The 144,179-nt window shown below is 44.2% G+C and overlaps 1 protein-coding gene across 1 annotated transcript; it reads right to left on the bottom strand.

The window, feature by feature from the left end:
- Window positions 1-47,176: 47,176 nt before the first annotated feature.
- Window positions 47,177-124,418, bottom strand: LOC135057280 (NXPE family member 4-like). The gene is made up of 5 exons (XM_063963170.1): window positions 124,368-124,418; window positions 123,010-123,710; window positions 112,748-112,809; window positions 84,749-84,967; window positions 47,177-47,712 (listed from the first exon to the last, which is right to left on the bottom strand). Exons 1-5 carry the CDS (start codon window positions 124,416-124,418, stop codon window positions 47,177-47,179), a joined length of 1,569 nt encoding a protein of 522 aa, XP_063819240.1.
- Window positions 124,419-144,179: the final 19,761 nt, after the last annotated feature.

Genomic DNA, 144,179 nt, shown 5'->3' with positions numbered 1-144,179 from the left:
CATAAGGGGTGCCATTACTGAACAAGAAAGAATTAAATAAAATTAACAAATGTGGGACTATGTCAGGGGACAGTAATTTATAATATTTGGCACTCAACCCATCTGGGCCCGGAGATTTGCAATTAGCAAGTTGCCCAATAACTTTTGATAACTCTTGCTCAGCGATGGGAGCAGTTAGAGAATCCTGTTCCTCCTCCGTTAACGTAGGTGAGTGTGCTGAGCAAAGGAAATCCATTTCCTTGGCAGGCTCATCTAGCGGTGCAGTATACAAATCTGTGTAATAATCTAAAAAAGAGTTTGCATTATTGGCTGGGTCAGAGAAGGTCTGAGTGTCAGAAACTATTGTGCGTATACAGTATTAGCAGAACAGCGTTGGGTATGAACTAAATTCACTAAAAGCTTACCAGCCCTATTGCCCCACCTAAAGTAACAATGTTTCTGATAATCCAAAGTATACTGTATATACTGTGCACGTTCCACACATAACATATAAAGTTTCATCTCAGCATACATTATACTCTGTATGTATTAGAAGTATCACACCTCAACAATGCTGTGTAGGATTTTCATAATGCAAGGCTTAGGCCCTGAATCTGTTAAATATGTAGTTTTCGCTTGCCAGCAACATATTTCATAATATGACTGTGTAACACTAGTTTAGACGCTGCCCAAAATAGGTTTATATCATCCACGTTTTGGAAGTTGTCATCCACATAATCTGAATTTTTTTTTTCAAATCTAGGATTTAAAATCTGGGGAGGTAAAAGGCAGTAAGGGAATCGCTAATTATAGGAGGTACTGTAGTCCTTGGAGTGATTCAAGAAAGGGTAAACCAGGTTGAGGCATGATCACAGATGGATATATTCTCTACTTTAGATTTATAGAGTCAGGAAGTAAATTATTTGAGAGCAGCCAATAATCTATCCTAGTAGAAGTGTGGTAGAGGTGGGAGTAAAAGACTAATCATGGTCGACCAGCTGTTGGTGTCTCCAGGGATCTGTCAATTGAAGGGAAGACATTCAAAATTGGAGAGCCGATGATGTGCTGCCGACCACCAGAGGTCCCAGATCTATCTAGGGTGGTGTTCAAGGTAGCGTTAAAGTCCCCACCAAAGTAAAGAAGACACTATTAGGTCCCATTGGGGCATAGAGCTTGCCTATTGTGTATAACTTTTAATAAATAAAAAATGCCCATTCTCATAACAAAGAGTTTCCAAAATAACATACTGGAGGGACTTATAAGCCACACCTCTTTGCTTAGAAGTGAATGAAGCAGATTTATATTAATTTATCCAGGTATCTCTAAGGACATTGGGGTCTCCTGCCCTCCAGTGGGTTTCTTGCTGCACCGCCACTTTCGGTTATAACCATTTCAGGTGCTGTAAATCGTTTCTACAATTTATCAGCGTGTTTTAGCCCTCCACGTTCCACATGAGGAACTTAATATTCTCCTTGTGGACCAAAGGTGTGTTCATAGGACTTGGGCAGTCAGCCAATACCGATTTTCTTAAACACAAATAGCTGAATAAAATATCTAATAGCCCACATGTCCCAAAGAGCAGGTGAGCCTGATCAATAATGAGTGTGGAAACTCTCAACCACATCACAGTTACCAGTAAGATCATCAACCAACATTATTAATTTTGACCATTTTTTAACTTTGTAAAAACCCATATGAAAGGCCCATCAGCCCAATAACAAACACATATCAGTTTTCTGATTAGAATAGGGGTAAAGGGGGTAGGAAGGAGGGGCAGGCAGAGAAAAGGGGAGGGGAGAATTAATATAGGACACATTTCCTGAGAAGCCTCTAGAGGCACATTTCCGGGCAGCAACATATATAAATTAGAACAAATGCAGTTTAACACCAGCAACACAGTAAACAGCATGAATGTGTCTGCATATCAAAGATAAGTAAAATACTTGCAATCCCAATGACATATCAGTCCCCAGACCCAGAAGGGGAAGTGGACTGTCCCTGTAAGGAATGAGCATATGTCTTTGCAACAGCCGTGGAATCAAAAAGATAATGCTTCCCTTCATAGTGAATGCATAGTTTAGTCAGGTAGAGTAAGGCAAATCGGATTCAGGCATCAAACAACAATTTGCAGACAGGGGAGAATTCCCTGTTCTTCATAGTCATCTGATAGGAGAAGTTCTTGAAAAGAAGCAGTTTATCACCGTGGTAAAAGAGGTTTGGGCCCTCATTCCGAGTTGATCGCTCGCTAGCTACTTTTAGCAGCTGTGCAAACACGTAGTCGCCGCCCATGGGGGAGTGTATTTTCACTTTGCAAGTGTGCAAACGCCTGTGCAGCCGAGCTCTGCAAAAACATTTTGTGCAGTTTCTGAGTAGGTCTGGACTTACTCAGCCCTTGTGATCACTTCAGTTTTTTTGGTCCCGGAATTGAAGTCAGACACCTGCCCTGCAAACGCTTGGACACGCCTGCGTTTTTCCAAACACTCCCAGAAAATGGTCAGTTGGCACCCACAAATGCCCTCTTCCTGTCAATCTCCTTGCGATCACCCATGCAAATGGATTCTTTGTTAAATCCATAGCTCAGCATCGATCTGCTGCGTACCCGTAAAACGCGATGCATACGCATGCACAGTAGAGACCTGACCGCTGCGCTGCAAAATATAGCAGTGAGTGATCAACGTTGAAACGTTGTGTCAGGTGTACATCACATGGACTTTATCAACATAGTTAAGGAATTTATAAATCACTAGTCGGGGCCTGAGGCGGTCTGCCTGACGATTTTATCCGACGCAATGAGCCCACTCAATGAGCATGGTTCCAGTAACAGGTGCACATCCAAACTCCGTGGTCAGCCATTTGGAAATTAAGTCCAGGAGATCTTTCGACTTGACAGATTCAGGCAGCACAATCATGCGCACGTTGTTTTGACAATCCAAGTCCTGTAGTTTATCTTGTATGTCAGAAATAGAGGTCAACTGGGTATCAATAAGAGATCGGGCAGTGGTGAGATCATCCTCAAGGTTAGAGATGTGCTGTTCCACTTAAACAAGTACACTCAAAACGTGTGCTGTGTTCCTTTAATTGCACCATAGCAGAGTTGATTGTTTCTTTCAGCCCAGCTTTTTATCCAGTAGATGAGAAAGCAAATCAGAGATTTCTTGCAAGATGGCGATGGAAGAAGCGCTAAATATACCCCTTCAAGAATACTCTCACAGCCGTAGAAGATGGGGGACTAGATGAGACAAAGGAAGACACCCTGGTCTCTCTGGTTTTCACAGAGGAGCCACCTCAACACCTCCTCTGAGGTTTAGCAACATATTTATCCATGAGAAAGTGTAAAAGTCAGGGGATGCAGAAATATAGTAGCTGCACTGGAGAGTAGATGAAATCCTGACCAGCAGGGGGATGTCACTGCAGGGTTTATATAGTGCAGGCTGAAAGCTGTGAACACTTGGAGATGTTGCAGGGAGCTATAACACCAGCAGATCGGATGTCAATGACTCAATATCTTGAGGTAGGACCAGCCAGCCCCAAGAGAAGCTCCTGAATGTGGGAAGGTACTGTGGCCTGACAGATTGACAAATAGCAACTCATGAGACTTCATGCCTATCATCAACAATGTTCTCCTGAAAAGTGAACTTGCATATTGCCCAGTTTTGGTCTTCCTCTGCTGGGTTGATGCTTTATAACTCTCTAAATAAGAATTATCAAGTGTCTCCTGAGTAACCACCTCCTCAACCTCACTCTCTCACTCCACTTCCTAGGCATGCTCCTCTTCCCCTTCATGGTAAAACAAAAAACACATAATAAAGACAACACAAATTTAACCTACCTCTATACACTCATCACACACACCCATGACATACAGAGAGTGACAGGACAAAATAAAATAAACAGTAAATACAGAAAAAAAGGACAAGCAGAAGAAAACAAGACAACAATAAAATACACAAGACTATTTACACACCACAAACATCAAACTCATCCCAAACTCAGGAAAATTCTTTCAAACAACTTTTAACTGCAAATTGCACCACTGCCAATGTCTAGCACAGAAACTCACAAGGACTGATCAATTTGGAACATAATTACATGGGGTTTGGCTTGACTCTATTACATGTGTCAAGCCAAAACTGGGTTTTGGTTTTGGTACTGGATCTTTATCTCCCTCATGTTTTGGATCTGTATTTGGTTTTGCCAAAACCACCCTTGTGTGTTTTGGTTTTAGATTTATTTTTTGGGGTATTTTTGTTAAAAAAAATCATGAAAACAGCTAAAAACACAGAAGTTAGGACTGGTTGGGTTGCTACAGTATTATCAGCACCAATAACATTATTTTTTTAGTCATTTCCAGTCATATTGTTTAAGCCAAAAGGTTGCACCGAGGTAGCTGGAGGACAAAGCTAAGCAACAGCAATGGGCAGCACAAACATGTGGCACTTAAACTTCCAACATGGCATGTCTAGGAAACAGAATGGCACTGCAGTGGCAGACAGGGTGGCAGTTTCATAAACTATGAAAATGTTTGTTGTCTACACAAGAAGACAGTCAGCAATGGTTCAAACAGAGCATAATGCAAAGAGGTACAAGATAGAATTATCATTGGGCCATCTCACCCACCCTTATGTTGTATATCAGGCATGTCCAAACTGCGGACCTCCAGCTGTTGTGAAACTACACATCCCAGCATGCCCTGACACAGCTTTAGCATTCTCTGACAGGAAAACTGTGTCAGGGCATGCTGGGATATGTAGTTTCACAACAGCTGAAGGGCCGCAGTTTGGACATGCCTGTTGTATATATTAAACAGGACATACAAAGTTTAACAAACCAATCACTTCAGTGACAGGGAATGCCACTTGTGGCTAAAATTACTGATTTGTTTGGAACCCCACAAAACAAGCTGCCAATGGGCAGGGAACACTCTTGGTAATGATCTTTACTTACACAAACTGGCTCTAAATAGGCAAGATGACATCACCATCACCACCATTATCCAATCCCTCATCCCCATCAGGGTGTACATCATCTTCTTCACACAATATTAATTCGTACCCACCGGAATCCACCATTACAGGTGCCACTGTATTTTTTTGGACATAATTGCCAGTAAAGGTATTCCTTTGTCTAATTGGTAATTCATTTTGATGAACATCATCTTTTCCATATTTTTGGGAAAGTAACCTCCTATGCCAATCGCTGACAAGGTTTCCAGCTGCGCTGAAAACTCTTTTTAAGTACACGTTGGAGGGTGGACAAATTAAGTAAAGCAAAGTCAGTTTGTGCAAGAGCCTTTAAGTTGCCTTTTTTTTCCTGCCAGAAGTGAAACAGACTGTCTGACATCTCTGTTTGGATGCTACCACTAAATAATCATCAACCATTCTTTGAATGGTAGACACATCACTAATTGAAGGCAGTTCTTTTAGGCCCGACCAGATGTCATAAGGTTTTACTGACTCATCTGCATTACCACCAGTGGGTCTATTAGGAAAATTGATTTTTTTCCTGGCAGCAGCAGTTGGCAAAGAAACTGAAAGAGGAGATGTTGCCATGTTACGTGCCGCTTCAGCTGACAATTTTTTTACTGACAGCTTTTGCATCTCTTCAGATTTATGTTGGTCAAAAAGAAAGGTACAGTGTATAAATTAAGCCTAGGATTAGTTATGGTCGCCAAAATAAAGTGATCTCATTTCAAAAGATTGGATCCTGGTGAAGGGCTTGATCTACAAGTCCGACATGCTTGGCATACTCACTTCATTTCAGCTCTTCCTTCAGTTTCTCCAACTGCTTTTTCAAGAATCTTATAAGGGGAATTACCTGGTTCAAGCTGGCAGTGTCTGAACTAAATTCACAAAAACCAAAAGAAAAAATTGTCTGTTTGTTGGTGCACATTGAAAAGTTGAATTTTTAAAATATACCTTTTATTATATCATTATCATTAAAATTCCCTCACGAACTGAGGATGAATATAGGTCGTTGGGTCAACAAAACTTAGGTCGACAGTCATTAGCTCGACCACTGAAGGTTGACATGGGCATTAGGTCGACATGCACTAGGTCGACATGGCATTAGATCAACATGTACTAGGTTGACAGGTTAAAAGGTCAACATGAATTTTTGGACTTTTTTTGGTGTTGTTTTCTTCGTAAGGTGACAGGGAACCCAAATTAGTGCACCATGTCCCCTCGCATGGCTCACTTCGCTCGCCATGCACTCGGCACAGGTTACCATTTCCAATTGTAGTCCACGTGGATCGTAAACTATGAAAAAGTCAAAAAATGTAAAAAAATATTAAAAACTCATGTCAACTTTTTGACCTGTCAACCTAGTACATGTCAACCTAATGTCCATGTCAACCGAGTGCATGTCGAACTTCAGTGGTCAACCTAATGACTGTCGACCTAAGTTGTGTTGACCTAATGACCATATCCCTTGAGGACACTACATTTGAACATACTGTATACATAAAGTGAATATTAAGTGATATTAAAATCAAGGCCACTACCTATCAACTGATCCAATTTTGGAGAAAAACACTGTGTGTATTCAAAATTCAATATGTCCAGGTAAGTCTTCAAGATTGTGATTTCTTATAGAGAAACAATTTATAGTAAATATATCTGAAATTGGGTCCACTCATAAATAATCAAGGTATGGTATCTCCTGATCATCAATTTGTGGTAAGTCTGTGAGAGAGTATTAAGGGAAATGATACCTTTTAGATATTCAATCTGCGGTGTATATATATATATATATATATTATTTATTTTTTCAAGACAAGCAAATATAAAGTAAACTGTAGGTATCTCCTACAATATTCACATTATATGCTGCAGTTACTATATTCACATGATATGCTGCAGTTTGTTATACGGCCACACCCTATTGAGTAAAGTTGTTTTCTATGGTAAGTATATATATACAGTATATATATTCAGGTAAGTACTGTGCATATATACTATAGGTATAACCTCAAGGAGTTAGTGTGATCAAAACAGCATTGATATATTCACATGATTTGCTGTAGTTTGTTATACAGTCACACCCTATTGAATAAAGTTGTTTATAGGCTACAATAATAGCTCTTATTTCATTATATTTACTAAACTTGATAGGCCAATAATTATATAATATATCAATATTGAGATAATACAAGTATTGTTTTTGCTTGGTCCAAAGCTCTAAGTATTCAATCTGCGATAAATATACACATATATATATATATATATATATATAGTTAAGTGGTAAATCAGCTGTACCTTCAGTGTTCTATAGTGACAGGATATCCTTAATAAGTGACAAAATATGCGTACCAGACACAAGTGAATAATCGCTTTTCGCTATTTTCTTTAAAACGACTGTCTCCCTCCTTATTCGCATCCTTCTTTTATATCCACCTGGATATCAGCATGATATTCCTCACGCAGGGGGTAATGGAAAACAGTAGATCAGTGTAGTGCACAGATCTGGCTAAAGTGACTCTGTGCTCTTGTGTGTAATATTGGTGCAAAAAGACGTGCAATAAAGTGCTAGTAGTGCTTAGTTTGTGCTAAAGTGGTTATTATACCAATACCCTTCTGGTAATTATGCTTATTTACCAATTATCAGGGTGTAGCACCAAACCAAATTGAAATACCATGGCAGCACTTACGTTTAAAAAGGTATCATATGACCGGATGGAGCCAACAAAAACATCCAATTAACCAGAATACCTTAAAACCAAGAAGTACTGTACACACCAAACTCTGCTACAATGCTGTCCATTATCCACTTTATTGCACGTCTTTTTGCACCAATATTAGTCACCTAGTCACCTGTGATGTCGAATCACTTTATACTAATATCCCTCATGATAATGGATTGAAAATAATTAAACATTATGTTGATCTTGATACCTCTATTTCTAGTAATCTAAGTCAATTTATTTTAAGGGCTATTCACTTTATACTTACACGTAATTATTTCACATTTAATGTTGATTATTATTTACAGACCCATGATACCGCCATGGGCACCAAGTTTGCCCCAAGTTTTGCCAACTTATACATGGGTCACCTCGAAGATCATTCTATTTGGGGTGGTCCCTTTGGGGCAAACCAGGTGCTCTTTGGTAGGTACATAGAATCTTTTTATTATTTGGAATGGGGATAATTGTTCTGTCACTTCCTTTGTTGATCACCTTAACACTAACACGTATGGTCTTTCTTTCACGAGCATTATCAATCACACTGATATTAATTTCCTGGATATTGCGCTACATGCTGAACCAACATCAGGTAAAATCTTGACTAAAACCTTTAAGAAAAAGTGGACTATAGTTCTTTTCTAAATTACTCAAGCTGCCACTATCGACCATGGCTTACTAATATTCCAAAAAGCCAATATTTAAGGCTTAAAAGAAACTGCTCAAGTGATATTGACTTTACAATCCAAAGTAGTGAACTAACACAGTCCTTTATTGATCAAGGCTACCCCCAAGAGGTTTTAAATCGAGCTCTTATAGAAATGCAACAAAGAAACAGAGACGATTTACTAATAATAAGAACACCGGATACCCCCCTCCTATAGAACATGAAGCTAGAGAACCTATTTTTATTTCCAAATATAACAGCGCATCGCATTCAGTAAGGAAGATTCTGAATAAGAATCTCTACATACTTAAAATGGATAGAATCCTCGCAGGTTCCCTAGAAAAAGAAGTCAAAATTGTTTTTTAAGAAAACCAACAATTTGCTAAATCTTTTGTCCCCAAGCCATTTTGTTAAATCATTTGATTATTTAGCATCAAGTCCCACTCCTTCTAAATTAGAACATAGCCTCTTAATGCCCACCTACACTATTGGAAATAGGCATGTAAGGACAGGGTGTTATAGATGTAACAGGCTCAGATGTAATACCTGCAGGTTTATTAATGAGAGTAAACAATTCCCCTCATCCAAAACAGGAAAGATTTTTGATATAGTGGGTAGAATTACCTGTCAAACCATCTTTGTAATCTATTTAATCACCTGCAACTGCGGGGCTCAGTATGTAGGCAGGACAACTAGATGACTGAATACTAGGTTTTTGGAACACAGAAGATTGGTCCTTAAAAAATCAATGAAACAAAGCCTACCTAGACACGTCAATTCAGTACATAGTGGTGACTGTAGGGTTTTGTCCCTACAGGGGATAGAATTTGTAAACCAAACCTTTCGAGGTGGTGATAGATATAACCACCTCTGTAATAGGGAAGCTTATTGGATTTGTAACCTCGAAACACTGTTCCCGATGGGTCTTAATGAAAATATTGAGCTTAATAATATTTAAATTTCTTCCCTTCCTATATACATATACATGTGGGTGAGCATGTGCTTATTTGTACATCCACACAGACATTTTTTATATATGCGTGTGTATGTACATACACATACTCACATATGTGTTTAGGTGTGGTGTTCCTTTCCCCTATACAGTATGTCTACTTATCTAATAGTATATGCGTGTGATTCCATCATGGTTATCAAGATCTAGCTCCCTTTATTAGGGTGAGGGCTATTTCTCTTTAAATGACGTTTCCTTATAAATCCCTTCTATATATTAACTAAGTATTACCTTGAATCAATATTAATGTTAAATATGGTACTAAATTATGCATCAGATCTACTTTGCTCTCTCTCTTTTTTTCCTTAAAAATACTTTTCATCGTATTCTCTATCTATATATCCATTTTTTTCTGTAGCTTATGTTGGTTTGTAGCGAACCCGAGCTAAGTATGAGTATATAAATTCAAACCCAACACAATCTAAATATCTTTTTTGTCTTTCAAAACTAAGCACTTTTTTTTATTTAAACACGTGTATAAAAATATCAAAATAAATGTGAAGTTAGGAACATGAGCTCCGTTCTCGAACCGATGGCCTCTTTAGCAGGAGTCTGTTCTTCTATCTACTGAGCTACCACAGCTGTGTGGTGAATCACTGTTTTTTTGTAAATTCGTTTACTCTGGGATGCCATATTTATTTTAATAGCTGTTTTTGGGTTTGATGGTGGTGAAACAATGTCAATTATTATGAAGCTAACAATAAAATGTAATGACGACACATGGAGGAGAGTTAACAAATAAATTTTATTTTGTGTGAAGCTTATCACAAAGTGTAGCAATGTTGACTTAAAATCTTCTAAGTATGTTCCTCCAGTGTCACTTTATTTGCATGTAAAGATTGATATAATCTATTCATACTACTTTTTCACCATCCCTCTTACTGATAACGGCATTACACTGTATACTGTATTTGAACCCTATTTTATTTTGTATTATTATTTGAAACCTTTGTAATGTTTACACCTGTTTGAAGCCATTAATGCTGCTTTCACATCGCAAAACCTGCTTTTGAAACGGGTCTTTAAACGGTTCTTAATACGGGTCTGAGCAGTTAAACCCCCTTCACATCGCATGTTGTAACCAGTATATTACCATTTCATTACAGTTTTGGTACCTTTCACACTGAACCCGTTTCACCAATAGAAAACAGTGGTTGTCATTATAAATGGACTTTTCTGGCCCACACATTACTAATAATTATTAATTAATTATTAATAATTTGGATAGTCGTACGATGGAACCCAGCAGCTTGAAGCATTTTAACCATGTTTTTATATACGAGTGCATCCTTGACTGTCCCAGTTATTTGTCTGCAGATTTCCTTATCCCCTCTGATTCTTAGCAGCTCCCTCACCTCTTCATCACTCCAAGTTGCCATTGTATAATATATTTGCAGTAAGAAAATGCTTCTAAACCCACTCTCATGTGTCTGATGTGTTTTTCCTCCAGCTTCCTGCTTCTGCCTGGTGACATCACACATGGAGACAGCCTATCACCTTCTGTGGCTTGGAAATACCGTTTCAGAGCCTTTCACACTGCACAGTGAAACGGTTCTGAACCGGGTAGGACCCTGCTTTTTAACCGTTTCAAAATACCAGTATTTTGAAAATGGTAAATTCAAGGTGGCCCTTTCACATCGCAGCTAGAACCGTTTAGGAAGGCTGAAAAATCGGCAATTTACCGGGTTAAAGCTGCAGTGTGAAAGGGGTATGAATTTATTATGTGCAATTGACCTAATTAAGTGTGAAAACCCAACTACAGAATTCAGGTGTGAATAAAGAGATCTTAGAGCCAATTGGCTGCTGTTTATTTAAATACCTACACACCTGTTCTATGGGTATTCACACCTCCTGAGGAAACCACCGGTTCTTTTGGGCGGAGAAATGCATAGAGGGTCACTGACTTTGCTTGTCCACTGCTGGAGACTCTTTATGGACCATCCGTCACTGTTAGTAAGGGCTTGACACGCTCCCCTTCAACCTTCATTAACCGGACGCCTCCCTGCTACTCATTTCTGCTATGCTTGGAAAAGCCCCGTACGCCGAGGTGCCACGCTGCAACTGTGACCTTCCCTGCTGGATATAGGCATACTTGTTCACCAGTTGCTGGGAGTCACCTCTGCTATTTGCCATCAACGGGAATCAGCATTTAACAGTCACGGGTGAGAACGGTACTAACTATTAGGGGTGTGCAAATACCAATCCCCTTGCTTGAACCTTTTCAGTAATTTTTCAAGTCTAAGCTTGTGACAACTATTTAACAACCCTAATAAGTCAGATGTTACCAGCTCAATACAATATTGTGGACTATAACAGCAATCCCAATTGGCGGATCAGCCAATTTTTAGCTCATTTATTTCACTGTGAATGTGATTATTTATCTATATGTACTGCACTGCATATGTGATTTATTTTTAACTGATTATTCTGAAGTGGTCTTTTCCACTTTTATTATTAAACAAATTCATAATGATACTAGCGCTCCTTTAATTGTTTCTTTTAGAACATTTAATCATATATTTTTCGTTTAAGGCATCCAGTTGCCACTTAGGAGCTGCTATACTATTATATATTCTTATTAGGTGTTCTATGTTTAATACATTAGCGCCCGATTTAACGGGCTTAGTGTATTCCTCGTAACTTTTTCTATTTTATATGCACACCTTATTGAATAAAGTTGTTAATAATATATAATAATAGCTCTCATTTGTTATATTTATTGTGCTTGATAGGCCAATAATTATACAATATATCAATGTTGATATAATATTTTTGCTTGGTCTAATGCTCTTTATAACTCATAGATTAAATACATCCATTAATTAATACAAGTAGAATGAGTTATAAATGTATCCATGTATTTTATTCACAATTAACACGCTGGGCTGACTTTATTTGTCACAATATATCCCTGTCATGTTGATGCTCTCCCTAATATGCATATATACTCTTATATCTCCTGAATTGAATGGACTTGCAATTTCACAATATAATATACTAATGTAAGAGAAGCCGTTTGTTCAGTCAGCTCAGTATTATGGGCCCTACACATTTAAAGAGCGGCAGACGGGCGACCCGGCGGCAGGGGGGCAGTTACGGGGGAGTGAAGTTTCTTCACTCCCCCCATCACCCGGCTCCATAGAAGTACAGGCAAATATGGATGAGATCGTCCATATTGGCCTGCATGCACAGCCGACAGGACACCAGCGATGAACGAGCGCAGGGCCACACATCATTCATCGCTGGTGCCTCCACACTGCACGATATGAACGTTATCTCGTTCATTAATGAACGAGATTGTTCAAATCTTGCAGTCAAATCGCCCAGTGTGTAGGGCCTATCACTCCTGATTCACCAGTAATGTGCATCTGTTATTTGATACATTTGTAACATTTTGTAGTTTTGAACTAATAGCTAGTAACATTTGTATCGATCTGTGGTTTGGAGCTAGTAACTGGGGGGTCAATCTGAGTTGATCGCTCGCTAGCAACTTTTTGCAGCACTGTAATAAGGTTAAATCTCAGCAAAACTGTTCATGCGTATGCACCACAATGCGCAGGCGCATTGTATGGGTACAAAAAAGATTGGTGCTGGGCAATGAATTTAGCAAAGAATCCATTTGCACAGCCAATCGTAAGGAGATTCACAGAAAAAGGGCGTTTGTGGGTGTCAACTGACCGTTTTCTGGGAGTGTTTGGAAAAACGCAGGCGTGTCCAAGTGTTTGCAGGGCGGGTGTCTGACTTCAATTCCGGGACCAAAAAGACTGTAGTGATCGCAGCGGCTGAGTAAGTCCAGAGCTACTCAGAGACTGCAAAAACGTTTTTGTGCCGCCGGCTGCAAAAGCGCTCGCACACTTGCAAAGCGAAAATACACTCCCCCATAGGCGGCGACTATCTGATCACAACACAGCAAAAAGTTACTAGTGAGCAATCAACTCGGAATGACCCCGTGTATCTTATAGTACTCGCTGGACTAAATAAATTCCGTTATACAATGAGACTCTATGTTCTCTGATGATTTAATATTATGTATGTGCTGCTATATAGATTATACATTTTTTGCATTAAATATGCAAGCATATTATAAATCTATATATTACATTATGCAGCTTAGTATCATATTTATATTTTACTTAAGATGCCTCATACACATTCACTTATGAGCCACAATAAATATTATTCTCTCCTCTCCGTGTTTTGTTGTTTATTCAGCATTTCTTTAAATCTTCACATATTTATAATGTTTTGTGAACTCAGGATAAACTGTGTACCACAGATGAAATGAGAGTAAATTACACATACATCGCAGTATGAGGCAGCGGTCACATGCACCCCTAAGCTCATTTACTTTTAACCTGGGTCAGCTGCTGTTTAGGTGTGTCGGTGACTGTCTCACTTTGAAAGCCAGAAGTCAGTTGACAGCTGAGCTTTAAACCAGGTAAGCACACTTGTGTAGTTGTGTTGGTGACTGTCTTACCTTTTAAAAGCCATAAGTGTGGCAGGTAAGCTTTAAACCCGGTAAGCACATTTTTCCTCTATGAGACAGCAGTAGATAGGGTCCTAAAAAAATCTATGTGAAAGTTTATGTGATAGAGTAGCATTTGTGGCGAAATGGGGTCCCATGGAGTGGGCTGCAAGCTTATATGCATTGCACAATTCATAAACCAAAACCCCATTGTTTATTCAGATGCTTACTAAAGCATTAAGGTGAATGTAGCTGCCAAGGAGAGTGTGGGGTTCTCTTTATATGTGTGTATAAATAAATAAATATATATATATATATATATATATATATATATATATACTAGAGATGTGCACCGGACATTTTTTGGGTTTTGTGTTTTGGTTTTGGATTCGGTTCCGCGGCCGTGTTTTGGATTCGGACGCGTTTTAGCAAAACCTCCCCTAAGAATTTTTGTCGGATTCGGGTGTGTTTTGGATTCAGGTGTTTTTTTTTTTTTTTTTTAAACAGCTTAAATCATAGAATTTGGGGGTAATTTTGATCCCATAGTATTATTAACCTCAATAACCATAATTTCCACTCATTTCCAGGCTATTCTGAACACCTCACAATATTATTTTTAGTCATAAAATTTGCACTGAGGTCGCTGGATGACTAAGCTAAGCAACCCAAGTGGCCGACACAAACACCTGGCCCATCTAGGAGTGGCACTGCAGTGTCAGACAGGATGGCACTTAAAAAAATTGGCCCCAAACATCACATGATGCAAAGATAAATTAAAGAAAAAAGAGGTGCAAGATGGAATTGTCCTTGGGCCACCCACCCTTATGTTGTATAAACAGGACATGCACACTTTAACAAACCCATCATTTCAGTGACAGGGTCTGCCACACGACTGTGGCTGAAATGACTGGTTGGTTTGGGCCCCCACCAAAAAAGAAGTAATCAATCTCTCCTTGCACAAACTGGCTCTACAGAGGCAAGATGTCCACCTCCTCCTTATCGTCCGATACATCACCCCTTTCACTGTGTACATCCCCCTCCTCACAGAGTATTAATTCATCCCCACTGGAATCCACCATCTCAGGTCCCTGTGTACTTTCTGGAGGCAATTGCTGCTGGTGAATGTCTCCACGGAGGAATTGATTATAATTCATTTTGATGAACATCATATTCTCCACATTTTCTGGAAGTAACCTCGTACGTCGATTGCTGACAAGGTGAGCGGCTGAACTTAACACTCTTTCTGAGTACACACTGGAGGGAGGGCAACTTAGGTAAAATAAAGCCAGTTTGTGCAAGAACCTCCAAATTGCCTCTTTTTCCTGCCAGTATACGTACGGACTGTCTGAAGTGCCTACTTGGATGCGGTCACTCATATAATCCTCCACCATTCTTTCAATGGTGACAGAATCATATGCAATGACAGTAGACGACATGTCAGTAATCGTTGGCAGGTCCTTCAGTCCGGAACAGATGTCAGCACTCGCTCCAGACTGCCCTGCATCACCGCCAGCGAGTGGGCTCGGAATTCTTAGCTTTTTCCTCGCAGCCACAGTTGCGGGAGAATGTGAAGGAGGAGCTATTGACGGGTCACGTTCCGCTTGAGTTGACAAGTGTCTCACCAGCAGGTGTTTGAACATGTGCAGACTTGTGTCTGCAGGAAAGAGAGATACAACGTAGGCTTTAAACCTAGGATCGAGCATGGTGGCCAAAATGTAGTGCTCTGATTTCAACAGATTGACCACCCGTGAATCCTGGTTAAGCGAATTAAGCTCCCACATGCCTAGCGGAATCTCTCCGTTTTAGCTCCTCCTTCAATGTCTCCAGCTTCTTCTGCAAAAGCCTGATGAGGGGAATGGCCTGACTCAGGCTGGCAGTGTCTGAACTGACTTCAAGTGTGGCAAGTTCAAAGGGTTGCAGAACCTTGCACAACGTTGAAATCATTCTCCACTGCACTTGAGTCAGGTGCATTCCCCCTCCTTTGCCTATATCGTAGGCAGATGTATAGGCTTGAATGGCCTTTTGCTGCTCCTCCATCCTCTGGAGCATATAGAGGGTTGAATTCCACCTCGTTACCACCTCTTGCTTCAGCTGATGGCGGGGCAGGTTCAGGAGTGTTTGCTGGTGCTCCAGTCTTCGGCACGCGGTGGCTGAATGCCGAAAGTGGCCCGCAATTCTTCGGGCCACCGACTGCATCTCTTGCACGCCCCTGTCGGTTTTTTTTTAATTATGCACCACCAAATTCAATGTATGTGCAAAACATGGGACGTGCTGGAATTTGCCCAGATGTAATGCACGCACAATGTTGGTGGCGTTGTCCGATGTCACAAATCCCCAGGAGAGTCCAATTGGGGTAAGCCATTCTGCGATGATATTCCTCAGTTTCCGTAAGAGGTTGTCAGCTGTGTGCCTCTTATGAAAAGCGGTGAAACAAAGCGTAGCCTGCCTAGGAATGATTTGGCGTTTGCAAGATTCTGCTACTGGTGCCGCCGCTGCTGTTCTTGCTGCGGGAGGCAATACATCTACCCAGTGGGCTGTCACAGTCATATAGTCCTGAGTCTCTCCTGCTCCACTTGTCCACATGTCCGTGGTTAAGTAGACATTGGGTACAACTGCATTTTTAGGACACTGGTGACTCTTTTTCTGACGTCTGTGTACATTGTCGGTATCGCCTGCCTAGAGAAATGTAACCTAGATGGTATTTGGTACTGGGGACACAGTACCTCAAGCAATTCTCTAATTCCCTGTGAATTAACGGTGGATACCGGAGACACGTTTAACACCAGCGCAGCTGCCAAGACCTGAGTTATCCGCTTTGCAGCAGGATGACTGCTGTGATATTTCATCTTCCTCGCAAAGGACTGTTGGACAGTCAATTGCTTACTGGAAGTAGTACAAGTGGTCTTCCGACTTCCCCTCTGGGATGATGATCGACTCCCAGCAGCAACAACAGCAGCACCAGTAGCAGTAGGCGTTACACTCAAGGATGCATCTGAGAAATCCCAGGCAGGAGAGGACTCGTCAGACTTGCCAGTGACATGGCCTGCAAGATTATTGGTTTTCCTATATAATGAGGAAATTGACACTGAGGGAGTTGGTGGTGTGGTTTGCAGGAGCTTGGTTACAAGAGGAAGGGATTTAGTTGTCAGTGGACTGCTTCCGCTGTCACCCAAAGTTTTTGAACTTGTCAATGACTTCTGATGAATATGCTCCAGGTGACGTATAAGGGAGGATGTTCCAAGGTGGTTAACGTTCTTATCCCTACTTATTACAGCTTGACAAAGGCAACACACGGCTTGACACCTGTTGTCCGCATTTCTGTTAAAATAATTCCACACCGAAGAGGTGTTTTTTTTTGTAATTTGACCAGGCATGTCAATGGCCATATTCGTCCCACGGACAACAGGTGTCTCCCCGGGTGCCTGACTTAAACAAACCACCTCACCATCAGAATTCTCCTTGTCAATTTCCTCCTCAGCACAAGCAACACCCATATCCTCATCCTGGTGTACTTCAACAGTGACATCTTCAATTTGACTATCAGGAACTGGACTGCGGGTGTTCCTTCCAGCACTTGCAGGGGGCGTACAAATGGTGGAAGGCGCCACTTCTTCCCGTCCAGTGTTGGGAAGGTCAGGCATCGCAACCGACACAATTGGACTCTCCTTGGAGATTTGTGATTTCATCGTCTTGGCCATGACTAGTGGCAGCAGCTTTAGCATGAGGTGGAAGTGGATCTTGATCTTTCCCTATTTTACCCTCCACATTTTTGTTCTCCATTTTTTAATGTGTGGAATTATATTTCACCAAAATGCTGCACTGTAATACTATATATACTGCTCACAAAAATGCTGCACAGATATGGAATGGATACGTGCAGTGACACAGAGCTGCAAGATACAGCAATGGCCTACTGTACACAACTATATACTGTTGGGTCACCAAAATGCTGCACTGTAATACTATATAAACTGCTCACAAAAATGCCGCACAGATATGGAATGGATACGTGCAGTGACACAGAGCTGCAAGATACAGCAATGGCCTACTGTACACAACTATATACTGTTGGGTCACCAAAATGCTACACTGTAATACTATATATACTGCTCACAAAAATGCAGCACAGATATGGAATTGATACTTGCAGTGACACAGAGCTGCAAGATACAGCAATGGCCTACTGTACTGTACTACTATAATTATTATATACTGGTGGTCCCCAGTCCCCACAATGCAGCACACTGATCAGATATTTGAAGCACACTGAGCACAGATATGGAGCATTTTCAGGCAGAGAACGTAGATATTTTCAGCATACTGAGCACAGAATATTTGCAGCACACTGAGCACAGATATTTGCAGCACACTGAGCACAGATTACGGAGCTTTTCAGGGAGAGAACGCTGCCACGTCCTCTCCGTTCAATCTCCAATGCATGAGTAAAAATGGCGGCAACGCGCGGCTCCTAATATAGAATACGAATCTCGCGAGAATCCGACAGCGGTTTGATGACGTTCGGGCGCGTTCGGGTTAACCGAGCAAGGCGGGAAGATCCAAGGCTGCCTCGGAACCGTGTAAAATAGGTGACCGAACCCGCTCATCTCTACTTTAAATTGGCATTGGGTCAATGCCCAATGCCAATATAATACAAACTGCAAGGACATACCAGAACATACACTACAAAGGCCGAACTACAGGTAAGGGGCCATCTGATAGGAATCTTCTTGCCGGTATGTGGGTGTGATATATAATCACCTGTCTGCATGTAACAGCAGGTGGTACACCCCAAGCATTTGTAACATCCTGGTTTACGGGTGAAAAAATGTGTAGCTATTCAAGGATTTTTAAAGGTCGTTACATCACTCTTAACCAATAAATCCCTTAAATTTGCACTTCTGGTAAAACAGGGCATGACTTTGCTATGTCGTAAAGATGGTAAATTCGGATCAGTAGTAACCACAGGCCACATCTGCCGAATCTTTTTACATGTTCTCTTACTCGCCGTGTTGAATTCGTTAACCCACGGTAACCATGAGGCTGTGGATTTGGAGGGGTTGCCCTGAAGCAGCTCCTCTCTGGTTTTTAAAGATGCTTTAGACCTGGCTGATTTCAACAGATTAAGGGGATACCCTTTCTGTAGAAATTTGTTGGTCCTAATATCTAACTGTGTCTCCCGTTCCTCTATTTCACTGGTAGTTCTGCACACCCTTAAATATTGTGAATATGGTAATCCTTTAATAGTAGCTGGTGGGTGGAAGCTGTCATGTCTTAATGTGTTGCGGTCGGTGGGTTTACTGTAAAGTGATGTTTGGATCATACCCTCCTTGACCATGATTTTAATGTCCAGGAAACATATCTCTGATGTTCTAGTGGTCATGGTAAGTTTGACCGCACTAGGAGAGATGTTATGTTCCATGATTAATGAGGTGAGGGGCTCTAATGCACCGTCCCAAAACAACAACAGGTCATCTATGTATCTAAAATACAACCTGATCTTACCCATAATATCAGGGTCTTCAAAAAATAGCTGCTTCTCCACCTCCCACATGTATGTGTTGGCTAGAGACGGGGCCACAGCGGACCCCATCGCACACCCAGTTTCCTGTTTATAGTATTTACCATTAAAGAGAACGTAATTATGTGTGAGAGTGAACATCAGTAGCTGAAGAAAAAAATCTATGTCAGGACCCTCGTATAGAGCGTTGTGCGTAATTAATCGTTTCATCGCTGCAAATCCAGCCTTGTGCGGAATGCACGTATATAAACTAGTAATGTCTAGAGTTGCCAAAATCATGTTCCTGGGCACCAGCTCTTAAGACAACAGCTTTTTCAATAACATAGTGGAGTCTTTCAGGTGTGTAAATGTTGCCTGGATGCAAGGTTGGAGAAAAGCATCCAGAAAAATGGAAATTGGTTTGCAAAGAGACCCCTGGCCGATATGATTGGATGACCAGGGGAGCTCCTTGCATCTTTATGAATTTTAGGTATTGCGTAGAATACCGGGACTACTGGATATGGATTAATTTGATGTACACATCAGGGGTGATTAGACCCTCTTTTTTGGCTTCCATCAACATGGAATCCAGTTCAGCTTTATAGCTGCTAGTGGGGTCACCCTCAAGGGGGCTATATGTATGCCTATCAGATAACAGGTGGTCACACTCCATAATGTATTTTGTGGTATACTGGACCACGATAGCCCCCTTTGTCCGCTCCCCGAATAATGATGTCCTCTCTATCCCGGAGGGACTTCAGGGCCAGGTTTATTGGTTTATGGGTTTCTATTTACATATCTCTGGATAACTGTTTAGCTGTTGAGTTTACCATTAAGGTGAATTTCAAAAGGTTAACAGAGAAGTGTATGGGGTTAAAATACAGTTTTTTAATTAAAAGTATTTGATGGAACCTTGGGGTTCTGAAAAGGGATTTGCTCTATTTCTGAATAAAACTATATTAATAAACCGTGGAATAGTTTGATATATGGTTTATGAGAATATTAAATAATAAGTACAAAATAAAAATAGAAATAAAAACAAGTCTTTTTGGAGGTTGTAACTCTGATCAGTAATCTAATCACATGACTGAAGGGTGCAGTCTATACAAATGTACTAAAATGAAGTCTGCTCCTTAAATGGATATTCTATATATATATATATATATATATATATATATAGGTTAATAGAGATGATATTGGTTATTAAAAGTATTTGGATTGGTTGTTAAAAGTATATGGATGCTTATAAAGTTATTTTATATATGGCCGATAGATATAATAATTATAAGAACTAAAAATTACATTTTTTATATGTATTTGTCTTTTTTGTGTGAGCTGAGAAGCTACAGCGTGGGTAAATACACGGACAAAATGGTGAATTAAGAATGTCCGCATCTGTTGCCAATTTATTTAAGTGAGAATGTATATCAATCCTTAGGGAGGCTAACGAGAGCCTTGATTACTATTTATAACAGATGTGTAGACTGTGAGCGAAAGCCGGGAGACCAATGCGGTCCGGCTCTATGCACCGCACAGTAAGACTGAGGCTTGGAATGCATGCGGCTATGCGCATGTGCGCACCGCGAAAATTTGAAATAAAAGGATTCCAAGCTGACAGAGGAAACACTGACTGAGGAAGCCGCCGATGATCGCAGACAGGCGGAGAAACGCATTTTATTATTATCCTGCGGACATCAGGAGAGAACTGCACACATCCAATACACGCTGTGAAACCGGATCCAAACCTCCAGATATGACCCAATAAAGGAATTTGCTACCGGGGCCGGGAGTGATCGGACCAGTGTTCTCCATAATTATAGGAAGGATGGATGTGGTAATATTGACTTTTTAAACTATTAAACATGGCCATGTTTTAATCACAGTGATTGGCGCCTGCCACTTTAAGAGTTATATCCATAACTGACTGTTGAGAACTTTGACATATAAAAGGATTGAAGAGACACTTTGAGCACAATTGTGTTTAATAGATCGCTGTCTATGGAGTAAGACTCTTACTGGCTAAGCAAAGATTTTATGATATGGTGCTTTAAATCTACAGCTGTGGTTAACTAACCCTGAAGTGCATCAGAGATACAAGTTATCTTTTTATGAAGCGGGCAACAGTATCTTTTTTAGATGTGAATGTTTAGTTAGGATATAAGTTGCAATTAATGTGTTATTATTCGTCCAGGCTCAGCAGAGGCTGTTAATATAACTGAACCATTTGATCTAAATTGATCTCTGGAGCTTGGAGGAATAAAATGAGAGTGTATGTTTTCTATAACCATTATTGCATATGATGTGCTAACAATTTAACAGAGTTTATATGTGAAACTATTGAGATCTTTATTTTAGGATGTTATAGAAAGAAATATTAAATAATAAAAAAGCTTTTTAAAGACACGGTTGCCAGCGCTTTCTTTTGTTTTTTTGTCTTGTTCTATATAAGGGCTGAGTATTCCCTAATTGAAAGCTGCGGCAACTGTGTAAGGGATTTGGTTGGCGCCAGGAAAATATTGTATTTTATCTATTCCAGTGACCAGTCACAATGGTATTATCTGCTACCATATGTCCAGTGCTGCTGTAAAATAATAACAAGTCCCTTACAGTGTTGCTGTGTTGTCCTGCATCAGACCAGTGGTAGTGTCCTGTGCAACAGCCATCAGTCATTCTAGTGACCAGTCACAGTGGTATCCTCTGCTGCCATATGGCCAGTGCGGCTGTATAATAATAAGTCCCTTACAGTTTTTCTGTGTTGTCCTGCATCAGGCCAGTGGTAGTGTCTGTGCATCAGCCATCAGTCATTCCAGTGACCAGTCACAGTGGTAGACTGCTACCATATGTCCAGTGCTCCTGTGCCGCATATTGTGTTATTTAACTCCAGAAACATAATGGAGAACAAAAATTTGGAGGATAAAATAGGGAAAGAACAAGAACCACTTCCTGCTAGTGCTGAAGCTGCTGCCAGTAGCCATGATATAGACAATGAAATGCCATCAACGTCGTCTGCCAAGGCCGATGCCCAATGTGATAGTAGAGGGCATGTAAAATCCAAAAAGCCAAAGTTCAGTAAAAAGAAATTTAAATAGTCTGATGAGAAACGTATATTTGCCAATATGCCACTTACGACACGGAGTGGCAAGGAACGGCTAAGGCCCTGGCCTATGTTCATGACTAGTGGTTTAACTTCACATGACGATGGAAGCCCTCATCCTCCCGCTAGAAAAATTAAGAGTTAAGCTGGAAAAAACACAGAAAAGAACTGTGCATTCTGAGATGGTATCACAAATCCCCAAGGAGAGTCCAAGTGTGTCGACGGTTGCTATGCCTGACCTTCCCAACACTGGGGGTAATTCCAAGTTGATCGCAGCAGGATTTTTTTATAGCAACTGGGCAAAACTATGTGCATTGCAGGGGGTACAGATATAACATGTGCAGAAAGAGATAGATTTGGGTGGGGTGTGTTCAATCTGCAATCTAATTTGCAGTGCAAAAATAAAGCAGCCAGTATTTACCCTGCACAGAAACAATATAACCCACCCAAATCTAACTCTCTCTGCACATGTTATATCTACCTCCCCTGCAGTGCATATGGTTTTGCCCAGTTGCTATCAAAAATCCTGCTGCGATCAACTTGTAATTACCCCCACTAGACGGCCCCCGGCAAGTGCTGGAAGGAGCACCCACAGTCCAGTTTCTGATATTCAAATTGAAGATGTCACTGTTGAAGTAAACCAGGATGAGGATATGGGTGTTGCTGGCGCTGAGGAGGAAGTTGACGATAAGGGTTCTGATGGTGATGTGGTTTGTTTAAATGAGGCCCTGGGGGATACACCTGTTGTCCGTGGGATGAAGAAGCCCATTGTGATGCCTGTGCAAAATACCAAATAAACCACATCTTCGGTGTGGAATTATATCTCCTCAAATCCAGACAACAGGTGTCAAGCTGTGTGTTGCCTCTGTCAATCTCTAATAAGTAGGGGTAAGGATGTTAACCACCTAGGAACATCCTCCCTTATACGTCACCTGCAGCGCATTCATCAGATGTCAGTGTCAAGTTGTGAAACTTTAGGTAAGAGCATAAGCAGTCCACTGACACCTAAATCCCTTCTTCCTCTTGTACCCAAGCTCCTGCAAGCCACACCACCAACTCCCTCAACGTCAACTTCCTCCTCAGCCATGAACGTCAGTAGTCCTGCAGGACATGTCCCTGGCAAGACTGACGAGTTCTCTCCTAACCGGGATTCCTCTGGAGGATCTTTGAGTGGTACACCTGCTGTTGCTGCCGCTGCTGTTGTTGCTGCTGGGAGTTGATCGTCATCCCAGAGGGGAAGTCGGAAGACCACTTGTACTACTTCAACTAAGCAAATGACTGTCCAACAGTCCATTGTGAGGAAGATGAAGTATGACAGCAGTCATTCTGTTGCAAAGCGGATAACTGAGGCCTTGACACTAATGTTGGTGTTAGACATGGATCCGGTATCCGCCATTAGTGCAGTGGGATTAAGACAATTGATGGAGGTATTGTGTCCCCGGTACCAAATCCCATCTAGGTTCCACTTCACTAGGCAGGCGATACCGAGAATGTACAAAGATTTCAGAAAAAGTGTCGCCAGTGTCATAAAGAATGCTGTTGTATCCAGTGTCCACTTAACCATGGACATGTGGACAAGTGGAACAGGGCAGACTAAGGACTATATGACTGTGACAGCCCACTGGGTAGATGTATTGCCTCCCGCAGCAACAACAGCAGCAGCGGCACCAGTAGCAGCATCTCGCAAATCCAAATTCGTTTCTAGGCAGGATACGCTGTGTATCACCGCTTTCCGTAAGAGGCATACTGCTGACAACCTCTTATGGAAACTCAGGGACATCATCTCACATTGGCTTGCCCCACTTAGACTTTCCTTGGGATTTGTGATATCGGACAACTCCACCAATAATGTGCGTGCATTACAACTGGGCAAATTCCAGCAAATCCCATGTTTTGCACATACAATTAATTTGGTGGTGCAGACATTTTTTAAAAATGACAGGGGTGTACAGGAGATGCTGTTGGTGGCCCGAAAAATTGCGGCCAACTTTCAATATTCTGCCACTGCTTGCCGAAGACTGGCGCCATCAAACACTCCTGAACCTGCCTTGCCATCAACTGAAGCAAGAGGTGGTAATGAGGTGGAATTCAACACTCTACATCAGGCATTCCCAACCTCGGTCCTCAAGGCACACTAACAGTGCATGTTTTAGTGATATCCAGGCTTCAGCACAGGTGACTTAATTAGTAGCTAAGTTATTTTGATTTAACCATCTGTGCTGCAGCTTGGATATCACTAAAACCTGCACTATTGGTGTGCCTTGAGGACCGTGGTTGGGAATGCCTGTTCTACATGCTTCAGAGGACGGAGTAGCAGCAAAAGGCCATTCAAGCCTATGCATCCACCTATGATATAGGCAAAGGAGGGGTAATGCACCTGACTCAAGCGCAGTGGAGAATGATTTCCGTCTTGTGCAAGGTTCTCAAACCCTTTGAACTTGCCACATGTGAACTCAGTTCAGACACTGCCAGCGTGAGTCAGGTCATTCCCATCATCAGGCTTTTGCAGAAGCAGCAGGAGAAATTGAAGGAGGAGCTAAGAAGGATCAATTCTGCTAAATATGTGGGACTTGTGGATAAAGCCCTTCATTCACTTTGCCAGGATTCAAGGGTGGTCAATCTGTTGAAATCAGAGCACTACATTTTGGCCACCGTGCTTGATCCTAGGTTTAAAGCCTACATTGTATCTCTCTTTCTGGCAGACACAAGTGTGCAGAGGTGCAAAGACCTGCTGGTGAGTAAATTGTCAACTCAATCGGAATATGTCTTGTCAACAGATCCTCCTTCAATTTCCCCCACCACTGGGGCTGCAAGTAAAAGGATAAGATTTCCTAGCCCACCCACTGGCGGTGATGCAGGGCAGTCAGGAGCAAAAGATGACATCTGATCCAGACTGAAAGACCTACCAATGATTACTGACATGTCTACTGGCACTGCTATGATTCTGTCACCATTGAAAGAATGGTGGAGGATTATATGAGTTACAGCATCCAAGTAGGTATGTCAGACAGTCCGTATGTATACTGGCAGAAAAAAAGAGGCAATTTGGATGCCCTTGCACAAACTGGCTTTATTTTACCTAAGTTGCCTCCCCTCCAGTGTATACTCCAAAAGAATGTTTAGTGCAGCCGGTAACCTTGTCAGCGATCGGCGTAGAAGGTTACTTCCACAAAATGTGGAGAAGATGATGTTCATCAAAATTAATTATAAATTCCTACAGGAAGACCTTGACCAGCAATTGTCTCCGGAAAGTACACAGTGACCTGTGATGGTGGATTCCAGTGGGGACTAATTAATTCTCTGTGAGGAGGGGAATGTACACAGTGAAAGGGGTGAGAAATCGGAGGATGAGGTCAACATCTTGCCTCTGTAGAGCCAGTTTGTGCAAGGAGAGATTGATTGCTTTTTTTTTGGTGGGGGCCCAAACAAACCAGTCATTTCAGCCACAGTCGTGTGGCAGACCCTATCGCTGAAAGGATTGGTTTTTTAAAGTATTCATGTCCTGTTTATACAACATAAGGGTGGGTTGGTGGGAGGGCCCAAGGACAATTCCATCTTGCACCTCTTTTTCTACTTTGCATCACGTGCTGTTTGGGGACTAGTTTTTTAAAGTGCCATCCTGTCTGACACTTCCGTATATGTCCGGTGATACTGCCATATATTTCCAGTGATACTGCCGTATATGTCCATTGGTACTGCCATATAATTCCAGTGGTATTGCTGTATAATTCCAGTGGGAATTGTTTGTGTCACTTGACTTAGTCATACTGCTACCTCATTGCACCTATTCTACATCTTTGCATGAGGTGCTGTTTGGGGCCTAGTTTTTGAAAAGTGCCATCCTGTCTGCCACTGCAGTGCCACTCCGAGATGGGCCAATTGTTTGTGTCGCTTGACTTAGTCATACAGCTACCTCATTGCAACTCTTCTACATCTTTGCATGAGATGCTGTTTGGGGCCTTTTTTATATCTGCCCTCCTGCCTACCACAGCAGTGCCACTCCTAGATGGGCCAATTGTTTGTGTTGCTTGGCTTAGTCATACAGCTACCTCATTGCACCTCTTCTACATCTTTGCATCTTGTGCTATTTGGGCTCCTTTTTTTTTATATCTGCCCTCCTGTCTGACACAGCAGTACCACTCCTAGATAGGCCAGGTGTTTGTGCTGTCCACTTGTATCGCATAGCTTTGTCATCCAGCAACCTTGGTGCAACCTTTGGCATAAAAACAATATTGTGAGGTGTTCAGAATACACTGGAAATGAGTGGAAATGAATGCTATTGAGGTTAATAATACCGTAGGAGCAAAATTACCCCCAAATTCTGTGATTTTAGCCATATATTTTTTTTTCCAAAAACCATCCAGATCCAAAACCAAAACACGAAAGGTTGGTTATATATAGGGGTGGTATCCCGTTAGCCAGCATACCGCCAACTATGTTCCCTCTTGGGGTGTCCACGTCACCCCTGTAGGGAGAATAAATAGCGCGGTGCACGTAGCATGCCACCGCGCCCGCTGCGTGGCGAGCACAGCGAGCCCGCAAGTGGGTCTTTTGCACTCGCCAGGCTGCCGGTATACCGGCAGACAGGATCCCAGCGCTGGTATGCTGGGTGCCAGGATCCTGAGCACTGGCATACCGTAGTACATATATATATATATATATATATATATATATTTATTAGTGATGAGCGGGTTCGGTTCGTCGGAATCCGAACTCCCCCGAACTTCACCCTTTTTACACGGGTCCGAGGCAGACTCGGTTCCTCCCGCCTTGCTCGGTTAACCCGAGCGCGCCCGAATGTCATCATCCCGTGGTCTGATTCTCGTGAGATTCGTATTCTATATAAGTAGCCGCGCGTCGCCGCCATTTTTCACTCGAGCATTGGAAATGATAGTGAGAGGACGTGGCTGGCGTCCTCACAGTTTTATTCAGGTGGCTGCAAATATCTGTGCTCACTGCTTTATTGTGGGGACTGGGGACCAGCAGTATTATATAGGAGGAGTACAGTGCAGAGTTTTGCTGACCAGTGACCACCAGTATTATACGTTCTCTGCCTGAAAAACGCTCCATATCTGTGCTCTGTGTGCTGCATATATCTGTGCTCACACTGCTTTATTGTGGGGACTGGGGACCACCAGTATTATATAGGAGGAGTACAGTGCAGAGTTTTGCTGACCAGTGACCACCAGTATTATACGTTCTCTGCCTGAAAAACGCTCCATATCTTTGCTCAGTGGGCTGCATATATCTGTGCTCAAACTGCTTTATTGTGGCGACTGGGGACCACCCGTATTATATAGGAGGAGTACAGTGCAGAGTTTTGCTGACCAGTGACCACCAGTATTATACGTTCTCTGCCTGAAAAACGCTCCATATCTGTGCTCAGTGTGCTGCATATATCTGTCCTCACACTGCTTTATTGTGGGGACTGGGGACCACCAGTATTATATAGGAGGAGTACAGTGCAGAGTTTTGCTGACCAGTGACCACCAGTATTATACTGTACATTCTCTGCCTGAAAAACGCTCCATATCTGTGCTCAGTGTGCTGCATATATCTGTGCTCACAATGCTTTATTGTGGGGACTGGGGACCACCCGTATTATATAGGAGGAGTACAGTGCAGAGTTTTGCTGACCAGTGACCACCAGTATTATACGTTCTCTGCCTGAAAAACGCTCCATATCTGTGCTCAGTGTGCTGCATATATCTGTGCTCACACTGCTTTATTGTGGGGACTGGGGACCACCAGTATTATATAGGAGGAGTACAGTGCAGAATTTTGCTGACCAGTGACCACCAGTATTATACGTTCTCTGCCTGAAAAACGCTCCATATCTGTGATGCATTGTAGTATATATAAGGAGTACAGTGCATAATTTTGCTGACCTCCAGTATATAATATATAGCAGTACGGTACAGAAGGCCACTGCTCTACCTACCTCTGTGTCGTCAATTATACTATCCATCCATACCTGTGGTGCATTTCAGTTTTGCACAGTTTGCTGACCACCAGTATATAATATATAGCAGTACGGTACAGAAGGACACTACTCTACCTACCTCTGTGTCGTCAAGTATACTATCCATCCATACCTGTGGTGCATTTCAGTTGTGCGCAGTATATATAGTAGTAGGCCATTGCTATTGATACTGGCATAAAATTCCACACATTAAAAAATGGAGAACAAAAATGTGGAGGGTAAAATAGGGAAAGATCAAGATCCACTTCCACCTCGTGCTGAAGCTGCTGCCACTAGTCATGACCGAGACGATGAAATGCCATCAACGTCATCTGCCAAGGCCGATGCCCAATGTCATAGTAGAGAGCATGTAAAATCCCAAAAAATAAAGCTCAGTAAAATGACCCAAAAATCTAAATCAAAATCATCTGAGGAGAAGCGTAAACTTCCCAATGTGCCATTTACGACACGGAGTGGCAAGGAACGGCTGAGGCCCTGGCCTAAGTTCAAGGCTAGTGGTTCAGCTTCACCTGAGGATGGAAGCACTTATCCTCCTGCTAGAAAACTTAAAAGAGTTAAGATGGCAAAAGCACAGCAAAGAACTGTGCGTTCTTCTAAATCACAAATCCCCAAGGAGAGTCCAATTGTGTCGGTTGCGATGCCTGACCTTCCCAACACTGGACGGGAAGAGGTTGCGCCTTCCACCATTTGCACGCCCCCTGCAAGTGCTGGAAGGAGCACCCGCAGTCCAGTTCCTGATAGTCAAATTGAAGATGTCACTGTTGAAGTACACTAGGATGAGGATATGGGTGTTGCTGGCGCTGGGGAGGAAATTGACAAGGAGGATTCTGATAGTGAGGTGGTTTGTTTATGTCAGGCACCTGGGGAGACACCTGTTGTCCGTGGGACGAATATGGCCATTGACATGCCTGGCCAAAATACAAAAAAAATCACCTCTTCGGTGTGGAATTATTTCAACAGAAATGCGGACAACTGGTGTCAAGCCGTGTGTTGCCTTTGTCAAGCTATAATAAGTAGGGGTAAGGACGTTAACCATCTAGGAACATGTCCCTTATACGTCACCTGGACCGCATTCATCAGAAGTCAGTGACAAGTTCAAAAACTTTGGATGACAGCGGAAGCAGTCCACTGACCATTAAAACCCTTCCTCTTGTAACTAAGCTCCTGCAAACCACACCACCAACTCCGTCAGTGTCAATTTCCTCCTTACACAGGAAAGCCAATAGCCCTGCAGGCCATGTCACTGTCAAGTCTGACGAGTCCTCTCCTGCCTGGGATTCCTCCGATGCATCCTTGAGTGTAACGCCTACTGCTGCTGGCGCTGCTGTTGTTGCTGCTGGGAGTCGATCGTCATCCCAGAGGGGAAGTCGGAAGACCACTTGTACTACTTCCAGTAAGCAATTGACTGTCCAACAGTCCATTGTGAGGAAGATGAAATATCACAGCAGTCATCCTGCTGCAAAGCAGATAACTCAGGCCTTGGCAGCCTGGGTGGTGAGAAACGTGTTTCCGGTATCCACCGTTAATTCACAGGCAACTAGAGACTTGATTGAGGTACTGTGTCCCCGTTGCCAAATACCATCTAGGTTCCATTTCTCTAGGCAGGCGATACCGAAAATGTACACAGACGTCAGAAAAAGAGTCACCAGTGTCCTAAAAAATGCAGTTGTACCCATTGTCCACTTAACCACGGACATGTGGACAAGTGGAGCAGGGCAGACTCAGGATTATATGACTGTGACAGCCGAGGGTAGATGTATTGACTCCCGCAGCAAGAACAACAGCGGCGGCACCAGTAGCAGCATCTCGCAAACGCCAACTCGTTCCTAGGCAGGCTACGTTTTGTATCACCGCTTTCCATAAGAGGCACACAGCTGACAACCTCTTACGGAAACTGAGGAACATCATCGCAGAATGGCTTACCCCAATTGGACTCTCCTGGGGTTTTGTGACATCGGACAACGCCACCAATATTGTGCGTGCATTACATCTGGGCAAATTCCAGCACGTCCCATGTTTTGCACATACATTGAATTTGGTGGTGCAGAATTATTTAAAAAACGACAGAGGTGTGCAAGAGATGCTGTCAGTGGCCCGAAGAATTGCGGGCCACTTACGGCATTCAGCCACCGCGTGCCGAAGACTGGAGCACCAGCAAACAGTCCTGAACCTGCCATGCCATCATCTGAAGCAAGAGGTGGAATTCAACCCTCTATATGCTTCAGAGGATGGAGGAGCAGCAAAAGGCCATTCAAGCCTATACATCTGCCTACGATATAGGCAAAGGAGGGGGAATGCACCTGACTCAAGCGCAGTGGAGAATGATTTCAACGTTGTGCAAGGTTCTGCAACCGTTTGAACTTGCCATACGTGAAGTCAGTTCAGACACTGCCAGCCTGAGTCAGGTCATTCCCCTCATCAGGCTTTTGCAGAAGAAGCTAGAGACATTGAAGGAGGAGCTAAAACAGAGCGATTCCGCTAGGCATGTGGGACTTGTGGATGGAGCCCTTAATTTGCTTAACCAGGTTTCACGGGTGGTCAATCTGTTGAAATCAGAGCACTACATTTTGGCCACCGTGCTCGATCCTATATTTAAAACCTACGTTGTATCTCTGTTTCCGGCAGACACAAGTCTGCAGAGGTTCAAAGACCTGCTGGTGAGAAAATTGTCAAGTCAAGCGGAACGTGACCTGTCAACAGCTCCTCCTTCACATTCTCCCGCAACTGGGGCTGCGAGGAAAAGGCTAAGAATTCCGAGCCTACCCGCTGGCGGTGATGCAGGGCAGTCTGGAGCGAGTGCTGACATCTGGTCCGGACTGAAGGACCTGCCAACGATTACTGACATGTCGTCTACTGTCACTGCATATGATTCTGTCACCATTGAAAGAATGGTGGAGGATTATATGAGTGACCGCATCCAAGTATGCACGTCAGACAGTCCGTACGTATACTGGCAGGAAAAAGAGCCAATTTGGAGGCCCTTGCACAAACTGGCTTTATTTTACCTAAGTTGCCCCCCCTCTAGTGTGTACTCCGAAAGAGTGTTTAGTGCAGCCACTCACCTTGTCAGCAATCGGCGTACAAGGTTACTTCCAGAAAATGTGGAGAAGATGATGTTCATCAAAATGAATTATAATCAATTCCTCCGTGGAGACATTCACCAGCAATTGCCTCCAGAAAGTACACAGGGACCTGAGATGGTGGATTCCAGTGGGGACGAATTAATAATCTGTGAGGAGGGGGATGTACACAGTGAAAGGGGTGAGGAATCGGACGATGAGGAGGAGGTGGACATCTTGCCTCTGTAGAGCCAGTTTGTGCAAGGAGAGATTGATTGCTTCTTTTTTGGTGGGGGCCCAAACCAACCAGTCATTTCAGTCACAGTTGTGTGGCAGACCCTGTCGCTGAAATAATGGGTTTGTTAAAGTGTGCATGTCCTGTTTATACAACATAAGGGTGGGTAAGAGGGCCCAAGGACAATTCCATCTTGCACCTTTTTTTTCTTTCATTTTTTCTTTGCATCATGTGCTGTTTGGGGACTATTTTTTAAATCTGCCATCCTGTCTGACACTGCAGTGCCACTCCTATATGGGCCAGGTGTTTGTGTCGGCCACTTGGTCGCTTAGCTTAGCCATCCAGCGACCTTGGTGCACCTCTTTTTTTCTTTGCATCATGTGCTGTTTGGGGACTATTTTTTAAATCTGCCATCCTGTCTGACACTGCAGTGCCACTCCTAGATGGGCCAAGTGTTTGTGTCGGCCACTTGGGTCGCTTAGCTTAGCCATCCGGCGACCTTGGTGCACCTCTTTTTTTCTTTGCATCATGTGCTGTATGGGGACTTTTTTTTAAATCTGCCATCCTGTCTGACACTGCAGTGCCACTCCTAGATGGGCCAGGTGTTTGTGTCGGCCACTTGGGTCGCTTAGCTTAGTCACACAGCTACCTCATTGCACCTCTTTTTTTCTTTGCATCATGTGCTGTTTGGGGACTATTTATTAAATCTGCCATCCTGTCTGACACTGCAGTGCCACTCCTAGATGGGCCAGGTGTTTGTGTCGGCCACTTGGGTCGCTTAGCTTAGTCATCCAGCAACCTCGGTGCAAATTTTAGGACTAAAAATAATATTGTGAGGTGTTCAGAATAGACTGAAAATGAGTGGAAATTATGGTTATTGAGGTTAATAATACTATGGGATCAAAATGACCCCCAAATTCTATGATTTTAGCTGTTTTTTGAGGGTTTTTTGTAAAAAAACACCCGAATCCAAAACACACCTGAATCCGACAAAAATTTTTCAAGGAGGTTTTGCCAAAACGCGTCCGAATCCAAAACACAGCCGCGGAACCGAATCCAAAACCAAAATACAAAACCCTAAAAATTTCCGGTGCACATCACTAATATATATATATATATATATATATATATATATCTCAAACTGTATTTATTTTTCACTCTTCTATGTCATACTAGTAAGACTTCAGCAATTATGTTTTCTTCAACTTTCCCTTATTTTCAGGCTTTTTTTCATAGTTTCCTTATATTTTCATACTGATTTCATGTGTTAAAATGTTTTATCACATTCATTCTTAAATAGGGTTGGAACATTAATATCGCCCAGGTATAAAAATAATAAAAAACATACAATGGGGTAAATTTACTAAGATGGGAGTACTATTTAAGATGGGATGTTGCCCATAGCAATCAATCAGATTCTACTTCTCATCTATCTAGCACCTTCTAGAAGATAATACCTGAAATCTGATTGGCTGCTATGGGCAACATCCCATCTTAAATAGAACTCCCATCTTAGTAAATTTACATCAATACGTGAGACATTAGTAGTTACTTGAGTATTTCTGTCATCATGTTTATTATGTCCATCTTGGATCACAAAACAGCTCTTTGCACCTCTGCAGATTTGTTCCCGTTGGAAAGAAAGATACAACGTACCTAAACCTAGGATCAAATACGGTCGTCAAAATATAGTGATCCGATTTCAAGAGATTGACAACCCTTTTATCCTGGCAAAGCAAATGAAGGGCTTGATCTACAAGTCCAACATACTTTTTGTGCAGTTTAGCTTCACCCACAGTGTCGCACAAATAAGTCAGAAATATGTATTTTTTTTTATATCACACACTGCGGTACAGTGTCGCACAAATGAGTCAGAAATATATATTATTAAACACTGCGGTTTAGCTTCACCGACTGTCGCATAAATGTGTGAGAAATATGTATTATTATTTTTTTATATCGTAGACTGCACCCCTTAAAAACACAGCCCTTGCTGGACAGACAGAGCAGCCCATTTCAGTCAGACAGCCCCAGTTTATGGACAGAGCACCCTGGAAGCTGCCCCTTGTGTACCCCAGAGTACCACAGCAGCCACTTCCTTCAGGCAGCCCCTTAAAGAATAGCACACAGCACAGCACTGACATGTACACTGTACAGCCCCAGTTTATGGACACCCAAAGCACCCATTTTATGGACAGAGCACCCCTACAGCAGCCCCTTATGTACACCAGAGTACCACAGCAGCCCCTTCCTTAAGTTCAGACAGCCTCTAAAACAATAGTACATAGCACAGCAGTGACAGCTCCTTAAACAGAAGCATACAGTACAGCACAACACTGAAGTGAAGATGGCGCCGATGCATGGGGGACTTATATAGAATCCAAAACCCATAAGAATCCGATAGTGGGATAATGACGTATTGCCTTGTATTTGGATCCGAGGCTGGCGGGAAAACCCAAGCCGGACTCGGATCCCGGTTTAGATCTCAATGTTCGGGTGGGTCCAGTTCTCGGATAACCGGACCCGCTCATCTCTAATAATTACTAGGAGCACTGTGTTGTTCTTGTGTTCAGACACTGTGCATTAAAAAAATAATGTCAATATAGGGTGCTATTATTACGTGTACTACTGTGTTGTTTGTGTGTTCAGGCACTGTGCTTTAAAAAATCTAACTTTATGGTGCCATTAAAGTGAACCTGCACCTTTTTTTCCATAGGAAATATATCACTGCAGTGTACTATATGATATTTTTTATTTGTCCACACAAAAGTGTACTCATTAATTTATTGTGTTAGAGGACGCCTGACCTCAAGAAGACCTCTTTGTTTTGACAAAAATTAATTTTCCTGTTGTCTAGAAAAAAAACATTCAGTATTTTCTAATTCAATTTAAAAATTGTAATGTGTATTAGTTTAGTATGTGTTCAGATGAATGATGCAGCATATAATACTGTTCTGTGTGGAGAGGTGTTCCCCATTATCAACACCCCAAAGAAGTGTGTAAAAAAACAATTTTTTTGACTATTGTGAAAAATACAGTAAAACCAGTCTTGGATCAGTCGATAGAAGAGTAGGAGCAGCATCCCAGTACTAGTGCTGTGGCTGCTGCCAGCAAAAATTACCTTTTTTAAGGGTCCCACTGGTGATGAGTATGAGTAAACTCAGTGCACTAGAGTAAAACAACATTATTATGACATCTGGTTAGGCCTAAAAGAATTGCTGAAAATTATTGACAACTCTACCGCAACTCAATCTGATACAGTAACCAGCAATATAATGGTGAATAAATATTTTAATGGCAATGTACAAATGTGCATGTTAGACAGTCCTTTTGAATACTGGGAGGAAAAAAAGGCAAGTTGGAACCCACTGTACAAACTAGCTTTGCTTTACTCAAGCTGCCCACCCTCCACTGTGTACTTGGAGAGAGTGTTTAACACATCTGGGAACCTTATGATTGATCATCATAGAAGACTACTTCCTAAAAATCTAGAAAATACTAATTCCCACGAGAAAGACCTTTCCTGACAATTATGTTAAAGTACAGAGACTTCTGTGATGATGGATTCCAGTGGGGATGAGCTAATATTGTGTTATGATGATATTAATACTGATGAGGGTTAGGATGAGCATGACATATTTCAACTGTAGAGATGATTAACAATATGGTTAGCTGCCTTAATTCCATTGGTAGCTTGTATTGTGGGGGCCCAAACAAACCAAGCACTTCAACCACAAAAGTGGAATACCCTGTCACTAAAGTGCTTGGTTTGTTAAACTGTGCATGTCCTTTTTAATATCCAACATAAGGGTAGGTGGTAGGGCCCAAAGACAATTTCATCTTTTGCCACTTTTCTTTTTGATGATGTTGAGATCAGGGCTCTGTGGAGGCCATATCATCACTTCAAGGACTCCTTGTTCTTCTTTACACTAAAGATAGTTCTTAATGACATTGGCTGTATGTTTGGGGTCATTGTCCTGCAGCAGCATAAATTTGGAGCCTATCTGATGGTATTTTATGATGAATAATTACCTGCCTGTATTTCTCAGCATTGAAGACACCATTAATCCTGACCAAATCCCTAACTCCATTTGTTGAAATGGATCCCCAAATTTGCAAGAAACCGCCACCATGCTTCACTGTTGCCTGAAGACACTCATTGTACTCAGTACTGTATATACATCTGAACATGACCTCTGGTGAAGGTGCAACTGCAGCAAAAGTCACAGTACTGTAGCTGGTGGCAACATGCTTGTGTCATGTCTACATCTGGCTAGCCATACCCTGTTTCTTCCCAGGAATGTCCACCAAAATTGCATCTCTCTACATCCAAATTTTTCTGCAACTCCTGATGGTAACCATCAGGATGCATGCACAGTGCAAGCACAGACTGAAAATATCAGCCAATTGCGTCTGATGCTAGGACCGTTTCCACCTCTGAATTAGGTCCATAGTATCCTTGTGCCAGTCCCATGTATCAGCAACCCATTTACTGCTAACAATGGGCTATACCAAGTATTGGAGTGCTCTGGCACCCCAGATGCACTTTCTGGTGCTGGGATACTATCTTCAAATTATGTTTGTTTTAAAACATCCTACAGCCTAACATTCATTTTATCAATCACTCATCACACATTTGACTAAACCAAAAATATCACATACAGTAAATACTGATGAACACACAGTCAATGGAGGACAGGAAAACAACTATATAGAAACTAGAGATGAGCGGGTTCGGTTCTCCGAGATCCGAACCCCCCCAAACTTCACCTATTTTACATGGGTCCAAGGAAACCTCGGATCTTCCCCCCTTGCTCGGTTAACCCGAACGCGCCCGAACGTCATCATCCCGCTGTCGGATTCTCGCAAGATTCGTATTCTATATAAAGAGCTGCGGTTCGCCGCCATTTTCACTCGTGCATTGGAGAGTGAACGGAGAGGACGTGGCTGCATTCTCTCCCTGAAAAGCTCCGTAATCTGTGCTCAGTGTGCTGCAAATATCTGTGCTCATTGTGCTGCAAATATCTGTGCTCAGTGTGCTGAAAATATCTACGTTCTCTGCCTGAAAACGCTCCATATCTGTGCTCAGTGTGCTGCAAATATCTGTGCTCAGGGTGCTGCATTGTGAGGACTGGGGACTACCAGTATATAATTATAGTAGTACAGTACAGTAGGCCATTGCTGTATCTTGCAGCTCTGTGTCAAGTATACTATCTCTGTGCTGCATTATTGTGAGCAGTATATAGTAGGACAGTGCAGCATTATGGTGACCAGCAGTATACATATAGTACAGTACAGTAGGCCATTGCTGTATCTTGTTGCTCTGTGTCAAGTATACTATCCATATCTGTGCTGCATTATTGTGAGCAGTAAATAGTAGGACAGTGCAGCATTTTGGTGACCAGCAGTCTACATATAGTACAGTACAGTAGGCCATTGCTGTATCTTGCAGCTCTGTGTCAAGTATACTATCTATGTGCTGCATTATTGTGAGCAGTATATAGTAGTACAGTGCAGCATTTTGGTGACCAGCAGTATGCATATAGTACAGTACAGTAGGCCATTGCTGTATCTTGCAGCTCTGTGCCAAGTATACTATCTCTGTGCTGCATTATTGTGAGCAGTATATAGTAGGACAGTGCAGCATTTTGGTGACCAGCAGTATACATATAGTACAGTACAGTAGGCCATTGCTGTATCTTGCAGCTCTGTGCCACTTCTAGTATCCTGATCAGTGCTAAATATCTGCTGCATTGTTGTGACCAGTATGTATACTGTACTGTGCGACGTGTGTTATACACAAGGTGATTTTATACATCCTGTAATCTGTATTGAGCGATGTGTGAGATACATCTAGGGATTATACACTCTGTATACTGTACTGTGCAACGTTTGTGATACACCTGGTGATTATACACCCTGTATACTGTACTGAGCGATGTGTGGGATACACATTGGGATTATACACCCTATATGCTGTACTGTGCAACGTTTGTGATACACCTGGGGATTATACACCATGTATACTGTACTGAGCAATGTGTGAGATACACTTTGGGATTATACGCCCCATATACTGTACTGTGTGATGTGTGAGTTACACCTGGGGATTATACACCCTATATACTGTACTGTGCAATGTGTGTGATACACATGGTAATTAATTTATACACCCTGTATACTGTACTGTGCAACGTGTGTTATACACCTGGTGATTATACATCCTGTAATCTGTAATGAGCGATGTGTGAGATGCACCTGGGGATTATACACCCTATATACTGTACTGTGTGATGTGTGAGATACACCTGGAGATTATACACCCTATATACTGTAATGAGCGATGTGTGAGATACACCTTGGGATTATACACCCTATATTATTATTATTATTATTATCCTTTATTTATATGGCGCCACAAGGGTTCCGCAGTGCCCAATTACAGAGTACATAAATAATCAAACAGGAAAAACGCAATTTACAGTTGATGACAGTATAGGACAAGTACAGGGTAAATAAAAATAGTTACATCAGCAGATGACACTGGAATAAGTATCAGGTGCAGAAGACTGCTGGATGTGGTACAGTGGAAGATTATTAAAGTAAGACAAAGGATAAGCACATGAGGGAAGAGGGGCCTGCTCGTGAGATCTTACAATCTAAAGGGGAGGGGTAGACAGACACGGGTGACACAGATGGGGTACATAGAGAACGTGGAACAGAGGGTTAGGATGAGATTTGGCTGGGTTTGGTGAAGAAGTGGACCCCCAGAAGGCACAAGTCAATACTTAACATTGCAACATTTTACTGGCCTATGCAGGAGAAAATTAAAAATAGGGGAAAATAAAAATAAACAAAAAGAATCTATAACTTCTACCGCTTTCAAAAAGGTCAATGGAAGCTGAAATAATGGACAACTACCTCATGGAAGCCAGATACAGTATACTAAACAGTACTTAGCAGAGTTAGGAATGAGTGCTTATGAAATACAGTAACATTTTGTCATAATATTTCAGAAACTGCATGGCTGGTCTCTTGCACTCTTTTGCTCTAATACACCACCTGCTTTAGGATTTATATTCAAAAACATTATGTCTCCATAATCCCAAAAACGTCAGTCTTCTTGGAAAGTGGTTTGTTCCTTTGTAAGGGAAAGAGAACAAACATTCTCAAACAACGGTTTCTCAATTTCTTTTTCCTCTGGGAAGGGATTGTGGATTCGCAGGAATATCTGAGCATTACTGTAATCAGAAAGCAGCGACTTTCTACAAATGTTTACATTAGATTACGTTTGGCAAAAAAAAAAGTACAGAATCCCATTTAGGATGTCTTCACCAAATTGTAGACATAAATATGGAAATCGTCATCAAACTTAATGAAGTACACAGATGGTTTAGCTTCGACTTGATGAGTAACCATGCCAGTCCTTTTTGAGCCATCTTCTGTGGCATATTCCACTTGCTTGCACACCAGGCTGTCCACAACCTCCCCTGGTTCTCTTTCAGCTGGAGGGGAATCATTTGAGTCTGGCATGATCGCAAGATCTCCTTCTTTATAGTCATCTAAAAGTTGATACATATATAAGACTGGGTCCTTTTCATAGGTTATATAATAATAAAACCATGTGTTCATAATAGGTGCTCGTGCTAATACCATCCCTCGCCACTCATCCTTGGAACCATCCTCCATTTCAAACATATGCTCCACTGCTTTACCAATCATTGTGTCAGCCAAATGGGCATCGCTGATTCGGGATGAGGCAACTCTGTCTGGTAGAACTTCAAGAGCAGACACCCTTTCATCCTTGTGAAGCTCAAGTCCATAGACACAATCAAATCCATCATACTTTATAAGATAGAGGGAGGGATTCACTGGTACTTGATCCAGAACTGTTCCTTTCCACTGGGTTATTGGCCCACTGCCCTCTTTCACCCATGCTGTATTCTACAGCCTACAATATTTCGCCTTGGCTGGGAGATTGATTTACTTGGTCCCATATTGTTTTGATGTTTCTTATGAGATGTTCTTTTCTTCAACATATTTGCAGAAACACCTGCATGTGTTGCATCAGCTCTTGATCCCTGAGCGGCCGCCTTTCCAAATGGAGTCTTCATTCATCTGTGTATTAAAGGGCAGCAGGGCTGCCGAACTAGGGTGAAAAGGGTGGTCTTCAGTATGCTGAATGTCGGGATCCCAGGGCACATTATACCGGCGCCGGAATCCCGACACCCAGCATACTGGCAGCCATTCTCCCTCGTGGGGGTCCACGACCCCCCTGGAGGGAGAATAAAATAGCGTGGCGAGCGCAGCGAGCCCGCAAGGGGCTCCTTAGCACCCGCCACGCTGTCGGTATGCCGGCGGTCAGGCTCCCGGCGCTGGTATGCTGGTGGCCGGGAGCCCGAGCGCCGGCATACCATACTACACCCGGTGAAAAGTGTAGTCACTCCAAGTTTGTTGTAGTCCTTCCAGTCTACATGAAAAAGAACCCCTTCCTTTCCACTTTTCAGAAAAACTCTGACCCTCAATTGCTCTGATCAGAAGTCACTTATCTGGGGCAGATAGGATGTGTTTCCCTACACTCCCCCTGCAGGTGATGGCTGCGGCACAGTGCTCCCCTGCGGCCAGTTGCCCCAATCCTCCTCCTCCCTCCTTTGTCAGACTCCATCACCACCACTGTGAGCTGCTATGGAAGATCAGCTCCCGCCTCACTCCCCCTGAGCTTCCAAACCCTCCACTCAGACACTCCAGCGCTCGTTCCCTTCCCTCACCCCCTACCTCTCCACACACTGCCAGATTTGGAGCTGGCTGCTACTATACAGCTACCTGTCACTCTGCTGCCAGGACCAGGCCTCGCCTTCCTGCCAAATACTGATCCCTCCAGAGCTGCATACTGTATACTGTACTGTGCGACGTGTGTTATACACCTGGTGATTATACATCCTGTAATCTGTACTGAGCGATGTGTGAGATACACCTGGTAATATCTGTTCTCAGTGTGCTGCATTGTGGTGACCACCAGTATATAGTAGTACAGTACAGTAGGCCATTTCTGTATCTTGTAGCTCTGTGTCACTTCTAGTATCCTGATCAGTGCTTAATATCTGTGCTCAGTGTCAGTGCTGCATTGTGGTGACCAGTATACTACAGTACAATAGTCCAGTGCTGTTCTCGCTGCTCAGTGTCAGTTCTCCGTAGTAGTATCATCAGTGATCAGTATAATCAGTTCTCAGTATAACCAGTGCGCTGTTAGACGTGTGCCCGTTTTCCGCCATTAGTGCAGTGGGATTTAGACAATTGATGAAGTTATTGTGTCTCCGGTACAAAATCCCATCTAGATTCCACTTCACTAGGCAGGCGATAGCGAGATTTTACCAATTAATATCAGTGATTTATAATTATTAATTACAGTGATCTTACCAAATAATTCCAGTGATTTTGTCATTTTCTTTCAGTGATTTGGACCAATAATACCATTGATTAGAACAAATAATTCCTGTGATTTTGTCATTTTCTTCCAGTGATTTGGACCAATAATACCATTGATTAGAACGAATAATTGCTGTGATATTGAGGTGTTTGTGTCGCTTAGCTTAGCCATCCAGTGACCACAATGCACTTCTTTTTCTCTTTTCTTTGCATCATGTGCTGTTTGGGGACTATTTTTTTAAGTGCCATCCTGTCTGACACTTCTGTATATGTCCACTGGTACTGCCATTTGATATAATTCCTGACATTACTGCCATTTAATTCCAGTGATTTTGTCATTTTCTTCCAGTGATTTGGACCAATAATACCTTTGATTAGAACGAATAATTCCAGTGATTTTGTCATTTTCTTCCAGTGATTTGGACCAATAATACCATTGATTAGAACAAATAATTCCTGTGATTTTGTGCTTTTCTTCCAGTGATTTGGACCAATAATACCAAATAATTCCAGTGATTTTGTCATTTTCTTCCAGTGATTTGGACCAATAATACCATTGATTAGAATGAATAATTTCTGTGATTTTGTAATTTTCTTCCAGTGATTTGGACCAATAATACCATTGATTAGAACGAATAATTCCTGTGATATTGAGGTGTTTGTGTCACTTAGCTTAGCCATCCAGCGACCACAGTGCACCTCTTTTTCTCTTTTCTTTGCATCATGTGCTGTTTGGGGCCAATTTTTTAAAGTGCCATCCTGTCTGACACTGCAGTGCCACTCCTAGATGGGCCAGGTGTTTGTGCCGCCCTCTTGGGTCGCTTAGCTTAGTCATCCAGCGACCTCGGTGCAAATTTTAGGACTAAAAATAATATTGTGAGGTGTTCAGAATAGACTGGAAATGAGTGGAAATTGTGGTTATTGAGGTTAATAATACTATAGGATCAAAATTACCCCCAAATTCTATGATTTTAGCTGTTTTTGATGGGGTTTTGAAAAAAAACACCCGAATCCAAAACACACCCGAATCCGACAAAAAAATTTCAGGGAGGTTTTGCCAAAACTGGTCCGAATCCAAAACACGGCCGCGGAACTGAATCCAAAACCAAAACCCGAAAAATGTCACATCTCTAATAAAAACAAATTATTTTATTGCAAAAGAATCAGGAATATGCCAGAAATACCCTTTTCAGAGTGAAATCCCGGCAATTACCCAACATTTCAGTGCTGGGTCATTTTGCCGGTCTCTGCATGAGCCTCCCTTTCACACTTAGAAGCAAATTACTGGGTCAAGAATTTCTACCCAGTAATTTGCGGATCAAAATGGGTATTTTATCTCTGTGAAAGGGTCAACCCAGGTCGAAATTCCTGGGTCTCCAACCCTGGTAAATTCCTGGGTCGAAGTCCTGGTAATTTCAAACTGGGATAACACTTTCACACAGAAAAAGATCTCGAGTTTTTCGACAAATTAACGGGTAGAACTTCTTCACCTGGGAATTTGCCTTTCTTTCCGAAAAGGGTATTAGTAATAAAAACCTATGAAAATATCATGAAAAATATGTTAAATGAAAATTCAGTGGCATGTGGGTGTCAGTTACAGATGGCTGCACTTTAGATTAGATAAAACTGTAAAGAAATTGTGAAGACCATGAGATTATAAAGTTGTCACACAAAAGACTATTTTTTTTGAAGATATTCTGGATTACTGTTTCAGTTCAACCTCCATACCCAGAAAGTTCCACTGCCATTTACTGTATACTCCTGTGTTGGTCTGTACAATTTCTATGAAAAAAAGTAACATGTATTCTGGCTCTGTGTCCATAAGTGAGCCTGATGTCAAACTAGTATACCATACACACAGATACTCCGAGCTGTCAGATAACGAGAGGACTCAAGCAACACAAATCCCTTCTCCAGAGCATGAAGGAGGCTAATAGATGTTGAAAGACAGTTCTGATTGCTAGAAACTGACTGTTCCTATAATTACTATTGTAGTTTATCTTTAATGTTTTTTTTAACCCTCCGACCTAGGGTGGAGCAGCCCAAGACATAGAAACATAGAATTTGATGAGAGATAAGGACCACCTGGTCTGAAGAGTGCATCTTTCCTCCATTGTCCCAGCTTCCATCATCCCCTAGCAATAAACATCCAATACTGCAGCTGACTCTACATTCACATTTTACCTACTCTGCATCTCTACTCTCTGTTCCGGCCAGGTGCACGACAGAACTGACAGTCACATGATGGGTATCAGATTCAGACTGATCAATCCTTCCCTTGTCTGCTCCTCCTATACCCCACCCCTCTTGGACTTCCACCTGCTCCTAACCATTGGCTGCTAGCGGTCTTGTAATGGAGGAGGCAAGGGGGTGCCAAGGGCTTGCAACACCCATACATTGAAGGAGGTGATCAGTCACTGCCGTTGGTAAAGGTTTGCCAACTCCTCTCCAGTGGTTCCTCATCCTCACATGCCTGGATCCTGTGGCAGGAGATGGCAACAGCATATACCAAAGAGAAGATTAGCAACAGGTAAGTGCAAGTAGAGCTGGGAGAGGTGGAGGATATGGACATATTCCAGCAAAGTAAATAAGTATAAGGGGGTAAGTTATTTGGGTTTTATTAAAGGATGAATGGGTTAATTCTGTATGGTTGGTTAAAAGTTTTTATTGGAATTAAGAAGTTTTACTTTGGATTTAGCTGCTTAATGAATTAAAATGTAATTAATGCGGTGGGGTTAATTATTGGTTATGAGGGAGCTAATGGGCCATCAACCCTCATGTGCTTATCCTTCTCTTACTTAATTAATCTTCACCTGCACCAAATCCCTCAGTTTTCTGACACCCTGATACTATACTTATGTCAGTGTTATCTGCTGCTGTAGCTATGTTTATTTACCCTGTATTGTCCTATATTGTCTTCAACTGGAAGTCACTATTTTCTTATTTTGATTATTAATTTATGTACTCTGTAATTGGGCACTGTGGATCTCTTGTGGTGCCATATAAATAAAGGAGGATAAGAAGAAGAAGAATGTTGTTAGTATTGTATGGCAGTCACAAATGCTCTTAGTATTGTATGGTGCACAGAAGCAAGATGAAATTGGATCACAAAAACAATTTTGCCCTTAGAACACCCTACCTACAGATTGCACAGTTTCACATTTTTTCCAAGTACTTTTATTCAAACCAAATAAGGACAACTGTGTCATTGACTATACAGATTGGTGCTATTTGTTAACATCAGCAGGCCACCGATTTATGTAATATACAGGTTTAAGCACCACAAGTACCCTTGCAGGGCCGGCGCCACCAGTAGGCAGCTTTAGGCAGCTGCCTATGGGCTGTGGCCACTGGAGGGCGGTACCCCATGCTGTCGATGAATGCTTCCTTTACAGACAAAGAGCAGGGATGCCGCGGCCACCCGGCAGCACCGACAGTGTAAGTAACCCAGCGGCAGTGGTTCTGTCTGTACACGTAAAGTAATCTAAAGCTTCGTGCTGCTGGCGCTTGTTACACTGTACTCATTGGCGTGCGCAGACACTGACAGGCGGGTGCCGCTCCGGACTCCCCCCCCCTCGGCATTATAGTGTTCTCTCACCTCCCCTGTCCTGGATATAGACTGCTCACCTGGGCAGCCCAGGTGGGCAGTCTACATATTGAATGTAACCTAAAGAAAAGGTTTGTTTGTTTTTCTTTAGGTTACATTCAATGGGGTCAATTCTATTCGGCAACTAAAGAATAGCGCCGGGAATTAGCTCCCGACGCTATTCAATTCTGCTACTAGTTGCCCGCAATTGTCGGGAATTCTTCTCTCATCCCCGGGGGATGAGAGAATAAACCCGACAAAAGTGCTGCCTCGCGGCCGGCGCGAGGCTGATTCTGTCGGGAATCAGCCTCGCGCCGGGTAGTTAAGTCGGAGAATGCCCGTTCTCCCGACAAAACTACCTGTTAAGTCGGCGAGAACGGGACATCGCCGACTTAACTTTAGCTGAATTGAATAGCGTCGGGAGCTAATTCCCGGCGCTATTCTTTAGTTGCCGAATAGAATTGACCCCAATATGACAGACAGCAGCAGGATTGCTTAGTCCTGATGACGGGACCTAAACAGGTCCGGAAACGAGCCGTCGGCATACGGCAGATGCTGCATATTTAATATGATTTAGAACCTTTCTAGCATTGTAACCATTTTTCAATAAAGCAGGATTAATTTTATCTATGGAGTGACATGCAGATTTCTATTTACAGCAACAGAAGAACTATTTTTATACAGCACGAGCACACAAACTCTGAACACTATTGCATGGGAGTGCCGGATTAATAGGTAACATATGTATATATGTGTGTATGTATATATATGTGTATGTGTGTCCTAGCAATAAAGTATGTTGATTTAGCCTGTGGAGTGCCACCTGATATATTTTTCACATATATTAGACCTCTAAAGACCTAGGAGAACACCCCAGCAAGTAGAACACTGCATGTTGTGGAGTGCCGGGCTTTCCTGTTTATTTATATATAGTGTGTGTGTGTGTGAGTGTGTGTGTGTGTGTGTGTGTGTGTGTATATATATATATATATACATACACACACACACACACACACACACACACACAGGGCCATAACTACATACCTCCCAACTGTCCCGATTTTCACGGGACAGTCCCGTTTTTTGGGGACTGTCCCGCTGTCCCACCCGCGGGCCACAGTGTCCTGCGGTGGGGGGGGGGCAGCAGCCTGATGTTTTGCCTAGGGCGTCGAGAAACCTTGCACCGGCCCTGTAACCTTGAGTGCACCAAATTCAATGTGTATGCTATTTAGGAGGTTGGGCCACCTCTCTGTTGGGAGATGCTGAGTTTACACACTTATGAACTGTTGAACACTGGATATTATGTATTCCTGCCCATTGAATTTACCCATCCGACACAACCCTCAAACTCAGTATCTGTGCTTGTGAGATGCAAGTGACCTGTCAGAAACAGGCTTTCCTTCCCCATACACATGGCTCGGGTTCGCACATAGGAGTGTAATTCAGACCTGATTGCTCGCTAGCGTTTTTAGCAGCATTGCGATCAGGTCTGCACTGTGCATGCATATGCACCGCAATGCGCATGCGTGTCGCACAGGTACAAGCGGATCTTTCCTGTGCGATGGCTTTTACAAAGAATCCATTTGCGCAGCCGATCGCAAGGAGATTGACAGGAAGAAGGCATTTGTGGGTGTTAACTGACCATTTTCTGGGAGTGGTTGGAAAAACGCAGGCATGTATAGGCATTTGCAGGGAGGGTGTTTGACATCAATTCCGGCCCCGAACAGGCTGAAGTGATTGCAGCGACTGAGTAAGTCCTGGGAAACTCAGAAACTGCACAAAGTTTTTTTGTAGCGCTCAGCTACACTTGCAAAGAAAAAATAAACTTCCCTATGGGCGGCGACTATCTGCTCTCAGCAGTGCAAAAAACCCCTAGCGAGCGATCAGGTCTGAATTAGGCCCATAGTTTTTGATACACACTGTTAGTAGATAGCTACTGTGTATAGATTGTGCAGAAAGTATAATCAAACAGGAACTCTTTATTTCTGTATATACAGAAACACACACACGCTGTAAACTTAATATGCTTTAAAGATGGAGGAGCAAAAAAGGAGCATCTTTATTTCCAGGTCTGGATGAATACCCCCCATCTACCTTCTTCTTTAGTTAACTTTATCAGCAGTTGAACACTGATAACATCTGCAAATATACATTGGGGGTCATTCCCAGTTGATCGCACGCTGCAACTTTTTGCAGCCCGTGTGATCAACTAGACGGCGCCTATGGGGGAGTGTTTTTTTGCATAGTAAACCGCTTCCTTCGCTAGCGGCATCGCTGCCTGGCGATGATCATCGCCAGGCAACGACGCGCCTGTGCAATGCGGCTGCAGCGCATGCGCAGTTACGATGAAGCGCAGCGTGCGATTGGGTCAGAATGACCCCAATTGTGTCCAAGTCTACGAGGTCCAATATGTTTATTGCTGGTTCTCGTTGTTATTATTAGTAAAAAAAAATACTTTGTGAACTAACTAGCAAATATATGTTAGGAACATACTAGCAAATATATGTTAGGAACATGTGTACCTGGTTCATCACTACATGTTCAGGTGGGTGAACATCATTTATATTGTAAGCAATGCCCATGTCCAAGGCATCTATCACAGCAACATGAAGATCTTGGAAGATATCTTTCACAATCAGATATTGGATATAGCCATGGAAGTCACTGAATCTCTCTGCATCACTACTGATCTCTCTGGTGTTCTCTGCTTTGATAATAACTTTGGTCTCAGGACTCCGTAAGAAGAGACGTTTCACAGCCTTGTGCACATTAATAACTCTCCTGATAAAGAGCTGGATTGGGAAAGGTCTAAAGTGCTGGCCAAGGCTGATGACTACAATATAGTTTGAACCACCCGCAAGTCGATCTATCTCCTCAGCCATGTAAGTATCATCTTTAACTGTGTAAGATGTACTTGCAACAAAAGGATGACTGTGCTTTTTCCAGTGTAACTGAATATTCCTTTTCTCGTGTACTGCAAAAAGCAGCGATTCCAGTCCTGTTCTATGAAGATTCAAATTACTGAATTCTGTTGGAAAAAAAAAAAGAAATTGTAAGAGGTCATTTATAAATCTTCTGGATTTATAGATATTTAGTTTGAATTTTACCTTTTATATAGTATTAATTGCCCAGAATGGTGGTGGTCAGCTAGTACATTGCAAATGAGCTCATCTTGTTTAGGCCAAGTAATCTAGTTGTAGGGACAAAGGGACATATTTATCACAATTTGTATCTCAGATGCAGATGGGATGTGATAAATTCATCCTAATCTGCAGTACGCGGGGGTGTATAAATGATCGCATCCAGGAGTCGGGAAATGGGGGAGAACCCTGCTTAAAGCCATCACCAGATAGTGTTGTTATCACAGGGCTCCCTATCCCCCAGTATTATTCACAATTTCCATTAGTAAATTTGGGCAGATTGTATATCCCATTACAAGTATGGGAAATGTGAATTTCAGGGCTTGGGGTTGAATTTTGTTAATTATGTTCCAATTGCCCTTTAGTACCTTTTTTATTCTGATGTTACTAAAATAATGTGAAATGGGTGTGTAAATACCCTTTTTCACATTATTTTAGTAAAAATAAATTGATAAAATATGCCCAAAAGAAACTGGAGAAGTACAGTATAGTGCAGACAGGGGCGTAACTAGAAATTTGTGGGCCCTATAGCAACATTTTTAAGGGGCCTTCAATGCTTCTTTGCACTAATTAATTTTATCACAGCAAGAATAAAATCAAATAAAGAACTATACATTTTCTTGAAAATATCCAAGTTTTACAAAACGTGTTGATTGGTATATGTTTTACAGAGGAGGACCTCTTGTATTCACATTTCTATTGGTGAGAATACATTTGACAAGGACTGACTAAGACATAGAACACTAAGCTTATACCAGTGTATCTGGTTTGTTCTGCCATCTTTATCCATACCAAAGCTATAGTGGATGCATACCCAGTATGTGATTGTCCCACTTGAGCCCGGAGCATAATACATTAAGAACTGTCTACTGGCTATTGAGGATTTGCAGTACCAAAAATATAGGGGGATGGTTTCTTGTGGAAGGCGCATGGCCGCAGAATAGTACCAATTCACATTATACCACACAGTAGTGTCTATTATTGAAATCACACCATACAGTAGTGCCACTTATACACATTACACCACAGAAGAGCCCCTTACACACATTATACCAGGTAAATCCCCATACATACATTATGCCGGGTAGAGCCCCTTACACATATTATGCCAGGTAGATCCCCTTATACACGTTACACCAGGTATATCCCCTTATACATGTTATGCCAGGTAGAACCCTTTATACATGTTAAGATAGGTAGAACCTCTTATACATATTATGCCAGGTAGAGCTCCTTACACACATTATGCCAGGTAGAGCACATTATACACATTATGCCAGATAGAGCCCCTTACACTCATTATGCAAGGTAGATCCTCTTACATACATTACACCTAGTAGTGCCCTTATACACATTATGTCAGGTAGAGCTCCTTCTACACATTATGCCAGGTAGAGCCCCTTACATCCCTCCTATCCTTAGGGTGTAGTGTACTGTAGTATAGTGTAGTGTACTGTAGTGTAGTGTGTGTACAGACTTACATTATTATTTTCTACCTTTTGCGCTGTTGCTGACTCCTGACCCGGAACACCCTCTGTACACTGTACAGGACAAGAGAGGGGGCAAGAGTGTGGTACACAGGACCAGCACTGACTGCTCTCCATTGCTGTATATGCAGTAGAGATGAGCGGTTTCAGTTCTCAGAGAACCAAACCCCCCCCCCCCCCACCGCCCCCGAACTTCACGATCCAGTGTCCGGCTCAGAACTTCCTGCCAGACTCGGATCCCAGAATGAGGCAAAATGTCATAATACAGCTGTCGGATTCTCGCGGGTTTTAAATTCCATATAAAGAGCTGCACGTCGCCGCCATTTTCACTCTGGACTTGGAGAGTGAGGGAGACAGACTTCTGTCTCTCTCTGTGGGTGGTGGTGTTAGGTGGGGTCAGTGTGTGCTCTCTAGAGGTGCTGTCCTGTCACTGTGCTGTTAGGGGTGCTATCCTGTCACTCACTCTGGTGTCATGTGCTGTTAGGGGTGCTGCAGCTGTACATGGGTGTTGCTGTCCTGGCTGTCACTGTGGGGCACTGCCCTCTTGTATGCAGTGAAAATACAGGGGTGCTGTGAAAATAAAGGGATGCTGGCCCTGTCCTGTATGCTGTAAAAGTTCAGGGGTGCTGTGAAAATAAATGTACATGGTTCCTGTCTTATATGCTGTAAAAATTCAGAGTTGCTGTGAAAATAAATGTACACTTGCCTTTTCCTGTATGCTGTAAAAATACAGGGGTGCTGTGAAAATAAATGTACACTGGCCTTGTCCTGTATGCTGTAAAAATACAGGGGTGCTGTGAATATAAATATACACTGGCCCTGTCCTGTATTCTGTAAAAATATGGGGGTGCTGTGAAAATAAATGTACACTGGCCCTGTCCTGTATGCTGTCAAAATAAGGGGGTGCTGTGAAAATAAATGTACACTGGCCCTGTCCTGTATGCTGTAAAAATATAGTGGTGCTGTGAAAATAAAGGGGCACTATTCTGTGTGCTGTAATAATAAAGTGGTGCTGTCCTATGAAATAGAGAACAAAAATTTGGAGGAAAAAATAGTGGAAGATCAGGAACCACTTCCAGTTCCTAGTACTAGTGCTGAAGCTGTTTCTGCCACCAGTCACAATATTGACAATGCAATTCCATCAACGTCATCTGCAAAGGCCAATGCCCAATGTCATAAAGGGCATGTAAAATCCAAGTAGAAAAAAATTAAGAAAAAAAAAGAAATTATCTGATAAGAAACGTAAAATTTACAGTATACCTTTCACGACACAAAGTGCAAGGAAAGGCTAAGGCCTTGGCCTATGTTCATGACTGGTGGCTCAGCTTCTCATGAAGATGGAAGCCCTCCGTTCTATCAAAAAATGTAAAAAATAAAGCTTGTTAAAGCACAGGAAAAAACAACTGTGTGTTCAGAGATATCACAAATCCCCAAGGAGAGTCCAAGTTTGTCCGCGGTTGTGATGTCTATGCCTGACCTTCCCAAGACTGTATGGGAAGAGGAGACTCCAACCAACATTTGCACGGCCCCTGCAAGTGCTGAGAGGAGCACCACCAGTCCAGTTGTTGAGATTGAGAATGTCACTGTAGAAATACACCAGGTGATGATGAGGATTCTGATGGTGATGTGGTTTGTTTGAATAAGGCACCAGTGGAGACAGATATTGGCCATGGGATGAAAAAGCACAAATTCATGCCTGGACAAATTGCCAAAAAAGCTTTGGTGTGGAATTATTTCTCCACAAAACCGGACAACAGGTGTCAAGCCATGTGTTGCCTTTGTCAATCCATAATAAGTAAGGGTAAGGACATTAACCACCTAGGAACATCTTCCCTTATACTTCACCTGCAGCAATTTCATCATAAGTCATTGTCAAGTTCAGAAACTTTGGGTAAGAAGTCCACTGACACCTAAATGATGTGGTTTGTTTGAAAAAGGCACCAGTGGAGAAAGCTGTTGACCATTGGATAAAAAAGCCCATTGTCATGCTTGGTTAAAATACCAAAAATCCACCTCTTCAAAGTGGAATTTTTTCTCTATGAGGATGAGGATGTAAACACTGAAGGGGGAGGAATCGGAGGATGAGGATGACCTCTTGCCTCTGCAGAGCCAGTTTGTGCAAGGAGAAATTAATTGCTTCTTTTTTGGTGGGGGCCCAGACTAAGCAATCATTTCAGCCATTGTCATGTGGCAGACCCTGTCACTGAAATTATTGGTTTGTTAAAGTGTGCATGTCCTGTTCATACAACATAAGGGTTGATGGGAGGTCCCAAGGACAATTCAATCTTGTATGTCTTTTCTTTGTCTGCCACATCATTCCAGGGTGGCTGGCCTGTATGGTGTGCTGCCCCTCTGCCCTATCAGACTAGGGGTGCTATCCCACTGCCGTTTAAGTCCAGTGGTGCTTTTGCCTGTCTGCTGTCCTGTGTAATTCAGCAGGGGTGCTGTCTATACTGTATAAGTCCAGGGGTGCTGCCTATCTGCTGTATAAATCCAGAAGCATTGCCATATAATTCCTGGGATACTGCTGTACTTGATCCTTTGTTTAAATTAAAGCCTAGAGCAGAATACGAAACAAGCTTCAACATCACAACCAGATTTGTGAAAACATATAGCCGCAAAGGTGGAAATGGAAATTGCAATTTTGACAAAGTGTTTTCCAATGAGACCACATTTGTGGCCAAAGTCAGTCAGACTCAGAAGAGACAAAATCATAATCCAGCGCAACTGCTGGAGAAAACTAGATTTTCCAAACACACCTATGTCTATATGTCTGCCATATAATTCCAGGGGTGCCCTGTCTGAATCCGCTCATCTACATCTTCTAGTGTGCACTGTGTACCCAGCATTAGAGAGAGGTTCTTCTCATTATTTAATGTTAGGGACTCACTCAAATGAATGGCTCCAAATAGTCAACCTTAATTTTGATTTATTATTAATGTTCCACATTTTGGGATTATTTACAAGATGTGCATTTGTTGTACAGGGTTCATTTCCTAAGGGAAATGTAGGGTTATTGCAAGACCTTGTGGTGTTAGAATAACAGAGTTTCAGTGATCTTGCATTGCATCAGCTTTCCATTGCACTGCAGCACTGGATGGGCCAGGGGCTCCTGCAAGGCAAAAACAGTTACTGACTAAGGCCCAGTATGGAGTCTCATGGTGGCTTACAGCCAGGAAGATGTCTGGATTGCCAGGCTGAGTCATGCTGTTGGCACAGAGGTTAGCATTGCTTCCTCCCACAGTCCTACGTATAGTATGAAATTAATTTTGACTGTAGAGTGGTAAAGTCCACTAGGGCAGGGGCTCAATAACAAAAAAATTCACTGCATAGTCCTCCTTGGTACTTTTCCGAACCCACCCGAACTCAACTTGCCCGATCAGGGGCTGCTGTGGGGCTGCTAAAACATCTAAAATAAAATAAACAAGACACACAGGTATGCTCACATGTGTGTAACTGGGACAGACAGGTATGCTCACATGCGTGGTACTGGGAGCTGTGAAAAACTAAAATAAGGCATCTGCATCCAGGGTCATTTGGGTAGTTTCTGTTGTCATTATGATTTAAAAAAAGTAAACACAGTTGTTTGACAATAAATGGCTTCACCCAACCACTAACCATGAGTGAAAGAAAAGTTTGTGAGTTATCATTCATATTCTCTGACAAATGGCCAGAAAATCACAAATTCTGCTAGGGTATGTAAACTTATGAGCACAACTGTATTTATACTAGTGATGAGCGGGTTCGGTTTCTCGGAAACCGAACCCCCCCGAACTTCAGCTTTTTTTACACGGGTCCGAGCAGGCTCGGATCCTCCCGCCTTGCTCAGTTAACCCGAGCGCGCCCGAACGTCATCATCCCGCTGTCAGATTCTCGCGAGGCTCGGATTCTATCGCGAGACTCGGATTCTATATAAGGAGCCGCGCGTCGCCGCCATTTTCACACGTGCATTGAGATTGATAGGGAGAGGACGTGGCTGGCGTCCTCTCCGTTTAGAGTAGACTAGAGAGTAGTAGAGACACTTGATTTACTAATTTTGGGGAGCATATTAGGAGTACTACTTGCTGATAGTGTGACCAGTGACCACCAGTTTAATTAATCCGTTCTCTGCCTGAATAAAAACGATACACAGTGTGACACAGTCACATACCATATCTGTGCTCAGCCTCAGTGTGCTGCATCATCTATGTAATACTGGGGTGGTCTTCTGTTTGCCGGCGGTCGGGCTCCCGGCGCTCAGTATACCGGCGCCGGGAGCCCGACAGCCGGCATACCGACAATTATTTTCCCTCGTGGGGGTCCACGACCCCCATAGAGGGAGAATAAAATAGTGTGGCGCGCGTAGCGCGCCACCGTGCCCGTAGCGTGGTGAGCGCAGCGAGCCCGCAAGGGGCTCATTTGCGCTCGCCAAGCTGTCGGTAAGCCGGCGGTCGGGCTCCCGGCGCCGGGATGCTGGTCGCCGGGAGCCCGACCGCCGGCCAGCCGTAGTGAACCCGTAATACTGTATATCTGACTGTGCTGAGTGCTCACTGCTCACACAGCTTAATTGTGGGGGAGACTGGGGAGCAGTTATAGCAGGAGTACATATTTTAACAGTGCACACTTTTGCTGCCAGAGTGCCACTGCCAGTGTGACTGACCAGTGACCACTGACCACCAGTATATTGTGATTGTCTGCCTGAAAAAGTTAAACACTCGTCGTGTGGTGTTTTTATTCTATAAACGCATTCTGCTGACAGTGTCCAGCAGGTCCGTCATTATATAATATATACCTGTCCGGCTGCAGTAGTGATATATATATATTTTTTATATCATTATCATCCAGTCTATATTAGCACTGCAGCAGACGCAGTACGGTAGTCCACGGCTGTAGCTACCTCTGTGTCGGCAGTCGCTCGTCCATCCATAATTGTATACCACCTACCCGTGGTGTTTTTTTTTTTCCTATCTTCTTGATACTAGTAGCTTACTTTAGGAGTCTGCAGTGCTGAGCTGACAGTGTCCAGCAGGTCCGTCATTATATAATATATACCTGTCCGGCTGCAGTAGTGATATATATATATTTTTTATATCATTATCATCCAGTCTATATTAGCAGCAGACGCAGTACGGTAGTCCACGGCTGTAGCTACCTCTGTGTCGGCAGTCGCTCGTCCATCCATAATTGTATACCACCTACCCGTGGTGTTTTTTTTTTTTTTTTTTTTTCTTGATACTAGTAGCTTACTTTAGGAGTCTGCAGTGCTGAGCTGACAGTGTCCAGCAGGTCCGTCATTATATAATATATACCTGTCCGGCTGCAGTAGTGATATATATATATTTTATATCTCATTATCATACAGTCTATATTAGCAGCAGACGCAGTACGGTAGTCCACGGCTGTAGCTACCTCTGTGTCGGCAGTCGCTCGTCCATCCATAATTGTATACCACCTACCCGTGGTGTTTTTTTTTTCTTCTATCTTCTTGATACTAGTAGCTTACTTTAGGAGTCTGCAGTGCTGAGCTGACAGTGTCCAGCAGGTCCGTCATTATATAATATATACCTGTCCGGCTGCAGTAGTGATATATATATATTTTATATCTCATTATCATCCAGTCTATATTAGCAGCAGACGCAGTACGGTAGTCCACGGCTGTAGCTACCTCTGTGTCGGCAGTCGCTCGTCCATCCATAATTGTATACCACCTACCTGTGGTGTTTTTTTTTTTTCTATCTTCTTGATACTACTAGTAGCTTACTTTAGGAGTCTGCAGTGCTGAGCTGACAGTGTCCAGCAGGTCCGTCATTATATAATATATACCTGTCCGGCTGCAGTAGTGATATATATATATTTTATATCTCATTATCATCCAGTCTATATTAGCAGCAGACGCAGTACGGTGGTCCACGGCTGTAGCTACCTCTGTGTCGGCAGTCGCTCGTCCATCCATAAGTATACTAGTATCCATCCATCTCCATTGTTTACCTGAGGTGCCTTTTAGTTGTGCCTATTAAATTATGGAGAACAAAAATGTTGAGGTTCCAAAAATAGGGAAAGATCAAGATCGACTTCCACCTCGTGCTGAAGCTGCTGCCACTAGTCATGGCCGAGACGATGAAATGCCAGCAACGTCGTCTGCCAAGGCCGATGCCCAATGTCATAGTACAGAGCATGTAAAATCCAAAACACCAAATATCAGTAAAAAAAGGACTCAAAAATCTAAAATAAAATTGTCAGAGGAGAAGCGTAAACTTGCCAATATGCCATTTACCACACGGAGTGGCAAGGAACGGCTGAGGCCCTGGCCTATGTTCATGGCTAGTGGTTCAGCTTCACATGAGGATGGAAGCACTCAGCCTCTCGCTAGAAAAATGAAAAGACTCAAGCTGGCAAAAGCACAGCAAAGAACTGTGCGTTCTTCGAAATCACAAATCCACAAGGAGAGTCCAATTGTGTCGTTTGCGATGCCTGACCTTCCCAACACTGGACGTGAAGAGCATGCGCCTTCCACCATTTGCACTCCCCCTGCAAGTGCTGGAAGGAGCACCCGCAGTCCAGTTCCTGATAGTCAGATTGAAGATGTCAGTGTTGAAGTACACCAGGATGAGGAGGATATGGGTGTTGCTGGCGCTGGGGAGGACATTGACAAGGAGGATTCTGATGGTGAGGTGGTTTGTTTAAGTCAGGCACCAGGGGAGACACCTGTTGTCCGTGGGAGGAATAGGGCCATTGACATGCCTGGTGAAAATACCAAAAAAATCAGCTCTTCGGTGTGGAAGTATTTCAACAGAAATGCGGACAACATTTGTCAAGCCGTGTGTTGCCTTTGTCAAGCTGTAATAAGTAGGGGTAAGGATGTTAACCACCTCGGAACATCCTCCCTTATACGTCACCTGCAGCGCATTCATCATAAGTCAGTGACAAGTTCAAAAACTTTGGGCGACAGCGGAAGCAGTCCACTGACCAGTAAATACCTTCCTCTTGTAACCAAGCTCACGCAAACCACCCCACCAACTCCCTCAGTGTAAATTTCCTCCTTCCCCAGGAATGCCAATAGTCCTGCAGGCCATGTCACTGGCAATTCTGACGAGTCCTCTCCTGCCTGGGATTCCTCCGATGCATCCTTGCGTGTAACGCCTACTGCTGCTGGCGCTGCTGTTGTTGCTGCTGGGAGTCGATGGTCATCCCAGAGGGGAAGTCGTACTCGTAAGACCACTTTTACTACTTCCACCAAGCAATTGACTGTCCAACAGTCCTTTGCGAGGAAGATTAAATATCACAGCAGTCATCCTGCTGCAAAGCGGATAACTGAGGCCTTGGCATCCTGGGCGGTGAGAAACGTGGTTCCGGTATCCATCATTACTGCAGAGGCAACTAGAGACTTGTTGGAGGTACTGTGTCCCCGGTACCAAATACCATCTAGGTTCCATTTCTCTAGGCAGGCGATACCGAAAATGTACACAGACCTCAGAAAAAGACTCACCAGTGTCCTAAAAAATGCAGTTGTACCCAATGTCCACTTAACCACGGACATGTGAACAAGTGGAGCAGGGCAGGCTCAGGACTATATGACTGTGACAGCCCACTGGGTAGATGTATGGACTCCCGCCGCAAGAACAGCAGCGGCGGCACCAGTAGCAGCATCTCGCAAACGCCAACTCTTTCCTAGGCAGGCTACGCTTTGTATCACCGCTTTCCAGAATACGCACACAGCTAAAAACCTCTTACGGCAACTGAGGAAGATCATCGCAGAATGGCTTACCCCAATTGGACTCTCCTGTGGATTTGTGGCATCGGACAACGCCAGCAATATTGTGTGTGCATTAAATATGGGCAAATTCCAGCACGTCCCATGTTTTGCACATACCTTGAATTTGGTGGTGCAGAATTATTTAAAAAACGAGAGGGGCGTGCAAGAGATGCAGTCGGTGGCCAGAAGAATTGCGGGACACTTTCGGCATACAGGCACCACGTACAGAAGACTGGAGCACCACCAAAAACGCCTGAACCTGCCCTGCCATCATCTGAAGCAAGAAGTGGTAACGAGGTGGAATTCAACCCTCTATATGCTTCAGAGGTTGGAGGAGCAGCAAAAGGCCATTCAAGCCTATACAACTGACCACGATATAGGAGGTGGAATGCACCTGTCTCAAGCGAAGTGGAGAATGATTTCAACGTTGTGCAAGGTTCTGCAACCTTTTGAACTTGCCACACGTGAAGTCAGTTCAGACACTGCCAGCCTGAGTCAGGTCATTCCCCTCATCAGGCTTTTGCAGAAGAAGCTGGAGACATTGAAGGAGGAGCTAACACAGAGCGATTCCGCTAGGCATGTGGGACTTGTGGATGGAGCCCTTAATTCGCTTAACAAGGATTCACGGGTGGTCAATCTGTTGAAATCAGAGCACTACATTTTGGCCACCGTGCTCGATCCTAGATTTAAAACCTACCTTGGATCTCTCTTTCCGGCAGACACAAGTCTGCAGGGGTTCAAAGAACTGCTGGTGACAAAATTGTCAAGTCAAGCGGAACGCGACCTGTCAACATCTCCTCCTTCACATTCTCCCGCAACTGGGGGTGCGAGGAAAAGGCTCAGAATTCCGAGCCCACCCGCTGGCGGTGATGCAGGGCAGTCTGGAGCGACTGCTGATGCTGACATCTGGTCCGGACTGAAGGACCTGACAACGATTACGGACATGTCGTCTACTGTCACTGCATATGATTCTCTCCCCATTGAAAGAATGGTGGAGGATTATATGAGTGCCCGCATCCAAGTAGGCACGTCAGACAGTCCGTACTTATACTAGCAGGAAAAAGAGGCAATTTGGAGGCCCTTGCACAAACTGGCTTTATTCTACCTAAGTTGCCCTCCCACAAGTGTGTACTCCGAAAGAGTGTTTAGTGCCGCCGCTCACCTTGTCAGCAATCGGCGTACGAGGTTACATCCAGAAAATGTGGAGAAGATGATGTTCATTAAAATGAATTATAATCAATTCCTCCGTGGAGACATTGACCAGCAGCAATTGCCTCCACAAAGTACACAGGGAGCTGAGATGGTGGATTCCAGTGGGGACGAATTGATAATCTGTGAGGAGAGGGATGTACACGGTGATATATCGGAGGATTATGATGAGGTGGACATCTTGCCTCTGTAGAGCCAGTTTGTGCAAGGAGAGATTAATTGCTTCTTTTTTGGTGGGGGTCCAAACCAACCCGTCATTTCAGTCACAGTCGTGTGGCAGACCCTGTCACTGAAATGATGGGTTGGTTAAAGTGTGCATGTCCTGTTTAAACAACATAAGTGTGGGTGGGAGGGCCCAAGGACAATTCCATCTTGCACCTCTTTTTTCTTTCATTTTTCTTTGCGTCATATGCTGTTTGGGGGGTGTTTTTTGGAAGGGCCATCCTGCGTGACACTGCAGTGCCACTCCTAGATGGGCCAGGTGTTTGTGTCGGCCACTAGGGTCGCTTAGCTTACTCACACAGCTACCTCATTGCGCCTCTTTTTTTCTTTGCGTCATGTGCTGTTTGGGGAGTGTTTTTTGGAAGGGCCATCCTGCGTGACACTGCAGTGCCACTCCTAGATGGGCCAGGTGTTTGTGTCGGCCACTAGGGTCGCTTATCTTAGTCACACAGCTACCTCATTGCGCCTCTTTTTTTTCTTCTTTGCGTCATGTGCTGCTGTTTGGGGAGTGTTTTTTGGAAGGGCCATCCTGCGTGACACTGCAGTGCCACTCCTAGATGGGCCAGGTGTTTGTGTCGGCCACTAGGGTCGCTTAGCTTACTCACACAGCTACCTCATTGCGCCTCTTTTTTTCTTTGCGTCATGTGCTGTTTGGGGGGTGTTTTTTGGAAGGGCCAACCTGCGTGACACTGCAGTGACACTCCTAGATGGGCCAGGTGTTTGTGTCGGCCACTTGGGTCGCTTAGCTTAGCCATCCAGCGACCTCGGTGCAAATTTTAGGACTAAAAATAATATTGTGAGATGTGAGGTGTTCAGAATAGACTGAAAATGAGTGGAAATTATGGTTATTGAGGTCAATAATACTTTGGGATCAAAATGACCCCCAAATTCTATGATTTAAGCTGTTTTTTAGGGTTTTTTGAAAAAAACACCCGAATCCAAAACACACCCGAATCCGACAAAAAAAATTCGGTGAGGTTTTGCCAAAACGCGTTCGAACCCAAAACACGGTCGCGGAACCGAACCCAAAACCAAAACACAAAACCCGAAAAATTTCCGGTGCTCATCACTAATTTATACTGTATCTGTAGATATATATATATATATATATACTGCTCAAAAAAATAAAGGGAACACTAAAATAACACATCCTAGATCTGAATGAATGGTATATTCTTATTAAATACTTTGTTCTTTACATAGTTGAATGTGCTGACAACAAAATCACACAAAAATGATCAATGGAAATCAAATTTATTAACCCATGGAGGTATGGATTTGGAGTCACCCTCAAGATTAAAGTGGAAAAACACACTACAGGCTGATCCAAATTTGATGTAATGTCCTTAAAACAAGTCAAAATGAGGCTCAGTAGTGTGTGTGGACTCCACATGCCTGTATGACCTCCCTACAACCCACACAAGTGGCTCAGGTAGTGCAGCTCATCCAGTATGGCACATCAATGCAAGCTGTGGCAAGAAGGTTTGCTGTGTCTGTCAGCGTAGTGTCCAGAGCATGGAGGCGCTACCAGGAGACAGGCCAGTACATCAGGAGACGTGGAGGAGGCTGTAGGAGGGCAACAACCCAGCAGCAGGACCACTACCTCCGCCTTTGTGCAAGGAGGAACAGGAGGAGCACTGCCAGAGCCCTGCAAAATGACCTCCAGCAAGCCACAAATGTGCATGTGTGTACTCAAACGATCAGAAACAGACTCCATGAGGGTGGTATGAGGGCCCGACATCCAGAGGTGGGGGTTGTGCTTACAGCCCAACACCGTGCAGGACGTTTGGTATTTGCCAGAGAACACCAAGATTGGCAAATTAGCCACTGGCTAATTCTTCACAGCTGAAAGCAGGTTCTCACTGAGCACATGTGACAGACGTGACAGAGTCTGGAGACACCAAGGAGAATGTTCTGCTGCCTGCAACATCCTCCAGCATGACCGGTTTGGCAGTGGGTCAGTAATGGTGTGGGGTGGAATTTCTTTGGGGGGCCGCACAGCCCTCTATGTGCTCGCCAGAGGTAGCCTGACTGCCATTAGGTACCGAGATGAGATCCTCAGACCCCTTGTGAGACCATATGCTGGTGCGGTTGGCCCTGGGTTCCTCCTAATGCAAGACAATGCTAGACCTCATGTGGCTGGAGTGTGTCAGCAGTTTCTGCAAGACAAAGGCATTGATGCTATGGACTGGCCCGCCCATTCCCCAGACCTGAATCCAATTGAGCACATCTGGGACATCATGTCTCGCTCCATCCACCAATGCCACGTTGCACCACAGACTGTCCAGAAGTTGGCGGATGCTTTAGTCCAGGTCTGGGAGGAGATCCCTCAGGAGACCATCCGCCACCTCATCAGGAGCATGCCCAGGCATTGTAGGGAGGTCATACAGGCACGTGGAGGCAACACACACTACTGAGCCTCATTTTGACTTGTTTTAAGGACATTACATCAAAGTTGGATCAGACTGTAGTGTGTTTTTCCACTTTAATTTTGAGGGTGACTCCAAATCCAGACCTCCATGGGTTAATAAATTTGATTTCCATTGATAATTTTTGTGTGATTTTGTTGTCAGCACATTCAACTATGTAAAGAACAAAGTATTTAATAAGAATATTTCATTCATTCAGATCTAGGATGTGTTTTTTTAGTGTTCCCTTTATTTTTTTGAGCATAGAGATGTGCGGCTGGCACTTTTCGTGTTTTGTGTATTGGTTTTGGTTCTAATTCCACTTTTGTCTTTTGATTTTGGCTTGGTTTTGCAAAAACCACCATTTCGTGTTTTGGTTTTGGATCTGGATGATTTTTGGAAAAAGCATAAAAACAGCTAAAATCACAGAATTTGGGGGTAATTTTGCTCCTACAGTATTATTAACCTCGATAACATTAATTTCCACTCATTTCCAGGGGATCAGTATGTAATCCCGCTGGACGGTATCCTGGCGGTCGAAATACCGATGCCGGAATCCCGTCCACACAATCCCGACAGGGGTGGCGAGCTATTGTATTCTCCCTCTATGGGTGTCGTGGACACCCACGGAGAGAAAATATGTTAGGATTGTGCCGGTCGGGATTCCGGCATCGATATTTCGACCGCTGGGATTCCGTCCGGCTGGATGTTGACTGCATCCCATTTCCAGTCTATTCTGAACACCTCACACCTCACAATATTGTTTTTAGGCCTAAAACTGAGGTGGCTGTATGACTAAGCTAAGCAACACAAGTGTGCGGCACAAACACCTGGCCCATCTAGGAGTGGCTCTGCAGTTACAAACAGGATGGCGCTATTCAAAAACTAGTCCCCAAACAGCACATGATGCAAAGAAGAAAAAGAGGTCAAATTAGGTAGCTGGATGGCCAAGCTACAGTAAGCAACACAAGTGTGCGGCACAAACACCTGGCCCATCTAGGAGTGGCACTGCAGTTACAGACAGGATGGCACTTAAGAAAACTAGTCCCCAAACAGCACATGATGCAAAGAAGAAAAAGAGGTGCAAGATGGAATTGTCCTTGGGCCCTCCCACCCACCCTTATGTTGTATAAACAAGACATGCACACTTTAACAAACAAGTAATTTCAGTGACAGGGTCTGCCACATGACTGTGGCTGAAATGACTTGTTTGTTTGGGCCCCCACCAAAATAGAAGCAATCAATCTCTCCTTGCACAAACTGGCTCTACAGAGGCAAGATGTCGACCTCATCATCATTCTCCGATTCTTCACCTCTTTCAGTGTGTACAGCCTACTCACTGAGTATTAATTCGTCCCCACTAGAATCCACCATCACAGGTCCCTGTCTACTTTCTGGAGGCAATTGCTGGTAAAGGTCTTCCCGAAGGAATTTATAATTCATTTTGATGAACATCATCTTCTCCACATTTAGTGGAAGTAACCTCCTACGCCAATCGCTGACAAGGTTACCGGCTGCACTAAACACTCTTTCGGAGTACACACTGGGGGGGGGGGGGGGGGCAACTTAGGTAAAATAAAGCTAGTTTGTGCAAGGGCCTCCAAATTGCCTCTTTTTCCTGCCAGTATATATACGGCCTACTTGGATGCTGCCACTTATATAATCTCCCACCATTCTTTCAATGGTGACAGAATCATATGCAGTGACAGTAGACATGTCAGTAATCATTGGCAGGTCATTCAGACCGGACCAGATGTCAGCTTTTGCTCCTGACTTACCTGCATCACCGCCAGCGGGTGGGCTAGAAAATGTTATCCTTTTCCTTGCAGCCCCAGTGGCGGGAGAAATTGAAGGAGGAGCTGTTTACGGGTCGCGTTCCACTTGAGTTGACAATTTATTAACCAGCAGATCTCTGCACCTCTGCACACTTGTGTCTGCTGGAAAGAGAGATACAATGTAGGCTTTAGGCCTAGGATCGAGCACGGTGGCCAAAATGTAGTGCTCTGATTTCAACAAATTGACCACCCTTGAATCCTGGCTCCATCCACAAGTCCCACATACTTTGCGGAATCGCTCCATCTTAACTCCTCCTTCAATTTCTCCAGCTGCCTCTGCAAAAGCCTGATGAGGGGAATGACCTGACTCAAGCTGGCAGTGTCTGAACTGACTTCACGTGTGGCAAGTTTGAAGGGTTGGAGAACCTTGCACAAGGCGAAAATCATTCTCCACTGCACTTGAGTCAGGTGCATTACCCCTCCTTTGCCTATATCGTAGGTTGATGTATAGGCTTGAATGGGCTTTTGCCGCTCCTCCATCCTCTGAAGCATATAGTGTGTTGAATTCCACCTCGTTACCACCTCTTGCTTCAGTTGATGGCGGGTCAGGTTCAGGAGCGTTTGCTGGCACTCCAGTCTTCGGCATGCAGTGGCAGAATGCCAACAGTGGGCCAAAATTTTTTGGGCCACCGACAGCATCTCCTGCACACCCGTCATTTTTCAAAAAATTCTGCACCACCAAATTAATTGTATGTGCAAAACATGGGACATGTTGTACTTTGCCCAGTTGTAATGCACGCACAATATTGGTTGCATTGTCCGATATCACAAATCCCCAGGAGAGTCCAATTGGGGTAAGCCATTCTGCGATGATGTTCCTCAGTTTCCATAAGAGGTTGTCAGCTGTGTGCCTCTTATGGAAAGTGGTGATACATAGTGTAGCATGCCTAGGAATGAGTTGGCGTTTGTGAGATGCTGCTACTGGTGCCGCTGCTGTTGTTGCTGTGGGAGGCAATACATCTACCCAGTGGGCTGCTACAGTCATATAGTCCTTAGTCTGCCCTATTCCACTTGTCCACATGTCCGTGGTTAAGTGGACATTGGGTACAACTGCATTTTTTAGGACACTGAAGACTGTTTTTCTGAGGTCTGTGTACATTCTCGGTATCGCCTGCCTAGAGAAGTGGAACCCAGATGGGATTTGATACCGGGGACACACTATCTCCATCAAATCTCTAAGTCCCACTGAACTAATGGTGGATACCGGTTGCACCTCTAACACCAACATAGGCCTCGGTTATCTGCTTTGCAAAAGGATGACTGCTGTCATATTTCATCTTCCTCACAAAGGACTGTTGGACAGTCAATTGCTTACTGGAAGTAGTACAAGTGGTCTTCCGACTTCCCCTCTGGGATGACGATCGACTCCCAGCAGCAACAACAGCAGCGGCAGCAACAGCAGGCGTAACACTCCAGGATCCTCCGGAGGAATTCCAGTTAGGAGAGGACTCCTCAGTCTTGCCAGTGACATGGCCTGCAGGACTACTGACGTTCCTGACTGAGAAGGATGCTGACGTTGAGGGAGTTGGTGTTGTGGCTTGCAGGAGCTTGGGTACAAGAGGAAGAAGGGATTTAGGTGTCAGTGGACTGCTTACGCTCTTACCCAAAGTTTCACAACTTGAAACTGACTTCTGATGAATGCACATCAGGTGACGTATAAGGGAGGATGTTCCTAGATGGTTGACGTCCTTACCCCTACTTATTACAGATTGACAGAGGCAACACATGGTTTGACACCTGTTGTCCGGATTTGTGGAGAAATAATTTCACACCGAAGAGGTGGCTTTTTTGGTATTTTGCCAAGGAATCACAATGGACTTATTCATCCCACGGACAACAGGTATCTCCCCAGGTGCCTGATTTAAACAAACCACATCACCATCAGAATCGTCAACTTCCTCCTCAGCGCCAGCAAAACACATAACCTCATCCTGGTTTACTTCAACAGTGACATCTTCAATTTGAATATCAAAAACTGGACTGTAGGTGCTCCTTCTAGCACTTGCAGAGGGCGTGCAAATGGTGGAAGGAGCCAACTCTTCCCATCCAGTGTTGGGAAGGTCAGACATCACAACCGCCAACACACTTGGACTCTCTTTTGGGATTTGTGATACCATCTTAGAACGCACAGTTCTTTGCTGTGCTTTTGCCATCTTAACTCTTTTCATTTTTTAATGGGAGTATGAGGGCTTCCATCGTCATGTGAAGCTGAACCATTAGTCATGGACATAGGTCAGGGCTTTAGCCATTCATAGTCACTCTGTGTAGTAAATGGCATATTGGCCGTTTCTCCTCAGACCATTTAAAGTACATTTTTTGGGTCTTTTTACTGAACTTTGGCTTTTTGGATTTTACATGACCTCTACTATCACATTGAGCATCGGCCTTGGCAGACGATGTTGATGGGATTTGATCATCTATGTCATGACTAGTGGCAGCAGCTTCAGCACTAGGAGGAAGTGGTTCTTGATCTTTCCCTATTTTATCCTCCACATTTTTGTTCTCCATTATTTTTCTGGAGTTATATAACAATATGTGGTACAGGAGAGCGTACCTCTACACCACACAGGGTAAACCCTGTGAAAATTATTTGAATTAAATATTACTAACACCTTTATTTGGAGTTAATAATATACAGCACAGGACAGCACCACTGAACTTATATGGCAGCACCGCTGGACTGGATTTATGCGGCAGTACCACTGGAATTATACAGCAGTATCACTGGATATATACGCCAATACCACTGGAATTTTATGGCAGGATCACTGGAATTATATGGCAGTACCACTGGAGTTATACGACAGTACCACTGGATTTATACGGCATTACCACTGGACATATACGGCAGTATCACTGGACTGGATTTATATGCTAGTACAGCTGGAATAATATGCCAGTACCACTGGAATTATACAGCAGTATCACTGGACATATAAGGCAGTATCACAGGACTGGATTTATAAGGCAGTACCGCTGGAATTATACACCAGTACCACTGGAATTATACGCCGGGTATCACTGGACATATATGCCAGTACCACTGGATATATATGACCGTATCACTGGACTGGATTTATACACCAGTACTGCTGGAATTATACGTCAGTACCACTGGAATTATATGGCAGTATCACTGGAATTATACTGCAGTACCACTGGATTTATACGGCAGTACCACTGGATATATATACTGCAGTATCACTGGACTGGATTTATATGCCAGTACCGCTGGAATTATACGCCAGTACCATTGGAATTATACGGCAGTATCACTGAAATTATACTGTAGTACCAGTGGAATTATACAGCAGTACCCCTGGACATATACGGCAGTATCACTGGACTGGATTTATACGGCAGTACCTCTGGAATTATATGGCAGTATCACTGGATTTATACACCATTACCACTGGAATTATATGGCAGTATCACTGGAATTATACGGCAGTACCACTAGACTTATACAGCAGTACCACTGGACATATACGGCAGTATCACTGGACTGGATTTATATGCCAGTACCGCTGGAATTATGCACCAGTGCCACTGGAATTATACGGCAGTATCACTGGAATTATACGGCATTACCACTGGAATTATACGGCAGTATCATTGGACACATACGTCAGTATCACTGGACTGGATTTATACGCCAGTACCACTGGAATTATACGCCAGTTCCACTGGAATTATACGGCAGTACCACTGAAATTATACGTCAGTATCACTGGATTTACACGGCAGTACCGCTGGACATATACGGCAGTATCACTGGACATATATGGCATTATCACTGTACATATACAGCAACACAGGGACACCATCACTGGACTGATGCAGGATAACACAGCACCACTGCAATGGACTGGATTTATACAGCAGCACTGGACATATGGCAGCAGAGGACACCGCCACTGTGACTTGACTGATGCAGCACAAGACACTACCACTGTACTGAGGTAGGACAAAAAACACCACTGCAATGGAGTGGATTTATACAGCAGCACTGGACATATGGCAGCAGAGGACACCACCACTGTGACTGGATTGATGCAGCACAATACAGTACTACTGAACTGATGCAACACAACAAAGCACCACTGGACTGGACTCATACAGTAGCATTGGACATATGGCAGCAGAGGAATCCATCACTGTGACTGGACTGATGCAGCACAAGACACCAAAACTGGACTGATGCAGCACAAGACAGCATCACTGGACTGAACTTATACAGCAGCACTGGACATATGGCAGCAGAGGACACAACCACTGTGACTGGACTGATGCAGCACAAGACACTACCACTGAACTGATGCAAGACACTGAGGACGGAGACACGTCCTCTCTCTACACTCTCCAATGCCGGAGTGAAAATGACGGCGATGCACGGCTCCTTATATGGAATCCAAACCCCGCGAGAATTCGACAGCGGGATGATGACGTTTTTCCATTGTTCTGGTTTCTGAGTCAGGCAGGAAAACCTGAGCCTGACTCAGATCCGGGCTCGGGTAGTGATGTTCGGGGGGGTTCAGTTCTCAGGAAATCGAACCAGCTCTTCTCTTCTTTTAAGTTCCACAGGTCGGGATGTCCGCGTGGCGAACCAAAAAGTGGGTGTGGCATGTTATGGGAGGGGCATGGCCTTGACTGATTGGGCGTGGCCGAGCATCAAGGAAACCATTTTTTGCCATTTTGGGGGCATGCCCAGCTATCCCTGAGCAGCTGGGCAGCCCCCTGGTCCCCTCCCAGCATTGATTAGATGCCGTGCGCGTGTATACGGCATCTATTCGTAGATCACATGCTGCTTTGCAGAGCAGTAGGAGATCAAAACCTTCCCCAACTGCCCCCCCCCCCGCCCGCGGGAAACTGTGACCCGTGGGAGGGACAGCGGGACAGTGTCCGAATAGCGGGTCTGTCCTGCTGAAATCGGGACAGTAGGGAGGTATGGAATTAGGGGATCCGGTCTGAAGATCAACACTGTCTAGGTCGACAATGTTTAGGTCGACCACTATAGGTCGACAGGTCAAAAGGTCAACATGAGTTTTTTCTTTTTTTGAACTTTTTCATACTTAACAATCCACGTGGACTACGATTGGAATGGTAATCATGGCAAAGCATGGCGAGAGAAGCGAGCCATGCGAGGGGACACGGTGCACTAATTGGGGTTCCCGGTCACTCTACAAGGAAAATGACACCAAAAAGAAACACAAAAAACTCATGTCGATCTTTTAACCTGTCGACCTAGCACATGTCGACCTAGAAACCCTGTTGACCTTCCAACCCTGTCGACCTAGTGACTGTTGACCTATATTGGTTGAACTAAACATTGTTGACCTAGACACTGTCGATCTAATGATCCACACCCGGAATTAGGCCCATGGTTTTGCCCAACTGCTAACAAATTTGCTGCTGTGATCAACTCTGAATTAGGCCCTATATGTACAGTGGTGCTTGAAAGATTGTGAACCCTTCAGAATATTGTATATTTCTTCTGAAATTTGCCCTAAAACTACCTCAGATTTTCATACAAGTCCAAAAAGTAGATAAAGAGATCCAAATTAAAGAAATGAGACAAAAAAATAGACATGCTCATTCTTTTATTGAGGAAAATGATCCAATTTCACATATCTGTGAGTGACAATAAGTATGTGAGCCTTTGCTTTTAGTATCTGGTATGACCACCCCTTATGCAGCAATAACTGCATGTAAATGTTTCCATATTAGTCCTGGACATTGGCTTGGTGAAATTTTACCCTGTTCCTCTGTACAAAACAGCTTTAGCTCTGTATGCTGGTTGGCTTCCTTCCATAAACTACTCACTTCAGGTCCTTCCACAACATTTTGATTTTATTTGACCATTCTTTGGTCGGGTTGGGTATGTGTGACCGATGGTCAGGAGATTGCCAATCACAATACTGCCAGCGGGATGCTGTCATTTAGATGCCCGGCGGGAGGGGGGGTGAGCGCAACGAAGCCCCTTGCGGTCTAGATGCACTTGCCATGCTGAGGGCTCGGTGGTGAGCTGTGCTCGCTACAGATTCTATTACCATTCTATGGGTGTTGTGGACACCCATGAGTGGGAATAGTCCCTGTTGGTTGGCATGCCAACCATCGGGATGGTGAGTGGGCGGAATGTAGGTGCCAGTATTGTGACTGCCGGTCACATAACTACATCCCATTTGGTCGAATGACTTGTGTGCTTTAGGTCATTGTCTTGCTGCATGACCCATGTTCTCTTGAGATGCAGTTCATGTGCAGATGTCCTGATATTTTCCTTTAGAATATTCTGGTATAAATCAGAATTCATTGCCCCATCAATGATGGCAAGTCATCCTAGGCCAGATGTAGCAAAACAGGCCCAAACAATGATACCACCACAACCGTTTCACAGCTCGTATGAGATTTTCATGCTGGAATGCAGTGTTCTCCTTTCTCCAAACATGTTTCTCATTTTTTTTTAACATATCATAATTGGGTTTTCTTTCAGGTTAACAACAATCATGGCATGAGAGGAGAGAGAGAGACAGAGATAAAACATTAAAGAAGACGTTCTTGCATAGTATTCGTTGTCATCACATAAGTCTGACTCAGTGTTCTCACAGCAAAATGCAACATAAAGAATAATAAAATGGTGACAAACATGAAGATTGCAAGTAGTTGTGAGACAAGGATAACATAGTAAAATATGGCATGTGTGTACATTGGACAAATGACAAGAAATAAAAATATTCAGCAAACTAGAACTGGAGTCTTCTTTTCAAGTGTACATATCTAACTGTGTGTCAAAGTAAATGCGCCTCTCATAGAAACATTGTTAGGTTCCTGGTGCTCAGAACAAGGGAGATGTTATGAAGTGAGTCCAGAGCACCAGGACGTAACGCTGGGAAAGGGGAATGGAAAGGGACTAGCCCCTGGCGCCCTATCTCCGTTGTCTCGCCCGTGCTGTCAGTACACTCTTGCGAGACTATGGTTGCTTGAGCCCATGGCAGCCGCGTTTGAAGGGCGGATTACGTCTGCCCAACTTCGATGCCCCCTCAGGTCTTAATGAGAGACAAAGAGTGTACCGAGACAGGGTGATAACAAGGGGCCCTCTTACTGAAACAACCAAAGCCAGGGGCTACTAACTAGCCTAAAACTAAATGTATGTGTGGCTTGCCGCCAAAGGAAAAGAACAACAAAGGAAATGCTGACCACACGCCGACACAATACTTTTGTGTACCGGCGGTGACAGCATAAGCAGAACCCTCTGCAAAACACCAGTGACAGAAATAATAACGGAATACAGCGGCCTAGGCCGACGGGCGCGGCAGAGCCGCTACTCACGAAACCAGTACGAATACTGGCAAACGGACAGGAACTCCCAATGCTGCTGACACAGACTCTCAGAACTGGATGACAGGCAGAATCCCAAACGACAGACCGGTGGACACCAAGAAGCCAGAAACTTGACCAGGCGCAGGCAAAGCCACTGGACCTCAGGACAGGAACGCCTCACGGCAGGACACGGGATCAGACACAGGAATCGACACAGGGACTGACACAGGAATCGACACAGGAAGCAGCTCGACTGACACTGCTACACAGGAGCTCTGGAACTAGCAGGAACCAAGCTCAGAACTCAAGCAGACTGGAAACCTAGAAATATCACCAGCGTCTGTGAATAGCACTGAGCCAGCATATAACAGAGAGGCCTAATTAATAATCTCATGCAGCTGCCCTGTTGCATGACTCCAAACTGACAAGATGCAATTAGCAGCCAGGTGAGGCTGAACACATGGGAACAAGCTGCAATTACACAGACTCACCAGCGGCAGCAACCAAGAGTACTCTTAAACAGAGCAACGGGAAATCCTGGCCTGCGAAACAACTTAAAACATAAAATAGGAATGAACCACTACCTGTGGTTCATAACAGTATCCCCTCCTTAAGGGTGAGTTCTGAGCACCCCATGACACCCATGGGGAACACGAACAGAAGAATAACATAAAATACCTAACTGACATGCAAAAGAGGAATGAGCCACAGCCGTGGCTCATAACAAACATAGCATAAAATTTAACAAAAACATAGGATGGGAGTGGAGTGTAATTGACAAAAATAGATTCAGCAATGAGGAAGTCGTTCAAAGTAAAAAGACATTGTAGCAATCATATACTTACAGTAGGATAGAGTAGAGGAGGTAAAGGGTGTAGGAGGTCAGGGGGCTATTGTATCCACCGAATTAGCCAAAAATAATATCTGTATTAGATAAGATATGCCAGTCGTTTATAATGCCACCAATCAGTTTTTTCATAAAGTTTGAACATTTTGGAACGAGTCAGCTCATCAGGCGTGTCAATATACAGACCCCATTTGTGGTAGAAGTGGACAACGCCTTTCTCTATATCTGGAATAGTAGATTCCCTATTGAAATAGAGAATCTTGGGAAGTAATGTCTTCACCTCACATAATGAGGGAGAGGTCGATGAAATCCAATGTCTCATTATAACTTTTTTCGCTACTGACACTAAAATTGTTAGGAATGGGATCAGAGTTGGTGGTAAACCTTGATGTATCCAAGACTGAAAGTTGACAAAGAGACAAGGGATTGGGTCCAATTTTAATTGTAAATCAAAAGTATTATTAATAAAGCATATTACTTTGTTCCAAAACTTTTGGATTTTATGACAATGCCATGCATAGTGGATAAATGTTGCAGAGGCAATGGAACATTTAGACAACTGTTAAGTACAGAGGGCATGTAACGTTTATGTTGCATTTGCGTAATATAAGCTCTATGCACCGTCTTGGTGTGAACCTCTTGGAGCAAAGAAGAGCGTAGCAATTTCATGGTCTTATCATAATGTTGGAAGATAGTTGTAGCAGATTCTAACACAGGAAGGTATTTAGACCATAAGGATACCACTGAAGTACAGATCTTATCTTTATAGAGGAACAGTAAGGGAAGATAGATATATTTCAATGTGTATGGATGTGGGCCTAGAAATTGTAATAATGCATTCATCTCGTCAAGGGTATCAGTGGATGGTGCAAATGGAATTAGAGGAGAAATAAAATGTTGAATTTGCATGTAAGGATATATAAACAGTGAGGTAAGTCCAAATTTCTCTTGAAGAGATGTAAAAGGATAGAGTTTGCCACCCGGGTCAAACACATCCGAGGTAGCTCGGATACCTTTCGAGAAGAGTCTATGAAAAATAGAAGAATCTCTCCCCGGCTCAAAAAGAGGGTTGCCCCATAAAGAAACATGTTTAGTGTACCTATGTTTGCACTTTAATTTTTTGTTGACAGTCAGCCAAGAGACGTAAGTATCTGTAAAGAGTGGGTTTAGGAACAATGTAGGAGGTATCTTGGGTCTTGGAGTATGAAGAAGGGTGTTAGGAGACATTGGATATAACAACGCTGAATCGAGTTCATAGTCAGTGTAAATGTTTTTTTCCAAAAGCCAGTCAGATGCATAATGGAAGAAAATTGCGTGAGTATATAGCAATAGGTCAGGTAGGCCCAAACCACCGTGCAAGCGAGACATTTGCAATTTTCTTCGCGCAATGCAAGGTTTCCCAGTGTTCCAGGTGAATTTCTGAAAAATGGTATTTAAACATGCTAGATCAGTATTAGACAGTCGTAATGAGAGCATCTGCATTTGGTAAAGTATTTTAGGGAAAATTATATGTTTTATAACTGCTACTCTACCCAATAAGGATAGAGGGAGAGAAGTCCATCCTTCCAGGGTTTTAGAAATGTGTGCTATTAAAGGGGTGAAATTCAGATCATATAGATCCGAAAGTTTAACCGGTGTTTGTATTCCCAAATATTTAAAGTGTGAGCGAACAATGGTCATAGTATACAGAGATGGGTCAGTGTGCATAAAGTCAAGGGATCCTGATAAAGACATAATCTTTGATTTGTCTATATTAATTTTTTAGCCTGAAAATGCGCCAAACTGGGTAATAATGTTCATCACTACTGAAAGGGAGTGTTCAGGGTGGGATAAAAACAAAAGCATGTCATCTGCAAATAAAGAGACTCGTAAATCAACCGATCCAATACAGATACCTTGATAAAGGGGGGAATCACACAGTGCTATCGCCAATGGCTCTAGTGCAATATCAAAAAGCAAGGGGGATAAGGAACAACCTGTCCAGCAGGAGCGGGAGACTGGGAGCCGCGTACTAGAGAGAGGCGGCTTTGGAGGTCACAGTGCCAATGCAGATCCCGCTGCTTGGGAACAAAGTGCTGCTGTAGCAGGTGCGTGATTTAGGGTATCAACAGATACAGAGTTCTAACGCGTTTCGTCATGTGTCCCATGACTTTTTCAAAGGTGTATTCACTGATCTATAGGTCTCTGTATTTAAGGCCGAGGGTCAGGCTCAAAACAGGTGAAACAAGTAATTAATTTAAAAAATTGACTACACGTCAGCTCTCAAATAGAAGTATAGGTGATACAATCCATCAAACATATAAAGTATAAGGAGAAATATAGCTTTATAAAACAGTAATACTAATGCCCTGTAAAATACATATAAAAAGAGGAGGGGATTTATTATTTAATACATTAATGACAAAGATATTTTATGAGAAGACCAAGTTAATAAATGGGGATTGTTACCAGCTTGATTAGAGCAGTTTTCCACTATTTATTGCAAGTTAATAAATGAACAGAGATAATCAGGAGATAAAAAGCAACAGAATCATAAATAAAAAGAGTCTATATAGAGGAAACCGTGCATATAAAAATTACTATTATTACTCAGTGTTGGTTTGTAATTGGGAGATAATTATAGTAGTACGAATAGTAATATAAATAGTATAAAAGAAGGGATAACTAGATGACTTTATCAAGCTGGAGTATCAGAATATAAAGATAAATATTAATAATAAAAAAATAAATAAGATAAAAATAATAATAAAATAAAAAATACAGTCAGCATATGATGCCATGCTGGGGATAGAACCGTGGTTTGTTTGCATCAAGAGCCAGTGTCCAAGCCAGGTGCGCCACAGGGCTGACCACAAAAGTACAGACAATTCTGATAGAACTTAATGAGTCAGGATACTAAATGCACAATTAATGTGTGCAGTGGATAATATTTCTATTGTGTGGTTTTCTCGTGATAAAATAACATATGGACAATTATAAACTGTACTGTGCAGTATTGGCCAGTCTCTTAATCTGGGGTTAATATATACGATATATGATCTATTGGGTCATTGAAAAAGAAAACTGGTCAACAAAAATTATGATTAGAGGATACACTGTGAAGGACTACTAAAGAGAATCAGCTGAGGGCGTAGATAATGCATTTATTAGAGTAAAAATAAAAAAAAGTAAAAAATTGATGAAGAGTCTAGGCTGTATATCAGACAAAGGATGTAACTAAAGCTAGAAAATTAGACAGTACATTCATTAATAAAGGGGTAAGAAACGTAATGAGTAGTGTAGACTTTTTAACGGAATTTCTATATCTGTCATATAAACACATACACAGTGTTTTTTTTACGGCAGCACATCGTATCAGGACAATTTTAATGCATTATTGTATAATTTAGAGGCACTGTCAAGCAGATTTTGTTTTTTCTGGTCTCCTTACTGAGGTATCTACCTGATTTAGGAATCATGGCCGAGTTAAAGTATCTAGGAATGGTATGGGTGGCAATAATTTGATTGTATAAAACCGTCAAAACAGGTATTATGGAGGGGGCTAAAAGTTTATAATATTTAGTTGTCAGACCATCGGGGCCTGGGGCTTTACCTGCCTTCAGATTAGAGATAGTAGTTTTAACCTCCAATTCAGTTATCGGAGCCGTAAGGAGACCGGTAGCTGAAGAAGGGAGCAGTGGAATAGTCAAGTTTTCCCAGAAGGAATCATCGACCGTGTAATCGTGTGAGGGGGCAGAGTATAGAGAGTAGAGATGTGCACCGAAAATTTTTCGGGTTTTGTGTTTTGGTTCTGGATTCGGTTCCGCGGCCGTGTTTTGGATTCGGACGCATTTTGGCAAAACCTCCCTTAAGATTTTTTTGTCGGATTCGGATGTGTTTTGGATTCGGGTGGTTTTTTTTTTCAAAAACCCCTCAAAAACAGCTTAAATAATAGAATTTGGGGGTAATTTTGATCCTATAGTATTATTAACCTCAATATCCATAATTTCCACTAATTTTCAGTTTATTCTGAACACCTCACAATCTTATTTTTAGTCCTAAAATTTGCACCGAGGTCGTTGGATGACCAAGTTAAGCGACCCAAGAGGGCGGCACAAACACATGGCCCATCTAGGAGTGGCACTGCAGTGTCAGACAGGATGGCACTTATAAAAATTGGCCCCAAACATCACATGATGCAAAGATAAATTAAAAAAAGAGGCGCAAGATGGAATTGTTCTTGGGCCCCACCCACCCTTATGTTGTATAAACAGGACATGCACACTTTAACAAACCCATCATTTCAGCTACAGGGTCTGCCACACGACTGTGGCTGAAATGACTGGTTGGTTTGGGCCCGCACCAAAAAAAGAAGCAAGCAATCAATCTCTCCTTGCTCAAACTGGCTATACAGAGGAAAGATGTCAACCTCATCATCATCCTCCGATTCCTCACCCCTTTCACTGTGTACATCCCCCCTCCTCACAGAGTATTAATTCGTCCCCACTGGAATCCACCATCACAGGTCCCTGTGTACTTTCTGGAGGCAATTGCTGGTGAATGTCTCCACGGAGGAATTGATTATAATTCATTTTGATGAACATCATCTTCTCCACATTTTGTGGAAGTAACCTCGTACGCCGCTCACTGACAAGGTGACCGGCTGCAGTAAACACTCTTTCGGAGTACACACTGGAGGGGGGGCAACTTAGGTAAAATAAAGCCAGTTTGTGCAAGGGCCTACAAATTGCCTCTTTTTTCTGCCAGTATACGTACGGACTGTCTGACGGGCCTACTTGGATGCTGTAACTCATATAATCCTCCACCATTCTTTCAGTGGTGACAAAATCATATGCAGTGACCGTAGACGACATGTCAGTAATCGTTGGCAGGTCCTTCAGGCCGGACCAGATGTCAGCACTCGCTCCTGACTGCCCTGCATCACTGCCAGCGGGTGGGCTCGGAATTCTTATCCTTTTCCTCGCAGCCCCAGTTGCGGGAGAATGTGAAGAAGAAGCTGTTGATGTGTCATGTTCCGCTTGACTTGACAATTTTCTAACCAGCAGGTCTTTGATCCTCTGCAGACTTGTGTCTGCTGGAAAGAGAGATACAACGTAGGCTTTAAACCTAGGATCGAGCACGGTGGCCAAAATGTAGTGCTCTGATTTCAACAGATTGACCACCCGTGAATCCTGGTTAAGTGAATGAAGGGCTCCATCCACAAGTCCCACATGCCTAGGGGAATCGCTCCATCTTAGCTCCTCCTTCAATCTCTCCAGCTGCTTCTGCAAAAGCCTGATGAGGGGAATGACCTGACTTAGGCTGGTAGTGTCTGAACTGACTTCGCGTGTGGCAAGTTCAAAGGGTTGCAGAACCTTGCACAACGTTGAAATCATTCTCCACTGCGCTTGAGTCAGGTGCATTCCCCCTCCTTTGCCTATATCGTAGGCAGATGTATAGGCTTGAATGGCCTTTTGCTGCTCCTCCATCCTCTGAAGCATATAGAGGGTTGAAGTCTACCTCGTTACCACCTCTTGCTTCAGCTGATGGAGGGGCAGGTTCAGGAGTGTTTGCTGGTGCTCCAGTCTTCGGCACGCGGTGGCTGAATGCCGAAAGTGGCCAGCAATTCTTCGGGCCACCGACAGCATCTCTTGCACGCCCCTGTCATTTTTAAAAAAAATTCTGCACCACCAAATTAATTGTATGTGCAAAACATGGGACGTGCTGGAATTTGCCCACATGAAACGCACGCACAGTATTGGTGGCGTTGTCCGATGTCACAAATCCCCAGGAGAGTCCAATTGGGGTAAGCCAATCTGCGATGATGTTCCTCAGTTTCCGTAAGAGGTGGTCATCTGTGTGCCTCTTATGGAAAGTGGTGATACAAATCATAACCTGCCTAGGAACGAGTTGGCATTTGCGAGATGCTGCTACTGGTGCCGCTGCTGCTGTTGTTGCTGCGGGAGGCAATACATCTACCCAGTGGGCTGTTACAGTCATATAGTCCTGAGCCTGCCCTGCTCCACTTGTCCACATGTCCGTGGTTGAGTGGACATTGGGTACAACTGCATTTTTTAGGACACTGGTGACTCTTTTTCTGATGTCTGTGTACATTCTCAGTATCACCTGCCTAGAGAAGTGGAACCTAGATAGGATTTGGTACCGGGGACACACTACCTCAAGAAATTCTCTAAGTCCCTGTGAAATAACGGTGGGTACCGGACACACGTCTAACACCAACACAGCTGCCAAGACCTGAGTTATCCGCTTTGCAACAGGATGACTGCTGTGATATTTCATCTTCCTCGCAAAGGACTGTTGGACAGTCAATTGCTTACTGGAAGTAGTACAAGTGGTCTTCCGACTTCCCCTCTGGGATGACAATCGACTCCCAGCAGCAACAACAGCAGCGCCAGCAGCAGTAGGCGTTACACTCAAGGATCCATCAGAGGAATCCTAGTTAGGAGAGGACTCGTCAGACTTGCCAGTGACATGGCCTGCAGGACTATTGGCGTTCCTGTCTAAGGAGGAAATTGACACCGAGGGAGTTGGTGGTGTGGTTTGCAGGAGCTTGGGAACAAGAGGAAGGTATTTAGTTGTCAGTGGACTGCTTCCGCTGTCACCCAAAGTTTTGAACTTGTCAATGACTTCTGATGAATGCGCTCCAGGTGACGTGTAAGGGAGGATGTTCCTAGGTGGTTAATGTCCTTACCCCTACTTATTACAGCTTGACAAAGGCAACACACGGCTTGACACCTGTTGTCAGCATTTCTGTTAAAATAATTCCACATAGAAGAGGTGATTTTTTTTTTAATTCGACCAGGCATGTCAATGGCCTTATTCATCCCACGGACAACAGGTGTCTCCCCGTGTGCCTGACTTAAACAAACCACCTCACCATCAAAATCCTCCTTGTCAATTTCCTCCTCAGTGCCAGCAGCACCTATATCCTCATCCTGGTATACTTCAACAGTGACATCTTCAATTTGACTATTAGGAACTGGACTGTGGGTGCTCCTTCCACGTCCCTGCTATCTAGTGGTATCTAATTCCAGACATTACTGCCGTCTAATTCCAGCTATATTACTGGCCAGTGGCGGAACTAGCGAGCGGTGGGCCCAGGTGCGACAAAATGCTTTGCCCCCTTCCACATCTCATCCAAGTCCACCCCCACACCCCTGGAGAGGATCTGGTGAGGGGGACCTGCTCAGGTCCAGAGAAATGGATACCTAGCAACAGTGCCGTAACTAGACATTTTAGCACTGTGTGCAAGAAACGGCATCGGAGCCCCACCCCTGCATGCAAAACAGGGGCAGTGCACGCCATAGGCGCGCGCAAAAATACATAGTGGCGTGGCTTCGTGGGGAAGGGGTGTGGCCACAAAATAATACCAATTCATAAAACAGTGCACAGTAGTCTCCATTCTTCAAATTACGCCGCACAGTAGCACCACTACACCAGGTAGAGACCGTTTTACACCTTACAGCGGACAGATTCCTCTTTTTACACATTACGGCAGACAGCGTCCCCTTTTTACACATTACGGCAGACAGCGTCCCCCTTTTTACACATTACGGCAGACAGCGTCCCCCTTTTTACACATTACGGCAGACAGCGTGCACTTTTTACACATAACGGCAGACAGCGTCCCCTTTTTACACATAACGGCAGACAGCGTGCCCTTGTTACACATTACGGCAGACAGCGTCCCCCTTTTTACACATTACGGCAGGCAGATTCCCCCTTTTTACACATAGCGGCAGGCAGATTCCCCATTTTTACACATAGCGGCAGGCAGATTCCCCATTTTTACACATAGCGGCAGGCAAATTCCCCCTTTTTACACATAGCGGCAGGCAAATTCCCCCTTTTTACACATAGCGGCAGGCAGTCCCCCATTTTTACACATAGCGGCAGGCAGTCCCAAGAAAGAAAGAAAGAAAGAAAGAAAGAAAGAAAGAAAGAAAGAGACAGAAAGAAAGAGACAGAAAGAAAGAAGAATTATACTTACCCTCTCCGCTGGCTCAGGCTCCTTGGTGCAGCGTCAGACGATTCCCGGGCTGGAGAGAAGGAGGAGGAGGGAGGTGGAGGAGGGAGCCGCAGCAGCGCTGTGTTATTGGTGGAGGCGCTGCTGCCCCTCTGCTTCACTATAGGCTGTTCTCGGAAGACAGCCTATAGTGAAGCAGAGGGGCAGCAGCAGCAGAGCCTCCACCAGTAGTAAAGTGCTGCTGCGGCTCCCTCCTTCACCTCCCTCCTCCTTCTTCCCCCGTTCCGCTGCTCCTCTCCTCTCTCCGGGCGGCTGTGCGCTGCGGGCAGCGGTTGCCCGCAGCGCACAGCGGCATGTAATGATTCAGTTTCACTCATTAAATGCTTTGGGCCCCTGGACAGAGGCGGGCCCCAGTGCAACGCACTGGTTGCACTGGCGGTAGTTCCGCCTCTGTTACTGGCATATAATTCCACACATTAAAAAATGAAGAACAAAAATTTGGAGGGTAAAATAGGGAAAGATCAAGATCCACTTCCACCTAGTACTGAAGCTGATGCCACTAGTCATGGCAGAGACAATGAAATGCCATCAACGTCATCTGCCAAGGCTGAAGCCCAATGTCATAGTATAGAGATCGTAAAATACAAAAAACAAAAGTTCAGGAAAATGACCCAAAAATCTAAATTAAAATCATTGGAGGAAAAGCGTAAACTTGCCAATATGCCATTTACGACACGGAGTGGCAAGTAACGGCTGAGGCCCTTGCCTATGTTCAAGGCTAGTGGTTCAGCTTCACATGAGGATGGAAGCACTCATCCTCCCGCTACAAAACTGAAGAGTTAAGATGACAAAAGCACAGTAAAGAACTGTGCATTCTTCTAAATCACAAGTCCCCAAGGAGAGTCTACTTGTGTCGGTTGCGATGCCTGACCTTCCCAACACTGGACAGGAAGAGGTGGCTCCTTCCACCATTTGCACGCCCCCTGCAAGTGCTGGAAGGAGCACCCACAGTCCAGTTCCTGATATTGAAATTGAAGACATCACTGTTGAAGTTCACCAGGATGAGGATATGGGTGTTGCTGGCGCTGAGGAGGAAATTGACAAGGAGGATTCTGATGGTGAGGTGGTTTGTTTAAGTCAGGCACCCTGGGAGACACCTGTTGTCCATGGGATGAATAAGGCCATTGACATGCCTGGTCGAATTACAAAAAAAAATCACCTCTTCGGTGTGGAATTATTTTAACAGAAATGCTGACAACAGTTGTCAAGCCATGTGTTGTCTTTGTCAAGCTGTTATAAGTAGGGGTAAGGACATTAACCACCTAGGAATATCCGCCCTTATACGTCACCTGGAGCGCATTCATCAGAAGTCATTGACAAGTTCAAAAACTTTGGGTGACAGCAGAAGCAGTCCACTGACAACTAAGGGGGTCATTCCGAGTTGTTCGCTCGCAAGCTGCTTTTAGCAGCTTTGCACACGCTAAGCCGCCGCCTACTGGGAGTGAATATTAGCTTATCAAAATATTGAACGAAAGATTAGCAAAATTGCGAATAGACATTTCTTAGCAGTTTCTGAGTAGCTCCACAGTTACTCGGCATCTGCGATCAGTTCAGTGTTTGTTGTTCCTGGTTTGACATCACAAACACACCCAGCGTTCGCCCAGACACTCCTCCGTTTCTCCAGCCACTCCCGCGTTTTTCCCAGAAACGGTAGCGTTTTTTCGCACACACCCATAAAACGGCCTGTTTCTGCCCAGAAACACCCACTTCCTGTCAATCACATTACGATCACCAGAACGAAGAAAAAACCTCGTAATGCCGTGAGTAAAATACCTAACTGCATAGCAAATTTACTTGGCGCAGTCGCACTGCGGACATAGCGCATGCGCATTAGCGACTAATCGCTCTGTTGCGAGAAAAAAATACCGACCGAACAACTCGGAATGACCCCCTAAATCCCTTCTTCCTCTTGTACCCAAGCTCCTGCAAACCACCCCACCAACTCCCTCAATGTCTATTTCCTCCTTAGACAGGAACGCCAATAGTCCTGCTGGCCATGTCACTGGCAAGTCTGACGAGTCCTCTACTAACTGGGATTCCTCCAATGGATCCTGGAGTGGAATGCCTACTACTGCTGTTGCTGCTGGCGCAGGCGTTGTTGCTGCTGGGAGTCGATCATCATCCCAGAGGGGAAGTCGGAAGACCACTTGTACTACTTCCAGTAAGCAATTGACTGTCCAACAGTCCTTTGCGAGGAAGATGAAATATCACAGCAGTCATCCTGCTGCAAAGCAGATAACTCAGGCCTTGACAACTATGTTGGTGTTAGACTTTCGTCTGGTATCCGCCGTTAGTTCACAGGGACTTAGAAAATTGCTTGAGGTAGTGTGTCCCCAGTACCAAGCACCATCTAGGTTCCACTTCTCTAGGCAGGCGATACCGAGAATGTACACAGACCTCAGAAAAAGAGTCATCAGTGTCCTAAAAAATGCAGTTGTACCCTCTGTCCACTTAACCACGGACATGCGGACAAGTGGAGCAGGGCAGACTAAGGACTATATGACTGTGACAGCCCACTGGGTAGATGTATTGCATCCTGCAGCAACAACAGCAGCAGCGGCAACAGTAGCAGCATCTTGCAAACGCCAACTTGTTCCTAGGCAGCCTACGCTTTGTATCACCGCTTTCCATAAGAGGCACACAGTCGACAACCTCTTACGGAAACTGAGGAACATCATCGCAGATTGGCTTACCCCAATTGGACTCTCCTGGGGATTTGTGACATCAGACAACGCCACCAATATTGTGCGTGCATTACATGTGGGCAAATTCCAGCACGTCCCATATTTTGCACATACAATGAATTTGGTGGTGCAAATTTTTTTTTAAACGTCAAGGGCATAATAGAGATGCTGTCGGTGGCCCGCAGAATTTGGCATTCAGCCACCGCGTGCCAAAGACTGCACCAGCAAACACTCCTGAACATGCCCTGCCAGTAGCTGAAGCAAGAGGTGGTAACGAGGTAGAATTCAACCCTCTATATGCTTCAGAGGATGGAGGAGCAGCAAAAGGCCATTCAAGCCTATACATCTGCCTTCATATAGGCAAAGGATGGGGAATGCACTTGACTCAAGCACAGTGGAGAATGATTTCAACATTGTGCAAGGTTCTCCAACCCTTTGAACTTGCCACACGTGAAGTCAGTTCAGACACTGACTGCCTAAGTCAGGTCATTCCCCTCATCAGGCTTTTGCAGAAGCAGCTGGAGAGATTGAAGGAGGAGCTAAAACGGAGCGATTCCGATAGGCATGTGGGACTTGTGGATGGAGCCCTTCATTCGCTTAACCAGGATTCATGGGTGGTCAATCTGTTGAAATCAGAGCACTACATTTTGGCCACCGTGCGCGGTCTTAGGTTTAAAGCCTACGTTGTATCCCTCTTTCCGGCAGACACAAGTGTGCAGATGTTCAAAGACCTGATGGTGAGACACTTGTCAAGTCAAGCGGAACGTGACCCGCCAACAGCTCCTCCATCATTTTCTACCACTACTGGAACTGCCAGGAAAAGGATAACATTTCCAAAACCACCCACTGGCGGGGATGCAGGGCAGTCAGGAGCGTTAGCTGACATCTGGTCTGGACTGAAGGACCTGCCAACGATTACTGACATGTCGTCTACTGTCACTGCATATGATTCTGTCACCATTGAAAGAAAGGTGGAGGATTATATGAGTGACAGCATCACTGTAGGCATGTCAGACAGTCCGTACGTATACTGGCATGAAAAGGAGGCAATTTGTAGGCCCTTGCACAAACTGGCTTTATTTTACCTAAGTTGCCCCCCTCTAGTGTGTACTCCAAAAGAGTGTTTAGTGCAGCCGGTAACCTTGTCAGCGATCAGCGTACGAGGTTACTTCCAGAAAATGTAGAGAAGATGATGTTCATCAAAATGAATTATAATAAATTCCTCCGTGGAGACATTTACCAGCAATTGCCTCCAAAAAGTACACAGGGACCTGTGATGGTGGATTCCAGTGGGGACGAATTAATACTCTGTGAGGAGGGGGGATGTACACAGTGAAAGGGGTGAGGAATCGGACGATGAGGAGGAGGTGGACATCTTGCCACTGTAGAGCCAGTTTGTGCAAGGAGAGATAGATTGCTTCTTTTTTGGTGGGGGCCCAAACCAACCAATCATTTCAGCCACAGTCGTGTGGCAGACCCAGTCGCTGAAATGATGGGTTTGTTAAAGTGTGCATGTCCTGTTTATACAACATAAGCGTGGATGGGAGGGTGGGCCAAAGGACAATTCCATCTTGCGCCTCTTTTTTTTAATTTATCTTTGCATCATGTGCTGTTTGGGGACTAATTTTTTAAGTGCCATCCTGTCTGACACTGCAGTGCCACTCCTAGATTGGCCAGGTGTTTGTGCCACCCTCTTGGGTCGCTTAGCTTAGTCATCCAGTGACCTTGGTTCAAATTTTAGGACTAAAAATAATATTGTGTGGTGTGAGGTGTTCAGAATAGACTGGAAATGAGTGGAAATTATGGATATTGAGGTTAATAATACTATAGGATCAAAATTACCCCCAAATTCTATGATTTAAGCTGTTTTTGAGGGGTTTTTGAAAAAGAAACACCCGAATCCAAAACGCACCCGAATCTGACAAAAATTCTTAAGGGAGGTTTTGCCAAAATGCGTCCGAATCCATAACACGACCGCGGAACCGAATCCAAAACCAAAACACAAAACCCGAAAAATGCCCACTGCACATCTCTACTCTTGTCATGATGTTTGTTGATCGATTACACCTGGGGAGGGTAATAATGGCCTGGAATTTCCTCCATTTGTACACAGTCTGTCTGACTGTTGATTGGTGGAGTCTAAACTCTTTTGTAACCTTTTTCAGTCTGAGGAGCATCAACAACTCTTCTTCTGAGGTCATCAGAAATCTCCTTTGTTCGTGGCATGATACACTTCCACAAACGTGTTGTAAACATCAGACTTTGATTGATCCCTGTTCTTTAAAAAAGGCAGTTTGTCCACTCACACCTGATTGTTATCACATGGATTGAAAATACCTGATTTATTTAAAAATATCTGCTAAGTCTAAAGGTTCACATACTTTTGTCACTGACAGATATTTCCTCAATAAAAAAATGAGCATGTATTTTGTTAACTCATTTGTTTGATTTGGTTCTTTATCTACTTTTAGGCAAATTTCAGCAGAAATATAGAAAATTCTGAAGGGTACACAAACTATCAAGCACCACCGTACATAGATAAAATTGTATTCTGTTAAGTATACATTAAAAAAAAGCATATAAACGTTTTACACAGATATATATATTAAGTGGTATAAGAAAAGGGGAGAGAGATCCTTTATTAAGACAAAGAGACATATAAGGGTCTCTCTCAATGAGCTGGGATCCTATTATATATTAAAAGCTTCAGGGAAATTATTTTTAAAGAAAGTATTGAAGAAACGTGAAAGAGGAGAGAAAAATTGTGATAAATATAAAAAGAAAACTGTGTGGGCAGTTTGTAATCTCATGGGGCCAAATGTAATAGAGTGGAAGAGTTTTAGAAAGTAAGAGATTTGGTAAGGTTTTGCAGGTTTTTTTTAAAGTGGCAATCATTTACACAGCAAGATCAACCTGGTTTTGCAGTGTAAATGATTGCCACTTTAAAAAAAAGAAAAAGAAAAACCTTACCAAATCTCTCACTTTCTGAAACTCTCACTCTATTACATTTGGCCCCTGATGTATCAATTATTAATCAGTCTTGACCATAAGCACATCTCGAGCCTAAAGGGAAATTCACCATTGCCTCTCAGAATTTATTGTACAATGCTACAACACATTTTGTTTTAGTAGTAATAAAAGATTATAAACAAAGTACCTTTCAGTGAGTGTACCAAATAATGAAACCATTGTCGTACGGTAGAATCTCCAAAAATATAGATACTTTTGTCACTTAAACATTTGTATGTTTGTTCCTGGTTGGTAAATTTGAAGATGTTACAGAAGACTGGTCTCCATTCATTATTTAACACAAAGCCACTTGGAAAGGGAGACTGCATTCCAATCTTACATCGCTCTAGTTGTAAAGGGGCTGTAGCTGAGGAAATAAAAGAAATCAAATTAAAAATATGTTATATTTGTATTTATTAACTTCTACAGTATACATATCTGTAAAAAACTGACATTGCTGTTCATATCCTATATTCCTTCAATTGATTGTACTAAGAATACAGTATTTTTGTCCTGGCTTTACCACTTATCACTGATGATGGATGTTTGGAGACCATTATTTCGGTGAATGCAGGGGCAGAACTGCTGGAGACAACGGAGTCAGTTGCCGCTGGGCACCTCCTTCATTGTACCCAGTTCCGTGCCCTAAGTTCCTGCTGTAATAGAGGAACCATTGAGTATGTGGCACCCCACTCCTGCAATTACACCCTGATGCTGTGTTTGAAGTGGATGCTTGTGGAGGCATGTGTATGTTGGTGCAGATGCTGCCCTTGTATTAATAAAAACTAAACTGCATTGGTGACAGTGGACAGCAGTATCACAGAGCCAGTGAGTGGCAATCCAGGACTTTCACCTGAGCACTGGCTGCTGAGTGGCAGACTTGGCAACAGAAAGGGGGATTGTGGACAGAGGAGTAAAATAGAATGCCCCCGGAACGTTGCTGATATGGCCAGTATGAGGAAAGGGAACTGTGCTGTCTGAGAGCAGAGGCAGCGTCGGACAGAGCACAGTGGAGTAGGAGGGAGCTATTGGAGGGTGTTGGGAGAGGCAGCTGATAGAGTGCTTTCTGGTGAAAAATAAAAGCAGTGCTGACACTTTGATGAGGCACCAAAGTCTTGATTAGGAGGTGGACTGGGCCAGTGATCCTTCCCAGTGGGTGGTGCCCAGCCTCAAGAAGGCAGTCAACAAGTGGTAGAAAAGGGAGCCACCACCTGCTGTTCTTGAATTAGATTAGAGCCTGCAGAGCTGGACTTGAAGACTGTGAACAGTCTGCTGAGCCTTCCCACTTCTCACATATATCTCTGGAGAACATGTTAATATTCATAGAGCTATATCAGTCCCAGCTAATATATAGAGACCTAAAACTAACCCTAACCCTCCTGTCATGCAGTCTAGCCCTTCCTCTAGTGCCTAATCCTAACCTTCCCATCCCACAGCCTAACACATCCCCTAGTGCCGATCACTAACCCTCCCATCCCACAACCTAACCCTCCAGCTAGTGCCTAACCCTCCCATTCTGCAGCCAAACCTCCCCTTAGTGCCTTACCCTAACCCGTCTGTCCCACAGCCTAGCTCTCTCCTCCCACAGCCTAACCCTAACCCATACCCAAGTGCCTAACCCGCCTGTCCCAAAGCCTAACCCTCCCCCTAGTGCCTAACCCTCCCATCCCAGAGCCTAACCCTCCCCCTAGTGCATAACCCTCCCATCCCACAGCCTAACCCTCCCCCAAGTGCCTGACCCTAACCCTTTCTGCAGCCTAGCTATCCCCCCTAGTGTCTAACCCTAACCCACCCATCTGGCAGCCAAACCCTCCCCCTAGTGCCTAACAGTAACACTCCTGTCCTGCAGCCTAAACCTCACCCTAGTGCCTAACCTTAACCCTCCCCCTATTGCCTTACCCTACCATCCCTCAGCGGCGTATCTATAATGGGTGCAGTGTGTGCAGTGCACACAGGTCCCTGAGTCCAGAGGAGGCCCACACCACACACACTGCAACCATTTCTTCTATACTGACATTCTGGTGTCCAACGGTGTCCGTATGTGTGTCCCCTCGTCTCCTGTAGCCGGCAGCACCGCTCTTAGCCCTCTGAGCACTAGAGACTCTGGCACAGTGCCAGAGTCTACAGCACATGCGCAGGTCTCCAAAAAATGGTCACTGCACTATTTTTCAGAGACCTGCGCATGCGCTGTAGACTCTGGCACTGTGCCAGAGTCCCTAGTGCTCAGAGCACTAACAGCGCTGCCAGCTACAGGAGAGGAGGGGGCCTACACACAGAGACTGCACACGGGTCCCCTCCTCTCTAGATACGCCACTGCTAAGCCTAACCCTCCCCGTGGTGCTTAACTGTAACCCTCCCATCCCGCAGCCTAATGCTCCCTCTATTGCCTAACCCTAACCCATGTCCCTAGTTCGTAACCCTAACTACCCCTCTCTCTCTGATAACATTCACCTTGATAAAAGTCCCCAGGAGGGAAGGAAACGCGTTGGTGTGACAGAATATAGGACCCACTTGCACAATTACAGGACTTGATCCAGAATACCATCTTCAGATATTGGATGGAATAACTGGGATTCCACCTTATCCATGCTTGTTTTGAGCTGTATATCAGCAGTTCCTACACATCTGGTAATTGTCCAAATGACGTGCTGCATGTGGATACCTGTCTTTTTATTGTGGATAATTTCAAATACAAATAGCTGTTATACAGTGTTTGTGTAAAGAATTTTTATTGCATTTCTTCTGTATTAAAATTACTGTACTTCACTATATATTGCATCTCTTTTCTCTATTTGTACACCAAATGATTGGAGACTTATTTATAGAGATGAGAATGAAGGAGTTCCTCTACAAGCGCTGGTAAAGTTGATTGTTGCCTTTGTTGTGTGTGCATGGTTTAGGTGAGAGTTGGAGGATACCTTTGTGGCAACTCTCTCTAACTATCTGCTTTTGTGCACCCATTTGTACTTCACAAACTCTGTATCACACCCCTCTCTCCGCAGCCTAACCCTAACCATCCTTGGCATACTTACATTGGGATTCTGGTGTCGTAATTACGGCACCGATCTTCTGACTGCCAACATCTGGATCGTCAGGATGCCAACTACAGTACTCCCCTATAAATCGAGTAAAGACACTAGACAGCAACAATTCTAATAAGTATATGGAAAATGTGCCTCATTTACAGTGAATCAATCACAGTCTAATCTTCTCTTATTAGTTAATCCAGAGGGGAGTTTGCACAAAAAGACTAAGTGGCCCATTTATCGAAGATCGCATATGCAGTGCTATCTGAGCACGATATTATTGCCCGGGATCGCATTTAAATATGCAATCATATCAGTTGAATGTATGATCCAGTTTCTATACCTGTCTCTGCAACGTACTGTAAGGGGTGTCGGGGCTTCTGAGCCTGTGAGAAGTGGGCGTGCAGAGAGGAGGGCTGTGACTGTGTATGTGGACCAGAGTCGTGACTAGGGAGGGCAGCAGATAACCAGCAGGTCCAGCAGTGGGCAGTAAGAAATGGTATTCCCAAAAAATAAAGAAAGTTCTACTAAGTGCAAGCCCCATTTGGTGTGTGTGCGGGGGGGGGGGGGGGGGGGGAGGGGGGATTCAATCCATATTCCTGGTCACACGGTGTATTGATATCTTTAAAATAGATTATATAAACATCCAGTGCTAGCTTCTGTCTGTCTGTCAGGTATATAGTGTATGTAATAACTGCTACATTCTGGGAAGGTAACTAACTTGCTTGGGTGATGGACAGCAGATATATATTTTGGTTGCTTTGTATTACTAGTATAAGCTTATGGTTTTTTAATTGTGCAAACTTTCTGCCTGTTACTACTGTCAAAGTCGAAAAATATCGTAATGCATATGCCTTGTACTAACCCCATGCACATGCCCGCTGCTCATGCACTCAGTCCGCCGTGTGTGCACATATCAGCAATTTGCGTTGGATCGCTGCGGCGATCATGCGCGTGATATGGGTATTTACGGCGGAGTTTGTGAGCGCATAGCGGGTTATTAGAACATTACATATTTAACCCAAATAGTGCATTTTGTACCCATAGTTCCCTTTTACCATGTCAGCGAGTATTAATAGTTTAAACAGTTCCTGGACAGAGGGATTCGCCTTTGCATGATAGGAAGGGTCAGATAAAGGTTGGAAGGTGATGTCTAGTATCCAGCTGTAGGGTATTTTGAGGGTAACATTCCGGTGTTAGTTAGAGAAAGATCGCATGTTCCAGCGTATAGTTATGTGCAGAAGCAGAATATGAACATTAACTGTATTTACTGTAAATTACGTATGCGGCGGGAATCCAGAGGATACCACCCACAAGATCAGTTGGGGAAAGACATCGCCCACCTATTCAAATCCACCTATGACCTCTTCTGTAATGTAAGGACACATCCCTGTGTCCAATGGACAATAAGATTACAGTGACCATTGTATTGTGTATGCATGTGGTGTATAAAAAGACCATTGTTGCCTGGCCTGTCAGAAGACTCTGAACGCTATCTGTATGACCAGCGGAGGACCGAGCCGGGTTGCGCTTGCGAACATTCTCAGGTATGTACATTCTCTGTAGCCATTATTCTGTTTAGATTTACTTGTTAGCCTGTAGTGCAGTGATTTTCAACATTTTTTTACTCGCGGCACACCGAACAATATTTTTAAATTGCCAAGGCACACCATCAGTTCCCCACAGAAAAAAAACAAAACACACACAGTAAAACAAAAATCCACACACACATTGGCCTACACAGAAAAAACAATCACTCCCCACATAAATCATGTTGCTCCCTACATAAATCCTATTGCTCCACACATAAATCAATCACATTTCTCCCCACATAAATCCTATTGCTCCCCACGTGTATTATTCACATTGTTCCCCAAATACATCCATAAATTCTTATTCTCCCCACATAAATCCTATTGAAATCCTATTGTTCCCCACAGGAGAAATAAAATAACAATATTATTATCAGCTGTCCTTCTCCCTGTCCCTCAGTGGCGGGGGTTGTTCATAGTGGAGTTCTGCGAATACTGAGCAGCGGGCGGTCGGGCAGGTGTGGATGTGGGTTGGCAAGGAAAGCTGTGTATGCAGGCAGGAATTGGAAGATGTGCATGCAGGCAGGTGGGCTGGCTGGGTGGTGAGACGCGGCAGCTGTGACATATGATATCACACCATTTTCAAGGCATAGGTCATGGCTGTAGCACGACTGATCCTCTAAGAAAAGCCTGGGCCAACAGTTCACTCTGAAGGTGCAGGAAGCTGCTCTGGCTCCGCGGCACACCTTGCAACTGGTCGCGGCACACTAGTGTGCCACGGCACACTGGTTGAAAAAGCCTGCTGTAGTGTATGATTTGTATTGTTTTACCTTTTTGGAATCAATCTACTGTGGCCATAGAACCCGGTGGTTTCAACTACAAATTGGTGTGGTGTCTTCACTTCCCTGCAAGGGCTTTAAAGTGTATTTATCTGTATAAAGTGTATAGGTATTGATAAGGTGTACGCACTGCGGGTACTTTATATCGTCAGTGCTACTTAAGGTTTAAGAGATAACATCGTTGCAGTACTTTGCTGTTAAGGGTTCAAAAGTGTGATCATATTATTACATTGTATCATTAACAAGGTTTAAAGGTTATCAATCGTGTGTGCGCTCGCTGTGTGTACTCCGTACACTCAGCGCGGCGTGTACTCCGTACACTCAGCGCGGCGTGTGTACGCCAAGTGCGTACCATGTGTAGGACTCTGTACGCAAATAGCGTACAAAGTACGTAACACGTGCATTCAGTCTAGCGGCCATAGCGGCTCCACGGTAATAGCGTATTTAGAGGTATAGCTTTGCGGTCTAAGATAATATCGACATTATCAATTGGGAGCTCGTCCGGTTCCTTCTCATACCCGCAGCCTAGCAGATTTACGCAGACTTTATCCATCAGAAAAGGGCGGAAAGGTATCCCCTGTAGCCTTCTCTTGGTCAGTGGATACACTAGTGCTGATTAGATAAGCTTCTGCCTACATGGTTTGAAGGGATGCTGGAGGGATCCGTAAGGTAAGAATGCAAGGCTACTTTTACTTCTGTGAAATTTCTGTTTGGCGCCAAATGCGCACACATCACACGCACACACCTGTATTTTGTACTTTGCATATCTGCTCACACTATTGCCATAATTACTGAGTACTAGATTTATTTTGACCTGTACTGGAAAATTTGTTGCTATTTAGTTAACATATAGAGTTAATATTTAAGGGAGTAAGTGTAAGACGCACACACAGCCTGGCCTAGGTGTAAAGGTTGTTACAGTGGAAACTGTGTGTAGTGTTAAGTGAGCGATTATAGTTAAATATCGCTTACATTTATAGAAGTGTGGGATTTGTAGTACTGCGGACGTACGGCCTTTGTACACGTGTCTCGGACAACATTCGGGACTGCGTACGCAACGTAAAGGCGTACACACGTGGTACACGTGGTACAGGTACGCCCACTAAATACAAATCACACAATAGCATTGTTTCAGTTTAGGCGATACGGTAGCCACGCGATAAAAGCACAAATTTGTTCAGTTTCCAATATTTAGTTTAAAAGAACCTTCTCTTACTGTGTCACCTCTGGTACTAAGGCTGTTTTATCTGAATGAAAGTTAATTTTCTGTACAGAAAAACCAAAGTGTATATGAGTGAACGAGCGTGAGTGTGCAAACAATAAAGGTTTTGTGGACCCAGGGAATTCGGGATCCCGTAGGAGACCACATCAGGTGAGTGGACACTTGGTGGCGTGGGATTGGCTTGCGCACGTTAACATTGATTAAGGTATAAAGGAGCAATTAGTATAACAGCAGACCAGCGAAGTCAGAAAACCGCTGACAAAGTCACGCGAAGCTCTGAATACCGTGGCCTAAAAGGTCAGCGGTGAATTGTATAGAGAGCGCAGCCCCGGGGGTTGGCGTAGTACCCATATAGGCCTGTTCTGAAAAGCTCCGGCTGAGGTTTCGCAGCCTGAAAAACGATTCCATTGGTCGTACAGCGGATAAGTAACAGTTACCTATACGCCGTGCGATTGTACCGCGCGTTAGTGTGTGCAATATTTAGTTCAACGTGATACCCTTTACGCCATTTGCGTAAAATCGCGGGATTATTGATGCTAATTGTAGCACACGCAACGTGATTTGTGTAACAATTTTTTTTATTTTAAGGGAGTTTCGCTGGTCACTCAGGAAATCTCCAAAGACCAATATTTACTGGGAAGGGTAAGTCACTCCCACACACTCTCAGTAAATAGAGGTTACACAGGGGCCCTAGGTTGGGTACGACCGGTGCTGACGACAGTGCTTAGGTGTATTGGCCAACGTGGGCGTGAGTGGGTGAGAGCGCTCGGAGAACTTTCACCGTTGCCTAACCACTGAGTATTTTGTTTTTTTGTAGGAATTAGCTGAGAAGGCAATACCTGCAAAAGATGGGGGCCAGTTGCTCAAGTAAGGGACGAGGGTTCAGGTTGATATTCCGCGGCCCAAAGGGTCGGCGAGGTACATAATGTGTGAGAAATATGGATCACACGTAGAGGTTTTATGCAATGAATGGGAACGTATGACTGCGGAAGATAGGGAACCATTCCCTAAGGTAGGCAGTTTTAGTACAGAGGTGTTGCAAAATTGAAGGAGAAGGATATGTCTAATAAAATCCAGAAAACAAAGGATTAGACATAATGATTGTTTACATTTATGGCAACAGGAGGGCGATATGCAGAGGGAACTAGCTCACACAGCTGGTTCCAACCCTAGCAGGAAACTAATAGCAACTGCACCACCACCACCGTACATTACAGGAGAGAAAGTGGCTACAGACAATGGCATACTAATATATAATAAGAGTGAACTTAATAAATGTGTTAATGCTAACCCGTGCAAGTTGTATCCCATCTTAAACATCCCTCAGGACTGTGACCAAGAAGATGAGCCCAGCATGATATCGGCACTCTCTCTAGCAGCCACCATACAAGACACACAAGTGGGCACGGCCCAACCAGTAAGAGTAGTAGCAAAGGCTCCTAGCGGAGGGACAGGTGAGGTCGTGTCCACAGGTAAGTACGGTACAGTACATTATGCAGAGACAATTGCACCTCACATTGTAGAAGCAACCCAGAATGATGTAATTGAACTAAATCCTGTCAGGGTGATCGCAGTCCCCAATGGGAAGACTGACGCTCAGGGAATCACTCCCGTCGGGAACATTGCTATGCGTTGTCCCTGGTCCCGGACAGAATTGAGGCCAATTATGTCTGAATTTCCCGATCCCAGAAAAGATCTAGCCGCATGTCAGAGGTTTATTAGAGAACTAGGTAACGCCACCGAACCTACAAACAAAGATTGGTGGTCAGTGCTAGGGGCATGTTTGCCCTCTAATATTGACCTGTGAAATTCATTGCTGACTGTAAATTAGACGCAGAGGTACCTCTCACTGATGAATACAATCAGGAGAATGTAAAACAGATCAATCTGCAGTTAGGAGTATATTTCCCAACTGTTGTCAAGTGGAATAAAATCTTCTCCATTAGACAAAAAGAAGGTGAAACGGCTTCTGAATATTTCCATCGAGCACTGCAGGAAATGGCTAGATACACTGGGGTCGAGGACATTAAGGAAAATGTACATCATAGAAAGGTAGCGGTGTCCGTATTAATGGACGGCTTGAAAGAAACATTGAGAACAAGGGTACAAACCACTCAACCTAACTGGAGAGGTATCTCGGTGGCTGCATTAAGAGAGTCCGCTATTGAGCATGATCGGAACATCATTAGGCACAGGGAGTCACAGGGGGATAAGCTGATGACCGTAAGTATCAAAGCCCTGACAACGAAGCAACATCAGCCTAAACCCCAGACCCCTGATGGTAAGTCGTATGTAGTGAAATGTTATAAATGTCAGAGGGAAGGACATTACGCACGGAACTGTAATTTTAAAGACCCACATAAGGTATATCGACCCCCTAGACCAGAACATGACACACAGTATGACACACGTAATTGGGATCAGGGACCACATAGGAGGAGTTATGAGCCACATGCAGGGGAAACCAGGAGGTATCCACCTAGGAGGGACTGGCAGACCTCTCGAAATTCTCAGCTACCCCCTCACATATTGTAGCTGCCAGCGCGCTGCGGGGGGGGTCACAACATACAATAGGGGTTAGGCCACACCTGTAGTTTGCAGCCAGTGAAGTTGATTGCTAGCCTTGGAAATGAACCCGAGGTTACAGTTGATGTAGCTGGTAGATCACTACCTTTCCTTGTAGATACAGGGGCAGCCAGGTCAGTGTTAAATTCAACGGTAGGTATGAAAACAACGGGTAAAACAATTTCAGCAATGGGGGTAACAGGAGTAGTGCAACACTACCCTTTAAGTAGACCAGCGGAGATTACGATAGGGCCATTGCAGACCAAGCACTCCTTTTTGCTAGCTGCATTGGCTCCGACTGATCTACTTGGGAGAGATTTATTGTGCAAGATGAGGTGTGTCATATATTGTACTCCTGAGGGTGTCTTCTTAGATATACCCGAGAATCATGTTCAGGAAGTGCAGGATATGTTAGACACCCCACAAAGGTTAATGTCACACTCTGCTGCTATAGACAAGTGTCCATCCAAGGTAGAGGAAATGATCTCCCAGATACCGGTATCCCTCTGGACCAAAGATGGACAAGACACTGGATTGATGGCAAATGTAGCTCCTGTAGTAGTGCAAGTAAAAGATGGTAGGATAGCTCCAAAAATCCCACAGTATCCTCTGAAGCCAGAGGTGGAATTAGGAGTCATAGAGCGCTTGCTACAACAGGGCATTCTGGTTAGGACGTCCAGCACTGCCAATAGTCCCATCTTCCCTGTGAAAAAGAGTGGGGGGAGGGGTTACAGGCTAGTGCAGGATCTAAGGGGGATAAACAAAATAGTTGAGAGACAATTCCCCGTGGTGCCAAATCCAGCTGTCATCCTCATGCAAATTCCTCCTACTGCGAAATTTTTCACTGTCATTGACCTCTGCTCTGCTCTGCTTTCTTTTCGGTCCCTCTGCACCCTGACAGCCAATACTTGTTTGCATTTACATACAGAGGAGTACAGTACACCTGGACTCGCTTACCCCAAGGTTTCATTGACAGCCCAAGTATTTTCTCCCAGGCTTTGCATGACTGTTTACAATCCTTTCAACCTGAGAGCGGATCAGTATTAATACAGTATGTAGATGACTTACTGCTGTGTTCTGATTCACTCGAATCGTCCTTGAAAGACCCGAAACAGCTTCTGTTTCACCTTTCTAATACGGGACACAAGGTTTCAAAGGATAAGTTACAGTTGTGTCAGACCAAGGTAAAATATTTGGGACATTGCTTAACACAAGGACTGAGACACCTCACCGCTGATAGAATATAGGCGATTCGCGACATGACTCTGCCACAAACCCAGCAGCAGATCCGCACTTTCCTAGAAATGTGTGGGTACTGCCGAAACTGGATCCCAGGGCTCTCCATACTGGCTTTACCTTTGCAAGAGATGGTCTCTTCAAACAAACCAGATCGGATTTCGCACACAATGAGTCCGAACTGGCATTCGAGAGACTCAAACAGTGCCTATCACAGGCACCTGCATTAGGTATGCCAGATTATGGGAAACCCTTTGAGTTGTACGGTACGGAAAGTGCTGGGTGTGCGGCAGGTGTCCTAACCCAGAGACATGGTGATGCCAGCAGGCCGGTAGCTTACTACAGCGCACAGCTAGACACCGTAGCACGGTCTCTCCCCACATGCTTGCGAAGTGTTGCATCGATAGCATTGCTAGTGAGTAAAAGTGAAGATGTAGTGTTGGGCCACAACCTGACCATCCATACACCTCATGCAGTATCAGCCTTACTGAATTCTGCCCAAACCAGACATGTCTCATCAGCATGGTTTACAAGGTGGGAATTAGCACTAATGGCCCCTGTAAACATCACCGTAAAGAGATGCAGCACACTAAATCCTGCAACTTATTTACCAGGTGTGCCTGGACAGGCACAAAGGGTGGAGGATGAGAATGATTGTGAAGGAGTATTTAGTACAGACACTGACACACATGATTGTATGGAATATCTGAACCAAACTTTCACTGCAAGACCCGACATTAGTGACAACCCACTGGAAGGCGTAGATTTTATTTTTTACACTGACTGTAGTTGCCACAGGCAGATGGACTCGGGAGACTTGTGTACTGGATACGCAGTCGTAGATGACAAAGGTATCATAGAAGCTGAATCCCTGGGCCCACCGCACTCAGCACAAGTTGCTGAGCTGGTCGCCCTAACCAGAGCGTGTGAATTGGCTAAGGGTAAATCAGCCAATATCTACACAGATTCTAGGTATGCCTTTGGAGTAGTGCATGATTTCTGGGCCCTATGGCGCCTCAGAAATTTCATGACGGCAGCTGGCACACCCGTGGTGCATGCGACCCACATCAAAAGACTGTCACGATCCGGGTATCTGGACGCCATTTCTTACCCATCAGATGCCTCCTAAGGCTGGCTCAGCGCTCCAGGACCGGATTCCATCTGTTATCCTGATGTGTACATTCCTGTATCCTCTCCTGTCACTCTAGGACGCTGTCACAGTAAACGCCATATTACACCTGGCATGGCGTCTCCCGCGGCCTCCGCCGCCGTCCCTGAACTTCTGCATGCAGAGTGCCTGAGTGGCGATTACGTCAGCCGCGGCCTCCGCTGTGTCCGCGTGGTTGGATGTGCATCTGTCAGCCTGGCGCCTCCTGTCTCCGGTGGCCGGCGCCGCCATTACTGTTTTCATTACCACATGGATTACAAACCAAACTTCCCTCCAAGTGTCTGCATGGGCGCAGCCATCTTGGATTCTGTCAGCTGATCATTTCCACCAATCTGTTCTCAGTATTGATAATCTGCATAATTGCCTAGCCAATCCCTTCCTTGCTGCAGGTATAAATACACTGTGCCTGAGCAAGGAAGGCGTCAGTGCTTTGGTTGTCAAACCTAGTTCCTGTTTGTCTCTCTCCTGTGATTGTCTTCCAGGTTCCAGCTCCTGTCTCAAGACTTCCACCATAGAGACCCGCACCAGCATTCCACCTGCGGTGTAGCCTTACTCTCCAATCCATTGTGGATTCATCTGTTTCCAGCTACAACATTACCTGCTTCCAGCTCAGCTTCCAGCAGAGTACAGCTTCCCTTAAAGGGCCGGTGTCCTTTCTACACTTTACCACTCTCCACCGGTATTATTATTTCTCCGCTCTCAAGTTCTACATTTCAGTTCATATTTCATCGCTCCCAAGTTCATTTATTATTTAACTGGTTCCAGCCAGTATCCACTCCGTGCTAACAACAGTCTGGTTCCAGCCAGTATCCACAGCAGCTGTTTTATCTTCAGCAACCCAGCTTTTCCTGGAACACCAGCTGGCACAATCCTGGGTTATCTCCATTGCTACAGTCGGGCCTGGTAAGGACTTTCCATCTAGAAGATCATAAGAACTATCTCACACTACCAGTGCCCTGTGGCTCCTGCCATCCTGTAGTACCCAGGAACTGTATTTATTCTTTGCTGACTTTTACGTTTTCTTTTACTGCTGCTGTGTTGCGGAGTTGTCATAATAAACATCATTGACTTTTATCCAAGTTGTCGTGGTCACGCCTTCGGGCAGTTATTATTCATGTTACTTACATGTCCAGGGGTCTGATACAACCTCCCAGGTTCCGGTACATCTCAGCCCCTACAACTGAGGCTGCCTCCCGTCAGCTCAGGCCCTCAGTTGTGACAGTAACCACTGACCTAATGAATCCAGCCGGAGACCAGGATCAAGCGGCCAGGCCGATGCAAGAACTGGCAGCCCGACTAGAACATCAGGAGGCTGCACAGGGCCACATCATCCGCTGTCTCCAGGATCTCTCTACTCGGCTGGATGGGATTCAGACAACTCTCCGTGGATCAGGCGCGTCTGGTGCGTCAACCACAGTGACTCCAGCTATAACCCCACCCACCTTACCCATTTCTGCTCCACGTCTTCATCTTCCAACGCCAGCAAAATTTGACGGATCTCCAAGATTCTGCAGGGGATTTCTCAACCAGTGTGAGATTCAGTTTGAGCTACAACCTGGCAATTTTCCCAGTGACCGTACAAAAATTGCCTACATTATTTCTCTTCTCAGTGGCTCAGCCCTTGATTGGGCATCACCGTTATGGGAGAGGTCCGACACCCTGCTATCTTCCTACACTGCCTTCGTGTCAACATTCAGGCGCATCTTCGACGAGCCAGGCCGGGTAACCTCAGCTTCATCCGAGATTCTCCGTTTACGCCAGGGGTCACGTACTGTAGGACAATATCTGATACAGTTCCAGATCCTGGCATCCGAACTGGCATGGAACGACGAGGCCCTGTATGCTGCATTCTGGCATGGCTTATCTGAGCGTATTAAAGATGAGTTAGCTACCAGAGACTTACCTTCTAAGTTAGATGAGCTAATCTCACTCTGCACGAAAGTTGATTTACGTTTCAGAGAGAGAGCAACTGAGCGTGGAAGATCATCTGCTCCAAAATCTTCTGCTCCTCCTCCTCGTCAACTGTCACCATCTAAAGATGAGCCCATGCAACTTGGCCGTTCCCGTTTAACTCCTGCTGAGCGCCGAAGACGTCTCTCCGAGTTTCTCTGTCTCTATTGTGCAGCTCCGTCTCACACCATTAATGCCTGTCCCAAACGTCCGGGAAACTCCAAATCCTAGCTCGCCAAGGAGAGGGCCGGCTAGGAGTAATGATCTCCTCTCCATCTCCTCAAGATTGTAATCTCCCAGTCTCGCTTCAAGTTGCTCAACGTTATCGGAACGTCATTGCCCTCCTTGATTCCGGAGCAGCTGGGAACTTTATTACCGAAGCCTATGTTAAACGGTGGTCCCTACCCACCGAGAGACTTCCTTCGTCCATTTCTTTAACTGCCGTGGATGGCAGCAAAATTTTTGATGCAGTTATTTCTTTAAGGACTCTACCAGTTCGTCTGAGAGTGGGAGTTCTTCATTCCGAACTTATTTCTTTTTTAGTGATTCCAAGAGCCACACATCCTGTGGTCCTGGGCCTTCCATGGCTCCGTCTTCACAATCCTACAATTGATTGGACGACTACGCAAATCCTGGCATGGGGTTCCTCCTGTGCTGAGACATGTTTGTTTAAAGTATTGCCTGTCTGTTCTTCCTCCCCCAGGTCGTCTGATGTTCCACCTCCTCCATATCAAGATTTCACGGATGTGTTCAGTAAAGCTTCTGCTGATATCCTTCCTCCTCATAGAGAATGGGACTGTCCGATTGATCTCGTTCCAGGGAAGGTTCCACCTCGAGGCCGAACTTATCCGTTGTCTCTGCCTGAGACGCATTCTATGGAGGAATATATTAAAGAGAACCTAGCAAAGGGGTTCATTCGACCTTCTTCTTCTCCAGCCGGCGCAGGCTTCTTTTTTGTAAAAAAGAAAGATGGTGGTCTGCGGCCGTGCATCGACTACAGAGGTTTGAACGACATTACCATCAAGAACCGTTATCCTTTACCCCTGATTACTGAGCTCTTTGACAGAGTTAGCGGAGCTACCATCTTTACAAAGCTGGACTTGCGAGGTGCATACAATCTCATCCGGATCCGTGAGGGTGACGAGTGGAAGACCGCCTTTAACACCCGTGACGGACATTATGAGTACCTCGTCATGCCCTTCGGATTGAGCAATGCTCCAGCTGTCTTCCAGCATTTTGTCAATGAGATCTTCAGAGACATTCTATACCGTCATGTCGTGGTCTATCTAGACGATATCCTCATTTTTGCCAACGATTTAGAGGAACATCGTTTTTGGGTTAAAGAGGTTCTGTCCCGTCTCCGTGTCAATCATCTCTATTGCAAATTAGAAAAATGCGTCTTTGAAGTCAAGTCCATTCCGTTTCTAGGGTACATTGTGTCCGGTTCCGGACTAGAGATGGATCCTGAGAAACTACAAGCAATCCAAAATTGGCCGGTACCCTTAACCCTCAAAGGGGTCCAGAGGTTCTTAGGGTTCGCCAACTATTACCGAAAGTTTATACGAGACTTTTCCACCATTGTGGCGCCTATTACTGCTTTCACTAAGAAGGGTGCTAACCCGTCCAAGTGGTCTGAAGAAGCCATGCAAGCATTTCATCTTTTAAAACAAAGGTTCATCTCTGCGCCTGTTCTGAAACAGCCTGACATCGACTCTCCTTTCATCTTAGAGGTGGATGCCTCCTCCGTTGGAGTAGGAGCGGTGTTATCTCAGAGGGCTAAAGATGGCCATTTACACCCTTGCAGTTTCTTCTCCCGGAAGTTCTCCCCAGCTGAGCGCAACTATGCCATTGGCGACCAGGAGTTGCTAGCCATCAAGCTCGCTCTAGAAGAGTGGAGGTATCTGTTGGAGGGAGCTTCTCATTCAATCACCATACTTACAGACCACAAGAACCTTTTATACCTGAAGGGCGCACAATGTCTCAACCCTCGTCAGGCCAGATGGGCACTTTTCTTTTCCAGGTTCGACTTTAAACTCCAGTTCTGTCCGGGCTCTCAGAATCGCAAGGCCGATGCCCTTTCCCGCTCATGGGAGCAAGAAAATGAGTCAGAGTCTTCAGACAAGCATCCTATTATAAATCCGTTGGCATTCTCCACGGTAGGGATGGACTCTACGCCCCCATCAGGGAAAAGTTTTGTGAAGCCGATGCTAAGGAAGAAGCTCATGCATTGGGCCCATGCTTCCCGTTTTGCCGGACATACAGGTATCCAAAAAACCCTGGAGTTTATCTCTAGGTCCTATTGGTGGCCAACTCTGAAAAAGGACGTCTTGGAGTTTATTGCATCTTGCCCAAAGTGTGCCCAACATAAAGTATCCCGCCAGTCGCCTGCGGGGCAACTGGTTCCACTATCCGTTCCCCGTCGACCATGGACCCACTTGTCGATGGATTTCATTACAGACTTACCCATGTGCAACAAGTTCAATACCATCTGGGTGGTAGTTGACCGGTTCACCAAGATGGCACACTTCATTCCTCTCACCGGTCTTCCGTCAGCTTCCAAGTTGGCTCAAGTATTCATACAAGAGATCTTCCGACTCCACGGTCTTCCTGAAGAAATTATCTCAGATCGAGGAGTTCAATTCACAGCCAAATTCTGGCGAAGTTTATGTCAAGTCCTCCAAGTCAAGCTAAAGTTTTCCACGGCTTACCATCCTCAGACCAATGGTCAAACCGAGAGGGTGAATCAGGACTTGGAGGCCTTCCTCCGCATCTATGTGTCCTCCTCTCAAGATGACTGGGTTCAATTACTTCCCTGGGCCGAGTTCTGTCATAACAACCAGTATCATTCTTCATCTGCTTCAACACCATTCTTCACTAACTTTGGATTCCACCCTAAAGTCCCTGAGTTCCAACCGCTTCCAGCAACTTCTGTCCCCGCAGTGGATATCACCTTGCATCAGTTTGCCAATATCTGGAAGAGCGTACGATCAGCTCTGCTCAAGGCATCGTTCAGGTACAAGAAGTTTGCGGATAAGAAGCGTCGAGCAGTTCCTGCTCTCAAGGTGGGTGATCGGGTATGGTTATCCACGAAGAATTTGAGGTTAAGAGTTCCCAGTATGAAGTTTGCACCTCGCTATATCGGTCCTTTCAAGATTGAACAAGTCATCAATCCTGTTGCTTACAGACTCCAGTTGCCTCCCTTCTTAAAAATACCCAGGACATTCCATGTTTCCCTGTTGAAACCGCTGATCTTGAATCGGTTTCATTCCTCACTTCCTCCAACTCCGAAAGTCCAAACTCAACGAGGCGTTGAGTATGAAGTGGCCAAGATCCTGGACTCACGTCACCGTTACGGTCAACTACAATATCTTATTGACTGGAAAGGTTATGGTCCTGAGGAACGTTCATGGACCAATGCTTCTGATGTCCATGCTCCTGCCTTGGTCCGGAGATTCCATTCCAAGTTTCCTCAAAAGCCAAAGAAGTGTCCTGGGGCCACTCCTAAAGGGGGGGGTGCTGTCACGATCCGGGTATCTGGACGCCATTTCTTACCCATCAGATGCCTCCTAAGGCTGGCTCAGCGCTCCAGGACCGGATTCCATCTGTTATCCTGATGTGTACATTCCTGTATCCTCTCCTGTCACTCTGGGACGCTGTCACAGTAAACGCCATATTACACCTGGCATGGCGTCTCCCGCGGCCTCCGCCGCCGTCCCTGAACTTCTGCATGCAGAGTGCCTGAGTGGCGATTACGTCAGCCGCGGCCTCCGCTGTGTCCGCGTGGTTGGATGTGCATCTGTCAGCCTGGCGCCTCCTGTCTCCGGTGGCCGGCGCCGCCATTACTGTTTTCATTACCACATGGATTACAAACCAAACTTCCCTCCAAGTGTCTGCATGGGCGCAGCCATCTTGGATTCTGTCAGCTGATCATTTCCACCAATCTGTTCTCAGTATTGATAATCTGCATAATTGCCTAGCCAATCCCTTCCTTGCTGCAGGTATAAATACACTGTGCCTGAGCAAGGAAGGCGTCAGTGCTTTGGTTGTCAAGTATCCACTCCGTGCTAACAACAGTCTGGTTCCAGCCAGTATCCACAGCAGCTGTTTTATCTTCAGCAACCCAGCTTTTCCTGGAACACCAGCTGGCACAATCCTGGGTTATCTCCATTGCTACAGTCGGGCCTGGTAAGGACTTTCCATCTAGAAGATCATAAGAACTATCTCACACTACCAGTGCCCTGTGGCTCCTGCCATCCTGTAGTACCCAGGAACTGTATTTATTCTTTGCTGACTTTTACGTTTTCTTTTACTGCTGCTGTGTTGCGGAGTTGTCATAATAAACATCATTGACTTTTATCCAAGTTGTCGTGGTCACGCCTTCGGGCAGTTATTATTCATGTTACTTACATGTCCAGGGGTCTGATACAACCTCCCAGGTTCCGGTACATCTCAGCCCCTACAACTGAGGCTGCCTCCCGTCAGCTCAGGCCCTCAGTTGTGACAAAGACTTCTAGCAGCAATACAGGAACCTGACAGAGTGGCTGTTATCAAGTGCAAAGCCCACACTTACAGCCAAGACCCAGTGTCACTTGGTAACAGCCAGGCAGACGAAGCTGCTAAATCAGCAGCCAGCACCCCCATACAGACAGACATCACACAACTGATGGTATTCAATACCATCAACACACAAAAATTAAGTGAAATGCAAAATTTATGTTCTCTACAGGAAAAGGCAGTCTGGAGGTCAAAAGGATATGGCCAGGAGTCCTCAGGACTCTGGACAGATGGACAAGGTAAGCCAGTAGCCCCCAGAGCATATCTTCCAAGCTTAGCTGAGGCGGCACACGGTCTGACTCATCTGGGCAAAGAGGGTATGTGCAAGCTGGTAAGAGTCTATTGGTGTGCGCCAGGATTCTCTTCTCATGCGGGTAAGAGAGCAATGACATGTCTTATCTGCTTGAGGAAGACTATTGGAAAGTCAATACCAACAGAATCATCCCATATCCCGTCAACAGACGGCCCTTTTCAGGTAATACAAATTGATTTCATACAATTGCCACCCTGCAGAAATTTAAAATATGTGTTATTTTGTATTGATGTGTTTTCAAATTGGGTAGAAGCGTTCCCCGCTGCCACAAATACTGCTATGTTTACTGCAAAGAAAATTGTGCAGGAATTTGTGTGCAGATATGGTATCCCTAGGATAATTGAAAGTGATAGGGGTACCCATTTCACAGGTGAAGTCTTTCAGGTAATGTGCAAACTGATGGGAATTAATAGTAAGCTGCATACTCCGTACCGCCCACAGGCGAGTGCGAAGGTGGAAAGAGTAAACAGCACTATTAAGAACAAGTTGAACAAAGTGATGGCTGAAACAGGATTGTTGTGGCCAAAAGCTTAGCCACTTGTATTGTACAGCATCAGAACCACTCCCAGGTCCCCCCTTAACCTATCCCCCTTTGAGATTCTTTTTGGTCGACAACCCCATGTAATGATTGACCCCCAGGATGATTTGAAATGCAATAATGAGGTGACTGTAGGATATATGGTTAAGATGAGCCAGCAGCTGAGGAATCAAAACAGAAACTTAAAGCTGGTGATTCCTGACCTACCAGACAGTAATTGTCATGACATTGAACCTGGGGATTATGTAATGATTCAGAATTTTCTACGCTCAGGTTGCCTTATTGACAGATCGGAAGGACCGTACCAAGTCTTACTAACCAGCACAACAGCATGGAAGGTTGCCGAAAGAGAGACTTGGGTCCACTCATCCCACTGTAAGAAGGTCACTGACCCCGAGAAAGCCCGTGACAAAGAACAGACTGCAGAGAACATCGTATCGCTGGAGTGTCTGTTCCGGGAAGATTGAGGCGGCACCTGAGCAAGGAGAATAACAAGACAAGAGGTGGTTGTCATACCAGCTTTCTTTTTCCCTTTTATTATTTTCTCCATCCCTCATTACCCTCCTTTCCTCCCCCTCCTTGTTTCCTTTCTCTCCCCCTTAACAAGATGGACTTACCCCAAGAGACTGTGTTCCGGGTTTTCCTGTTGACCCTGTTGTTGACCAGAGCAGTCTGTTTCGGTGAGAATACCAGAGAGGTCGAGAAAGGATCTGGAATGGGTTCTGATGGCAAGGATGGATTGATAGAATTCCAAGAGCAACACATCCATCGAGCAAAGGCAAGTATCAGAAAACGATTTATGGGTTGTAGCGCTCAACCTATATGAGTATGTAAATGATGATGCAGCGAAACTAAACGAAATTTCAGAAATATATATTGAAGTTTTATTACTAAAGAACACAAATGTATACTTAGTGTACATGCATTGAGAGAATAGGAATAAAAATAAAAATAAAAAAATATATAAAAAAAACACCCCACCGGCTTACCTCTTCTCCTTCGGGTCTTTCTCCGTCGCTGATGTCTTCTTCCGGGTAGGGGAGTCACGTGACCCCCGCTCGGCTGTGTCTTAAAGGATTTCCACGGCCCGTACTGTCAGTACGGTGTCGGTATGAGTGTGGTATTTGATACCGACATATATATATATTGAGTTTTTCCAAGCAATATATTTATTTACATATATTTTTTTCATATATATATATTTTTTTTTCTATACACCCCAGAGCTCTGGTCGAGCATTTGGACCATCCCCAACAATATTCACATCATTACCAAAGACATTTCTCAAATAGATCGATTTTTATTTTTATTTTTCATATATTTTTTTATTTTTATTTTTATTCCTATTCTCTCAATGCATGTACACTAAGTATACATTTGTGTTCTTTAGTAATAAAACTTCAATATATATTTCTGAAATTTCGTTTAGTTTCGCTGCATCATCATTTACATACTCATATAGGTTGAGCGCTACAACCCATAAATTGTTACTTGTTCCTGTAGGTCAGTCACCCTACCTTGTAAGCAGCTCGCCGAGCTCATCAACCCAGTGCGCTGGTACAACCCCCCAGAAGTAAGTATCAGAAAACGATCTGGTAGTCAAGAAACTAGAAGGCACTGTGAAGGGTTATTGGCTGAAGAAAATTGTATCTGTATAAATTGTGAAAACATAGTTGAGGACGGGTGCATCCAGAGATGTCAGTCCAGCCTTAATATCAACATGGACCGTCATCCATTGAGTGACTATCACTCATTGGTGGGTAAGGTTTTAAACCAAACAGAATGCTGGGTGTGCTCACAAGTACCTCAAGGTCAGAGCAAGTCAGGACTAGTACCGTATCCTTTAGCAATAGATGAGGTACTTGAATTACGGGGTGGGAGACCGGTGGACAAGACATTTAATATTTCTAAGCCCCCTAGTCTGAAGCTCCACCAATATCATGTGGATAGGTCCTTAGTATGTTTCAACATTTCCAATCCCCGAAAGCCGTGAAATTGGGAAGTAACATGGAATAACCAAACCATGGCATTTTCACACAGAGCTGACAGAATGCCCGTAGACCCTGAACTTATACGCCAAATAGCCGACGGTGGGAGGTATTTCCGGTACAGGTATACTATAGGAAGTAGGACCATGCGGGTTGGAGAAGTATCACCAGGGTACTGTGCGCATATCATACAGCCTGATACGTGTACTGAACAGATGAGAGAGTTAGGGATAGGATTTTTCACCTGGAAGGTTTGCAATATGGTAATGTCATATTCTGTCCCATATGTTCTCCCCGATGATGAATATTTCATATGCGGGAGGAAGGCGTATAAGTGGCTTGCCCCAAACTCAGAGGGATTGTGTTACATTGGAAGAGTGTTGCCAGAAGTTATGACCATAACCTATAATAAGATGAAAGACGTTCACCGCAATGCTCAAGCTCCTTACACTCACACTCACTATGAACACATCGTAAAGAGACACCTTATAGACAGGACAGAGCACGCAGCCTCTGATTTGATCCACGAATCCACCGGTATTCAATTCCTACTCGCGTTAGATATCACCCGTACCGCCAGAGGAATTATACATTTTAGGTATACTGTATTCATGCGCTAGCGAACCTAATAGATAATATCACCGAGATGTATGATGACACCTTCAGGTATACAGGGAAGGAGTTGCAAGCTTACAAAATGGAACTGATCCAGCACAGGATGGTTCTAAATTGGTTCTAAGATGGTTCAGTACCCGCCTGTCACAGCGGTGATAGGCGGGTACTGTGTCACCTTAGCAACTCAGTATGGTGTGAAGTGCTGCACGTACATTACAAACAGCACTGATGACCCAACCGAGGTCATAGATCAAAAGATGGCCGATATCTTGCAATTGAAATTGGAGTTCCGAAGGAGACACAACCTTACCTTTACTGCTGTGAGTAATGAACTGACCGGCTGGGTCTCATGGTTGAACCCACAAAATTGGTTCTCAGGTTTAGGAGAATGGGCTCAAAATGTTATCGTGAGTGTAGGAAAGTTTCTCCTTTGTATCCTGGGAGTTGTCATAATGATTTGTTTGATATTTAGGTGTGTTCGAGTTTTAACGTGGCGCAAGCATAGTACCAAAGTGATGAGTTTAAGGAACGGGGGCATTGTTACAACAACTGATTTAATTTATGACCCATCAATAGAGACAATGTTGTGATAAGACGTGATTCCACGGTCCGTTTCTTTCACCCGTTTCTCCTTTGTTTTCCCTCAGCGAAAATACATCCATCCAGAAAAGACTTTTGATGAACACCTAAACCAAAGATACATCCATCCGAAAAAGACTTTAATGGACACTCTAAAGACTTTTATGGACACTCTAAAGACTTTGATTAACACCCACAGCAAGGATACACCCATCCGGACAAGACTTCAACCAACACCCAAGAACGATTGCACAAATGTTATGTGAATGTATTTGTGGTACGTGTCTTATCTTCATCTCTACAACCTTCAGGTAGTATCACACATAGTCGACAGGTGATATCCACATATTAGCATTCACATATGTTCCCCCTCCATGTATCATCAACTAAATGTGCAACCCATTTGTTGGAGCAAGAAGCCGAAAAGAGCTCGGTAGTGTTTGTTGGCCCAATTACAGACCCTTGATACGGGATAAGAAGGATTTAATGTATACTTCGCAATACCTCGAAGCTTATCTAGAACATGTACGGCATGATGATACATGCCCCTCAGACAGGGATTTCATACATACATGCTTTTACTATCCCACTAGGTCATACATTTCCCGCCTACTCCTCTCCTCCTACCATCCAATTATTTTATAGATATTGTATTATATATTTTTCTGTTTAATGTTTAGATAGTGGCAGTTATTGTTGACTGCCAAAGGGTGGACTGTCAAAGTCGAAAAATATCGTAATGCATATGCCTTGTACTAACCCCATGCACATGCCCGCTGCTCGTGCACTCAGTCCGCCGTGCATGCACATATCCGCAATTTGCGTAGGATCGATCCGGCGATCATGCGCGTGATATGGGTATTTACGGCGGAGTTTGTGAGCGCGTAGCGGGTTATTAGAACATTACATATTTAACCCAAATACTGCATTTTGTACCCAAAGTTCCCTTTCACCATGTCAGCGAGTATTAATAGTTTAAACAGTTCCTGGACAGAGGAATTCGCCTTTGCATGATAGGAAGGGTCAGATAAAGGTTGGAAGGTGATGTCTAGTATCCAGCTGTAGGGTATTTTGAGGGTAACATTCCGGTGTTAGTTAGAGAAAGATTGCATGTTCCAGCGTATAGTTATGTGCAGAAGCAGAATATGAACATTAACTGTATTTACTGTAAATTACGTATGCGGCGGGAATCCAGAGGATACCACCCACAAGAGCAGTTGGGGAAAGACATTGCCCACCTATTCAAATCCACCTATGACCTCTTCTGTAATGTAAGGACACATCCCTGTGTCCAATGGACAATAAGATTACAGTGACCATTGTATTGTGTATGCATGTTGTGTATAAAAAGACCATTGTTGCCTGGCCTGTCAGAAGACTCTGAACGCTATCTGTATTACCATCGGAGGACCGAGCCATGTTGCGCTTGCGAACATTCTCACGTATGTACATTCTCTGTAGCCATTATTCTGTTTAGATTTACTTGTTAGCCTGTAGTGTATGATTTGTATTGTTTTACCTTTTTGGAATCAATCCACTGTGGCCTTAGAACCCGGTGGTTTCAACTACAAATCGGTGTGGTGTCTTCACTTCCCTGCAAGGGCTTTAAAGTGTATTTATCTGTATAAAGTGTATAGGTATTGATAAGGTGTACGCACTGCGGGTACTTTATACCGTCAGTGCTACTTAAGGTTTAAGAGATAACATCGTTGCAGTACTTTGCTGTTAAGGGTTCAAAAGTGTGATCATATTATTACATTGTATCATTAACAAGGTTTAAAGGTTATCAATGGTGTGTGCGCTCGTTGTGTGTACTCCGTACACTCAGCGCGGCGTGTGTACACCAAGTGCGTACCACGTGTATGACTCTGTACGCAAATAGCGTACAAAGTGCGTAACACGTGCATTCAGTCTAGCGGCCATAGCGGCTCCACGGTAATAGTGTATTTAGAGGTATAGCTTTGCAGTCTAAGATAATATCGACATTATCACTACATAGAACTTCCCTGAAAAACAAATTATATATGCACACTACTGAACTATAGTATATCCCACTATTGTTTAATATACTCTGCTATCACTCTGTATAAGATTTCCCTATCAGTCTGTACAACACAGTAAAACAGAGTGGTACACACAATTCCTTTCCTAAAAATGCTGACTATTCTCTTACATGTGGAAGCCAAGGCCAGGAGACTTGGAAACCACGTGTGTCTGATTATAAACCAGCGACTCGGAGAGTAGAATGTTTAATGTGTAAAGCAGCCGTGGCCACATGGACAGTAGTATTTATGTACATAGGGGGTTATTCAGAGTTGTTAGCAAACAAAAAAGTTAGCAATTGTTAAAAACCATGTTGCACTGCTGGTGGGGCAGATGTAACATTTGCAGAGAGAGTTAGATTTGGGTGGGTTATATTGTTTCTGTGCAGGGTAAATACTGGCTGCTTTATTTTTACACTGCAATTTAGAATTTACTTTGAACACACCCCACCCAAATCTAACTCTCTCTGCATGTGTTACATCTGCCCCACCTGCAGTGCAACATGGTTTTGCCCAATTGCTAACTTTTTGGTTTGCTAATAACTCTGAATAACCCCCATAAGCATAACACTGCCCATCCTGTCAACAAGATTAATATGCTAGATTGACTCATTGCCAGTATCACACTGAAAAAAAAAAAATTATACTTTGCGTCTCATAATGACCTTCTGGTTTTGTCTATAAGGGTAGTCACAGATCCAAAATACCATAACCTGTCTAAAACCACCCAGAACAACCTGCAATATAGGGTTACATATGTTGCATTTATAAGGTTACCATCAGTGTCGCACTGGGGCACGGAGGGCACGAAGGGCCCACCGGGGAAACACAGTGGTAGGGGCCCATATATAGGGGTATGAGCAGTCTCCAGAGGGGGTGTGACCAGCCACCACATTGGTTTACCTATCTATTAGTGTTTCCCCTGTGCCCTTGCGTCCCTGTGCGCCAGTCCTATATATACATACAATTGGGATGAAGTTACACCACTGCTAGTGATTTTATTAACAACTGTTAAATACCTATAGACATTTTGTTAAAAGCCCACTTTCTGCTATTGATCCTGTATTGCTGTTGTCCTTGCAGTGTGTGCTCTCATGCCAGTGATGGAACTACAGTAGGTTGAATATGATAGACACTGGTTACAACTTGTGCCAAGGAAATCACAGACAGTGATCAATTGTTAAAGCCAGGTTCTAAAGACACATTTTAAATTAATATGCTGAAGTGCTTCTTACAGTCACCATTATCATAATGGCAGCACCAGGATTTTCCCCATTAGGGTATGTTCATATTAAAAAATGGAAGATATAATAAATGTCTTTCATGCCGGTCAGAAGAAATAGGTCACTGGAATTTAATAGTGACATAATGGCAGATATCATGCCAACTACAGTAGCATTAGATTATTTTTACAAGTGATATATTTTTTAGGGACAGGGATCACAAATCAGGTTCCTTCTGCACCAACCTGGTCACAGCTGTAAGAAAAACAAACCCATAAAATATAGAAAGCAAAAAATAAAAATAACGCAAGAAAAAGCAAAATGGTTCCTGTCCCCAATCAAATCCTTCATGTCAACCCATTGTCAGTGTCTCAAGCACATTTTCTGGAATTTCCCAGAAATGCAGACAGGTCACTGCAACTGTACTTTATACTATATACTATGTACTATATACTATACTATATAAACTCAAAATGTTCTTCATGTTATTTGACAGCTATGGAAAAGTGTGTTTGTGCTCCCTATTAAATATCTATAAAATAAAATAAATGTTCCCATTTGTTTGAACTCTGTTAGTGGGAGGAGGACAGAAGTGTGTGGCAAATGCAGCTTCCTGTTTGGATTAAACCCTATTCCTCTGCAATTCAAAACTATATTCACTATTTACTGTAAATACTGAGTTGGACTTTGAACTTCTCACCAGTTCTTGTTTGCAGTGCTGACAGCTTTCTCTTTTCATGACTGTCAGCATAAACCTGGTAGGGGTGGGACTCCCAGAAGTGGGTTTCACCACTGAAAGGATACCGATGAATTTGAATATTATTTGTATTATTATTATTATTATTATTATTATTATTAACAGTTTCTTATATAGCACAACAAATTCCGTTGCACTTTAAAGTTGGAAACAATGATAAAACAAAACTGGGTAATAACAAACAGTCATAAGGCCAGTACACATTAGCCGAGCCCCCGCCAACGCTGATATTGGCGGCAGCTGGGACTCGGCGGGGTGTCGGCATCGGCAAGTGCATACACACTTGCCGATGCCAGTGGGCAAGTGAGCGATGGCGGGGGGGGACGACAGCCATGCTGCAGGGCAAGTGAGTGATGTCAGGGGGGGTTGGCGGCCTTGCTGCAGGGCAAGTGAGTGATTTTGGGGGGGGGGGCGGCGGGGGGAACGACGGCCATGCTGCATCTGCAGCATGGCTGTCGATAACGAGGACCTCCCTCGTTTGTACATGTTCAGATGAGGGAGGGGTCATTAACGACGTGCGGGAGCATTCATCGTTAGCGATAATGAATGTACACACTAGGTGTTATTGTGAATAATATCGCTCAGAAAGCCCTTTCTGAGCGATATTGTTCACAATATCGCCTGATGTGTATGGAGCTATAGAGGTGGGAAGGCCCTGCTCGCAAGCTTACGATCTATAGGGAAATCTAGAAGTGTTAAGGAGTCCAACCCTTTTTAGCACATTCTTCTTGATTTCTTTTGTTGGCTGCCATTAACACTACAAATTTAATTAATAACTTTTAGGGGAGTATTTATCAATTTTTACGTTAAAGTCTTGAAAATTAGCAGTTACTGTATATAAAATGCTTTTTTGGGGCTATGTATCAAGACATAGATGGGCCATGGGCTCTGATAATAGCTCATGTCAACAAATGCTAAAAGGTAGAGAGGTCACTAACACGATCCTGTTACTTCTGGGTTTGAACATGAGTATGCTAATGGTCACGAGAATGCTACTGGGACAATTACCAGAAAGCGATCTGAAGGTTGAGAGCTCAGTAAAAATTATCTATCTTGCAATGTGCAGGCTTCTTCCAAGAGCATGAACATCCCAGACTCAACTATTATTAATTCAGTATTTTCCCTGGAAAATACCTGTAGCTGGATTAAGCTGTGTTACTCATGTATCCAATGTGTGTGTTCCACTCAATATTGTCCAGTTCATAACGCCCATGACAAATGCCAAGCCTCTGTATGAATGGGTTTGTGATTACATTAGTTTGACATGAGGCCATGCCATGAATTTAGGCCCTCATCTGCAGATGCAACTTAACATACAGATGCTTGCTGGGCCTAATTCTTAGTTACAGGTAACCCTGACGATATTCTGTATACTGTCCATGAGTCTAATGTATCTGCTTGTGAGTCACACATATCTCTGCAACTGCACAGCCTCCAGTCCTCCATCCACTAGAACAGACTTTATCACTGTTATTAGCACACCTATCCTTTACTAGGTGAAGGTGTTAAGACTGAATTTGTCGTACATATGACACAGAATAGGGTGTTACACTGGCTACACCCCCATAATGCATCCACAAGATGGTTCTCTTCTGGGCATACGTCCAGTTGATGCACAATAATTGATGGACAGAGAAAAATGACCAAGATGCATCTGACATAGACTCAACAGATGCGCAAGAATGCATATGTTCGCTGCAGCACATGCGCATTCTGCAATAAATCGCTAGTGACAATGGAACTACTGTGTCACTCAAGTTTTTGTACACATGCACAGTTCTGCAATTATTTGCATAGGCAAAGATACAGTATGATAAAATACTTAAGTACAATTTAAGGCTTTGAATTGCTAAAGTTGTGTTCTAAATGGTTTTCATGAGTGATAGCACAAAATTGCTCTCTATATATTTTTTTAGATAAAAAAAATAACATTTCAGCTCAAGTTAATAATTTAGCTAAGATCTATATATTTTTTATTGTTTTTATAGAAAAAAACTTACCTGTACACGTCGATACAACAATATTTTCAAAATCATTTTCAATAGCAACTGCTATATTTTTTCTAAACAAAAACACAAAAGAAATGGGAGACAATTTGTGAGCAAATATATTTTGTTTGTGACAAAACTAACTTATTGGACAGCTAACAAAGACATTTTACAGCTAAATCATCAGATATTTTCCAGGGATCATTAACATGAAAAGAGGATTCCTGCTCCTCAAATTGTGTTTTGAGACGTATCAATCATTGCTGCAATATACTTGTTTTTACAGTGAAACATGTGGATTTATGACCTATGATGGCAGAGTATATGGGGGTGCATGAGGGTATAAGATGTTTTATGTTGAGTATGAATTAAGTATATGAATCTACCCACTTCTTCCACTAAAATACAAAAACTAGATGGTCTCAACATAGCTAGCATATGCATCTGGTATGTGTGAGGAATCAAGGTAGGTACAGGGCTGATGACAGGGGGTGTCAAGGGGACACCTGTAAGGCGCCCCAAGAATCAGTGAGGCCCCAAGGATATGCCACTTAATGCCCGGCAGAGATGTGAGCAATCTTGTCCAAATAAGGCGGTGAGCTGTAGGCGACGTGGGCACATAGTATCAGAAGCCTCTCACACACAGCGAGTGTGCGCCCACTCTTCCAGGTCTGTTGCAGGCAGTTACAGGACATAGAAGCAACTCCACTTGCCAGGATTCCCATGCCCTGTGCTGGCCTATTCTGGTGGAGTGTGAGGGACACATGGTACCTGCTATGCGGTGTGAGGTGGATACTGGGAAGTGCAGCGCAGGTGAGTCTTACCCTGGGGTAATAGTGGATTGGTGAAGGGATACAGGGCTTTGGGATGTGGTGGGGGAGATGGGAATGCAGCATGGAGTCATTGGGGATAGACTGTGGTGTGTGTGGGGGTGGAAGGAGAGATATACATATTTATATATGTGTATAGATAAATAAATAAATAAATATATATATCAACCACTGCCCACAAATGACAAGTTAACAACCAGGAATGGTCACTTTTTGTCAATCTCATTGCAATCTCGTTAATCATTGCAAGCCGTTAATCTCCCGATTTTGCAATTTCTCAAATGATGCTCAATTAGGACCTAAATCCAAACTAGTATAAACTAGAGATGAGCGGGTTCGGCTCGTTGAGATCGGAACCCCCCCTAACTTCACCCATTTTACACGGTTCCGAGTAGTGATTAGCGGGTTCGGTTCCTCGGAATCCAAACCCCCCTGAACTTCACCCTTTTTTGCATGGCTCCGAGCGCGCCCGAACGTCATCATCCCGCGGTCGGATTCTCGCAAGATTCGTATTCTATATAAGGAGCCGCGCGTCGCCGCCATTTTTCACTCGTGCATTGGAGATGATCGTGAGAGGACGTGGCTGGCGTCCTCTCAGTTTCTATGTTCAGTGTGCTGCAAATATCTGTGCTCAGTGTGCTGCAAATATCTCTGCTCAGTGTGCTGCAAATATCTGTGCTCAGTGTGCTAATTGCTTTATTGTGGGGACTGGGAACCAGCAGTATTATATAGTAGGAGGACAGTGCAGAGTTTTGCTGACCAGTGACCACCAGTATACGTTCTCTGCCGGAAAAACGCTCCATATCTGTGCTGCATTGTAGTATATAGTAGGAGGACAGTGCATAATATTGCTGACCACCAGTATATAATATATAGCAGTACGGTACAGTAGGCCACTGCTCTACCTACCTCTGTGTCGTCAAGTATATTATCCCATCCATACCTGTGGTGCATTTAGGTTTTGCACAGTATATACTGTATATAGTAGGAGGACAGTGCATAATTTTGCTGACCACCAGTATATAATATATAGCAGTACGGTATTAGTAGGCCACTGCTCTACCTACCTCTGTGTCGTCAAGTATACTATCCATCCATACCTGTGGTGCATTTCAGTTGTGCGCAGTATATATATAGTAGGAGGACAGTGCATAATTTTCCTGACCACCAGTATATAATATATAGCAGTACGGTACAGTAGGCCACTGCTCTACCCACCTTTGTGTCGTCAAGTATACTATCCATCCATACCTGTGGTGCATTTAAGTTTTACACAGTATGTATATAGTAGGAGGACAGTGCATAATTTTGCTAACCACCAGTATATAATATATAGCAGTACGGTACAGTAGTCCACTGCTCTACCTCTGTGTCGTCAAGCATACTATGCATGCATACCTGTGCTGCATTTTAGTTGTGCGCAGTATATAGTAGGAGGACAGTGCAGAATTTTGCTGACCACCAGTATATATATAGCAGTACGGTACAGTAGGCCACTGCTCTGCCTCTGTGTCTTCAAGCATACTATGCATCCATACCTGTGCTGCATTTTAGTTGTGCGCAGTATATAGTAGGAGGACAGTGCAGAATTTTGCTGACCACCAGTGTATATATATATAGCAGTACGGTACAGTAGTCCACTGCTCTACCTCTGTGTCGTCAAGTATACTATGCATCCATACCTGTGCTGCATTTTAGTTGTGTGCAGTATATAGTAGGAGGACAGTGCAGAATTTTGCTGACCACCAGTATATATATATAGCAGTACGGTACAGAAGTCCATTGCTCTACCTCTGTGTGGTCAAGTATACTACAAAAGTTCAGTAAAAATGACCCAAACATCAAAATTAAAAGTGTCTGATGAGAAGCGGAAACTTGCCAATATGCCATTTACGACACGGAATGGCAAGGAACAGCTGAGGCCCTGGCCTATGTTCATGGCTAGTGGTTCAGATTCACATGAGGATGGAAGCACTAATCCTCTCGCTAGAAAACTGCAGTGCCACTCCTAGATGGGCCAGGTGTTTGTGTCAGCCACTTGGGTTGCTTAGCTTAGCCATCCAGCGACCTTGGTGCACCTCTTTTTTTCTTTGCATCATGTGCTATTTGGGGCCTATTTTTTGAAGTGCCATCCTGTCTGACACTGCAGTGCCACTCCTAGATGGGCCAGGTGTTTGTGTCGGCCACTTAGGTCGCTTAGCTTAGCCATCCAGCGACCTTGGTGCACCTATTTTTTTCTTTGCATCATGTGCTGTTTGGGGACTATTTTTTTGAAGTGCCATCCTGTCTGACACTGCAGTGCCACTCCTAGATGGGCCAGGTGTTTGTGTCGGCCACTTGGGTCGCTTAGCCTAGTCATCCAGCGACCTCGGTGCAAATTTTAGAACTAAAAATAATATTGTGAGGTGAGAGGTGTTCAGAATAGACTGGAAATGAGTGTAAATTATGGTTATTGTGGTTAATAATACTATGGGATCAAAATGACCCCCAAATTCTATGATTTAAGCTGTTTTTGAGGGTTTTTTGTAAAAAAAACACCCGAATCCAAAACACACCCGAATACTCAAAAAAATTTCATGGAGGTTTTGCCAAAACGCGTCCGAATCCAAAACACGGCCTTGGAACCGAATCCATAACCAAAACCCGAAAAATTTCCGGTGCACATTACTAGTTCACGAGGCAGCCTCGGATCTTCCCGCCTTGCTCGGTTAACCAGAATGCCCCCGAACGTCATCATCCCGCTGTCGGATTCTCGCGAGATTCGTATTCTATATAAGGAGCAGCGCGTCACCGCCATTTTCACTCGTGCTTTGGAGATGATAGCGAGAGGACGTGGCTGCGTTCTCTCAGTTTCTGTGTTCACTGTTCAGTGTGCTGCAAATATCTGTGCTTAGTGTGCTGCAAATATCTGTGCTCAGTGTGCTGCAAATATCTACGTTCTCTGCCTGAAAACGCTCCATATCTGTGCTGCATTGTAGGAGGACAGTGCAGAATTTTGCTGACCACCAGTATATATATATATATATATATATATATATAGCAGTACGGTACATTAGTCCATTGCTCAACCTCTGTGTCGTCAAGTATACTATCCATATCTGTGCTGCATTGTAGTTGTGCGCAGTATATAGAAGGAGGACAGTGCAGAATTTTGCTGACCACCAGTATATATATAGCAGTACGGTCCAGTAGTCCATTGCTCTACCTCTGTGTCGTCAAGTATACTATCCATATCTGTGCTGCATTGTAGTTGTGCGCAGTATATAGTAGGAGGACAGTGCAGAATTTTGCTGACCACCAGTATATATATAGCAGTACAGTACAGTACTAAAAATGGTAAAGTGACTCCTCCCACTTTGGCGCTAATCCAATGCTACACTTTTTGCAGGAACTTCTATTTTCTCAATGAAATGTAATATACCGGCTTGATGTGAATAAAATATAAATTTAATACTACACAATGATTAAAAGTGAGACAAAAACAGAACCCAACATGGGAAACAGAGTCCTACCAAGATGATAATCGGAGCCGCAGGTGTTATGAATGCAAGGTATTTCCCGTGAACAATACTCTGCATGTGGCTCCGTCAGGCGTGTTCCCCAGTGGTCCCTTTCACAGTCAAGGATGTCCAGAAGCACAGGAAAGTACTGGAAAGCAGGTGCTGACGCGTTTCGGGACATCAAAGTCCCTTTTTCAGCCTTGTGGCCTATGTCAGTGTCCTATACATGTTTTCCTGTGTTGATGTTGCCATAGTGCATATGTGTTTTGGTCAATGTTTTTAGTTTTTTGTTTTTTATTTTTGTATTTCCGGTCCTTATGTTTTTAATAAATAAAAACCAAGCATTTCTTCAAGAATAAATGTTTATAAGCATAATTGGTGGATGTGTACACAATAGCATGATTAATTTTTTTAATTTTTTTATTTTATACAGTGTTAGAAAAAAGCAGTACTACTCGTCGGCCAGTAACTCCTTTCACATCTGATGATGATGACGCTGCGGAAGCAGGTAAAGTGTCCATAGTAGTATAGGGTATGCTTGTAAAGGAATGGCCATAACAAAATTGCACTTTCATTAAAAGGTCCATCAAAAGAAGTATGGAGCAGCAGAAGTGGCACTTCTGAAAGACATCACCACAAAAAACCTGTGGCCGAAAAGAAAGCAAGGTCATATGTCTCGGCCCAAACACAGCAGGCTACCCCGCCACGAAGATTATCGTCCGTATGTTCTGTCCCCCCACTCCAAATTTTGGACACACCTCCAAGACGTAATCCACACTCCCCTCATCTTGATTGTGAGTATCAAACTGAAAAAAAATGTGTAAAATTTCAGTACGTAATCAAATATTTCATAACCGCATTAAGTCAAAACACATCAAAAACGCAAATACTTACTGCAGTAAGTAAAAGCTGAAATGTTATCCAAGCTAAATGTCCTTGTCCACATCCAGTAAAGATATGTATGTCCACTTGAGCCATACAGTATGACATTGTGTGTAAGATGCTGCAACAAAAAAGCATGTTGGTTTTATTGCAAAAAGTAAGGTTGTTTTTCCACATTTCACATGTGTGTTTGAGGTAACATTGCAAAATACATATAAAAACATTACTATGTTTGTTTGAACAAAGCTATAAGGTAACACATTATGTATTCCAATGTGTTTTTATGGTGGAGTATGTGTGAGCTACAATAAAACTAAAGTGTTTGCTTTCACAATTAAGTAACCAGACACATATGCCACAAACAGGCATATGTATGTATTTAAGCTATGAGTGATGATGTTTCTAGGCAGAATAGTTGTAAGCAACAGTGAATCACATGTGTTCCATGTGTAGTGATTTGTTTACATTTCTCAAACATATGGATAGCTAACGGAGATTTGTTTAACATTTCAGCTTCTAGTTCTGGGAACAGCATCTCTCCGCAAAAAACAGCAACACAGTGACATGGAGGAGACAAACATCTTAGAAATGCAGCCATTAATGCAAGGAATGAGCCCCCCAGCACCTGTGAGTACACTACCACAGCAAAGCACACCACCACCACAACACAGCCCAACAACACCAGGAACACAAGGCCCTCATCAGGTGTTTTGGACCATTTGGGCTAGACAGCAGGCCACTAATGAAGATTGCCTGTGTAAGCAGACACAAATGTTTGCAAGCCTACCATCTCACCTCAGAAGAATATCTAGAAATCTGAGTAGACAAAATGAACAAACAACCAGAATAGGCAATACCATGGAACTGGTGCGTACAGACATTACACAGGTCATGGGCAACTTACAGCGCATAATGGAAGAACAGCACAGACAACAGCAAAGTTATATGAGCATTTTTCAAAACAATCAAAAGATTAATGAAAGTTTATTCCGAATAGTAGACAATCAAAATGCTGCTACACGTGAACTCAATGCCACCCTCACTAACCTGAATGAAACACTCAGATGCATGCACCAACAGCAAACAAGCAGCAGTTCTGGTACGACTACTCCAAATATCACGCCAGTCTCATCACCACCAAGATGCTCCACCAGAGCACGACAACATGACAGTAACTCAAAATAGTTAGTAAGTGTATTTTTGGCGAAAAATATTTAACACTTAGCTCCTTGACACTTTTTTCAACATCATTAATTATAAGTGCTACAAACAAAAACAAAAAAATTGTACGCACATTTATTCTTTACCATTTTTTTGGTATTGGAGGAGGGAAATGTTGATGGAGCCACACATACATGTTAGCAGGAAGTAAACTGACCACTTGATTTTTTTCTAATCATTATCTTTCTTGTTTCCAATCATTCTCTTTTCCTGCAGACAATCCAAATTACAATGTAATTGATACATATTTTAGCTTTCTTCTCTATACAACATTACAAGAAGAACACAATTGAGTTGCGTAAAAAGCTTGTAATATGTTGCCTTTGTTTTGTTTTAAAAACATTGTCAAAATGAATGTCAGTATTGTTGGGCCATGTTTGTGTGTGTTAAAAATTAGTAAGAATGTTTTTACACATGATGCTGAAACAAACAAATATGTACTTTTACATCAAAAATCAAAGAATGTGTATAATAATGTATGTGTGTGGCAAACTGTGTATTTACTTACACATCATCAAGTTTACAGCATCAAACATTAGGAAATAAATTATTCCTGATTACAGTAAGTTTGTGTGTCTTAAATATGATGGTGCATCACACATAGGGACACATGTATTCCTCAAGGCTAACATATTATATGTTGAGGAGTGTTTTTTGGGAACACAGGTTCTCAAACTCGGCCCTCAGGAACCCACACAGTGCATGTTTTGCAGGTCTCCTCACAGAATCACAAGTGACATAATTAGCTCCACCTGTGAACCTTTTAACATATGTCTGTGAGTTATTCATACACCTGTGCTTCTACTGGGTTAGGTGAAAAACATGCACTGTGTGTGGTCCTGAGGGCCAAGTTTGGGAACCTGTGCATTAGGACGTTACACACAATGATAAAGTGAACTACTAAATGGATTATGTGGGCTTGTAAGAAATTAGCACTGCAAGTTTACGATCACTTATCCAGACTTAATGCATGCCACTCATCTGTTGTTTTGAGAATAAAAATACACACAATACACATGCGACATTTGTTTTTCATAAAGCGAGGGTATGTTTGTATGTGTCAAGGAGACAGGCACATTCTGAGTAATGGTTTTGGGGAAAAAAAGGCAAAACATCTATTTATGATTACACAACAAATGAAATAAGCAAACCAAGCATACCTTAGAAATAGCGATTGATGATCTCTTGCCTAACCTGCCTCCCTACATCTGTACTCCAAGTATCACCAGATGTCTCTAATTCCTCTGCTTGCTGGCTGCTTTCTTCCTCCTCCTCCTCCTCCTCAACATGTGGCAGATGTTGTTGCAAACACATGTTATGAAGAAAGCAGCAGCAGAACATAATTTGAGTCACCTTGGAGGGACTATACAACAAAAGGCCACCAGACTTATCCAGACACCGAAACCTAGATTTCAGCACACCAAAACATCTTTCTATCACATTCCGCGTGGACTTATGTGCATGATTGTAATTGTGTTCAGCAGGGGTATCAGGTCGGGACAAAGGAGTTAGAAGCCAAGAGAAACAGCCATATCCTCCATCACCTAAAAGACAGATATAGTAACGTGATTCATGTTAACATACAGCAACACATAAGTAACACACTGTGGGGCAGATGTATTAACCTGTAGAAGGCATAAGGAAGTGAAAAACCAGTGATATGTGCAAGGTAATAAAGGCAGCAGACAATCTGTTCCTAAATGTTCATTTACATATTGGAGCTGATTGGCTGGTGCCTTTCTCACCTTGCACAGATCACTGGTTTCTCACTTCCTTATGCCTTCTACAGGTTAATACATCTGCACCTGTATTTGGACAATGTATACGCAGGCCTACACATATCAAATTACATACCTAGCAGCAATCCATCTGGCATTTGTCCGTCCTCAAACTTATAAAAGAGGGATGACTGACTGAGGATGAAGGAGTCATGGCAGCCCCCAGGGTAACCAGCAACAACACTCATTATTTTGAGATTTGCATCACAAACCACCTGCACATTTGTGGAGTGTTCGAAATGGCGGTTAGTATATATGTGCTGCCTGCCCCTAGGTGGTCTCAGCTGAATGTGTGTGCAATCTATGGCTCCAAGCACATTGGGCATGCCAGCCAGCTCATAGAAATCTACCCTGACGGCATGCCACTGAGACTCCTGGGTAGGGAAGCAGATTGAGGCCTCGATGTGGGGCTGCAAAACACCCAACACCTGTGTGTATATTTAAAAGAACAATAAACATGAGATTTTAGGACAGAACTGGCCACCGAGAAATTAAAACAAACACAAAACAGAAGAGGTAGTTAGGTATACATCACCTGTGTTAAGATTCTGGAAAATGAGGGCTGTGAGATTCCTATGATATCCCCAGACACAGCCTGAAAGCTGCCAGTAGCCAGAAAGTGCAACACATCCAGGAGTTTGTGCAGGCCAGAGACAGAGCGAGAGCGTGCTGTCTCAGGGTCTAGGCCCAGTTTGACAAGGTCATACAGATGGAAAATGTTGTTACAATTTAGACGGAACATCTGTATGACCTTATCATCGGACAATGCGTTCAAGTTTAAATGCCCCGTAAAAAAACGAGGCCTGCGCAGCCTCCGCGGAACCTGTACAACCTGCTGACCATGTTCAGTTTCTTGGCCCTGGTTACTTACAGGCTGATGTCTGAGTCTGAGGAATCCCACAGCACACAAAAGATCACTGGCCCACAGTCCTGCTGCCATTTCTGAGTGTAGGTGTATTGAAATGGGCCTAACATCCTTTTATAGGCATCCTAATTCAGGTGTGAGTGATTTTTTATTTGCAACACATGTAAACACGACTGAAAAAAGAAGGTCTATTTTTTGCCGCTTTTTTTAACGAATCGCAAAAAAATACGACCGCATTTGAGCACTCAGAGACTAACACCCAAATACGAATGAATAGTGGATTCCCGTATTCTATGTAATAACAGCCGCGTTTGACCGATGGTCTATTCATTCGTATTTGTGAACGTTGTCATTCAAACCATTACGAATAGTCCAAACACTGCCGAGATTGGTGCTTAGTGAATTCCCGGATTGGGACTTAGAAAAAAAAACACAAATCGGACAAACTCGATTTTTTAGTAAATATTGTCCCAAGTCTCTGGGTCAGACTCCACTACACCAGTCAGTAAACCTCCTGTTATTAGTTTTCAAAGCATTTCGAGCATTTCAAGTCAATATCTGAATGTACTTTTTTTTCCCTTCAATATTTTACTGCCTAATAAGTGACCTTTCTTTATTACCCAACTGTAATGGGTTTTATTATTGCACCAGATGAGGAATAAATATTGTTGTCATATTATAACTAAACTGTGTTTCACCTCTCTGTGTCTGGGGAATCCTTGCCTCTTTGCTGGGATGTGCTAGAGTGAAAAGCTGTTGCTAATAAAAGACTTACCCAAAGGTACGCGCATCACACTATTATCACTTTGGAGTATCACATATAATTCATCAGGCTTTTATTTATTGTAAGTGACAAGTGACCCTTGCTTAACAGTAGGTTTTACTTTGAACCAAAGGCATTGTATATAAACAACTCTGCATGTTGCTCCAAAAGGAATTAAAGAACTTTACATTACATGCACTATATTACAAAGGTGACAAAAGATAAAATGAAAAGTACAAGATAGAAGAAACAGAAGACAGAAGTTAGCAAACAGTGTATAAGATGTATAGGAAAAAATTGCATGTACAAGCAAATTAATTAAATCATCTGATTATGGAAAACCTGCTGAAAACAGGTTTAGTTTTTTTGTGTTTTTTTGGTATTTTTAAAAAAAATTCAGTTTATAGAACTGTAGAAAAATGTGAATTTATTTACCTTTCAAACAATTTTTTTTCGAGCTCACTAAGGTATGACACATCTCTGTTGTAGGACTGGAGCATTATTAATGACTCACAATGGAACATCTCTGGCTTTGTGCAATAAAACCATTCCTTGTCATGTTCATGTCTATATTCACATACTTCTTTTTTGAAGTTAAGTTGAAATCCACATTCACTCTTGACTTGTTGGCTACCATTGACAAAGGTACCTAAAAAGTATATGAGGCCATAGTCCTTGTTCCTTGCTCTCCATAGTGCTGAAACACCTTCACTTGGATGGTAAAGTACCAAGGAGATAAAGACTTTTCCTTGCCAAAATAGAGTGAAATGAACATGATATGATCCATTGTTAAAATCCTCAACCCTCCCTGATGCCCCGGCATTAAGATTTGGTGTAAAGATTCTTGCTTTTATGAAGTCACCACCATATACTTTCTTATTGCCCAAATGATCAAACATGTCAATTTGGACAATTAACTTTTCACCAATGCAGTATTTCTCTCTTGGATTAAAAATGGTGGCTTTACTCTTCTTAGCACTTGTTGTGTAGTCAAAGTTGTTGAGCTTGATTGTAGGAATCATGTCAGACATTCTGTTGAAAATTAAAAGCTCCTCATCTGACAAGGTGGTATCACTAATATTCTTTATTTCCTTACTCACGGTGGGTTTATCTGAGTTGAAATTTGCATAGGAAACCTGAAAAAGGTACATTGATATTGTTAACATTATATGCATGGTAGGGATGTTGACCTTAAACACTGTTAGATGCAATCAAGAGCGTAGCTACAATAGGTGCTGGTGGTGCAACAGCTATGGGGCCATATCCAGGGCCCAGCCCTTGCCCTGCACCTAAATTGTGCTGCTAGTTTAGCAGTGCGCTACAGGCACATCTGCTGTCCCTGCTGGATCCATCTTTCCTCACTGTCACTAATGCTGGGAGGAAGCACAGCTGAGCCTTCAGGGACATCACTGGACCATGGCCATGCCTCCTCCGTGTATTAGTCAGTAAGGACTGAGATAGAGCAGGCCAGAAGAGCAGAGATGTGCCTGTACTGTACATAAATAAAAGGCAGCCAATGGGGTTCCATCCGCTCTGACTGTCGGGGGGGGGGGGGGGGGAGGGGTTGTTAATGGAGTGAGGGAGAGATGGAGAGGGAGTTTAGTTTTAAGTAGTCCGCTGCTTTTTAAATATCTCTTTATTTAAAGCATCAATTCAATCATACAAAACATAGAACTTGTATGTTTTCCCTGTATATTGACATCAATTTCAATAAAACAGTTACAATCATGTAAAATATTATAATATTAGATCTCCAATAACAAAATATAGGAAAGAGTTATGGTAAAACTTACTTTTGTTAACTGTTTTTCTACTAGGTTCATGCGATCCACAGGGTTAACCATGGGTATGGCTAAGGGGGACCAGGACTGGCACTGAACAGCAAAGCTTGTGATCCTCTCAGGATGCACTGGGCTCCTCTACCCTCATGCTCCACCCCATGCTCATGAACTTCAGTTTTAGTTATCAAGCCCAAAGCATGAGCTGGAGAGAGGAGAGAAGGAAGGATGGTACACACAATAAAATCACACTCTCACAGATAATAGAAGGGAACTGGTGATTGTAAAGGCAACTCATTGAAGCTAGGTGGATTAAGGTGGGCACCCTGTGGATCCCATGGGCCTCAAAGAAAAAGAGTTAATGATGGTAAGTTTTACCATAACTCTTTCTTTTCTTCTTCAGGGTCCATGGTCTCCACAGGGTTAACCTTGGGATGTCTCAAAGCAGTTGTAATGGGAAGGGAACGCTCCCAAGCTGAAAGGAGGTCATAGCGGCCAAAGGTTGCATCCTTAGAGGCAAACGTATCAAAGGCATAGAACCTAAGAAATGTGTGTGCAGAAGACCACATAGCGACCTTCCATTATTTTTCAGCAACTGCTACATGGCAAGCTGCCCACAAAGGACCCACAGAGCGAGTAGAATGAGCAGACTCTGTACTTAGAACAGTAAGATTAGACTGCATGTAAGCCAGTGAGATGGTCATGCAGAGCCAATGTCCCAATGTTTGATTATTGGCAGGCCAGCCCCACTTATGGAATCCATAAAGGATGAATAATAAACCTGTCTTTCTAATGGAACTAGTACAGTCCATGTAGATCCTTAGAGCACGGACCACATTCAACAAGGCTTCCTTTTGTGAATTAACAGGTTCCTGGAAGGACGGTATCACAATTGGCTAATTGATATGGAATTTAGACACAACATTAGGTAGGCATCCATGTTTAGTCCAAAGGACCACCTGGTCTTGGTGGAATATCAAAAAGGGGGAGCATCAGGAGAGAGCTCCCAAGTCAGAGTCTCTTCTGGCTGACGCTATAGCCAGAAGAAAGAGAGTTTCAGCTGTGAACCACTTGAGGTCCACCGTATCCAAGGGTTCAAAGGGAGTCCGTTGTAAGGCCCAAAGAACCAAGGACAGATCCAACAGAACTACCAGTGGAACAAATGGAGTATGAAACCAGAGTACCCCTGGAGGAAGGGAACCAGTCTCTTCTGGAACCAGATGGACAGAGCTGAGAACTGGACCTTCAGAGAAGCCAGGCAAAGACCAGGCGAAGACTCAGGGCCTGTAAAAAGGTTAAAAGTCTAGGGATCCTGAGAACTTTAGGGTTATAATGATGCTGAGCATACAGATGGAGCCACAACTTAGTAACATAGTAACATAGTAATTGTGGTTGAAAAGAGGCAAAATGCCCATTGTGTTCATCCTGTATTCTGTATTAAGGTGAGTTGATTTTACTGTACCTGCTGAAGAAAGTTTTATGACTAGTTAACAACTATAAATCATGTTACACCCGGATTAACAATGTCAGTATTTTAAATGTTGTAACCTTGGATATCCTTTTCAATCAGAAATTCATCCAATCCTTTGTTAAATGCATTTACAGAGTCCACCATTACCACTTTCCCTGGCAAAGAATTTCAAATCCTTATTGCTCTAACAGTAAAGAACCCTTTCCTCCGTTGTGTATTGAATTTTTTTCCTCCAGCCTCAACGAGTGCCCACGTGTCCTAAACAGAGTTCTTTTAATAAATATTTCCTCTGATAACTTTGTAGTTTCCCTTTACATATTTGAAGGCATTAATAATGTCTCCTCTTAGACGCTTCTTTTCCAGTGTATACATATTCAACCTAGTAAGCATTTCCTCATAATCCAGTCCCTCTAGTCCTTTAATCAATTTAGTAGCTTGCCTTTGAACCCTTTAGAGTTCTCCGATATCTTTTTTATACAGTGGTGCCCAAAACTGAACACAATATTCCAGGTGCGGACATACCAATGATTTTTACAGCGGCAGGATTACATCCTCGTTCCTTGTCTCAATTCCCTGTTTTATGCACGCTAGCACCTTACTTGCCTTCTTTACTGTGCTTTGACATTGTATACGGTTATTAAGCTTATTATCAATGAGTACCCCCAAATATTTTTCCAAAACTGTTACCCCTAGACTTTCCCCATTTAATATGTAGGATGCAAGTTTGTTTTTAGTCCCGAAATGCATAACCTTGCATTTATCTGTATTGAACCTCTTTCTCCATTTAGACGCCCACATTTCAAGTTTAGATAAGTTATTCTGCAGAGACTCCACATCTATTTCTGAATTAATTACCCTACACAGTTTAGTATCATCTGCAAAGATTGAAACTGTGCTTTCCAGGCCTATTTCTAAATCACTGATAAATATGTTGAACAGTAGTGGCCAGAGTACGGACCTTTATGGTTTTCCCTGACTGCTTGTGTCCAGCTTAAAGACTATATTGGACCTACATATGTTCTCCTTTTTTAATCTTTTACTGTTTATGTATTTAAAAAAAAAAATAGGATTGGTTTTACTCTATAACAACTTTCTTTTTGTTTTCAATTTTAGCTGCTCTTATTGCTTTTTTGCATCTTTTATTGCATTCCTTGTAGTACTGGAATGTATTCTCCTTTCCATTAGATTTAAATGCATTGAAAGCACACTTCTTTATATTGATTTCTGCTTTGACCTTCTTGTTAAGCCACATCGGTTTGAGTTTAGTACTCCTGCGCTTACTGTCCATGGGAATAAATTTGTGAATATTGCTATCCAGCAACCCTTTTAAAGCATCCCACATTTCTAATCATTTTGGCTTCTCTGCTGCGCCTAGGCACACCATGGTTTATTAGCATAAACCCTTCATCTATTGTTCTTAGTTGCAATACAATACAGAGAGAACAATACATCAGGGGATTAAGTCATTACAGCAGGGGATTAAGTCCAACTGCCCTGGCTCACTTAATCCTATTAAAGGCCAAGATAAAGATGGCTCCATCTGTACCACTGAAAATATGAGTGCCAGATCCAGTGATGTACTGTATGTGGTCTGATGCTGGTTTCCGAGCTTAAAGCAAAGTTTGATCCATCGCACTGGAGAAGAGTTTTCCCCTTAGGAAGGATGCTTCAAGAGCCATGCCATCAAAGACAGGTGAGGTAGGTCCAGATGGAGGCAGGGCCCCTGAGAGATCAGGTCTGGATGAAGAGGCAGAGGGAAGGGCTCATCTATGGAGACATCTTGCAGATCTGTAAACCAATGGTGTCTATGCCATGCTGTAGCTACCAGTACAAGCATGCCACCATCCTCCTTGAACTTCTGAAGTACTCTTAGAAGGAGAGACAGTGGAGGGAAGCGATAGGCCAGAGGAAAGGTCCAAAGGACTGTGAGCTTGTTCACAAAGCTTGCTTCTGGATTTCGTGTCCAGGCCCTGTATGCTGGCACCTTCTGGTTGAGTCTGGAGGCCATGAGATCAACTTTTTGAAGACCTTATTTATCTACCAGACTCTGAAAAACATCAGGGTGTGGAGACCATTGTCGACTGAGAAAGTCTGTTTCCCAGTTGAGGATTCCCGGAATGAATATTGCGGATATGGCTGGAAGGTGGTGTTCTGCCCAGGGGAGAATCCAAATTACCTCCTGTATCACTGCCACACTGAGAGTGCTACCTTGTCAATTTATATAAGTCACCGCAGTGGCATTGTCTGACTGGATATGAATTGGATAACCCCATAAAAGAACCTGAGCAATTTGAAGGGTATGGTTAACCACCCGAAGTTCCAGTACATTGTTCGGGAGATCCCTTTCCATTAGAGACCATTGACTCTGAAAGGAGTGACTGCCTGTCACAGATCACCACAGATCACTATTGTGAGGAGGGTCCAGGGTGGAATCCAGAATGGCCGGACCTTGTCAAGGTTGGACGTGAGGAGCCACCATGAGTGGGATGCCCGAATAGACTGAGGCATGATCATGGTCTGGGATTTAAGCTATGTTGGAAGACCATACCATTCGGTGAGGATCAGGCACTGTAGAGACCTGTGGCAAAATTTACTAAAGTTCGATTTTTATTTTCTAGGGATTTGGCATTCGATTTCCATTCATTTTTGATTGAAGACATTTTCTAAAGGCAAAATCGAATGTCAAATATATTCTAAAACTGAATTCAACTCAAATCCTAGTCAAAACTGAATTTCTGAAAAACACGTTTTCCCATAGACAAAATAGGATCCCCTAATTTACTAACATTTTATTTGAAATCATACTCTAAATCATACTTCAAATCCCCAAATAAATTGTCTAACATTATTCATTCGATTAGAGCTTCTAAACAACATTTTATTGGTATGAAATTGATCTTGATGACTTTTAAAGTACCCAAAAGCATGTGGAGTAGTGTGGCTGTAGTAATAATGGCTGTCCAAGGTTATCGTATGTTCTCCACCTATCTGCAGTATGCAAATCACCACCTGAATGAGAGAACCCAGGAGCATTAATCAGAGCAACGTCAGCAGCTTCATGAGTTTAATACTGCATATTTTTATACAAACGGGCATCATACCTAGTCCATGAATGTGCAGTAGATAGCAGCAGAACACAATATCTGACACTTTTGTTGGATGATATAATGAAACTTAAATTCATGAGGGTTGCTACTGGCTATCCTGGTTCATGCCATTATGTTTGTGCATCAGCAAATTTGAGGTGAATCAAATGCCAGAAGGATGGTTAAGAGCAGCTAGTACTTTTTACTATATTGTTCTAATTCTAACCAACACCAAATGCTATGTTTGCATACTACTCACTGTACTGTATTTCTTGGCTGGAACACCTTTGTTGCTCCTCATGGAGATTCTGTTCCCTGACTTGTTGTCTGCTTTGACACTCTCAGATTCAGACACGCTTTCTGCTGCCTGTACATCCAATGATATTTTTTCTTGTTGCTCCACTGCTCCAGTTAATGGCGCTGTTTTGAACAATACCACATTTCTGGATTTAAGAAGACGTTTACTTGTAACATCCCAAAGTCTGTATCCTTTGCTATCGTCGCAGCATCCGAGCATTATACATTCTATGGATTTTGGATCTAGCTTTCTTCTTTTTTCCTTTGGTATATGTGCAAAAGCTTTGTTCCCGAAGACACGAAGATGACTGACACTTGGCTTTTTCCTGGACCACGCCTCCAGTGGCGTTTTACCTTTGATGGCCACTGTAGGTGCACAATTCTTTAGGTATACTGCAGTAGATACTGCTTCTGCCCAAAACTTCTTTTCCAGGCCAGCATCACTTAGCATAGTTCGTGCTCTTTCAACAATTGTGCGGTTTGCCTGCTCACTCATGCCATTCTGTACCGGTGTGTAAGCAATTGTTAGCTGATGCTTTATGCCATATTTCCTAAGGAATGCAGCTAAGACTTTGTTATCATACTCTCCACCGTTGTCTGATCTCAGAATCTTTAGTTTCAGACCTATCTGATTCTCCACTAGGTTTTTGTATTCCTCAGTTTTGTTGACCACTTCACTCTTCTCTTTAAGGAAGTACACATGTGTCATTCTTGTGGCTTCATCAATGAGAGTCATGAAATACCTGTAGTTACTGATTGATTCTTTCTCCATTGGACCACACACATCTGTGTGCACTAGAGCTAATGGTGTCTCTGCTCTACTAACTGGCTTTGGGAATGGTTTGCGAGTTTGCTTGCCTTTTATGCAGCTCTCACACATGGGTCTTTCAGCGTTGGTCTCGGTGATCCCTGTTACCATTCCATCTAGCAGTTTCTGGACATTGTCATATCCCAGATGACCCAAGCATTTGTGCCACAGCTCCATTGACTGTTTTTCATCAGTAGCCATCATTGCAGTACACTTCTCAGTGTCCAGGACATATAGTTGATTGTACCGGGATGCTGAAGCAATAACAGTCCCTCTTTTATTCTGCACCATACACTTGCCCTTCTGAAATTGGACTTTGTAGCCTTTTTCTCTAGGATGCTGATAGCAATGAGATTACTTCCTAAATCAGGCACGCACAACACATCTTGGATATCTGTAACAACTGTTTCTCCTCCAATTCTTAAACGTACTGTAATTGTCCCAGCTTGTAATGCAGTAAGGACCTTAATTCCAATCCCTGTAACTGTAGTAGGAACACACGGTGTTAAAGAATTGAACCAATGCTTATTGCAACTGAAATGTCTAGTGGCCCCCGAATCCATGTACCAGCAATCCTTCTTGTGACTGTCTGCTACATTCAGTGCTGATTCGTTTGGCTTGTCTTGCTGCTTCTGTGCACCACTGGAATTTCTCATTCTGCAATCTGAAGCTTTATGTCCTATCTTGTGACATACAAAGTATTTGAATTTGTGCTTTTTGGACTTTGTGCCCTTTGTGATCAAGGCAGAACCCTCAGATATGGTCTTGACAGGAATGCGTTCTTGGAACTGCAGCAACTTGGCCCTTACAATCTCCGTTGTCAGCTTAATGTCATTTGACTCTAAGGCAACCACCAAAAATTTTAATTCTGGCATCAGATTCTGTAACATAGCCATTGCCACTTCTTGCCCCCACAGATGCCAACTGCTGAGCTATTGACAATAACTTATCAATGTAATCATTCATGTTCTTGCAGGCACTCAGTTTCGGTCCATATAGCATGCATCTCAAAATTATTCTTCTCATTAGACCTTTATCTTCACATGCATTTTGCAGGGCTGTCCACATGTCCTTATCTGACACTTTCTCACTGACTATTGAATAGACATGCTGCTCTACAACTAAACCTATCATCCATATGGCTCTATCTATGTCATCTGGGTTTGGACCTGCTCCTGGGTCTTTAGTAACCTTACACAACTTTTCCCGCTTAAGCTGCATCTCCATGGCAAACTTCCATGTAACATAGTTCTCTGAACCTTTCAACTTATATACATCTATACATTATATACAGCTATACATACTTTCTGCACTTGTATAAATTGTCACTTCTAATCCTTGTCAGTGTGATTATTTAAAAGCACTCAGGGGGTTAATCTTCAGGCACACGCGGGTCTGGGGTGCGGGACTGGGCCCATAACCTGTTGGCAGAGTGTATTGGAATTTCCTGGTGCAGTGACATTAGTCCACACACTTAATGCCTTAAACAGTAATGCAGGTTTATTCAGTGAAAACAAGTGACTCAGATAAAATACTGATATATACAATTAGGGACCCTTATATCATACAAGGTAACATCAGTGGTAGTGGTACTTATCAGGAGTTGTCTCCGGTGGTGAAGGATGGAGGACTGCATAGCTGTAGACAGCCCTTCTGTAGAGAAGATGCGGCGCCCGGCTCAGCGTCAGCTCCAGAGCCGCGTTACATGAAATTGAATGCTGTGAGTCTCTGTAGCTGAGATCTGCTCCCAGTCTGCATGCTTGCACACAACAGGTCTCAGTCTCTCTAACTCCCTCACTCTAAGATGGAGGAGCAGGGATTACATCACATAGCTCTGCCTCCAAGTGATTCTTGGCAGTAGGCAATTAACACTAGGGGATGCGCCCATAGAGTGCTGTGTAGAAGGAGACAGGCACAGAGTGCACCATATCCTAACATGATTTGAAAATCGAAAGCAAAATCGATGGTTAGTAAATGATGGATTTTTTAAGAAATTTAGAAAATCAAGTAGAAATGATTTCAGTCAATTTTGAAGATTCATAAAAAGGAGGTCATATAAGTAAGGCAGTATCCAAATTACCTGCAGTCGGAGATGGGACACCATCACTGCAATGAGCTTGGTGAAAACCCCGGGAGCAGTAGACAGTCCAAAGGGAAGGGCCTGGAATTGTAAATGCTGGTGTAGGACAGCAAATTGAAGATATTGTTGATGACAGGGTGCTCTAGGTACAGTACTGTACATGGTATTTATCCTGTATATCCAGGGAGACCATATAATCCCCAGGTCGCATAGCCGGGACAATGGAATGGAGTTTCTCCCTATACTGACCTTGGGGTTCTTGAGGTACTTGTTCAGCAACTTCAGATTCAAAATGGGATGGTGCGACCATCGAACCAAAAAGAGTGTAGAATAGTATCCATGACCCTGTTGAGGCCATGGAACAGTGATAATTACCCAACAGTAGCAATGAGTTTAATGACTCCATTCAGTGTCTACGCTTTGACAGGGTCTGGTGTCAGAGTGTTAAGGAAGCATTGTCTTGGAAGATGTTTCAGGAAGGAATGAGCATACCCATGTGAGACCATTTCTTGGACCAAGCATTGGTTGTGACTTGACGCCATGTGTGGGCGAGCTGAAGAAGCAGGCCTCCCACCCTGGGATCCCCAAAGGGGAGGCCTGCCCTGTCAAGCTGAGGGTTTGTCCTCTAGCTTGGTAGCAGGACGTCAAGTAGCCCAAGCCTGCTTGGTTTGGGGTTTGGAGGTCTTGATGGTGAGATACAATTGTGTAAAGGTCTGACCTTTGGCTTTGCACTGTGGACGAAAGGACCAAAAGTACAAAGTCTGAGGCTGCACTGAGGATGCTGAAGGTAAGCAAGCTGTCTTAGAGGTTGTCAGTTTCTCTATAATCTTGTCCAGTCTTGGTCCAAACAGGAGTTTACCCACGTATGATAGGGCTTCCAGGGCCTTCTTGGCATCTGAATCCACGAATGGACCCACACAATGCGGCAAACTGCAATGGAAACAGCCGAAGCCATTGAGGATAACAGAACGTGTGTCCAAATTCATCAATGTAATAGGCCGCATCTCTGATATTAGCAAACAGAGACAATTGGTTCTTAGTGGGATCAGACTTTAAACTATGTTCCAGGTTATTGGCCCAAGTCTCCATGGCCTTAGTCACCCAGGCTTAAGCCATAGCCTGTCTGGCTGTTGCTCCTATAAGGGATTATAGAGATTTGAGGCACATATCCAGTTGGATATCCAGTAGTTCCTTAAGAGAGGATGCATTTGGAATTGGCAAAATGGAACTTTTAATCATATGTGTTACATGAGCATCCACCATAGGGTATGGCATGCCCATAGGGGAGCCACAGATGGGGTAGCAATATGTCCAGCAAGTTTTGACTGCAAAGTAGTGAAGGAATCCCATAGGTGCTCTTGCACAGGGACCGGGGGACTGAGGTGCTATGAGGCATGTGACAGGCTGCACACTGACCATCCTGTGATAAATCCCAAGATAAAAGTTCCATGTTACAGGTTTTACATGCTAACAGAGTGGGTGCCCCCGTCTGCTTGGTCTTACTTTTGTTAAACACAACTGCAGTAATGTATTCACCCAAAATGGCAATGTGCAGTGTGCAACAGGGACAGTATGTGACAATGTGCTCACACAAATACAATATAGTGTGGCAAATTCAACCCAATACACAGTAGTTTTCAAGGGTTATTGAGAGAGAGAGAAAAAAAGGGAAAGCAATAATCATGTATAGTGAAAAAGAGTGAAACGAAACATCAGCATTCTACAATGCAGAATATACAATTAAACTGCAATGGGCACTGATATCAACTAAACAGCTCTGTGGATGTGGCTGGTAGGATGCCATGCTGAGTATAACCTGGTATGTGTTAAAGGTATACAGGTAGATTCAGCCCACTGCTCCTGGAGACCTGCAGAGCTCAGAAATGGCTGCCCAGCATCTGTATGTGAAGGAGGATGAAGAAGGATCAGCTAATGGCAGAAAGACTGCAGTGAAATTGCTCCCTGTGCTGGGGGAGGTGCAGCTGGGGAAGTGCTGACCTCCCCTATGCTGAATCTGGTCTAGTGTGGCCACGGGAACACTAAATGGTCCATGAGCACATCATCACTGCTGGCCATCTCCCAGGAACGGCAACATATAGGACTGCACTATGCGTGGGTCCGGAAAGCGGGAACCCGTCTTACCTGTTCCCCAGTAATCCAGATGCAGCCTTGGGTGCCCCTGTGCCTCTGCTAGTGGAAGGGATTGCCAGGAGTTGCGCCAAAATCACCTTCCCAGTAGTGGTGTCTCGGCCTGGTGGGGGTGTTGGAGTATTAGCACTGGCATGCCCTGGACTGCAAGGCGCTGATTGCCCAAAGGAAAAATTAAAAAAATTAGAAAAGCTTGGGTTGCTGTATGCAGTCCCTGTTCAGTGTGACCAGCTCCTACTAGCACCGAAAGTGCCTGAGCATGGGGGCAAGGGAGCCCAGTGCATCCTGGTAGCTTTGCTGTTCGGTGCCAGTCCTGGTCTCCACAAGCCATACCCAAGGTTAACCCTGTGGAGACCATGGCCACAAAGAAGAAATAACTTTATTTAAAAATATTTTGGACTGAGCAGGTATAATTGGTGTGTACATCTACCTTTCCTCATGCCATATAGACTGTATTACCAATTGTCATGGTGGGAAAAGGTCGTCCTGTAAGGATAACCTCATCTCAAACCATTGTGTTAAATGAAAATACTTACCTATTTGAACTTTGATATTTGGGGCAAAATTGCTATAAAGCTCTCCCAAGTATCAAACAGTTGTTTGACCCTTTTCTCTGTTTAGAGTGATGCCTCCATCCATTCCATCCAAAAAATATAAAAAATGTTGTCCTAAATAATGACATCATTGGAGGGGAGTCATGTATCCACACATGAAGTACACTTCTGCACGCCGTTGAGAATACTGCTAATAATAACTTCTTGGGACCTTTTGTATCCGGTTCCTCCTGGTAGTATTCAAAATGTAGCCCACTCGGGAGTAAGAGAGAAAAAGCTCACCAAGTGTCAAACAGTGAATTTCCATTCTTCAATCCAAAATGTTTTGATTTTTGGACATTGCCAGCTGGGGATCCCTATGGGATCCCAGCGGTCGGGATCCTGGTGGTCAGGAGACCAATGCCGGCATCCAGACAGCCAGAATCCTGGCAGTGAGCGCAACATGTCCCTCGCTGTGCTTGCTATGCTTCAGGCCCAGTGGTGACCTTTGGTCACCACACTATTATATTCCCCCTTGGGTGGTGGCATGGACCACCATCCGATTGGAAATACAGGGCTTGGGTCAGGATTCCGACCGCTGGCATTTCCTCAGCTGTTCGTATTTAGGAACCGGTATCCTGACCGTCAGGATCCTGACAGTCTGTAATTTAACCACATCCCGCCAGAGGCAATGGTATATGTCCGCCATAGGGGACCTACACTTATGATACCTATTATCATCCACCAGTCCTATATAAAAGCACCTTTTTGGAGATAGATTAGATTTATGGTAAAGATTATAAAACATTTCTGTATACATAATTGCTAGAATAGTACATGAAGAATCAGCCAAAGATCCCAATAATATATCAATTGTAATATGAGGAAAGTGATCTAGTCACTTCGTTATGCCCCTCGGTGTCTTAAAATAGTCTAATGGTACACGTAACAATTTATGATGTATAGAAATAGCTTTTCGAGATGGAATCAGCTGCTGCAACACTCGATCTAACGGACTGGACAGGTCCGCCAAGGTTAACCGACTAACTATAAAGCTAGTATAATGTTGCACCTGTAAAAATGAAAATGACAGATTATGTGAAGTAATGACTCTGTACATAGAGCTAGCTTGTGCATAAGAAAGTGGTTTACCTGTGGACCTGTCCAACAGATATCCAATATTGTGGATTGCCTTTGCGTACCATAGAGTAAAGGGATGCATGATCGTACCATTTTCAAATTCCAGATTTTGCAACAGTAGTCAAAATTGCAATATACTGTAAGAGGGTTCATCTTAATTTTTTTACAAAGCAGTGACCATACCTTCTTTGTAGACCTTAATATGCAGTTATTCCGAATTGATTGGTCAAGTTCAGCACGTTAAAATTCCCAAAAGAACACATTGTGTAGGTTATTATTTTCATTGGTAATTGGGATCTATACTAACAATTCAGAATTGACAATATATTTATGATAATCATTGGGGTATGCATTCCTTAACATAATTGAATCAGGCGCAGTTGTATATTTCCATTAAGTTCAGCATCCTGCTGCATATGCAGGAATGCTGGTAAATGTGTATCCATCAAAAATTCCTGTTCCAGGGTTATATCCATATATATGTGAGTTCTGAATCCAATTTAGCTTTAAGTAATCTGCTTTGGGAGGGAAGGGGGGTTTTGAGCAGATTAGAACTCTGAGTGGTATGGGTGGTGGTGTGTGTGTGCATACACTGGAGGGAAATTGTGCTATGGGGCCCCAAAAGGTATAGCAATATCCGTGAATGCAATCATGTATAACCAGATTTCCCACTTCTCTACATCATCATCTGAAAAATGTAATCAAGTGTTGATAGGAACTAGTAGCCTTTTTCAAAACTATACATGCAGAGAAGTAAAGATTTGAAACAAGACTCCAGACAAGGTAAAGTCAAATAAGTTATCATGTAATACTGTAGCATGTGATGGGTTCAGTATGACTTACTGATGGACGGGACGGTCAGAATCCCAACAGCCCCCGATTTAGCCCTCTCTAACCCTCACCTTTTCCCTTTCCAAAACTTAATGCTACCTTGTGGGTGCCTAACCCTAACCCATCCCGGTGGTGCCTAAACCTAACCCTCCCCGCTTGGTGCCTAACCCTCCCTTCCGCGCTGCCTAAACCTAACCCTCCCCGCTTGGATACTAATCCTAACCACTCCTTATATGTGCCTATCCCTAACCCTCCCACTCTGGACCCTAACCTTCCCGTGCCTGCACCATAACCCCCCCCTTCTGCTGCCTAAACCTAAAATCCCCCCCCCCCCAGGGCCAGTGCTAGGGTGTTCAGCGCCCCCCTGCAAATGATAAATTTGCATTCTCCCTCCCATTTATAATAAAGGGACAGTGCTCATTACATAACAGTAGTGCCCCTAGTAATGTTACGCTACACAGTAATGCCTCTTATACACAAGCCCATAATCGTGTTCATCATACGCATAATGTCCACAGTAGTAGCGCTGCACATAATGCCCACAGTACTAGTGCCTCTTACACATAATGTCAACAGTAGTAGTCCTCCTTACACATATGTCCACAGGAGGGGAGAAAGGTGGGATTTGTGGTAACCACACTGGAGATCAGCACCAGGTGGACTGGTGATTGAAGAGCCGCTTCACTCTGCCAGTGCCACTGCCATCATACAGGTGCATGAAGCGGGGAGGAGGGGGAAGTAGCTTATGCCAGAAGAGCCCTTTTGCGCTGCCAGTGCCACTGTCATCATACAGGTGCAGGCAGCAGGGAGGAGGAGAGAGGAGGGAGGTAGCTGACACCGGAAGAGCCCATTCACACTGCTGGCGCCACTGCCATCTTACAGGTGCTGAGAACGGGAAGGAGGGGGAGCAGAGAGGAGGGAGGTAGCTGACACCGCAAGAGCACCTTCATGCTACTGGCACCACTGCCATCATACAGGTGCTGACAATGGAAGAAGGGGGAGCAGAGAGGAGAGAGGGAGGTAGCGGATGACAGAAGACACCACTGCTGTTATACAGGAGCTGGCAACGGGGAGGAGGGGGAGAAGAGAGGAGGGAGAAAGGTAGCTGATGCTGGAAGAGCCCTCTCATGCTGCCAGCACCACTGTCATCATACAGGTGCCGGCAATGGAGAGGAGGGAGGTAGCTGATGCCGGAAAAGCCCTTTCACGCTGCTGGCACCCGTACAGACAGTGGGGAGGCGGGAGAGGAGAGAGAAGGTAGCGGACACCTGAAGAGCCCTTTCATGCTGCTGTTGCCACTGCCATCATACAGCTGCTGACAACGGGAAGGAGGGAGAGCAGAGAGGATAGAGGTAGCGGATGCCGGAAGAGCCATTTCATGCTGCTGGCATTACTGCCATCATACAGGTGCCCGCAGTGAGGAGGAGGGAAAGGAGAGAGAAGGGAGGGAGGCAGCTGAGGCTGGAAAAACCCCTTCATGCTGCCGGCGCCACTGCTGTCATACAGGTGCAGGGAGTAGAGAGGAGGGAGGGAGGTAGCTGATGCCTGAAGACCCCATTTACACTGCCGGCACGACTGCCGTCATACAGGTGCAGGCAGCGGGAAGGACAGTGGAGGGAGGGCAGTAGCTGACACTAGAAGGAAAGTTGCACCAGCCCTGACAACACCCTAAAACATTTAGGGGGGATTGGTGAAAACCACTAGTGGGTTTTACACCTGTAGAGACTTAGGGGGTAATTCCAAGTTGATCGCAGCAGGATTTTTGTTAGCAATTGGGCAAAACCATGTGCACTGCAGGGGAGGCAGATATAACATGTGCAGAGAGAGTTAGATTTGGGTGTGGTGTGTTCAATCTGCAATCTAATTTGCAGTGTAAAAATAAAGCAGCCAGTATTTACACTGCACAGAAATAAAATAACACACCCAAATCTAACTCTCTCTGCAAATGTTACATCTGCCTCCCCTGCAGTGCACATGGTTTTGCCCAATTGCTATCAAAAATCATACTGCGATCAACTTGGAATTACCCCCTTAGTGTGTGGCGCACTCTTTTTAAATGTTTAGATAAAGTAGTTAAAACTTAACTTTTATTCATATATTCTTAAAATGATTTTTAGAACAGGCATGAGAACAGTGATCTGGTTGCTTGAAGGTATAAATAATAGATTGATATTACCCTCTTATTATCTCATAAATTTCACATATTGAGGCCATTATTTTCCTTCATTGTGCATAAAGCGAGGGTAAGAGGTATGTGAATATGGGCCCTCATTCCGAGTTGTTCGCTCGGAGTTTTTCATCGCATCGCAGTGAGAATTCTCTTAGTGCGCATGCGCAATGTTCGCACTGCGACTGCGCCAAGTAACTTTACTATGAAGAAAGTAAGTTTACTCACGGCATTTTCATCGCTCCGACGTTCGCATTGTGATTGACAGGAAATGGGTGTTACTGGGCGGATGCACGGCGTTTTAGGGGCGTGTGGCTGAAAACGCTACCGTTTCCGGAAAAAACGCAGGAGTGGCCGGAGAAACGGTGGGAGTGCCTGGGCGAACGCTGGGTGTGTTTATGACGTCAGCCAGGAACGAAAAGCACTGAACTGATCGCACAGGCAGAGTAAGTCTGAAGCTACTCAGAAACTGCTAACTCGTTTGTAATCGCAATATTGCGCGTACGTCGGTCGCAATTTTAAGAAGCTAAGATTCACTCCCAGTAGGCGGCGGCTTAGCGTGTGTAACTCTGCTACATTCGCCTTGCGAGCGAACAACTCGGAATGAGGGCCATAGTGAAAATATATTAAATACAGGAAAAATTAATAATTAATAAATAGTATGGCAATATTGATTACCCACTAAAGGTTAATTTTGGAGAACTTTTTATAGATTCTGATCTCTTTGAGTAATCTATTGCCTGCGGCTCCCTGCAGGGTATTCCTCCTCAAAATGCATCAATAGTAGTATTGCCGTTTAGCTGGGCGTAGCAGAATTGATACAAATTTGTTACTATGACCCTCATTCCGAGTTGTTCGCTCGCTAGCTGCTTTTAGCAGCATTGCAAACGCTAGGCCGCCGCCCTCTGGGAGTGTATCTTAGATTAGCAGAATTGCGAGCGAAAGATTAGCAGAATTGCTGCAGAGAGAGGGAAGCAAAAGAGCTGACGAAGCTCCCCTCTGCAGCCTCTCCCGACGAGCCGGGTAAGAGGCCTTGGGCCTGCACCACCCTCTTGTAGGGTTATTCCTCCCTAGACCACCGGGTGTTCGGGCATTAGGCCCGTGGGCAGAGTCAGAGAGTCAGGCCCTCCCGGCCTGTGGGCAATCAGTCAGGCCCTCCCGGCCTGTGGGCACAGTCAGGCCGGGAGGGCCTGTGGGCATCTTTAGTCGGGCCCTCCAGGCCTGTGGCCACGCGCAGTCGGGGTTCCCCACGGCCCGTGGCCCTTCTAAAGGTTTGTGGGTCACCATTTTGGGTGGGTGGTTTGGGCATTAGGCCCAAGCTACTTCTCCAGCGCCAGTTAGGCGGGCATTAGGCCCGAGGGTCAAGTACAGGCAATAGGCCTGAGGGGACAGTAGGGGGCATTAGGCCCTACTTCAGTTGGCGGCCGCGAAGGATATCTAGAAGGTGACCCAGGGCATTAGGCCCAGGGCACCCAACGGGAGTCAAGTTAGGCGGGCGCTAGGCCCGAGGGACAAAGTCAGGCCTCCGGCCTGTGGACAGTTAGGGGCGTTAGGCCCAGTAGATAAGTGCCCCTTTGGTGAATAAAAGGGGCGCTGGGCACTAGGCCTGGATCACCCCAAGGAGGATAGGAAGGCAGGCTCGCTGGGTCTGAGCCCCACAGAAGAGAAGGTATAGGAGGTGGGAAGGCTGTGTGGCGTCCACCCCCAGAGTGCAGGTTGGGATATAAAGGAGCAGCACCGTCTCATGTTGTACTCTGATGATGATGTTATGTGTGTTGTTACTGTGCAGGGCAAAATGTTGTTTTAGAGTTTGTGCATAGTTTGTGTTGCACCACCCACACTTGAGCCAGTTTGAGGGCTTTGTTTATGTAGCTAGTGTAGCGGATGCACACTAGGTTAGAGTGAGGCCCTGCTCGGCTGTTTCTCTCTTTTGCCTCCTTACAGGAACCTGTAAGTGGAGAAGATCGGAGTACAAGACGTAGGACGGTGAGTACCATCTGTCTGTGCGTTCTTTCTGTTTGTCCCTACCTGTCTCCCTTCCTTCAGGGCGAACGGTGAGCCTTGTACGCCGGTGCAAGGTAGAATTTCCACCTGGTGCAAGAGTGCCAATAGGTGAAATTCGGGCTCTGAGGCGTACGCCTGGGATGACCCTCACCTAGCCCGAAAGCGTTATTTTTCTGGGTTCCGGAGGGTGTTTCGGTCCACAGTCAGGAGGACGGCACTCAGCAATCTCCTTCCTCCTAGGTCATCGTGTCCGGGTCCGACTGAAGAATTCCAGGTCCGTGGAAGGCTCCAGTACCTGAAGGCGAGAAATGCAGTTGCGGTTTCCTATGCCCCTGCCCCCGACTTAGAGGTACCTCGAGGACGAGAGCACTGAAGTCCCGGACTTGACCAGGATCAAAGGCCCTGTTACCATGGAAGGGCCACAAGTAGTTGAATGCGCTGCTCTGCTCCAGAGCACGGAACAAGAGTGGGCTTCATTACAGCAGAATGATGCGGGACTGAGCGTCATTCGGCAAAGGAAACAGAAGAGACATTGGCCTAGCCAGTGGGAGAGGAGTCGGCTGACTCCCTATTGTCGAAGGGTCCTGCGGAGTTGGGACCGATTACTCGTCTGCGCCGGAACGCTGCGTCGACAGGGGTACCTCCACCACGAACTCAGGATGGTGGAACAGATTGTGGTGCCGGAAGCAGCTCTAAGGGCTTTAGTGACGGAAGCGCACAAGGGTGGAGCCCATTTGGGGGCAGCAAGAACCATTCAGTGGATGCAGCGCCAGTTTTTTGCCCCTCAGTTATGGACGTTGGTGGAGAGAGTGTGCCGGGAGTGTCGGAGATGTGGGGTTGTGAAACCGAACGAACAGCATGCACCTGTACATACTGTTCAGACGAGTCGTCCCCTGGAGTTGTTGATGATTGATTACGTTCTGATTGGGGAGTCCGTTAGTGGCCATCAATATGCCCTGGTCATGACTGATCACTTCACCAAGTTCACGGTCGTGGTCCCCACCAGAGATCAGACGGCAGAGTCCACTACCAAAGCCATTGTCGAGCATTTCATCCGGCAGTTTGGGTGCCCTGAGAGGATCCACGCAGACCAAGGGGCTCGTTTCCAGGGGAGACTAATGGAATAGCTTTTTCGACTTAATGGGATGCGGAAGTCCCATACCACTTCGTATCATCCTCAGGGAAATGGTGCCTGTGAGCATTTCAATCGGACTTTGCTCCAGATGCTGCGGACCCTGGAAGACACCAAGAGACGGAGGTGGCCCGATCATGTGGCCGAGCTGGTGTGGGCCTATAACAACCGGGTTCACAGCACCACCGGTTACCCCCCCTTCTTTTTGATGTTTGGCCGCCCAGGGCGTGAAGCGCAAGACCTGCACTTGGCTGAACTTTGGGAGGAAGGGGGTTCATTGCCCGCAGACTGGGTCGCGGAACATCAGCAGCGTTTAAGAGTGGCTCACGAAGTAACTCGGAGGAGGATAGCCGACCACACTCATGTACCCCATAGAACTCGAGGGGCGGAGCCTTTTGACGTGGGACAGCTGGTGCTGGTCCACATGACACGGCCCGGCGGCAAACTGGCGGAGAAGTGGGAGGTATGGCCCTATATTGTCCGAAAGCGCCTCACCGAAGAGGGTCCGGTTTACCAGGTGGAAGCGACAGATGGGTCTGGTCGGTTGAGGACTCTTCATCGGGATATGCTGCGCCCTTGTTGGTTTCCAGAGGACGTGGAGAGCGAAGGTGCCCCCAGTCTGGATACGGCTCCAATGGCTGGGGAGGACACCGCGTTGGCATCTTCGCCCAGGGGGGCTGGTCTGGACGAAGATTGGTGGGTCCCAGTGGTTCCGCCTCACGGCAGTAGCCTCCGGGATGCTGTGGCCCCCAGGCCTGTGGTATCTCCTTTGCCTCGGCGGTCCCAGCATTCCAGCCGCAGTGTACCTGGTCTTCGGTATGCCGACTCGGATTTTATCTGGTCTCAGTCTTCCTTTGTAGGGACTACAAAGGACAAACGGGGAGGAAATGTGAGGCGGCGGCACAGCGATCGGGCCGGGGTATGGAGGAACTGGGATCCGAGAGGATCCGAGTTCCTCCAATCAGCGCCCCAGGATTTGAACTGGGCGCCGGACGCGAACCAATCGCGGCTCGCGGCTTGGCGCCCAATGAGGAGTCGCTGCGGCGGTCATAGCTCCGCCTCCTCCCAGCAGCTTATATCAGGCGCTGGGCGGCGGCGGAGCTCAGTTTCGCGCCGGAGCAGAGAAGAGCTCCAGAAGACGGCGGCAGAAGACCAGGAGTGGCGGCGCCGGAGGAGGTCGAAGGACCGGCGGAGAAGAAAGAAGACTGCAGATGGGACGGAGAAGACAGTAGAGGCGGAGCCAGGAGCCCAGCAGCGGAAGTCCGGCGGAGAGCGCGGCAGAGAGAGGGAAGCAAACGAGCTGATGAAGCTCCCCTCTGCAGCCTCTCCCGACGAGCCGGGTAAGAGGCCTTGGGCCTGCACCACCCTCTTGTAGGGTTATTCCTCCCTAGACCACCAGGTGTTCGGGCATTAGGCCCGTGGGCAGAGTCAGGCCCTCCCGGCCTGTGGGCAATCAGTCAGGCCCTCCCGGCCTGTGGGCACAGTCAGGCCTTTCCGGCCTGTGGGCATCTTTAGTCGGGCCCTCCGTGGCCATGCGCAGTCGGGGTTCCCCCCGGCCCGTGGCCCTGCTAAAGGTTTGGGGGTCACCATTTGGGTGGGTGGTTTGGGCATTAGGCCCAAGCTACTTCTCCAGCGCCAGTTAGGCGGGCATTAGGCCCGAGGGGCAAGTACAGGCAATAGGCCTGAGGGGACAGTAGGGGGCATTAGGCCCTACTTCAGTTGGCGGCCGTGAGGGATATCTAGAAGGTGACCCAGGGCATTAGGCCCAGGTCACCCAACGGGTGGCAAGTTAGGCGGGCACTAGGCCTGAGGGACAAAGTCAGGCCTCCGGCCTGTGGACAGTTAGGGGAGTTAGGCCCAGTAGATAAGTGCCCCTTTGGTGAATAAAAGGGGCGCTGGGCACTAGGCCTGGACCACCCCAAGGAGGATAGGTAGGCAGGCTCGCTGGGTCTGAGCCCCACAGAAGAGAAGGTATAGGAGGTGGGAAGGCTGTGTGGCGTCCACCCCCAGAGTGCAGGTTGGGATATAAAGGAGCAGCACCGTCTCATGTTGTACTCTGATGATGATGTTATGTGTGTTTGTTACCGTGCAGGGCAAAATGTTGTTTTAGAGTTTGTGCATAATTTGTGT

The sequence above is a fragment of the Pseudophryne corroboree genome, chromosome 3 (assembly GCF_028390025.1).
Source record: "Pseudophryne corroboree isolate aPseCor3 chromosome 3, aPseCor3.hap2, whole genome shotgun sequence".
Taxonomy (NCBI): Eukaryota; Metazoa; Chordata; class Amphibia; order Anura; family Myobatrachidae; genus Pseudophryne; species Pseudophryne corroboree.
This window is presented reverse-complemented; position numbering and strand designations above follow the sequence as displayed.

Bases quoted from the DNA above. Each gene is read 5' to 3' on its own strand.
- LOC135057280 (XM_063963170.1), bottom strand. From the start codon at position 124,418: ATGGTTAACCCTGTGGATCGCATGAACCTAGTAGAAAAACAGTTAACA. The intron at 123,711-124,367 runs GTAAGTTTTACC...TACCTTTTTCAG, and splicing joins TAGAAAAACAGTTAACAAAA to GTTTCCTATGCAAATTTCAA. The intron at 47,713-84,748 runs GTACTTTGTTTA...TTTTTCCAACAG, and splicing joins TTTGGTACACTCACTGAAAG to AATTCAGTAATTTGAATCTT.